General features: G+C 42.3%; 1 protein-coding gene and 1 long non-coding RNA gene across 4 annotated transcripts; one reads left to right on the plus strand and one right to left on the minus strand.

The window, feature by feature from the left end:
- Nucleotides 1-55595: 55595 nt before the first annotated feature.
- On the plus strand, nucleotides 55596-109779 carry LOC142151296 (beta-1,3-galactosyltransferase 1-like). Of its 3 annotated transcripts, none has more exons than XM_075206798.1 (3): nucleotides 55596-55792; nucleotides 100821-100927; nucleotides 104305-109779. In XM_075206798.1, the coding sequence occupies exons 2-3, from the start codon at nucleotides 100924-100926 to the stop codon at nucleotides 105369-105371; spliced, it is 1071 nt and encodes a 356-aa protein (XP_075062899.1). In that variant the 5' UTR covers nucleotides 55596-55792; nucleotides 100821-100923; the 3' UTR covers nucleotides 105372-109779. The 3 variants fall into 3 exon arrangements, with proteins under 3 accessions (XP_075062899.1, XP_075062900.1, XP_075062901.1); XM_075206799.1 differs by lacking the exon at nucleotides 55596-55792 and adding an exon at nucleotides 89201-89247; XM_075206800.1 differs by lacking the exon at nucleotides 55596-55792 and adding an exon at nucleotides 99454-99562.
- Nucleotides 87629-89871, minus strand: LOC142151297 (uncharacterized). The gene is made up of 3 exons (XR_012691172.1): nucleotides 89735-89871; nucleotides 88965-89078; nucleotides 87629-87974 (listed from the first exon to the last, which is right to left on the minus strand). It is a non-coding gene; the product is annotated as an uncharacterized LOC142151297 (long non-coding RNA).
- Nucleotides 109780-123172: the final 13393 nt, after the last annotated feature.

Raw genomic sequence — 123172 nt, forward strand, 5'->3', positions numbered from 1 at the left:
GTCTATCACTATTCTAGTTTCTACAATCCTTTGTCTTCATCTTGTACCTCCCAACCAGTTCTTTCATGACTAAGGAGCTTGGCCGGATGTGGTATGTTTCTGAAAGCTATCCCAGCCAAGTGGGTCTTACCTGAGAGCTTCCAGCACTGTGACAGGAGACCACATATATTGGCCAGGTATGATGATGGCTTCACAACTAGCCAACCTGCCTTTGCTTTATTGCGCAGGCGCCATTCCCTTGATTAGTGCATGCACTTTGCTGCTCACACTATAGGGTATCCTGTTGGACTACCTCTCTGCAGACCATCTTCTCCCCCCTGTGATGATGATATGGCATGTCAATGGAGCAATATGGTCAGTACTTCAGTTCCGTACTTCAATTGGTGAAAACAGAACAAGTTATTGTGGTGGTAAAAGTACTAATGAAATCCTGACATAGAGTTTCCCATGCTACAGCTGGCGAATCTTACCTCCCGACGTTAGTTATATCACCAGCAGAAGATGAGAATGGTAACCATATAAAATAGAAAAAAACGGGTCATGCCACTAGATTCATGAGATTGATTGTTGTGAGCAAATTCCGCCCAGTTATCTTGCTTAGTAGAAATATTCATTCTTAAAATGTTTTCTAGTTCATAGCTAGGACCAACCAGATCGCTCGCAAGACCACCGGCACGAAAGCACCTGTCAATCAGCTGGCAACCAAAGCCACCCGGAAAAGCTCCCAGCTACCGGCGGCGTGAAGAAGCCTCACTGTTACCGTCCTGGGACTGTTGTTCTCCAAGAGATCCGACGCTATCAGAGGTATATGGAGTTGATGATCCACAAGATGCCCTTCCAGTACCTGGTATGTGAGATCTCCCAGGACCAACCTCTGCTTACAGAGCTCAACAGTTATGGCTCTACAAGAGGCCAGCAAGGGTAATTTAGTGGGGCTATTCGAGGAGCACTATTATATATTTAACAACAGAGGCACTATTATTTAATTCTTGACCAGCAGGGCATTATTTAATTCCTTAGTAACAGGCCCACTATTATATATTTATTTAACAACGGGGCACTATTATGACCAACATTTCTTCTGCACACCCTTGTGGTACTACAAGTGCATGTATGTGCTGTTGCACCTGTACATGCTGGCTCTTGTAGTTCCACAGTTACACACTAGGTAGAGAGTATCACTCTGGTACCCACCACTGAAGTAGATTGAGATGGATTTTGAGGAAAAACTACTTCACAGAAAGGGTGGTGGATAAGAGGAATAGGCTCCTATCAGAGGTGGTAGAGGCAAATACAGTAGAGCAATTTAAACATGCTTGGGATAGACATAAGAATATCTTTATGAAAACTAAAGGATCAAATAGGGTTTGAGGTTACCATAAATTAATAAAACATTGGGCAGACTAGATGGACCATCTAGTCTGCCCAATGGGCCATAAGCGGTTCTTATCTGCTGTCAAATTCTATGTTTCATTGATGAAAACAAATAAAAGTTTGGAAATAAGAGAGAAAAGAAGGCAGGGCTTGGAAGAGAGCTTGTGTGGGTACAGTGAGAGTGCTAAGAGAAGCAGGCAGAGGCCCTGAGAGAAAAAGTAAACAAAGAAAAAATGTAAACAGAGAGAGACTAAAGTTTGCCACAGAAGAGCTAGAAAGCCCCTCTGCTGCAAAAGCGAGCCTGAAAGTAAAAGTAAAGCTTGTCAGAAAGAATTCAAACAACAGCAGCAAGTACAAGTGCATACCTCTCAACTCTCCCAATTTCAACAGGACTGTCCTGATTTTAGGGCTCTATACCGCTGTTCCACCTGTGGACATGCTTGTCCCGCGGGCGTGAATGCTGCGGGAAGGCAGGTATGTAATGGGCAGACTAGCACTGTGCTAGGCAGCCCTCAGGGGCTTAGTGAACACACCCCCTTTGAGCTTCACTCTGCCTTTGCCAGTTATAGGGTTCACTCGCTTGCTTCTCCATGATCCTGGTTCTGTGATTAGTCTGCCAGCTTCCTGATTGATACCCGTTGTGATCTCTGCCTGGATACCGATGTTGCTTGATTGCTCGTGACCCTGACCTCTGCCTGTATACTGACCTTGCTTGTTTGCTCGTGGTCCTGATGTTTACTTGGATTCGAAGTCTGCCTTTTCATCTGAGAGATCTCCTCCCATCCGCAGGATCGAGGTGCCAGCTATTCGCTCCATCAGACTAACCTGTGTCTGCAGTGTTTCACAGTACAGATTTACTGCTTCATCTTGCTCCGGCATTCCCTAAAACTGTGCTGTTCTCTAGCTCCATCTCACACAGGCCACAGCTGGTAATACACCATCCTCTACTCCACACTGCCAATCTGTAAATCTGGTAGAGGTTGGTACTGCATCCTGGTACGACCCAGTGTTCCTGCTTTATCTGGTCCAGGAGTATCTCTGCTCAACATCCCACTGTCAAGTCCTCTGTGGTGCCTACCTACCGGAGTTGAGTTATCACTACTCGAGAATATGTCCTGGGGACAACCGAGTGCCGGCAAACATATCTGGTTCTATGGGAAAGGGGGTTGCTGTAAGTGAAGCTCTCGTCAACAACAGGTTCTGATAACTCAACTCGTAGGGTGATTTGTGACACTTTCTTAATTCAGTTCAAACACTGGTGCAATAAGGTTGAAGTAATTACCATTATAAATAAAAATGCACTTTCTTAATTCAGTTCAAATACTGGTACCTATCTGTGACAGGATGGACCGCCTATGCCACCCTGTCTGTTGTTGCTGGGAACTGGCTGGGCTAACCACCGTTCCCTTTCGTTATCCCAAATTCGCCCTCCTGCCGCAGTAAGAGGGGCTTACATGAGCTGCCACCACTGGACTCTTATACCGGCATCCAGAACAAGGTTTCTTCTGCGTAACTGACACTGTTAGCGTGTCTCGTTGCTGGTGTACCTGGGCTGGTAACTCCGGACCTCTTACTATGGATCCGGGTTGCTGTGAATGGATCCCCCCCTGGCCTATCACATGGACCAGGGCTGCTGGGTAGCAGGCAGAGCGGTGGTACTGGAAACGCTTGGGTTCAAACCTCAGAGTATCACTCACCGGACTGTAAGTGCCATTTCTCCTGTGTTCAGGAACCGTGGCCGTCCGCCATCCTGAGGGTCTGCGCATGTGCAGCCCTTATGAAACCTTCAGTACCTGTTGCTTTTAATTAATTGGATGATCAGGCAACCCTCCCTATTTAAACCACCTGTGATCATTACCTAGTTGCCTGATCTTAGAGTCTCATTCCCCATGAGCCTCTGAAGGTGTTCCTGTGTTTCCTCGTGTATTCAGCTCCAGCTGATTCCTGTCTACTACGATTGTGGTTTCCAGACCACTTCAACTCTCCTGTGTTCATCGTGTATGCACTCAGCTGATTCCTATCTGCTACTGCTGCTGGATTCCAGACCGCCTCAACTCTCCTGTGTTCAGCGTGTCTGCTCTCCGCTGCCTCCGTTACTACTGCCGGGTTCCAGACCGTCTCAACTCTCCTGTGTTCATCGTGTCAGCTCTCCACTGATTCCTATCTGCTACTGCTGCCGGATTCCAGACTGTCTCTACTCTCCTGTGTTCAGCGTGTCTCCCCTCCGCTGCCTTCGCTACTACTGCCGGATACCAGACCGCCTCTACTCTCCTGTGTTCAGCGTGTCTCCCCTCCGCTGCCTCCACTACTACTGCTGGATACCAGACAGCCTCAACTCTCCCGTGTTCATCATGTTTCCAGTTTTACTTACTACTGCTTCCTGAGTATTGCTCCTTTGATTACCGGTTACCTTTCGTGCGCTGCACCAACCTGATTACCGCTTCCATCCTCCAGTGGTCTCTCCTCCTGCCGGCAATCAGCCGTTCAGGTATCCCTGCACTTCTCCTTGACAGCCTGCTCTCCTGAACCACGGTATGCATACTTTCCATTGACTTTGCTATTGTATTGCATATCCGTCTGGACTGTGTTGTGTTCATCTCCGGAGTCTTCCATCTACTGAAGCTATTGTTACTATTGACTTTGTTTCCTATTACCTGGATCTCTATAGTGACTTTGTATACTTCAAGCAGCGCTTGTCAGTTATTATTGTATTGTGGTTATCATCGTGGGATCAAGTTCCGTGTGCCCCCCGTGTATCCTCTGTATTCCATTCATCTCCTCGTGCCCCTCCTCACATATATATAGCAGTGGTACAACTTGCTGAACGCAGACCACTGACTCCTGTTTCCGATTGGCACCAGTTTCTAGTAACCTCTCACATAAGCAGTGGTACAACTTGCTGTATGCAGACCACTGACTTCCCCGTTACCTCCTCTCTACTCCTGAACATTCCTCCTCACTATAGCAGTGGTACAATTTTGTGTACGCAGACCACTGACTCGCCTCACGTTTACTTGTCCATCTGGTTCCTCGTGTTCATACATCTAAGTCATTACCAGTTGCTGCTAGTCATAGACTTTCCTTGAGCATTCTCTCACCATCTGCTGATTCTCCTGTTCCGTTGTCACCCTGCTACCAGAGGACCATAGTACCAGCTATATTACTCTGGTAAGAACATCATCTGGTGATATCCTGGGCAAAGACTCCTAGTGCCCGTGACACAGAGACAGCCGGAGAACGGATTAGATTTAGGGTCTAATCTGTGGATCACAGGAATACAGCAATATTGAAGATGTTTCCAAGCTTGTCTTTGAAGCAAGATGTTTGCTCTCACACATTGGTGGAAGATACCAGTGTGATCAGGTCAGATGAAAAATCAGAAAAACACTTACATGCTCACACAGCTCATCTTTTATACAGTTCAGAAATAGTCTATTTTTAGAATCAGGATGTACCCTGCTTCCCAAAACATAGATTTACATGCATTTCAAGGCTAACAAAATTTACACTTATCTATGAAATTCACTCTGGGCAAAAGGCCATACAGTAACGACCCCCTGCTGGGCCTTTGGCCAGAGCAGGCTTAAAACTTCATCACAAAACTTTGTTGGTACTTCCGGCTATCAGACTCCATTGCACTTATGCCTAATTGGAGGTTTCCACTAGCAACCTTACAAATCCTAAACAATGACATTCCCATACTAAATACATCCCAATACACACAAGGCCATCCATAAAGGCCTATTGTATCAGATATATGAATCAGATATAAGGCATATCCTTTAGTAAGGTGAAAACAGGAAAAAACAGTTTCTAACCTGGTCTCAGAAATAACGATTTCCTATCTCAGAATATATACAATATTAAAAATAAGTGCATTGGCAATTATATAAATATGCGATCTGCACTATTTCCCTTAAATAAATTGATACCATAAGTTATTTATGAGTGATCCAGTAACACTATCTAATCGCTCTTTCAGTGTTAATTTCTCTGGATCCACCTCTGCTCCGCTTCCTTTATCGGTTGGAGTACCACAAGGATCAGTCCTAGGTCCTCTGCTATTCTCTATCTACACCACTTCTCTTGGAAAACTAATAAGCTCCTTTGGATTTCAGTATCATCTCTATGCGGATGATACACAAATCTACCTATCCTTTCCTGATCTCTCACCATCTGTGTTGTCTCGCGTTACTGACTGTCTTTCTGCCATTTCATCTTGGATGTCTTCTCATCAACTCAAACTCAATCTTTCAAAAACTGAATTAATAATATTCCCACCCAAAAACAGAATCTTCCTGCCTGACATTTCTATTTCTGTTGATAACATGACCATAAATTCCACCCAGCAAGCTCGCTGCCTAGGTGTAATCCTTGACTCACAACTATCATTTATTCCCCACATCTACTCTATATCTAAATCATGTTATATACATCTAAAGAATATTTGCAGAATACACACATATCTCGCATAACCTTAATTCATGCACTCATCATCTCCCACATCGACTATTGCAATTCCCTCTTACTGGTCTTCCCAAAGTTAGACTTGAACCCCTACAATCTATTTTGCATGCAGCGGCTAGATTGATTTTCCTTGCAAACCGTTCTTCCTCTGCTGAACCACTCTGTCAATCTTTACATTGGTTAAATGTATTTCAACAAATCCAATATAAAATTCTTCTACTAACATACAAGGTCATCAACAAAATTGCACCGACATACATTTCCTCACTCGTCTCAAAATATCTGCCAACTCGACACCTCCGTTCTGCACAAGATCTATGTCTCTCTTCCACTCTCATCACATCCTCCCATTCCCGGTTACAGGACATGGTTGACAATGAATTCTATGTGACGTATGAAGAATCACTGGAGCCACTTGATCAAGGGCAGTTGTTAGGGTTTGGTGAAAATGAGGTATTGCCCTATCAGGGCAGGAAAATGTAGAAATTGGGAAGAGAAGGTGTGACGAAACACGTGTGATAACACTATAACCATCCTGTTCCTCGTTTCTCACATAATGTGGATTATAGCAAGTACTTTTTATAGTCCTTGCTTTTGTTTCCCAGCTCAACAGACTACAACTGCAGTGTCTAATTACATGTGGATAAGGGGACATTGTAGCTCATTGTAAATATGTATAATGTTTATTGTATATTGGTGATGTGGCAGTGATTTTCCTATTCATTGTCCATAAAGTGAAGCCAGGGGATTATGGGTAGGGATCGGTTGCAAGATACTGGAGGGAGAAAACTAATTAGTGTCAATTGTTCTCACAAGACTAGTGCAGACAGGCCATCTAGCAGGCGAGGTTTTGTGGAAGGACAGCTCATCTTCACTCCCCTCTCCAACCCCCTCTGGTCCAGCACTGATCAATGTTTAACAAAGAGAGGTCCAGGGGTTTCCCAGAGAGGGGAAAGCTCTGTCAAAATTAGACCGTAGATATTAGGAGCCACTCCAGGGGGGGAGTGGGTGTTCATTCTGTGATTTGATTGCTGGAAGGTGCAAGGTCTGGTTTTGAGTTTTCGTTCTCTACCAGAAGCTACATTTGAAGCTGAAAGAGATCCGTGGGTGGTCAAGCCAAGTGACTTTAACTCCTTAAGCTAGTGGGGAAAGGGACAGATGATCTGGCATTTATGTACTGTGTGTATATAATAATCTACTGATTGTTTTACATTCTAACTGCATTTGCCTGAGTGACTGAGATCTCTTTAAGGTACTGGCTAGACTTCCCTGGCATAGTAAGGCACTTGTGGGTGGCTAGCCAGCGTCAAGTGGGTAGAATTGGGACAGAAAACCCGGTATCTTCACAGAAGGTGTTGAAGAGAGGGAAATAATATTCCTGTGAGTATGAGGAGGCTTGGAAGAGTTTGACAGCAGGGTGGGAAAAAACTGGGGGTAAGCAAGTAGCTAGTAAGGTGATAATCCAAGAGGGGGAATGGAGTGTTTAGGAAATCAGAAACTAAGCATAGTCTAGAGAAAACAAGATTAATACAGTGGCCATTTTGATGGGTAGCGGATTTAATATACTGGGAGAGGTAAAGTGAGGAGGTTAGATTATAGTAGCTTGGAAGCAACATTGGAACGTGGATTATCAATAGGTATGCTGAAATCACCCATGATGATGGCGGGGATGTCAGAAGATAAGACATGAGGGAGCCATCCAGAGAAGTGTTCAAGAAATTGTTGGTGTGGTCCAGAGGGACGATAGATGACAGCACCATGCATAGAAAATGGGTTAAAAATACTAAAAGTATGAATTTCAAAAGATGCGAACGTGAATGATAGGACATTTCATAAAACTGTGAATGTGCTCTGTGGGGAGAGAAGTAGCCCAACCCCACCTCCTTGTCTGCCTCCAGGTCCTAGAGTGTGGGTGAAATAGAGACCACCATGTGAAGGGGCTGCAAGTAAAGCAGTGTCTGAGAACTTTGCCTGGAATACAGGTCTTTTTTTTCTTGACCACGGTGAAAGTGATTTTTTACATTTTTTTTCCCCTGACTTACAAACACTATGCAATTTAATATAGGCTTTACCAGATGACATAGAGGGATTACTATCATCATGACTGGTGCCAGTAGCTGCTTGGTGCTCCTGCTCTTCTGTGTACTGCTGTGAATCTATTTTGATAACACTGTACAATTTGACTGCAAATTCAGAAGCCCGAGCCTGCCAGCCCTAGTATTTCTATTTTAGCAGTCACAATTTGCAATGGAGCAATGAAGCCCTCCTCTTTGTGTGTTACCTTTATAACACAGTACAATGGGACTGCAGATTTAGAAGACCAAGCCTGCCAGACCTATTAATTCTATTTCAGCAATGACAATTAGCAATGGAGCTCTCCTGAATGTCACTGGAAACTTTGAAGAACACTGCAACACTTCCTCTTTCTTTTCTACCTATGACGCTGCACAACTGCTCTAGAGACTGCCAGGAATTGTGCTACTCCTTCTGTGTCCCTCTGTGAAATGGCGCTGGATCGCCGTGGAGGGAGGTACTTATAGAATCCAAAACTCGCGAGATCTGACGACGTAACAAAGACATTTTGACTCATTTTCAATTCCGAGGGCGGGTGAAAGTACCGCACCAGCTCGCTACCCGGATCTGCTAAGTTCGGGTGTGTTCAGTTCTTGGCGAACCGAGCCTGAGCATCTCTAATTTTAAGGTAAATTTGCATTGTCAACTGCCTGAATATACATCATCAGCAGCAGCTATATATATATAGTGTCACTAATTCCGCAGCGCTGTACAGAGAGCTTACTCACATCAATCCCTGCCCCATTGGAGCTTACAGTGTAAATTCCCTAACACACCCACAGACAGACTAAGGTCAATTTAATAGCAAGCAATTAACCTGCTAGTATGTTTTTAGAGCATGTGTGGAAACCAGAGCATCTGGAAGAAAGCAATACAATCTCTACACAGATAATGCTTTGGTCAGGAATTGAATTCATGACCTCAGTGCTAGCTACTTAGCCACTATCCTGCCCACATTCCATACCTTTATGAATTTTATATTGTTACAAAAAAGCTCCACTACTCCCTTAAAGGTCAGAGCCTTAGTTGGGCCAGGCCAATTATCAATCTAATTGGCAATCCTTGTTTATTAATATCCTATTACATTTGGGACTGATATGTATTTTGAGATTTATATTGAAGTTATTTAATAATATGTAGATTTATTCCAACTGCTAAAGGTTTTATCCTTCCAAATTAAGTTTTGTCTGGTTTAAACAGCCATTCCCGCTTCCTTTATTGCCTCTGCTTTGGGGGGACCCTTGTCTCTCTGTGACAGTGAATCTCTGATGCAGCCTCTGGCACAGAACCCAGGAGGAGACCTATTATAAGGTTAGCTTAAACAGTGCCAAGGTCGACATCGTCACATTGCTTTATTAGTATCCCTCCTGACCCTGGTCATCAACATCATAGAATTCTCTAATAACATCACACCTGGTTAATGGCTTTTCACACCACTCAACATATGCTTTCCAAAAATGTAATATGTTGGCAGATGGCGAGTCTTTTATTATTACCTTTGCCTATCTTCATAACCTCTATTTGCAGTCATACACACAAGATACGATTTATGTGAAAGATTTTTAGACAACAGAAGGTTGTATAAATGTATTAGGATTCCTGAACAATTCCTTCTGGGTGCCCACACCACCTCGGGTCCTACTACACCCCCGCAGAAGCTCCCCTGCCCTTTATTTTTTGTTTCCCACCCATCCCCATAGATAAGGAACCACTGGGATCCCTCCAGATTATTAGCTTTAATAGAACAAGAAATGTATTCGATTTTTAAACAGTCTCACCACTTAGGTCTCATTTTGCAATCCAGTTGTTCAAGAAGTTTCCTTACTAGTTGTTAATAGCATCTTTTCTTCTGATCAAGCTGCCAAGCCCGACAACACTTTCTATACTACTTCAGATCTCTGTGGACACAGATACCACTGGATGCTATTAACAACATGTGAAGGAAACATCTTGTGGTTCCATAAGATTCTCAAGTACCACAAATAAATTCTTTTGTTTCCTTCTATATTGCATCAAACTATTATGCGGTAATAAGAACTTTGCATGAAATGAAATTTAACGGATCTGTCTTTTAACAATTCTGTCTATGGTGACTAAAAGGGAACGGATGAACTTCTTGTTTAAATAATAAATAATATTTTTTAATTTATGGAAACTGTTTTTTGTGAATTAGTTTTATACAATTAGATTCTCCAATTAGATTAGATGTTATGGGTAAATCGTTACGGTGGTACCCTAGCAAGGAGGGTGCAGAATTTTTGTAGAAGGGGCAGGTTTTCTGTTGCCTGTTAACAATTGCTAGTCCTAGGAATTTAAAATCAGCTTTAGAATTGCCAAGAGCAGTAAAAGAAACTTTAAGTAAGGAAGTTCAGTTAGGCCATATGTGCGATCCATTCCCCATGCCACCATTGGCTTGATTATATCCCTAGTCGCTTGGTACCTATAAACAAAAGTTTAAGTTGATACAGCATTTGTCTTACCTTGCCTTGCCTTGTCAGTTAATGATGCGATTAAGGAGCATTGCATTGTGGGCTATCACTTTTTCGAGAGGGCTCTCAAGTTATTTAGAGGACAGGGGGATTGGGCTAAGATTGATCTAGGGTCAGCTTTTCATCTTGTCCTCCACACCCATTTTCATTTAAATTTATCGGGGTTTAAATTAGAGGACAGTTACTCTGTGGAGAGATGTCTGCCCATTGGATATGTAGTTTCCTGTGCCTTTATTGAAAGATTTTGTACAATTTTGCATTGGTGCATTCAAGCTGGGACAGCTGAGCAAGGGGCAGTGTACTATTTGGACGATTCTTTAGTAATGGGACCTGAAAGTTCAAAAAGATGTAAAGAGCTTTTATTTTCAGTTCACGTCTTATCTAAAACCTTCAGGATTATGATAGTAAAAGAAAAAAAGGAGCAACCAACTTCGAGATTGTCATACTTAAAAATTGAGATAGATGCAGTGCTGTAGGCAACCCAGTGTTATGGTGCAGAAATTGCGTGACGTGATTGGTTCAGGTAATGCCGCACACAAGTTCACTTTGATGCAAGTTCAATCTTTGCTGGGCCTTCTTAATTTTGCACGTAGGATCATCCCAATGGGCATGACTTTTTGCAGGAAGCTAGAGAAGGCAACAGTGGGTTTGGCAAAGTCCCATCATTTTATTAGACTGACAAAAGATATTAGCCAAAACTCTCTAGTCCTCCCTATCATTCTTTGATAATATTACTGGATTATGTGTCTGGGCAACACTATCAATGTCCAGCCAGCAGTTTCCGCTCTTCATATATGCAGCAGGGTCAAAAGGCTTCAGAGGGAGGTGTGTGCTGCCTCATGGCCTTGTAATTAGGTTGTAGAAGGGTTGATTATAATCCTCCTCTTACTGGAGTTATTTCCCATTATTATAGCATTAGGGTTATGGGGGGTGGTAAATGGAGAGATAAGGATATTGTATGTTGGTGTGACAATTTGGGGTAGTTCAGGTTATGTCAGTGTTCATCTTCCAACCTTCCATACATCTGATCAGACATCTGGTTCTCAAGTATCTGAGTTAGAATATCATTCTTAAGGCTAAGCATGTACCAGGTGCAGATGCTTTAATTGGGGAAAGTGTAGAGAATTAGCACAATTAGCGAATGTCGTGGGTACGTCTTTTCCTTTTTATGTTTGGCAGCTTATCAAGCCGGCATAGAGAGTTTAGCAGGCATTTGGTCCATATACTCTGAAATCATAAAGATCCGCATGGAAGGAATGGATGAGGTACAGAGAGGCAAGAACCAAGGTAAAGACCAGTAATAGACTATGCTTTCTTTTATGTGGGACTTTTTCAGAAGCGTAAGGACTAAGGCAGCAATGAGCATGGTACTGGCTGGGATATAATTTTATTGCAAAATTGGGAGGGAAAGTTGACATAATGAGAAGTTGTCTGATAAGGCTTTGAAAGGTTGGTCAAAGAAATATCTGGTTAAAGAAGATGGTAGGAGGCCTATAGAATTTTGAGATTGAGATATTCAGGTTGACTTTTTGAATGTTGTTCTTAGGGGCTTTTAGTGCTTGCAATATTTTATTTTAAAAGAGTTCATTCATGTCAGGGATGCTTTTCAAGAATGTGATAGTTGGAGATCAGCATATGATCTGTAAAATACATAAATCCAAGAGAGGTCAAGTTGGAATGGGTAGATGGATCACGTTACTCGTCAATTCAAACAAAACCATATGTCTAGTTACACTGGCAAAAGAGTATTTTAAGATTAGATCCCCAGGCGGGGAGTGTGAAGTGAGACTCAATGCTGGGGATTACAGAACACATTTGTTTAGGGTTGGGATAGCTACATCAGTTTGATTGAGAAAATGAAGGAATTAGGCAGATGGAAATCTAACTGCTATAAAAAGTACTTTAAGAGAGGTAATAATACTTAAGGTCGGTACTTTCTACTTCAGCTACTGCTTACCATCATTGATTGTAAGGCTTTGAAATGATTTTACCTAATTTTTCCTCCTAGAGAGATCCTGACTAGCTTATGAATCTTGGAAATTTTTTATGTTTTTTTTACTTTCAAAAGGGTCACCTTCTCCCTTCCCTGCTAGGCGGCACTTTGTTTAGATCTTTGTATTGTGGCAACAGATGTGCATTTATAGTTCTACAACTGTCAAAAGTTGAGTCCATCCTTTACACGTGGGTCCCTGGAGTCTCTGCAAGCTTGGACCCACTAACCCTATTGTCAGGGTCAGGCGCTCCTACCTGGTCCCATCTGTAGCAGTCTCCCCTCTGTGGCAGCGCTGAGCTCCCGCTGGCTTTTATGACCTTCCTCCTCATCTCCCATTTGTTGATTGCCTGCCGGGTTCTATATAAACCTCTATATAAACCTCCTCCTACTGCTTCCGAGTGCCAGATCTTCAGGTTTCTTTACCTGTTAGGATGCTTCTTCGTGTGGCTCCCATTGTACACTTTAGTGTACTCCTGCAGATTGTTGCACCTCATTCAAGATTCTGCTCTAGGGCTTCCCAGCCTCTTCAGGACCTCAGCGCAACTATTCTACTGCAGATCATTACACTCCTGTGTACTCTTGTATCACCCCATCTGATACCAGCACTACAGTATATTCCTGCAGATTGTTGCGCCTCATACAAGATCCTACTCCAGGGCTTCCTATCCTCTTTAGGACCTCAGCACAACTTCTCTCCTGCAGATTATTACACTCCAGTATACTCCTATTTCACCCCCTCTGGTGCCAGTACTTCAGTATACTCCTGCAGACCATCATGCCTCCTACAAGATCCTGTGCAAGAGCTTCTCAGTTCTTCAGGAACACAGTGTTACATTGCTCTGCACACTACTACCTCAATACCCTCCAGACCTCCTTACCAGGTACTTGGTCATCCTCGCTCCTTTCTCCTACTATATACCACTGCTGCCTAATACTCCTATCCCACCAGCCTAAGCTTCGGGGCTTTCCACCTGATCTAGCTTGTCACCCACTAGAGGGCCGCAACCTGCGGTTAGGGAGCTGTGAAGTCCATATTCCCTTGCAGGGATCCCTGGCGAAAACCTCCCTCTGGTGGTGGGTTGTGGTTGTGAACCTCGCTTTCTTAGGAAAGTATGGCAGTCACTAGCTATGGATGATGCAAGGGGTGGTCTTGGAGCAATCTTCGTCAATGTGTGGCTGTGGTTGTAATGCCACCCTTGCGGAGGGTTCTGTGCAATACCTTTGTGGGAGATCCAATGCTGAGCCAGGGAGAGTGTTTTTTTTTTTTTGCAAACTGGTAGAGCTGGGGGCAATATCCACCCCAAATGCATACATACAATTAGAATTAAGAAGAACAAAAGTAAAAGTAAGAAGATCTATCAGCTTGTTGGAAATTAATCTTAAAGGTGCACAATGAACATTTTAGCCTGAGCCTTAGGGGTAGATTTACTAAAGCTTCTAAAAGTCAAAAGTGGAGTTGTTGGCCATAGCCATAAGTCATATTCTAGCTATAATTTATCTAGTAAGTTCTAGGAAGTAATAGCTAGAATCTGATGTGTTTGCTATAGGCAACACCTCCAGTTTTCTTTATTAGAAGCTTTAGTAAAGAATCCAAGGCAAGCGTTCAAATCACCAGGATGTACATTTGAACTACATTATGGACTATGTAGAAATCAAATAAGCCAAAAGCACACACCCTAATAGTATAAAATGCCTGTAAAAATTCAAAAGGCTAATACATTTATTAAAAAAAATTGTATTCAGATAAATCACATAGGTAAAATGAGGGTAGGTAGCAACTTCAAGAAAGAGAATTTTACATAGATGTCAATAAAAATGTATATCATTAAAACTGGAAAGAAATAAAAATATTGTCCCAAAGCAAATGGAGCATTTGAAAGTAGGACTTTCTTTCAATGGGGAACTATCTCACTTGATAGATTTTTACATTCAATATAGTTGTTCAGATGATAAACTGCATATGTCATATGTCTTTACCTTGAACTTAAACCTTCAACAACAGTAAAACTTATAACTTTAACTCAAAACAACTTTAAAGTTGGCAAAAAGGTAATTGTTTATTTATTTAATCCCTGACTTAATTGGCGGCAAGAGCAGACCAGTCAGCAGGAAAAATGCAAATCCAAACAGTGGAAGGTCATACCCTTGCCCACTGGTCCCAGGAGTAAAACTCCTTTACGATTGACTTGGTGTTAAACTTGGGCTAACGAAATGGCTGCACCCCTCCTGGACTCGACAGTGGCGCCCGCACAAAACCTGCCAAGGGGTCCTTCACTCAGGAGGACCATGAGTCAGGATTCTTCAGAGGGGACAATGACCCCAGCCATACTGGTAACACCATCTGCTCATATACGACTGACTGTCCGCTCTCCTACCGACCACGAGCAAACTTGCAACCAGGATCTTAACTAGCCGGGCGGGATGGTCGCAAACGATGCATGAACCAAGAGACTGGCCCGCCCGCAGGGAGAGGATATATACTAAAAGCTCTGAACCTCCCTGTGTCCCCATTGGCTGGATTCTGCATTGTTATCATTAACCCCTACGTCCCTGCCAGACCATATACTATTAGTTTAGGCTCGTTCAGCCTATTACTTCATTCCTCATAGTAGGTGATCCTTTATTCCAACAATGATAATGGATTGAGCCATAACACTTGCATGCTATTTAAGTTTGATACATTACAATTACGACAGTAAAAATCACAATCATATAATATAATAATCAAAATATTAAATGTAATATCAATCTCACTGCGGCTGAGATATCAAGAGAGGATGTAGCCAGCATCTTCTAATGTAATGATCGCTTGAAATCTCTTTATAACATCTGTATTTAATAAACCTATCCTATCAGCATAATAATTTACAGAGAACTGCTCAAACCCATTATAACAAGCATAGACTGAGCTTAACATGCACAATCAGGGGCGGGTTGGGAACTTAAAGTGGCCCTGGAAAAAATTATTGAAGTGGCCTCATGTGGGCGGGACCAAAACAATGGTAGGTGGGGCCAACACAAAAGTGGGCAGGATTTTGAGCTACTGGAATTTGGTTGTAGTAACACTTAGGAAAACCTAAATGTGATGACTTAATACACAGTGGGTCATCTCTAAAGCAATGCAGGGCAAATGCAGCCAGTCCTGTGTTATAAAATTACATTACACTTTTGCATTATCTGCGACTGGTTTATGCCTCTGTGCTCCAACTTGTTTAGTTGCCTACTAACACATCCTTACAATATTCCCTTCACAGAAACAAATCTTTATTTGTTTAATAAATCCAACTATTATGAAACATGTTGGCACAATTGCATCTGATCAGTCTGGCAGAGCAGCATATGAGCACCTCATGCACTGTTGCATCTTCCCCTGACGTCATGAGATGCAAACTACCAGTCAAATCTCTCTCTGTATATTATATATAAATGTGTACTGTCTGTTTCAAAAAATGTATTACAAAATAATCCTTAGAACTAATGGCTATCCACTGCAATCACCACAAAGGGGAAATGCTTCAAGCATCTGCTAGAAAACACCTCTTTTGTAACAATTGTATATTAGCCTTAAATGTGCCCAGTGATTGGGGGATTGGTTTGACTTAATAACAGTGCAGGGAGGGTTAGTAGACAATGTCATAAGTGAAGGGAAGAGCTATTCCAAGGGTTTGCTGGTGATATAGTAGGTGCAAAGGAGGCAGGATTAATGATATTGTCAGTGTAATTGGGGCTGGCCATATGTTCAACAAAGTGATTTGAGAATTGTGCAAGGTAGAAGGCAGGCAATGGAATCAATGCAACAACCACTAAAGTATCATCAGAGCTGGAATAAGGCTCTGAGGGGCCCGGGACTCTTAAGACAGAGGGGAGGGTTATCATTTTAAACAAATACACAGGCAAAACTGTGTGCACTACTGTTAGATGCACGCAGCTCTGCCGTCACGAGCAGTACATGGCAAACGGGACTTACCTCCCAATTGTCCTTGAAGTCGGACCAAATCCCGACTAAGCAAGAGACTCGCCGAAATTCGTGACTGCCCCACCAGATTCAGGACAGTTGGCAGACAGTCCTGCTCTCTCCAAGCTGTTCTTGTCACTTTCACTCCTTGTGGCTGCTGGTGTCTTTAGCTCAGTTGCTGCTTGTCTGGATCCTGGAATGCTGGAGGCCCTATATGGAACAAATAATGCGTACATGAAATTTAGAAAATGCCAACCAGCCCCAGCATTAAGTCAATAGCACCCACATTTAATAATTAGGTCTCCCTTCAGTCCCAACATTAAAATAATAGTACTCACATTTGATAAATAGATCTATTTCCATCCAACCTGCCCTTACATTAAACTAATAGCATACACATTTAATAAATAGACCCATTTCCCTCCAACTAACCCCAGCAAAAATGAATATAGTTTACGTTTAATATTACCATTTCTCACAACCATCCCTGGCATTAAATAATTCTTATTCACATTTAATAAAGAGCCCACCTCCCTAAACTCAGCCCCACATTCAATTAATAGCCCCATAACACCCCAGCATTAAATCAAAGGTCCTGTCACCCCATCCTAATTTAATAGGCCCCACTATTAAATAGCCCACCAATAAATTAAATTTCCCCATCACCCCACAAATAAAATAGCACCCATTAGCCCCCACCTAATCTTCACCATTAAATTAATAGCCTATCTCCCACCATTACACTATTAAGACAGCACTCCTCCCTTCCCTTATATCACACATTATATTAAGAACCCCCATTCCCTCACAGAGCATAGCAGGCTCCTCACTTTCAATCACACACACAGTATAGCAGGCCCCACCTTCTCCCACACACACAGTATAGCAGGGGCCTCCATTCTCTCACACACACAGTATAGCAGGGGCCTCCGTTCTCTCACACACACAGTATAGCAGGGGCCTCCATTCTCTCACACACACAGTATAGCAGGGGCCTCCATTCTCTCACACACACAGTATAGCAGGGGCCTCCGTTCTCCCACACACACAGTATAGCAGGGGCCTCCGTTCTCTCACACACACAGTATAGCAGGGGCCTCCGTTCTCTCACACACACAGTATAGCAGGGGCCTCCATTCTCTCACACACACAGTATAGCAGGGGCCTCCATTCTCTCACACACACAGTTTAGCAGGGGCCTCCGTTCTCTCACACACACAGTATAGCAGGGGCCTCCATTCTATCACACACACAGTATAGCAGGGGCCTCCATTCTCTCACACACACAGTATAGCAGGAGCCTCCATTCTCTCATACACACAGTATAGCAGGGCCCTCCATTCACTCACACACACAGTATAGCAGGGGCCTCCATTCTCTCACACACACACAGTATAGCAGGGGCCTCTATTCTCTCACACACATAGTATAGCAGGGGCCTCCATTCTCTCACACACACAGTATAGCAGGAGCCTCCATTCTCTCACAGACACAGTATAACACACACACCCACCCCCCTTTCTCCCCTTCTCTCACACTTACCTCACACGGGACATCTAGTATAACAGATTGGAAGAGGGAGGGAGGGACAGATCTATAGATCCGCGGCCACAGTGGAAGCACAAGCCACCCAGCACCACACTGACCCCTCCCCCCTGCCGGCACCCGGTCCGAGGGGGGCGGGGCTAGGAATAATTATTTTTTTATTTTTTTTTTAAACTCCCCCAAACAAGCATCTGTCGGCCTCCTGTGGCCACCAGCCTACCGGTAAAATTCCCGATAGTCTCTATGGCCAATCCGCCCCTGTGCACAATAACGGATTGAATCACGATAATTGTAAGCTACTTAAGCTTGATATATTACAATTACGATCGTAAGAATCACAAAATGAGAGTTGGTAGCAACAAGAAACATTGAATGCAAATCAATCTGAATATAAATCAATTTCTCAGCGGCTGTGATACGGAGAGAGAGCGTAACTAGCAATTTTCAAACATAATGATCGTTTGCAATCTTTTTACAATATTCGCATCTAATAAACCTATCCTGAGAAGATAGGAACTAATTGAGGACTACTGTCCAAACCTACAAGTGTCCACACTAAGCACTACAAAAAAGGTGAACAATTAATATACTATAAAGATATGTTCACAGCAATCTTATTTAAAAGAATTTTAGTTACCCAAAATATTTAAGATAATATGAATGCCATAATAACAATATTAATAATCCATTAAGAGGATTTATCATAGCAAATGTGACTGGATCACGTATAAATAACGTATGGAATAAATTTATTTAAAGGAAATAGCGCAGGGTGCTTATTTATATAATTGCACATGCACTTATTTTTGATATTGTGTATATTTTGAGATAGGAAATCGTTATTTCTGAGACCAGGGTAGAAAATGTGTTTTTTCTGTTTAGCCTTTCTAGAGGAAATGCATTATGTCTGATCTATATATCTGATATAATGAGCCTTTGTTTACAAAGCCTTTGGTGTATTGTGATGTGGGGAATTGGCTTGTTTGGGTTTGTGTTGTTCTGTGGGAATATGTATTTGGCGACTGTCTGAAGAAGGTATTCATGTCAGTTAGACCTTTTGACTTGCTAGTATGTATCCTTCCCCTGAAATAAAATGCAGGATATCACAGCAAGGTTTTTAAGAATTTCATAACTAAGTGTAAATATTATTGGCTTTGCAATGCATGTAAATCCATGTTTGTGTAAACAGGTTATATCCTGATGCTAAAAATAGACTCTGTCTGAACTGTATAAAAGTTTGTATTGGAAACTTGTTCTTTTGATTTTCATCTGACCTGATCAATGGTACCTCCAACCAGTGTGAGAGCAAATAAGCATCTCTTGCTTCAAAGACCTGCTTAAAAAGATCTTCAGTATTGCTGTATTCCTGTGACCTGCAGATTAGACCCTAAATCTAATCCGTTCTCCGGCTGTCTCTGAGGTTTGGACCCAAGCTTTCCGGTACCACCGCTATGCCTGCTACCCATGCAGCCCTGGTCAGTGTGATAGGCCAGGGGGGATCCATGCACAGATTTCCAGAGCCATAGTAACAGGTCAGGAGTACCAGCCCAGGTACACCAGCAGCGAGATGCGCTAGCAGCGTCAGTTACCCAGAAGAAACCCGGTTCTGGATGCCGGTATAGGAATCCAGCGGTGGCAGCCTTTGTAAGCCCCTCAATCTGCGGCAAGAGGGTGCATTTGGGATGACAAAAGGGAACGGCGGCAAAGTAAGCCCAGCTGGTTCCCAGCAACAACAGACAGGGTGGCATAGGCGGTCCATCCTGTCATAGAAACATTTTTTGGCTCCTAGTGTGTTTATTTTAATACACCACATTAACACATATACTTTTAATAATATTTTCGCTGATAACCGATTTTATTATTTTTTAATTATTAATAGAGGATTTATTTTAATATACACTATATGGACAAAAGTATTCAGATGCTTGACCATTACACCAACAGGGACTGTAATGACATTGTATACTTTAATATGGAGTTGATCCCCCTTTTGCAGCGATAAGAGCTTCCACTCTTCTTGGAATGCTTCCCACAAGATATTGGAGTGTTTTTGTGGGAATTTGTGCCCATTCATTCTGTACAGCATTTATGAGGTCAGGCACTGATGTTGGATGAGAAGGCCTGGCTCGCAATCTCCGTTCCAGTTCATCCCAAAGGTGTTCTCTGGGGCAGTGCCATCTTAACATTATGGGCCCCCGGGCAAAGCAGTGCACCAGGGCCCCTAGATATAGATATAGATATAGATATAGATATATAGATGGATACAGATACAGATATAGATATATAGAGATAGAGATAGATAGATGTACTTGCTCAGTGACCCTTGAAGGTTTTTTTTGCAGGTTCTTTTCTTTTGCAGGATTATTTATTCTCATTAAGAGCCGTGCCTATGGGGCCCCCTTGCCCGTGGGGCCCCCGGGCAGCTGCCCATCATGCCCAATGGAAAAGATGGCCCTGCTATGGGGTTGAGGTCAGGGCTCTGTGCGGGCCAGTCAAGTTCCTCCACATCGAACTCATCAAACCATGTCTTTCTAGTCCTTGCTTTATGCACTGGGGCACAGTCATGTTGGAATAGAAAAGGGCCTCCCCCAAACTGTTGCCACAAAGTTGGTAGCATTGTATTTTCCACAATTACTTGGTATACTGAAGCATTAAGATTGCCCTTTACTGGAGATAAGGGGCCTAGTCCAAACCCTGAAAAACAACCCCATACCATTATCCCTCATCCACCAAACTTTACAGTTGGCATAATACAGTCAGGCAAGTAAAGTTCTCCCGGCATCCGCCAAAACCAGACTCGCCTATCTGACTGCAAAACAGAGAAGCGTGATTCGTCGCTCAACAGAACACATTTCCACTGCTCCACAGTCCAGTGTCTATGTGCTTTACACCACGTCATCCGACGGTTGGCATTGGTGATGTGAGGCTTGCATGCAGCCGCTCGGCCATGGAAATCCATTCCATTAAGCTCCCGCCGCACAGTTTTTGTGCTTACATCAATGCGAGTAGAAGTTCGGAACTTTTCAGCTATGGAATCAGCAGAGCGTTGGCAATTTTTATGCACGACACATTTTAGCAGTCATTGACCCCGCTCTGTGATTTTACGTGGTCTTCCGCTTCATGGCTGAGTTGCTGTTGTTCCTAAATGCTTCCACTTTCTAATAATATCACTTACAGTTAAACTGTGGAATATCCAGCAGCTATGAAATTTCACGAACCATCTTATTGCAAAGGAGGCATCCTATCACAGTACCACGCTTAAAGTCGCGGAGCTCTTCAGAACGACCCATTTTGTATCACAAATGTTTGCAAATTGAGACTGCATGGCGAGGTGTTTGATTTTATACACCTCTGGCAATGGGTCTGTTTGAAACACCTCAATTCAGTAAGTAACTGGTGTGACCAAATACTTTTGTCCATATAGTGTATCTGTGGAATTCATAAAAAAAAGTGTCGCTCATCTTGAACAGAATAATACTTACATATTGGCCTGAAAAGTGCACCATTTTCAAATACATATTTTTCTCTTTTATTTTTTACGTAATCTCCATGTTATTTGGTAGCACCTCCCAATAATCAATATTGAAAATAACATGAATATATTGGTCCAAAGGGGAGTAGATCAGGCACAATTCCCATAAATCTAGGTCTGGGCTAGTGCAACAGTTCTTTCTATTTTTTTTGCTGTCAAACTCTTTCGAACCCTTGCAGTCAGGGTCTCCTCCAAGCGGGGGAGGGCTGGCAAACTTTAGCCTGGAAGGCAAGACTTGGCTCTGCAGCCTATTGTGAACATTTTAAAGGAAAAAAATATGCAGGTGGCCCAGTGACCCAGCCCAAGGAAGCGCACTATGGGACCCGCCCGGGGGTCAGATGTCTCTGTGCCCCACAGCCCAGCCTGCCCCTGCCTCCAAGTTTCTTAAAGATTTCCAAAATGGAGGGTGTGACTTGACCGGCATGGAGTAGGCTGCATGTCACTACTTTGTTGCATCTCTCTTGAAGTTATATCCTTTTCTCTGCAAATCTAACCTTCCTACTCATGGCATCTGTACAAACTACAATCTGGCACACTTCCCTGAACAGCATCTGGCACTGTGACTCCCTGATGGTCCTTGGTAGCTTCAAGCCCCCATCTTGTTGGTGGCAGTGGCGGAGTAGATCACAGGAGCTGGAGTGGCTTGCCAGGAGTCTCCGGCCATACCATTTACAGAAGCACTGCAGATCCAATGCCCGGAATTTGCTAGTTGTGGCTAACTCTGTCATCTGCTTCACCTTTTAGGGTATATATATCCCTGAAACAGAGCATCGCCTGGAGGCTGGGTCTGCTTGGTCAGCCATCTTGCTGCTCTCTGGGCTGGTCTGCCGAATTCCAACCAATCCAGAGGCAGCCACAGGGAAAGTAAGGGATGCAACTTCACCCCTGACAATAAATTACCTTCAACTGCAGTGACCCTCAACGCTCCAGTAGACACCGTCTGAATCTCCCTCAGTAATACATCATTTTGGGCTGCTGCCTTTTTAGCTGCTACATCTAGCACATAGTTTACAGTTGGCGGTATCCAAGGGGGTTGATCAAGATACTTTGAAGGGGATTAGGGCCCAATAGTCCCTTCAACTATTCATATTACTGCAAATGCACATAATATCCTTTCCATGGTAGCCATTTTTCTGTCACAAATGTTGCCATGCATTTTATCCTCACTCTGCTGAATTAATCTTTAGTGCTTAGTGGGGGCACCTACAGACAACGCTGACATTGTACACAGCTATCACTGTGTACTGTCACATTAAAACAACAGTTACAAGCTGTGGGCTTGGCTGTTCCATATTCCCAGAAATATAGCAAATAAATCATATAACAATTTTTATAGATCTAATTATCTGAACATTATAAGTGTAATGTCATCTGGTGGCTCAATATTTTTTTTTTATTTGCTTCTGGACTTAATCAATTAGATCTATATCTCCATGTTTCTGTTTGTCTCTGTTACCTAATGATTGCACTGATACCAGAAGGTATATTTACTAAACTGCGGGTTTGAAAAAGTGTAGAAGTTGCCTATAGCAACCAATCAGATTTTAGTTATAATTTATTTAGTACTTTCTACAAAATGACAGCTAGAATCTGATTGGTTGCTATTGCAACATCTCCAAATTTTTCAAACCCACAGTTTAGTAAATAATAGTTTAGTAAATATACCCCCAAGATTTCAATTGATTTTTATAAACAAGTCAAGTGTGGATTTGCACACGGTTCTGAGCTGGGTAAACAACATTTATCATCCTGCTTTATGGAGGTCTGATACTATATATCTCAAATTGCATGGAATTATTCTCGGTGTATATTAGACCTAGGTTGATGTGTGCACTGCTATCTGGTGTTTCAAGTTAATCTTACATTTAAATCTGCTCTGTTAACCAGTTCTTTATACATTACCAGACGTTACTCCCACCCAGTGGTTGCAGTTAATATTACAACTTGACTCTTTCTTTTTGATTTTGTCCAGTGCTGATTTTCTCATAATCTAAGACCACGTATACAACACTGATATATCCTGCTCTATATACTTTTGATATCATGGGAATATCAAATGAAGGAGGATGAGCTGTCCAGGTGCAGGCTGCAAGAGAGGCCGACAGAAGAGTCTGCCTCTTCCAACACAGCTCGGATGTGTGAGGAAAGGGTTCTTAATGTAATGTGGGCTATTAATGTATTTGTGGAGTGATGGTGAGGTATTTAATGTGGGGCTGAGTTTGGGGAGAATGAGGGCTATTTATCAAATGTAAATACGAATGATTAAATGTCGGCAATGGTTTTAGGAAATTGATTAATTTATTACATGCAAATGATATTAATTTATTGCTGGGCGGTTTGGTGGGGAGAGAAATAAGTTTATTTATTAAATGTTTACACTATTAATTTAATTTCAAGGCTGGTTGGGGGAAAATAGTTCTATTATTAAAAGTGAATGTTATTAATTTTATTTAGTTTCATATTTGGGGCTAGTTGCAGGGTGGGAGGCATAATTATCAGAGCCATAAGGGGGGGGCGGTGCAGGTTGTGTGACCGCCCAGGGCGCAACGCCGCCCACTATATGCAGCCCTCAGATGATCCCAGCGCACTTACTGGATGGCTGTCATTTTTCAGTGACAGGGAACCGGGACTTTGAGAATGGCGCCTACTCCTCGCTCTCTCCAGTAGCTGACAAGGACATGTGACGTCAGGGCGCTGCATGTCCTAATACCTATATAATATGAGCAAATCTGATTGGGTACAAATTACAGTACCTTTTGCCTATGCACAAGTTTTATACATAACTCTACTATTTTCTACTACAAAACATACTGTACATGTCCTTATAATGCAGAAAATGTTACTATAAATATCATGGAATAGGTTAAAAATTGATAGGAGTTGCGATAAATATATGTCGGAATGACTAAAGAGCTCATCATCTAAAGCTTCCAATTAGTATTGGAAGTAGTGATGTTGCACTGCTCTCTAGTGGTTCTTAAATAACATACAATCTCTTTAAAATGATTTATTACTGGACCTTCAGGGACAAACACGTGGACTAAAAATGTAACAATTAAATCATAATTTTACTAATTATTTACTCCACTGTACCCAACCTTATGTTTACTCGATTCAATGAAATAAAGTTTTTTTATTTCCAGTTTATCTTGATCCCTATTGCAAGACAGTGATTTTATATTAATTTCCTTCAGTCACTGAGCATCATTTCGGCTTTTATCATTTTTAATAAACTTCTACCACATAATGTAATTCTTGCTTTAATTAGGAATGTTTAAATGTGTTGTATCAGTTTTAAAATATTGTACAGCTATTTCTGCTGATTAAAACCAAGTTACTGTTTTAGTCTTGTCCTGTAGGTGTCACTGTCTTTTTAATTTATATCACAAGAGCTAGTCATGGGACAAATATCTTCTATAGCAACAATGATATAGGTTAAAATAAAGTACTGCACTTCATTTAAAAAATGAATACAGTGGAGAAGCAAAAATAAATATAATCAAAATGACACATTATTTTCAAATAAAATAAATGGTCCAATTTAATTTAATTTACACATTAAAAATCATATGTTGATAATGCCACATGTTGAATGGGCAAAGGAATCTGTTTTATCTTTTCTAAACATCTTCAAAGGTATGGGATATATTTTTCTTATTGTTATACAAATACATTTTCATTTTATTGTATACTTTCACTGCACTGTAGACATTTTTTTTTAAAAAGGGGGTCATGTGTTCCAAAAGTTACAAGTAAAAAGTATAATGTATATAAAATGTTGCTGTTTTCTACTACTAAACTGATGAAGTCACTACATTGGTAGCTTGTAACTTACCAACTCCAATAGAAGTTATTTCTGCCAACATACAAAGCCATTACTAAAACTGCCCCATCTACATCTCATCCCTTCTCTCAGAATATCTACCCTATCTCCCTTTCCTCTATGCCCTAGATCTGTCTCTTTAATCTACACCTATTATCTGCTCTCATTCTAAGTTACAGAACTTTATTTTGGTCTGCACCCACTGTGTGGAATTTCCTCCATCATACAACATGACTTTCCCCTGCCCTCCAAACCTTTAAACATTCATGGCAAACGTCACGAGATTGGGGTACCTAGTAGTGATAATAAAGCTTGTCGGGAACCATTTCTCATTGAAAAGAATTCCAGTAGCACTTACCCCTGTTTCTTAAATTTTGCCATGTGGGTGTTATGTGTTGTAGAATGATTGTCTAGGTTACAGTATTCTTTAAAAGACCTTATCATTCCTACGTGCACTATTTCAAACCAAACAGTTTCAAGGGCATCCTTTTTCAACCATGAACTAAGTATCTTGAGCTAAGAAAGCCAGTTGGACTTGACAGGAATCCCTTGTCACCTAGATAAATACAGTTGAAGTAATTATGCCCCTTTGTGAATGAAAGACACTATTGGGAGTCTCCGCTAGATTGTGACAAAAAAAATGACATATCGCTGCAAATGGGATTTTCATTATGAATAGGTCGCCATATATGTTTCAACTGTTTCTCTATCTCTACCAGAAATAAAATGGATCAAGCTCCTTGACCATTTGATAATGCTAGTCTACACTAGCGTTATCAAAATCATCTTACTTTAAAAACAGAATTATTAAGTTATTAATTTTAAATATAGTTCATGCAAACTGTCAGAAGCCGCGGCGGCCTCGGGCACCGCCGCACCTCACTTCCTGTTTCAAGTGAACGTCCAGGCCGTCTCCATGACGACCGGGGCGTCACTTCCGGTTTCTCAGGCCCGACCGTTGCCAAGGCAATGGCCAGGACGCCGAGTGTAACAAGCGGTGTGCCCCGGCAAGTGAGGCAGCCGGGCGCATGCGCTAGGATAGCCTGCGGGCTAATTAATGTCAGGGGCGTGGCCTGTGATGCATTTCAGGGCTAAGCCCTGATTGGCCAAAGTCTGTATATTAGGCAGGGAGGGCTTAGCCTCCCTGCCGGTTATAGCGTCCAGTTTGCCTGTCAGCCTAACCTGCTCCTGCTCCTTCTTTGTATTGGTTAAAAGCTGTTGGACTGATTGCCTGGGTATGACCCCTTGCCTGGATTTGGACCCTGCCTGTGTTTCTTGTGACCCTGACCTTCCTGCCTGTATCTGTATCTCGCTACCGTGCCTGTGACCCTCGACCTCGGCTTGTATATTGGATACCCTGTCTGCTGCCGGCCCTCGACCCTTGCCTGGATTTCACTCCGCTTTCCTGAGTTCTCCCTAGTCGGTACGCAATTCACGACCCTCTGCTAGTCTGCGGCCAAGTCTGTCCCCACCACTAGGGGCTCCAGTGAACACCTGACTGGCAGAGCAGACTCCGGGTTGTGCTATACCGGCTAGAGGGGTTCCTAACACAAACATTCCATAATACCGTGAATAGCGTATATAGGACTGTTCGCTCAGATTAGAGTAAATTAGATTTCCCCCTCAAGTTAACATATTTTTTTATTTTACTGTATTGTAATTTCATACAAAGTTCACTAGGTCTGCCCACTTACATGCTGGTATAAACTGTTTAACACAAAAAAAAAACCACTGTGGTCAACTGTAAATTGCATTGTATGTGTAGCTTTGATGTTTTTAGACTTTCTCCTCATTTTGCAATTCCTGGAACTGGTTAAATAAAAAGTGAAAATATAAAAAGGTATAAAAGGTTGGTAGATGTTCATATGTTGACCTGTGCTCCGTCATGCTCCTGCTCTCCATCCTGTCAATCACTGTCGCAGTAACACATAGATTTGCTTTGCACTAAGGACATTCTGATGTCACTGTGCTTTCCCACACTTACCATAGGATCAGCATCACTGCTTATTGTTTTACCATAACTGCTAACCATCATTGTCATCATCAACGTTTATTGATATAGAGCCAGGAAATTCCGTAGCACAATTGGGGACTAACACAACAATAAAATAATACTGGGTAAAACAGACAAAGAAGTGAGAGAGCCCTGCCCGCAAGCTTACAATCTGTAGGTCAATGGAAGTCGGATACATGAGATTAAATCTACATACTGCATATTGGTCCAGCCAGATTGCAAAGGTAAAAAGTGATTTGTATGGTTTGTGATCCAGACACACAGCAATGTTGGTCTGGGGTCAGAGGGTTGTTGTCTTGTGTGAGTTGTGTAAAGAGTGTAATCATTGTAGTATCAGGGCCCTATGGAGGATCTAGGGAGATTTCAAGGTCTTCCCCAAATAGATTGAGATCACCCTCTCCCACAAGCACCTATACTACTGCAATTAGCACTAAGTGGATGCTATAACTGGAATAGCTCTTTTGGATGTCAATGTATGCATTGAAGACTACAATACACATAATAACTTGACGAGGTCTATTTATAACATGGGGCTTTCAGCTCTGACAGAGTGGGAAAGTCCCAGATGATAAAGAGACCTAGTAGCTGTCATTTCTTCATGTGCTGGGTGCTAGTGTGCGTCCTTTGTAATGTTTTCTTATTTTGCCAAGCATGTTCTGGTGGATTATTTTGGTTTATCAAGCATGAAGAACAGAAGATTTTTTTTTCAAGCTTGGTCCATTGGAATAACTGATTAGGCTGGCAGCAATAGGGTTAATATATTTGAGGGGGGCATGCTGTTTTCATTTTGTTTTTATTTATTTACTGTATTGTGCCGACGTGTCCTCCAGCAGCACTAGGGTTAATGTGATTAGGGGGCCTGGGATGTGTTGTTGGTTTGGAGTTAATGTTTGTGTTTGTGGGTTTTTTTAATACTATTTTGTGCCAGACCCACTAGCGGCCGCTAGCATCTCCATTTGAATGTTGACATAGTGACTGTCAACAGTCACAATGTCAACATTTGAAACATGTCGAATGAATCTGTTGATAGTCTGGCTGCCTACATTTCCATGTCGACAATTCTACTGTCGGCAGAATGACTACATCCCTGATTTCTGTACCAGAACACATCAAGGGAAGTTCTGCTGTTACTAGAGATGCTCAGGGTTGGTTCCTCGGGAACCGAACTTAGGGGATCTATAAATACTGTCCTTCACAGCAACCTAGCGCCATTTGAAAGGGAGATACAGAAGAGGCAGCACACTGTGTAGAGCAGTTGATCAGCCAGATAGATAGAATTGAAAGAGGAGGGGGTAGCAGTGTTCAAGAAAGTCTACGGTGACATTCAGGAGAGCTGCGTTGGTAATTCTCATTGCAGAAAAATACAAATACTAGGGCTGTCAGGGTTGGTGTAATTCAGCAGTCAAATTCTACTGTGTTATATAGGTAACACACAAAAAGGAGAGCTGCGTTGGTAATTCTCATTGCAGAAATATACAAATACTAGGCCTTGCAGGCTTTTCTTCTGAATTTGCACAAAAAAGTGTACGGTGTTAAATACACCCAAAGAGAAGAGCTCCAATGCTCTATTGCTGAAATACAAATACTAGGCCTTGAAGGCTTTTCCTCTGAATTTGCACAAAAAAGTGTACGGTGTTATCAAAATGGATTCACAGCAGTACACAGAAGAGCTGGAGCACCAAGTAGCTGCTGCTACCAGTCATGATGATAGTTATCCCTCTACGTCATCTGGTAAAGCCTATGTAAAAGTGCATAGTGTTTTTAAGTCAGGGAAACAAAAATGTAAAAAAACACCTTTTACCTTGGTCAAGAAAAAAATAAACCTCCAGGCAAAGTTTTCTGCAGGAAAAAATAAAATTACCAACATGCCATTCTACACACGCTGTGGCAAAGAAAGAATGAGGCCTTCGCCTTTCTCTATGAGTGCGAGTTCTGCAACTTTCACTGAGGCATCTTCTTGTAAGGTCAGTCGTGACCAAGCAAGACCTTGTCATTCATACTCCAAAAGTGGTGCCCAAATACTTTTATGTGTAAAAGCCGAGCTGGAAGAAAACAGTAAGGCATTAGAGGAAAATGTATGTTCAGATTCAGAAATGACACAAATCCCTGAGGAGAGTCTATCCACGAGTGCTATGTGTAATCGTGACCATTCTGATAGTGTACCCATAAAGAAGGCCCCTTTCATCATTTCTGCTGATGTGTGTCTGAACAGCCCAAGTGTACCCGGTGATACACAAATTGAGGATGCCACTTTGGAAATGCAACAGGATGAGGGAGATATTTGTGTAGCCGACGAGGGCACTAATGAGGATGTTGATGAGGATGATGTTGTTTGTGTAAGTCCTGCACCGATGGAAGCAGTTCTGGCACGTGATAAGAAGAAGGCCATTGTCATGCCTGGACATAAGACCAAAAAAGCCACTTCTTATGTGTGGAATTATTTTTACCCAAATCCTGACAACAGTTGTCTAGCCATTTCTAGCATATGTGAAGCCACAGTCAGTCGAGGTAAGCACCTTAACTATCTAGGAACCTCATCCATGTTACGCCATTTGAAGTGAGTTCATGGTAAGCTGTTGGGAAAATCAGAAACTTATGCTAAAAAAATTAACAACAAGCAGTCCATCATCAGCTAGGACCCTTCTCTCACCTACATCCTGACGCCTGCAATCTACCCCCACGTCACCGTCCTCATCAGTATCCGCAGTAGTGATCGGAGTTAGTCCTGCGTATAAGTTGCTAAGGCTAGATGACTCCTCCACTATCCTGGATTCCTCAGAAGAATTCTTGAGCGCTAGTCGCACTGCTGCTGTTGCTGGGGGTGAATCTTCATCCCAGAAGCAGACCAAGTGAAGACTACTAGTAGTTTACAACAATTGACTGTTAAACAATCCTTTGCAATAGGAAGCAAGTATTAAAGGTGTCACCCAATCGCAAAGCAGATCAAAGACGCCATGGCAACTATGCTAGTATTAGATCTGCATCTAATATCCACTATTAATGCAGCTGGTTTTAGAAAGTTACTTGAGGTCTAGTGTCCCCGTTACCAAACTCCATCATGACATCATTTCAGTAGAAAAGCTATTCCTCACCTCTACCAGAAGGTTCGTAAAAATGTAATTACTGGGCTACAAAATGCCATTCTACCCACTCTACACTTAACCACAGATATGTGGACAAGTGGAACTGGGCAAACTAAAGATTTTATGACTGTGATAGCCCACTGGGTTGGTGATTCACCTTCACTAGCAGGAACAGCAGCAGCATGTATCCAAGTATGTCACATACTACTGAGACTTCTGTAATGGTGGATTCCAGCGATGATGAATTAATGTGTGAGGATGATGTACACACTGATGAGGGTGAGGATGATGCTGAGGATGATGACAACAACATCTTGCCACAGTAGAGTTCATTAACAGCGCTGTTACCTTAGGTGCCTTAAGCCCATTGTTACCTTGTTTTGTGGGGGCCCAAACAAACCAAGCACTTCAGCCACAAGGAGTGGCACTTTTGTGGCTGAAGTGTTTGGTTTGTTAAAGTGTTCATGTCTTTTTTAAGATCCAACATAAGGGTGGGTGGAAGGGCCCAAGGACAATTCCATCTTGCACCACTTTTCTTTTCTGCCACTGCTGTGTGTCAATGTGTTCTAGATGTGCTAGGAACTGCTGTGTGTTTGAGTCATTGCTCTGTCGATTAGCATCAAGCCAGGTCGCTGCAGTATTTGTCCAAAAGTGTATGAAAATAATATTGTGACCTGTGAGGTGGTCAAAATTTACTGCAAGTGACTTGAAATTAGTGTTATTGAGGTTAATAATAATGTAAAAACAAAAAAGGAGCAAAATTAGGTGATTTTAGCATATTTTAGCAAAAAATACAGATGTAAAAAATACAGATCCAAAACCAAAACCTACGAGTGCGGTTTTGCCAAAACCAAAACATGAAGCTAATCTAGCTCTAAAACCAAAACCAGTTCACGGGGGTCAGTGAGCATTTATAGTTATTTTATATGTTACGAACGTAATTGTTATGAAGCATCATTTAAACTAACCTAACTAATACAGCAGGAACAGTTTCCTGACACGTGTAAAAACAAAAAATGTTTTTCTTATCTTTCCTACCACACGCTAGAGAAATCCTAATCTATGGTTGAACGACTACTAAAGTCTCAATAAGTGTTTTGGAGTCATTAGCAAAGCTCTGTTTACAAGCAGTTTGCTAGTTTGGGCCTTCGTCATCATCTTCATCCATTACTTACACCTGCAAATAAAACCATTAGAACACCCCTTCCCTCCCCTATCACTCGTCTTCAGGTATAAGGAGTTGTAGGTTCTAAAAAGATGCAGGTCTGAATAGCCGCAGTTGTGTGTGTTTGTCATGATTTTCAATATAAAAAGCACTGAGAAAATGCAAGTGGAAACAAAGTGGTTTTTATTTAACACGGATTACACAGGAAAGCAAAGCAATAAATGGTAAGGCATGAAACGTCAGCAGAATATGGCCATTATAGCAAGAGGATGACATAGAGGGCAACAGTCAGGATGCAATGGTCTCCGAAGCATTACCACTAGCAGTGGAGGTAACACACAGTGTGCAATTGTCTGCGGACCGATTCACAGGAGGGACTGGAAACCGGATGCGATGGTCTGCGAGACGTTACCACTAGACAGTGGAGATAACACACAGGATGCAATAGTCTGAGTACCGATGCACAGTAGAGACTGGAAACAGGTTGCGATGGTCTGCGAGGCATTACCACTAGCAGAGGAGATGACACACAGGATGGAATAGTCTGTGGACTAATACACAGGAGAGACTCAGGGCCATCTTTTCCATTGGGCATGATGGGCAGCTGCCTGGGGGCCCCACGGGCAAGGGGGCCCCATAGGCACGGCTGTTAATGAGAATAAATAATCCTGCAAAAGAAAAAAACCTGCAAAAAAAACCTTCAAGGGTCACTGAGCAAGTACATCTATCTATCTCTATCTCTATATATCTATATCTATATCTGTATCTGTATACATCTATATATCTATATCTATATCTAGGGGCCCCGGTGCACTGCTTTGCCCGGGGGCCCATAATGTTGTTAAGATGGCCCTGGAGAGACTGGAAACAGAATGTGATGGTCTGCGAGGCGGTACCACTAGACAGTGGAGATGACACACAGGATGCAATAACCTGAGGACAGATACACAGGAGATACTGGAAACAGGATGCGGACTGTGGGTGCTGCCATAACAAAGCTGAGTCAGGGGTCACAGCTAGAGAAGCTAAAACAGAGGGACTAGCAGAGGTCAAAACCAGGAAGTCAAACAAGGATGACTTAAAGGAGAACCAACAGAGGTCAAGGCAACAGATGAACTGTCAAGGATTGCTGTGGGAAGGCAGTCTTTATAGGCCAGGGATAGGTGCTAAGGAACCCGGAGTAACAAGCTTAGCTCTGGCAGGTAGGAGAGCAGTCCAAGTACCACAGTGGCCCCTTTGGTGGAAGAGTGGTATTGCAGGCTGGATATACACAAAGGCAAAATTCCAACATAGTACCTGGCAGACAGGAGCTGCAGGAGGCAGATCGTGACAGCGTTCACTTTCTGATCATAAGCAGTGTGAAAAAAAATGTGAAAATAGGCTACACAAATGGAAGTATGTATCACTCTGAATTAGGCTCACTATCTCTAAAGTCCTGCTCCAGGACATCCAACAATTCTTGTGCAGAGGCTTAGTCCTGAAAGAGGTGCTTAGAAGTTTCTTTGTTCACTAGGCACCAAGCACAGTGTATATGTCTGCACAGGTTGCGGGAGTGCATGAAGGTCCTGAGGGAGAAACCCCACCTGGATGGACATCCATGTCAAGTCTTTGTATGAGAGAAAGTGGACTCCAAGGGGCTCATTAACAGACACAAACTTCGCTGTAGCACTGACCCTACTCTTACCTAAACTACCCACACTAATGCACCCTCTCCCCGACCCATTTCTTACCTATACAACCCACACTAATGCACCCTTACAACGACCATATTCTTACCTATATTACCCACACTAATGCACACTCACACCGACCCTACTCCGAGCTATACTACCCACTCTAATGCACCCTCACACAGACCCTACTCCCAACAAAACTATCCACACTATTGCACCGTCACACCGACCTTACTCCCACCTATACTACCCACACTAATGCACCCTCACACAGACCCTACTCCCACCAATACTACCCACACTAATGCACCCTCACACAGACCCTACTCCCACCAATAGTACCCACACTAATGCACCCTCACACCGACCCTACTCCCACCTATACTACCCACACTAATGCACACTCACACCGACCCTACCCCCACCTATACTACCCACACTAATGCACCCTCACACCGACCCTACTCCCACCTATACTACCCACAATAATGTACCCTCACACCATTCTACTCCCACCTATACTACCCAGAGTAATGCTCCCTCACACCAACCATACTCCCATCAATACTACCCACACTAATGCTCCCTCACACCGACCCTACTCCCACCTATACTACACGCACTTATGTATCCTCACACCGACCCTACTCCCACCTATACTTCCCACACTAATGTACACTCACACCGACCCTACACCCACCTATACAACCCACACTAATTCACCCTCACACCGACCCTACTCTCACCTATACTACCCACACTAATGTACCCTCACACCGACCCTACTCCCACCTATACTACCCACACTAATGCACACTCACACCGACCCTACTCCCACCCTAGATTCTAGTTAGCGTTCCTTCAGATTAAGCGATTGTATTGTGTTTCTAACGCACAAAGTGATTTATTTTAGCAGATGTAAATAGTTTAACAGTTCAATACATTATTATATTAAGATACAGTACAATACAGCCAATACCAAAAGATAAATACATACCGCTGCGCTAACCACGGGCACCAGTGAACAGTAATTCACCCTTAAATACTGTGATCAGAGTAGACTGAGACTAGTTGAGGTGCAGCTATGATTATATATACAGTCAGTGTTACAGAGTGAACAATAGAGATGACGTGGCTTGCTTCTATAGGTCCAGACATCAGATGGGTCCAGGGTAAACAGGTCATAGGCTGGTTCAATCTAAGGAATCCAAAGGTGGGGGTCGTCTCTCCAGGGGATGTGCTCCAGTTACAATTAGTCCATTAGCATTTCATAGCCAGCATCATACAAAGGTTTATTCCCTAACATCAATAACTAGAGTATGCAATATGCGATCTCTTCGGCGATGGAACTGGACAGCTGCTGATGAATAGGGGTTTAATATGATACTAGACATGACACCTTTCCTATAACCTGAACCTTAAATATCACTGAAGTGTACATATAATTATATTGTATAAACTAATAATAAACCAAATACTATCTGCTCATAAATTACAGTGTAACGGAACCAATATAAATATGAATTATAAAAAATAACAAAATGTTGTAATGCGAGTGTGTACACGCACTGTGTTACGTGGCGTACGGATCGCAATCGCACGGCAAACAATATTAACCAATATACTTTCGTTCATCCAATTATACGACTTCGACACTACCCACACTAATGCACCATCACACCGACCCTACTCCCGCCTATACTAACCACACTAATGCTCCCTCACACCAACCCTACTCCCACCTATACTACCCACACTAATGCACCATCACACCGACCCTACTCCCACCTATACTAACCACACTAATGCTCCCTCACACCAACCCTACTCCCACCTATACTACCCACACTAATGCACCATCACACCGACCCTACTCCCGCCTATACTAACCACACTAATGCTCCCTCACACCAACCCTACTCCCACCTATACTACCCACACTAATGCACCATCACACCGACCCTACTCCAACCTATACTACTCACACTAATGCTCCCTCACAACTGTCCCAAACTCCAATCTGAGCCACACTCTTTTCTTTTGTCTCAGCTTTGCCCACTTCCACTTCAGAAAGAGCAGGGTCCTCCATACCCTTTGTTACTATTTATTTTATCTACCTTATATTTTCCTGTTATATGTATGTGTTTTTTTCCCCACTGTCCAGTGCTGTGGAGCACTGTGGCATCTTAAAAATCAACAATGAAAATAATAAAAATTATAATAATAATAATATATAGAGGAAAGAGTACACTATATGTTCCTCAGTTCTTAATATTTAAAGTGATTAAAGGGATGTAACCAAATTTAGGGGTACATTGACTAAAATATGATCTTTTGGGGGTTTGTTTTAAATAGAGATGGTCACTGACCCCCGTGTTTTGGTTTTGGATTCGGTTTTGGATCTGGATTACCGTCGTGTTTTGGTTTTGGTTTTGGTTTTGCAAAACCGCCATTGCATGTTTTGGTTTTGGTTTTGGTTTTGTTTGGTTTTGTTTTGCTATTTTTTGGGAAAATCCATGTTTTTGGGCCTAAATTAACCCAATTTAGTGCTCCAACTGTTTTAGAGACAAGTAATCTAATTGTTGAGGTAATAAATCATCCAAAAAAACAGTTTAATTCTTTGTTGGTAGGCCTATTCTACACACAAAACAGATTGTCTTCCTCTCCATCTATGCATATTGGCAATGCAGCCATCGTCTTTGAATGTATATTACACCCTACACTTATAGTTAAATATGTAAAGAAATGGAAAAAGCCAGTTTGGTTTCTGTCTCTCAAGGCCCCCCTCCACTTGTATAAAATACCAAAAAATTCAGCCATTATAGACTGTACAATATTAATTGACATGGAGAAAGCCAGTTTGGTTTCTGTCTCTCAAGGCCCCCCTCCACTTGTATAAAATACCAAAAAATTCAGCCATTATAGACTGTACAATATTAATTGACATGGAGAAAGCCAGTTTGGTTTCTGTCTCTCAAGGCCCCCCTCCACTTGTATAAAATACCAAAAAATTCAGCCATTATAGACTGTACAATATTAATTGACATGGAGAAAGCCAGTTTGGTTTCTGTCTCTCTAGGCCCCCCTCCACTTGTATAAAATACTAAAAAATTCAGCCATTATAGACTGTACAATATTAATTGACATGGAGAAAGACAGTTTGGGGTCACTCTGTCTCTCTAGGCCCCCCTCCACTTGTATAAAATACTAAAAAATTCAGCCATTATAGACTGTACAATATTAATTGACATGGAGAAAGACAGTTTGGGGTCACTCTGTCTCTCTAGGCCCCCCTCCACTTGTATAAAATACTAAAAAATTCAGCCATTATAGACTGTACAATATTAATTGACATGGAGAAAGACAGTTTGGGGTCACTCTGTCTCTCTAGGCCCCCCTCCACTTGTATAAAATACCAAAAAATTCAGCCATTATAGACTGTACAATATTAATTGACATGGAAAAAGCCAGTTTGGTTTCTGTCTCTCTAGGCCCCCCTCCACTTGTATAAAATACCCAAAAATTCAGCCATTATAGACTGTACAATATTAATTGACATGGAGAAAGACAGTTTGGGGTCACTCTGTCTCTCTAGGCCCCCCTCCACTTGTATAAAATACCAAAAAATTCAGCCATTATAGACTGTACAATATTAATTGACATGGAAAAAGCCAGTTTGGTTTCTGTCTCTCTAGGCCCCCCTCCACTTGTATAAAATACCCAAAAATTCAGCCATTATAGACTGTACAATATTATGAAAAATGGACAAAGCCAGTTTAGGGTCACTCTGTCTATAACACCCTACCCTTAAGGATAAATTGCCCTAACAGCAGCCTTTCAAGATGGTATGTGATATGGAAATGCCACAAGTCCCTTTCCTCTTTGGGGGTAGATTGCACCCTACACTTACATAGAAAGTTTTAAAAAGATGTTATCGGCATCATCTTCAGCTTAATCCTCACCCTCATCAGTGTGTACGTCATCATCACAGACTATCAATTCATCGCCGCTTGAATCCGCCATTAGAGAACAGTCAGTGCTTGGATGTCTTGGATGGTGAAGGCCTTCCTCGTGGAAGATGTAGTTCATTTTTATAAACATCATTTTCTCCACATTTTTGGGAAGTAACCTTCTACGGCGATCACTGACTAAGTTCCCTGCTGTGCTGAACACTCGTTCAGAGTACACACTGGAGGGTGGGCAGCTTAGGTATTGCAAAGCAAGTTTGTACATGGGTTTCCAAATGGCCTGCTTTTCTTCCCAGTAAGGAAAGGGACTGTCTGACATTTCCATATCAACTACCTCTTGAAAATAATCCTCCACCATCCTTTGCATGTTTATACTCATATTGGATGGAGTTATGGGCAAAGTGACACATTTTTTTGAAAAATCCTTCAAACCAGCCCAGATGTTAAATTGTTCTGGTCTGCCCCCTGTGTCTTCCCTGCTTCTTTTTTGGAAATTTAATTTTTTACGAGCAACAGCTTGAGAAAGTGAAGGAGGACACGTCGTCAAGCCGAGGCCCAGTTCAGCGGCCAACTTGCTGAGCAATAGCTCCTTGCAAAAGTTCACATCTCGCTCATTTACAAGTAAAGACTCAATGTAGGTTTTAAACCTTGGATCAAGCACAGTGGCCAAAACGTACTGATCCGAGTTCAAGATCTTAATAACTCGAGGATCATTGTGAAGCGAATTAAGTACTTGATCGACAAGGCCAACATACTTTGCTGAATTGCTTGCTTTCAGCTCCTCCTTCATTTTCTCAAGCTGCTTTTCCAATAGTCTAATTAAAGGAATGACTTGGCTCAAACTAGCAGAGTCAGCACTGACCTCACATGTCACAACTTCAAATGGTTTCAGCACCTTGCACAGCACTGAAAGGATTCCCCACTGTGCAAGAGTGAAATACATCCCCCCTCCTTTCCCAATGTCATGACTTGTGCAATATGCTTGGATGGCTTTGCGCTGTTCCTCCATCCTCTGAAGCATGTACAGGGTGGAATTCCACCGAGTTACCACCTCTTGCTTAAGTTGGTGGCAGGGCAAGTTAAACTGCTCTTGGAGCTGCTGTAATCTCCTACATGCTGTGGCTGAATGCCTGAAATGGCCTGAAATTTTACGGGCCACCGAAAGCATCTCCTGCACCTCACGGTTATTTCGTAGGAAGCTCTGCACCCCCAAGTTGATGGTGTGAGCAAAACAGGGAATATGTTGGAAATCACCCAGCTGTAATGCTCGCACTATATTGTTGGCGTTATCTGAAATGACATACCCTGGGGAGAGTCCGAGTGGTATAAGCCATGCATCAATCACATCTCTCAGTTTGCGTAACAAATTGTCAGCCGTATGCCTGTTAGTGAAGCCGGTGATACAAAGAGTGGCCTGCCTGTGACAAATGTTACGTAGTGGTGTACATGCTGCTGCTGTTCCTGCTGGTGAAGGTGAATGACCAACCCAGTGGGCTGTCACAGTCATATAGTCTTTGGTTTGGCCACTTCCACTTGTCCACATATCTGTGGTTAAGTGAACAGTGGGCAGAATGGCATTTTTCAGCGCAATCTCTACATTTTTACACACTTTTTGGTATAGTTGTGGAATAGCTTTACGGGAGAAATGGTGTCGCGATGGAATTCTGTAACGCGGACACAAAACCTCAATTAACTGTGAAAAACCAGCTGCGTTTATTGTGGAGATTGGACGCAGATCTAACACTAACATTGCAGCCATGGCGTCTGTGATTCGCTTGGCGACTGGGTGACTGCTGTCATATTTGCTTCCCCTCGCAAATGATTGTTTCACAGTTAATTGCTGAAATGTAGGACTGCTCATTTTATTCACCTGCCTCTGGGATGACGATTCACCCCCAGCAGCAGCAACAGCAGCAGCAGGACTAACGCTTTCTTCAGAGGAATCAATAATAGTGCCGGAGTCATCCAGCCTTAAGTGGGATGCCGGGCTAACTCCGAGCGCTACTGAGGATATTGATGAGGATGGTGTGGTGGGTGTATTTTGTAGCCGTCGGTATGTCGGTGAGCGGAGGGTCTTAGCTGATGAGGGAGTGCTTGTATTCTTTTGGGAAGAACTTTCAGCTTTTCCCAACACTTTGCCATGAACTCTCGTTAAATGGCGTAACATAGACGAGGTTCCAAGATGGTTAAGGTCCCTCCCTCGACTGACTGTGGCTTCACATACACTACAAATGGCTATACAATTGTTGTCTGGATTTGGGTAGAAATAATTCCACACATAAGAAGTGGATTTTTTTGTTTTATGCCCAGGCATGACAATGGCCTTTTTCTTGTCACGTGCCAGAACTGCTGCCACTGGTGCAGGACTTACACAAACAACCTCATCCTCATCAACATCCTCATTAGCGCCCTCGTCGCCTACACAAATCTCCCCCTCATCCTCTTCTAATTCCAAAGTGGCATCCTCAATTTGGGTATCACCGGCTACACTCGGGCTATTAAGGCACACATCAGCAGAATGCTCATGATTAGACATCCCACTGTTGGATGGACTCTCCACAGGGATTGTTGTCATTTGTGAATCAGAGCAAATATTCTCCTGTAATGCCTCACTGTTATCTTGCAGCTCGGCTTTGACGCGTAACCAGGGCCGGATTAACCCGAGGTCTAACTGGGCTATAGCCCAGGGGCCTCGGGCATCCAGGGGGCCCTTCAAACTCCTCAGCAGCATTATTGATCGGTCGGGGGCGGGGGCGCCCCCGGCCCGATCGATGCTGCTGAGTACTGTCAGTGCAGTCCTCCGTCCCGGCGCGCTGTAAGCTCCTTACTGAGGAGATCTCGCGAGAGTTGAACTCTCGCGAGATATCCTCAGTAAGGAGCTTACAGCGCGCCGGGACGGAGGACTGCACTGACAGGTAAGTGCTTGGGGGGGTCCTCGCAGGGGGTGGGGGGCGGCGGACGGCTCACATTGGGGGCCTCGCGGGGAATGGAGGGCCCCTTAGCCCAGGGGCCTCCATTCCCTTAATCCGGCCCTGCGCGTAACAGTAGTTGTGCACCAATTGTAGGCTGGGTAACTTTTTGGGATCTGCCACTAATAGCCAAAGGTGAAGGCCTCATTCTCTCTTTGCCACTGCATGTGTAGAATGGCATGCTTGCAATTTTTTTTTTATCGTCACTTAACTTTTGCTCAGTTACACTTCTTTTTCGCTTCAATACAGTAAAATTTTTTTTGGTTTTTGTTTTTTGCACTAATTTGAAAACACTCTGTTGTTTGACATCGCCTTGGCCAGATGACGTACTGGGAACACTAACATCAGGACTGGTGACAGAACCTGGTTGCTCATTTAGATCATATGTGGACTGCTTTGAATCCATTCTGAGCGCAAACCACTGGGGAGTGCTAAAAATTATTTAGTAGATACTGCTGACAGATATGACTTTTGACAGCCAGAAATATTAATGCACAATTAGGGAGGACACCCCAAAAGCACTGAGGAGTGCTAAAAATTATTTAGTAGATTCTGCTGACAGTTATGACTTTTGACAGCCAGAAATATTAATGCACAATTAGGGAGGACACCCCAAAAGCACTGAGGAGTGCTAAAAATTATTTAGTAGATTCTGCTGACAGTTATGACTTTTGACAGCCAGAAATATTAATGCACAATTAGGGAGGACACCCCAAAAGCACTGAGGAGTGCTAAAAATTATTTAGTAGATACTGCTGACAGAAATGACTTTTGACAGCCAGAAATATTAATGCACAATTAGGGAGGACACCCCAAAAGCACTGAGGAGTGCTAAAAATTATTTAGTAGATTCTGCTGACAGTTATGACTTTTGACAGCCAGAAATATTAATGCACAATTAGGGAGGACACCCCAAAAGCACTGAGGAGTGCTAAAAATTATTTAGTAGATACTGCTGACAGATATGACTTTTGACAGCCAGAAATATTAATGCACAATTAGGGAGGACACCCCAAAAACACTGAGGAGTGCTAAAAATTATTTAGTAGATACTGCTGACAGATATGACTTTTGACAGCCAGAAATATTAATGCACAATTAGGGAGGACACCCCAAAAACACTGAGGAGTGCTAAAAAATATTTAGTAGATACTGCTGACAGATATGACTTTTGACAGCCAGAAATATTAATGCACAATTAGGGAGGACACCCCAAAAACACTGAGGAGTGCTAAAAATTATTTAGTAGATACTGCTGACAGATATGACTTTTGACAGCCAGAAATATTAATGCACAATTAGGGAGGACACCCCAAAAACACTGAGGAGTGCTAAAAATTATTTAGTAGATACTGCTGACAGATATGACTTTTGACAGCCAGAAATATTAATGCACAATTAGGGAGGACACCCCAAAAACACTGAGGAGTGCTAAAAATTATTTAGTAGATACTGCTGACAGATATGACTTTTGACAGCCAGAAATATTAATGCACAATTAGGGAGGACACCCCAAAAGCACTGAGGAGTGCTAAAAATTATTTAGTAGATACTGCTGACAGATATGACTTTTGACAGCCAGAAATATTAATGCACAATTAGGGAGGACACCCCAAAAACACTGAGGAGTGCTAAAAATTATTTAGTAGATACTGCTGACAGATATGACTTTTGACAGCCAGAAATATTAATGCACAATTAGGGAGGACACCCCAAAAACACTGAGGAGTGCTAAAAAATATTTAGTAGATACTGCTGACAGATATGACTTTTGACAGCCAGAAATATTAATGCACAATTAGGGAGGACACCCCAAAAACACTGAGGAGTGCTAAAAATTATTTAGTAGATACTGCTGACAGATATGACTTTTGACAGCCAGAAATATTAATGCACAATTAGGGAGGACACCCCAAAAACACTGAGGAGTGCTAAAAATTATTTAGTAGATACTGCTGACAGATATGACTTTTGACAGCCAGAAATATTAATGCACAATTAGGGAGGACACCCCAAAAACACTGAGGAGTGCTAAAAATTATTTAGTAGATACTGCTGACAGATATGACTTTTGACAGCCAGAAATATTAATGCACAATTAGGGAGGACACCCCAAAAACACTGAGGAGTGCTAAAAATTATTTAGTAGATACTGCTGACAGATATGACTTTTGACAGCCAGAAATATTAATGCACAATTAGGGAGGACACCCCAAAAACACTGAGGAGTGCTAAAAATTATTTAGTAGATACTGCTGACAGATATGACTTTTGACAGCCAGAAATATTAATGCACAATTAGGGAGGACACCCCAAAAACACTGAGGAGTGCTAAAAATTATTTAGTAGATACTGCTGACAGATATGACTTTTGACAGCCAGAAATATTAATGCACAATTAGGGAGGACACCCCAAAAACACTGAGGAGTGCTAAAAATTATTTAGTAGATACTGCTGACAGATATGACTTTTGACAGCCAGAAATATTAATGCACAATTAGGGAGGACACCCCAAAAGCACTGAGGTGTGCTAAAAATTATTTAGTAGATACTGCTGACAGATATGACTTTTGACAGCCAGAAATATTAATGCACAATTAGGGAGGACACCCCAAAAGCACTGAGGAGTGCTACAAATTATTTAGTAGATACTGCTGACAGATATGACTTTTGACAGCCAGAAATATTAATGCACAATTAGGGAGGACACCCCAAAAGCACTGAGGTGTGCTACAAATTATTTAGTAGATACTGCTGACAGATATGACTTTTGACAGCCAGAAATATTAATGCACAATTATGGGGGACACCCCAAAAGCGCTGGGGAGTGCCAAATATGAAGAAAAAATAATAAACCTCTATCCTCCTCTCTGCACTAGCTATTTTGGTTAGAGCAATTGCAAGAACAATATTGTATTCTCTGTCCCTGCTCTAATTAGCCTATGACTACACCCTGCTCTCTCCCTCTGTCAAATGGCGTTGGATTGCTGTGGAGGCGTGTATTTATAAAGTTGAAGTATCGCGAGAACCGAGTCCCGAGATCCGACAACGTCACAATGACGTTCGGCCTCGATTTGGATTCGGAATGGGCGGGAGAGTACCGAGCTGCTCAGCTCGGTACTCGGATACCCAAAGTTCGGGTGGGTTCGGTTCTCGGAGAACCGGACCCGCCCATCTCTAGTTTTAAAGCACCCACACATCGCCTATGGTTTCCACCTCCAAACTGGATAATTTACTATCAAGCTGTGAGGGAAACCTACACCACTGGCAATGTCTGGTGGTTTTAAAACCCTTAAATCACATGCAGTTTAGGCTAAACCACCTGGCAAAACCATATGGAAAACATAACATTTATCAAGCTCAGCCAACTCAGAATCATGCCATGGGTAAAACAACACTCCTGATTGGCTGCTTGTCGTACAGTGTCGGACAGTTCATTGCGCATCAGGAGCGGTCCTTTTCGTTGATTTGTAGTGTTTATTTTCATTCCATAAGGATTACATTGGTTCAAGAACAGATTCCAACTTAGTATTTATTAGGGTCACTGCACCACAGTAAAAAATATGGACACCATACCTCACAACATTAAAGTCTCCGGCAGCCGGAAAGTGGGTGTGAGCACACCACGATGGGGGCATGGCCACATCCCCAGAGGGCTGTCTAGCGCTGTAATGTCCACTAGAAATCTCCCTTCCCCAAATGTTCCCACCTGTGGGATATACATGTTTCCGCGCAGGAAAGCGTGACAGATCATAAAATTGGAACTGTCCCGTTAAAATCAGGATGGTTAAACGGTATGGGGCACTATAATATTAGAAATAATTATGGGGACAAATTATTTATTTACATTATCTCTAATACTAAGGGGATGCATATCTATATTTATTATGCTAAGGTGGTACATTTCTATATCTATTGTACTAAAAGGGCACATTTTTATATTAATTACACAATTATTTTTTTTCACTTAAATGCAGAACACTTGTACATATATATATTCTATATACTACATGTGGTACGCACATCTATTAGCACACATCGGGTGACCTTTGGTGACACCGTTAAGAACTTATTCTGTGGGTTTTCTGTATAACTCACCTACCCTTTGAAGCATCATATCTTTTTGAACATTATAGAATGAGAACCCATATGTATAGTGAAACCCTTCTATAACACTATTTGTTCGTATATTCTCAAATACTGCACCAGAAGGTGCCGTCCTTCTCTCTTCTGTTTCTTCCATACATATATATATATATATATATATATATATATATACAGTACATAAACTCTATTACACTATTTGTGTTTTTCTATTTTCTGACCCACATTATCGCTATTACTGGAGAGGGGGAGACATTACCTCAGAAGAGGAACTCCGTTTCCACCATACGATCATTGATTTCATCTATATGGTACGCATTTTATTACATCTTCCCATATTACTATCAATATTACACATTGGAGCGCCATACTTGTTTATCTTTTCGCATATATATATATATATATATATATATATATATATACACACACAAAAACATTTTAACCCTATTACCCACTGACCAGGGGTACCAGGAGGGGCACAGAGCTACGTACTGCCCCCAATGCTGAGTATCACAGGCTGTTACAGATGGGGAATGAGTTGTTTTTTTACATATATTAAATTATTTATTCTTACACACTTTGGCGGGCAAGAATTTACAAACAACCTTGTGTTCCAACTATCTTGCTTCTCGCCACCACCTCTTTTTCCAACAGGTGTTCCTTTGGTTTGATAAACTGCAGCGTGATAAATAAATAAATCACAGCCGGATAAATAAAGCAGTGTCTGAGTGTTTTTTGGATAAATCGATGGCTTTCTAAACCTCTAAGAAACTCATTGGAAACCGCGCCTTTTGTAAATTTGCCCATTTAACAATTTTGGGCTCACTGAAGGCTACTTCCTAACAATTTCATTTCCTGACTTTAGAATGGAATTTTTTTTAACATTGTTAAATATTAACTCAGCTAATGCAAACGGCACCAAATGCCGGAGGGATGGTGGATTCCGAGAAAATAATAATACCAGGCAAAGCTGGATCTTGTTTATACAGCAGAGAGTAAACCTGGCCATTGAAGCAATGATAACAGGTTGATCTGAACAGTATAAGGCTTAAGCTGGGCACACACTACACTGTTTTTGTCCAATAATCGGCTCAAACAGCCGACATACGACCGCTCGTTCAAAAGTCGGGTCAGTGTGTGCAGTGACACGATGGTTGAAAGTCTGCCCAAATGGACGATTATCGCCTCATTTGGTTGGTCGTACCGTTTAATATTTTCGTTTCCAATCTCGCTTTCCACCAACTTTTAATGCAGATCGATTTTACATGCGATCGATGTTCCGATCGCTTGGTCCATGGACTGCATACACACTAGCCTTGTTTAGGACGATAAAGGGAAGAGCAGACGTCCCTTTAGCGACTTTTTACAGCCATGTTGTCGTGAGCAATGACTGTAATTTCATACTCACTGTTGTGGATCGGTCGGAAGTTTATACACACTACACAACGGAAACGAGATTGGAACGAAAATATTAAACAGTACGACCAACCAAATGAGGCGACAATCGTCCATTTGGGCAGACTTTCGACCATCGTGTCACTGCACACACTGACCCGACTTTTGAACGAGCAGTCGGATGTCGGCTGATTTAGCCGATTATTGGATGAAAACCCTGTAGTGTGTACCCAGCTTAAGAGGTATCATTAAATGAGACTGGACTGCTGTGCAAGGCTCTCATCGAAGAAACCGCTTCAGCAGAGAAATGAGTAAGGAGATGGACAAGCCAGGCCTGATTCATTAAGGCACATAAACAGCGAATTTTGCGAGAATCCGCAAAATCACTCTGCTCATGCCCAGAACCGGACCATACGCCACAGAACGCAACCACGTTCAATTCACCTTCGAGCACAAAGGACACTTATATAGCTTCCAATTTCAGAGAAGGAACAGAGTGCGGAAGGGGCGTTAGGGGGAAGGGAGAGCCAATCTCGAGCACACGCTGCAACGTTCGATTCAAGCTCTGAGCATCTCTCAGGTACTTGCTTTCCAGACGTAAGTCTTGTTCAAGCTACAGGTCTACTGTAAGTGCCAAATGGCTCATGGATACTTTTAGACAAAGAATGATATTGCTCGTTAACTGGATTATATACAAAGCTAATTAATGCTTGTGCTGCAGTGAATAAAGGAACTGAGGACGCTTGAAGGCGACATAAATAGTGAGTATGCCAGTTGGAGAGTTTGCTCTTCTACTGAGCTCTTTCTTTCTGTTACGCCTATGCACTAACCCAGTTGATTTTGGGGATGCATACAGTTATCACCAATAATATGCTTATGAATTAACTTTGTTGATTCGGAGGTTGCATGTTAACAAACTGTTGTGGCTGCTACAGATGAGAGTTATCAGACATAAAGGCAGAGCCGCCAAGAGAAATTTTGGGCCCCGGTACAGTAAATTTGCTGCCCCCCCCCCCCCCGCACAGGTGAGCAGCATGGGTGCTGTAAGCCGTTGCTGAGTGGCACCTCCAAAGGGGCGTGGCTGCATAATGTTGGGGGTGTTGTCAACATGGGCCTGGCTGCACTTCTCTAGACATGGCATATTGGTGGAAATTCAGCTGCCGGCGATGTGACATGAAGAAATTGCGCAGCGCACATTGCCGGCAATTACGGTAGAAATCTCTGCTCATTTTCCCTCGCACCCCATAGAGGTGAAAGGAAAAATGGGATACTGTACATAACACAGATCATGCAGTATATAATACATACATTAAAATAAAATATTACATTTATCACACGCTCCACAGCCACATCACGCCACCCCTCAGCTACATCACGCATCACGCCACCCCCTGCTACATCATCCACCGCTCCATCCCCTGCCACATCACCCATCACGCCACCCCCCAGACACATCACGCCACCTCATCAACCATCACGCCACCCCTCAGCTACATCACGCATCACGCCACCCCCTGCTACATCATCCACCACTCCATCCCCTACCACATCACCCATCACGCCACCCCCCAGACACATCACACCACCCCCTAGACACATCACGCCACCCCCCAGACACATCACGCCACCCCCTAGACACATCACGCCACCCCCCAGACACATCACGCCACCTCATCAACCATCACGCCACCCCTCAGCTACATCACGCATCATGCCAGCCACTGCCACATCACCCATCACGTCACCCCCCAGACACATCACACACGCGCACAATGCCATATACATACATGCACAATGCCATATGCATACACATACATACTGTCATATACATACACACAAAATTCCACATACATACACAAAGCCAGGCCATAACACCCCCACCCATCAGTCCCTTGTACTCACCTCACCTCCAGAGGCTGATAGCTCCTGGCCGTGCTCTGCAATGACAGGCAGCCTGGCAACAGTCTGATTTGTTGCCTGGTTGCCTGTCTCCATTAGTTCAGTGACAGCCTGTCACTGACAGAGCCATCCCCATTATCCCCGCCCCTCCGAATTAGCCCCGCCCCTTCCGGTCGGGTGAATGGGTGGGGAATTAGCTTGTTGCCTGCAGTGCGGGCCTTGGCCCCCTGGCATTCCCGGGCCCCAGTAATTAGTACCCGCTCTCCCCCTTTCGGTGCCCCTGCATAAAGGGTAATTATAATGTCTGGATCTGCCAGCAGGATTTTAGTGGAAAAGAAATATATATTGTTTTCAGGGGTCTATCAAAACTGAGATTGCTTTATGTCCAACCAACCCAAGGCTCCATTTAAATGTTTACGTTGATCAATGCGGTTACCATCTAAATACAATAGGGATAGTTCCTCAATATAAATTTGGAAACACTGTGATGAACAACTGCTGTTATTTTTTCATGTGAATTGAGGCCCAGAAGGAATTATTAGTGTAAACAACGTGATCTTTAATGTGGAAGTATTATATGATTAACTTCTTATGCAGATGCTTTGGAATTTTAAACGGATACATTGTTTATGGGACTGATTCATTCTTTAGATAAGAACAATTTAGAATTGACCAAGTTTCTGACATCATATGTATACATGATACATCATAGATCAGTGAGCACAGGTTTTTATTCATTTTTAAATGTATATGTTTTAAAATAAACACATTTTAAGGGGTAAGTTTGCCATCGCGGCCTGTATATTTTCCATCATTTGCATATTATAGGGTATAATGAATCAGTAGCCCTTTAGGAAGCAGAAGAGAATACTTATCACTGTTGATTCTGGTAATGTTATAAAAAAAAACATATACACACTACACTAGCACCCATTTGCTAAGTTATTCCACTAAATGGGGCTGATACCCCCACATCGCACCTTCCCCTTTTCCATCGAGTTGCATCAATGTTACTTATGACCTGAAATAATGACACATGTTTAAATTTTTGGGAGTTAAGGCCGCAGTTTAATTGTTATTCAAAAGAGGTAGCAGTAGAAGCAGATGCAGGAACAGCTACCCATGAATACCAACCAAAACGTGGGGATGGCCAGCCGGCCCAGAATCCCTGGCGCTACTTTATGGCGTCAGAAAGACTACATCCGTCCTGGCCTTAAAAAGGGCATGCTTTCACAAATGATACCCCCGGGCACTTCCACCCATACAGCGACAAGATCGAAAGGGGGAAGAATACTAAGGCCCAACTTTTGCACCATGTATTAAACCGCTGCCTGCACTGCTTTCCCGAAGACTGTGCCTCTTCTGGATAAGGAGAGAGAGCACGGTCAGCACACAATAAACATATGCAAAAGATAATCACAGCTATATGAAGGGAGGGGAGGAATCCTTCAGGAAACAGATAGACTTCCTGTCTCTTGCTCTTATGAAGCCTTGGTTTACCCCCACCTCTTGGGATCATCATCATCATCATCATTTATTTATATAGCGCCAACATATTCCGTAGCGCTTTACAATTGGGGACAAACGTAATAAACTAATAAACAAACTGGGTAAAACAGACAAAGAGGTGAGAAGGCCCTGCTCGCAAGCTTACAATCTATGGGACAATGGGAGATTGACACATGAGGTTAAGTATACATTTTGCATCTTGGCCCAGCCAGACTGCAAAGGTAGGGTGACTCATAAGCTAAATGATCCTGTCACACAACAATGTTGGTCCGGGGGTAGTTGTCTTCTGTGAAATTGTGTAACAGGCTAAAGGTAGTGAGGTTAAGAGGGTGGTTGAGGAATATTATAAGCTTGTCTGAATAGGTAGGTTTTCAGAGAAGGCTTGAAAGTTTGTAGACCAGAGGAGAGTCTTATTGTGCGAGGGAGAGAGTTCCATAGAGTGGGTGCAGCCCAAAAAAAGTCCTGTAACCGGGAATGGGAGGATGTAATGAGGGTGGATGAGAGACGCAGATCTTTTGCAGAACGGAGTTGCCGAGTTGGGAGATATTTTGAGACAAGAGAGGAGATGTATGTTGGTGCAGCTTTGTTGATGGCCTTGTAGGTTAGTAAAAGTATTTTATATTGGATTCGGTAGAAGACAGGCAGCCAGTGTAGAGACATACAGAGTGATTCAACAGAGGAATAGCTATTTGCAAGGAAAATCAGTCTTGCCGAAGCATGCAAAATAGATTTTAGGGGTTTGAGTCTGTTTTTGGGAAGACCAGTAAGGAGGGAATTGCAATAGTCAATGCGGGAGATGATTAGTGCATGAATTAAGGTTTTAGCAGTGACTTGTGTGAGATATGTGCGGATTCTGGAAATGTTCTTTAGATGTATGTAACATGATTTAGATATAGAGTCAATGTGGGGAACAAAGGATAGGCGTGAATCAAGGATTACACCTAGGCAGCGAGCTTGTGGGGTGGGATTTATGGTCATGTTATCAACAGAGATAGAAATGTCAGGTATGCTCTTGTTGGCGGGTGGGAATATTATTAACTCTGTCTTAGAAAGATTAAGTTTGAGTTGACGAGATGACATCCAAGATGATATGGCAGAAAGACAGTCAGTTACAAGGGACAACGCAGATGTCGAGATATCAGGAGAGGATAGATCTCATTGGTCATTTTAAACCGGCTGGAAAAAGTTAACCCTTACAGGTAAGTGCAATGCTGGACATACAAGCCAAGCGTTTAGTTCCAGTCCTCCCCATACATGTCTTCATTTGTCATTGCCGATTACACACTCAGTGAGAGTTAAAGAGGATATGAATAGGCAATTTTGCAGATTTACAAAGTTCCAGTGAAACTTTCTTCAACTTCTATGTGTAAATTCACATTTCACAGAATCTATAGTCTATCAATAGAGCGGAGACAATGCAAATTCCAAGGCAAATGTAGAACAAAGAATATTTTACGCTGAATGGGTTTAAACATTTTGCTCATCTCTAATGAGAGTTAATTACAAGTCTATCATAGCAACTAATCAGTAATTTTCCTTCATTTGTCTTGTGTAAGTTACACAATGAAAGTAATTGTCTGATTGGTTGCTATTGTTATACTGGATGTTTGCACACTCACCAATAATTCTCTCTAAGGGCTAGATTTACTAATCTGCGGGTTTGAAAAAGTGGGGATGTTGCCTATAGCAACCAATCAGATTCTAGCTTTCATTTATTTAGTGCTTTCTACAAAATGAAAGCTAGAATCTGATTGGTTGCTATAGGCAACATCCCCACTTTTTCAAACCCGCAGCTTAGTAAATCTAGCCCTAAGACTCATAAATACACTGCAGAAAATATGGACTGACACTCTTTTATTTGTCTTTATGACATTTGTATCATAATACGGGGTGTGTGAACCTTGACTAATTATGCATACGGACCTGTGTAGAGTGTCGCTTGTGATTACCAGATACAATTCTGCCCCAGTGCAGTGTTGATCTTATTCCCTGGTCACTGCTATGTGGTTAACTATTTCACACCCAAGTAAATCTCTGAATAAAGAATATAACTTTTATTTGTGTAAGTCACCACAATGTGCTCTAAACAATTTTTAGCAACATAAACTGTTAATCTTACTATGCATAGTTGTACAAGCATGGAAGGGTACACAAAATATGGCACACATGTAGAGCCAACCCCGTTGTTTTGATTCATAGACCAGGTGTAGTACCACAAAGTCTTGGTTCCATTACTACTGAGGAGTCTCCCTACTTTCCTCAGGCATACACCAGTGCAAAGACCAGCAAGCTTCCATTAATGGTAGAACTTCTGATTCTGAGTGCCGTGACAATCCGGTCACGGACCCATAATCCCCATCCAGAATTACTTTGAGCCTCTGCCCCTCCTTGTCCTCAGAATTGCTTCCCATGCTGGGAAATTCTGGGTAAAGGGTTGAGATAGCCCTTAGTCAGTTTGAATGGGTGGCCCTTATCTTGAGGGGATGGTCTGTGAGCGAGTCGCTATCATTTCTCCACTGGATCCCCTGCTGAAACTGGCTCCTCTGTATCTGAAAATAAGGGTCCCACAAAACTGGGTAGGACCGAAGAGTAACAAACGCTTGTAAAAAAAAATTTGGCTTCTCCTTGGATTATCCTCTTACATCCTTTTTGCATGGGCAAGACTCCAACCTGGCTGGCAACAGTTGGGACTATATCCTCATCTCTGCTGACAACCCAGGGGCATCAGATTGGTAACTCATGTGCCCATGGCAAAAGGACTGCAGATAGTGGGTCTAGGCAGAGAGATATGCCTGGGTGGTTTTACCTCTTTTGGGGCACATTTAACATAACATGTACAGTAATACATCATACAACTTTGTTAGACATGGAACATTTAAGAAACTGGGTAAGCGCCTCTAGCAGTTTCTTAATGATAGGGAGCCCTAGGCTTGCAAGCTTACAATGCAATCTATAGGAAAATAGGAGTTTGATACATGAGGTTAAGCATCACATGTTGCATATTGATCCAGCCAAATTGCAATGGAAAAAGTGCTTAGTGGGGTGATGATGGTTTGGGGGGGGGGGGGGTCAGATGACTATTTGAGTTTAAGAGTAGAATAAATGTAATCTTTGAGTGAGTTCTGCAGAGGGGTAGTAATTGGTTGTATAGCTTTAGAGGGCTAAGAAGGTGGTTCAGGAATTTGATAATCTTGCCTAAAGAGGTGTGTATTCATAGAAAACTTGGTGTGGAGGCTAATGGAAAGTCTTGTGGGAGAGAGCTCCACAAAGTAGGTGCAGTCCAAGAGAAGTCCTGTAACAGATAATGAAAGGAGTAATACAGTAAGTATGGATGAGGGGTGCAAATCTCCGACAGAGCGGAGAATTGACGTTGGCAGATTTTTTGAGGCAAGTAAGATTTGTTAATGGCTTTTTATGTTAGGAAAAGCCCTGTGTAAAATTGATTACTTCCTCTATAAATATAGCTTGTGTTTCAAGAAGTAAAGAAACTGTCATCAATGTGTGCTGTTGATAATATCGATGACCTGGGTAGTATCCTTAAGATATCTCTTTGTGTACATATTAGTGATTGCACAAAAAAAAAAGATTCTAAATACTATCATAGGTAGAAGATAACTGATTTGAGGTGTTTCAGATGTTTTTTCTAAATTTTACGTACGTTGGGCAAATAATAAATAATAAATAATAAATAGTTCTATTATTTTTTTTGTTTGAAATCTCTTTCTGATACCCTTTGCCTAGTAGTTTAAGCATTAGACTTTGGGAGTGGTGTGCCCTATTTAATTTCATAAGTATAAATGAATAATAGAAGACTTTCCACGTCTGTCCGATAATCTTCTTTTTTATGATGACAATTCCACCTCACTTTGTAGCTGGTTGCAAGATTGTCTTTGTTGTTTTTAAAATAGTTGAGGACTTTTTTTTTTTTTATCAATTGGGGTTACATTTAATTTTTTGTTATTTGTCTGAAATATTAGTTGTTTTTTCTTCTACTAGTATTTGAAACTTTTCTAAAAGGGTCCTTTGAATAAGGGATGAGTAGAAATTTGACTTACCCTTGACTTTGTGTTGCCACTTCTCCTTTTTTACCCTTATAAATTGTCTTTGTTGAGTTAATCTCCTCTTTAATTTGAATAAATCTATAAAGACATTACATTTGTTGAGGTTATTAGGATGGGCAAACTTATATCCTTTGTTTAGTACTTGTATCTTAGCTTTAGTTCATTTTAATTTGCTTAGGTTTGTCGGATCTAAACAGTCTGTTCACTTGTAAGTGTCAGTTTATCAGTTTATGAGCTCATCGGCCAGAGAGAATAAAAGACACTGCAAGTTCTGTGTGTGCAGTTAGCTCTGATTTATTAGTTACAACTTCATATCTATATAGCACAAAATCATGTATTTCAGAAAACTATGCCCTAAAAGGTTTTAACCACTCATGCTTCCTTTACACAGATTTTTCTCACATTTTCACACAGGAATTCTCCCCAGGGGGAGTTGGTTTATCTCCTGTCTGCCATAACCAAGGTCATGGGCATAGTTTCTTGCAAACAGCGAGATAATAATGAATAATTCCTACAAACTAGCTATATCTAAGCTGTCTTTGAGCTATAACAGAATAAAATTGCTATAAGGCAACAAGATGGCGTCAGCTTAGCAAAATTACCCCTAGATTATGAGGCCCTGGACTGCAGCCCACTCAGCCCATATGTAAATTCAGCACATGCTGTGAACCAGTAAAAGAGCTGCTCTTCTATTAGTACGCGAAATGCATAAACCTCAGACAAACACATTTGCAAATGTATGATAAGCCCAGGGCCTGATTAAGGGCTCTGGTCCTAGGATAATGCACCCGATTTATAGGTTCGTAGCAGGTGTTTGAATGGGTGAGGTCAGTGGCAGAATTACCATTGGTGTGGCAGGTGCCGTGCAGCGGGGCTCATGGAGATAATATGGGGGCCTGCTGCATGGCAGATGCAGAGGATCGGAGGCCCTAGTTCCCTCTTCCCCACAGCCCGCTAGTTCCGCCTCTGCAAAGTGTGTTCAACAAGTACAATAGCTCTTTTACTGGCTCACAGCAGTGTGCTGGGGGATTTTTCTCTGTATTTGTGCCTTGATAACCCCACCCTTTCAAGCACCTGCTTTGAATCAATAAATTGATTGAGAAACTTCCAGGAAGTGATCGCAATCTGCTCCTGTGACCAAACCATGTGCTTCTTTGTGTGTGCAGACTGAGTCCCTTACATTGGTATGTAAATGGGGGATGGGATTATGTCCCAAACTATTTCAAACTAACAAACAACTGGTTTCACTATTAATGTGTGACTAAGGCTGATTCAACCATGTGGTTTGAGATAAACTAAAATGACTGATTCTGGATCAGAGGCCAATGGGTCATAAAATGTAAAATCCTTATCAGAAAAGAAGAGACATCATAGTCTGTCAGCACGTTACCTTCATTTTGTTTTGGATTTAGGGTTAAGGGTATCTTCCTTCAGATTACCTTCACAGTGGCTTGCAAACAGAAGTCAACCAGGCAGGTTCCTCAAAAGTGTTTCTGTCTTTCCCTGGACTAGTAGCAGTAAGAGATTCCTAGCCTCCCCTGAATACCTCTGTCCTCTCCCGGAATAATTTCACTTTCCAATTAACCAAAGGAAGGACCTAAATCAGTTGATGTCCCTGCCTATATAGAATTCTGTAAATATCCAGGAAAGAACCCTTAACCCTGTATTCTGAAAATACAGATTACACCCTATGTAAGTCTACCATTCTGTTCAGCAGACCATAAAGCTATCTAGAAATGAGCACCTGTTGGTAAATTCACCACAAACCAAACATATTACCTACCCCATACCTCCAAATAGCCCCCATTTATGACAGTCTCAATTTTCAGACGCCAAAGAGGAGTGTTCTGTTAGAATGGAGGTGTGACTCCAACAAAACTGGGGTTGTGGTCAGGACCGGACTGGCAAAATTTAGCCCAGGGAGCAAGACTCGACTCAGCAGACTATTAGGAACATTTTAAAGGTAAAAAATGCTGGTGACCCAGCCCAAGGGGTAGCCCACTATGGGACCAGCCCGGGGGCCAGATGCCCCCTGCCTCCCAGCCCAACCTGTCTCTGGTTGTGGTAGTTGGGTGAATTTGCGTGGAGATGACTTGCCTCTTGGAACATCCGGGGAATAAGTTTAAACCTGTCACCGCTAGAACACAGATTCCAGCAGACATTTGGCAGGAGATCTGCTTAATAAAACAACTAGCCTGCCATGCATGGGTTACATATTTGGGCCTATTTTTAGCCCTGAAAAACAAACTACTACATCAACCGGACGACCATAGTTGAGTATCAGTGATTATTACTAACAATATACAGGCAGTTTTAAAGACGGTAGATCAACACGTATTATATGTGTTGCTACAAACCTCCTCTCCAATCATTTTCCGTTCATCCTACATTGTAATTTCCCAGATTAACTTTTTTTCGAGCGTGGCATAATGAATTATTTGGTAACAACTATATAAAGAGGAAGTGCAGACTCTGCATGTTATTTCCTACAGTTAGCCAACTCCCACCCCTCCTGTCTCTCAGTAGCTGGTGCACTGCTGAATAGACAGTCTGCCTCTGAACACTCTAACATAGCAGATCCCGTAAGACATAGTGACCCTTCCTCTATATGTTGGATTTGACAGACCTCACAGTGAGCAGGGAGTGATATCTGTCTTCCCATCCCCTTGAGAGAAAAAAAAATGTCTTTCACAGAGTGTGGTAAGTAACATTACGAGTCATTGAGATACGTTACTGACCTTGGCTTTATTAATAGGGAAAAAAATGCCTATTTCATAGAATGTCAGTTAGCACGTCCACTGTGGTAAAAAAAAAAAATTGGGTTAGTTTGTTTACTTAATGATGTGCTGTAACCGATGGAAACCACTCATATGTTAGCATTCTATTGTATTCTGACTAATGCAAGCTAAAACCTGATTGGTTTCTGAGTTACAGCAAATGTCTTTGACTTTAAGGAGCAGACAACATATCCTCACAATTGAGAAACGAAAATGAATCATTTAAAAAAAAACTAATTCCCAAGAGGTACAAATGATACTGCTATCGACACAAAATATAAGAAGTATGTATTTATAGTTAACAAGAATTTTTGCAAGGTAAACAAGTCTGGACATAATGTAATGCAAAATAAGTTAACAATTGCAAACTGTAAAAGTAATTGAAGCGAATAGACGCAGGGTTTTAAACAAACTTTATTTGGTGAAAAAGCCCATGAATCAAACTAATAACGGTACCATAAAATTAGTTTAATGTAGTTCAAGTTCTGACTGTTTTTGCTCCTCCCGGCAATGCAAAATTCATACTCCCCTATGACCGGTGAGAACTGTTCTTATATAAGATAGATTTCTCTTTTCTTCATATCTCTTTTGTGTCTTTTTCTCAGTGAATAGTTGTGGTGTGTGTGTGTGGGATACATAGAATTTTATTCACGTGATTAGTGCAAAACATATTATGTTACATTCTACTTTTCTAACACTTCACTGAAAGGAGCAATAGAGTATATAATATGGGTGTTATTACCATCTATTAAAAAGTGAACGTAACTTAATATATTACCTGGTTCTTTTGAGTTCAACATCAGTTCAAAACAGGCAATTGCAACGAGGCCACATAAAGATATTCTTAAAGGGCATCAAGATACAGCTGCATTCTAAATACGTCAGTCATCATCATCAACTTCACAACTTTAATGTCTATAAAACATAATAATAATAATAAATTAATTAATAAACTCAAATGTAGTTTCCCCCCAAAGTGTCCTGAGCACAAACGTTCATAGCCTGCAGGGCCATCTTTTCCATTGGGCACGATGGGCAGCTGCCCGGGGGGCCCACGGGCAAGGGGGCCCCATAGGCAGGGCTCTTAATGAGAATAAATAATCCTGCAAAAGAAAAAAACCTGCAAAAAAAACCTACAAGGGTCACTGAGCAAGTACATCTATCTATCTCTATCTCTATATATCTATATCTATATCTGTATCTGTATACATCTATATATCTATATCTATATCTAGGGGCCCCGGTGCACTGCTTTGCCCAGGGGCCCATAATGTTGTTAAGATGGCCCTGATAGCCTGGGCTGGTTTCAGCTAACACACAGTGACGAAAAGCATGATATCCCTCTGCAAAAGCCGCAACCAGCACCAGGATGTGTCAGCCTAGGCTGGGCCCACTATAATAGACAACCCTGGCATCACCTGGATATAATTATACTCAGCCAGGGCTCAATTCCCTACGGGAATTAGGTCTGTAAAAAATGTAGTCGTCTCCTAGGTGTTAGCACAGGGGCTCCCCCAACACTCCTGCATTGTGGGTATTGGGGTAATATGGGAAAAATATTTTTAAAATAGTATTTCAGCTTGTGCCACTACTGGTCCCAGCAAGCCACGGCAGCCATGCTTGGGTATGCAGCTGTTTGTACTGTATTCGTATTTCTACCAAATACAGTAATTTTTTTTGTATACAATTTAGAACCCCAAAACTCTCTTGAGGATTTTGAATGTAACATGAACCATTCTTATTGTATGTCTTATATTTGCCATATGTGTGTTTTTGTTTTCAGTTCATGTATTGTATGATAATATCAACTTATATATTGAGGGAATTAGATTGGTTGCTGCTTATTTATAGGGGAGTTAGCGTTCTGCAAGAACTGATTCTTCACATATTAAGGAGCTCTCCCATATGGGTCCACAGCTATGAAACAAGAAACACAGGACAGCAAGAGGGAGAAAGTCACAACTGATAACTTTTACAACGTTTTATTTTGTGAAAATCATTGAAAGCATGTTTTACATACAGTGGCGATTGTGGGATATTTAGTGCTGTTTGGCGTTGTATGCGTCATGAAACCTCATTTGAGGCTTCAAGAGAGTGGATCGGCAACCCGCCAACCAGACTGCACCATAAAAATAAAAGTTGTTTTCACTGATGGGTGGCGGGCTCCCCTGAAGCCCGGGGCACGCTAATGCTGCACTACTCTGGCCCTATTATTGGTGAAAACACAAATAGCACTTCTCACCCTTTTATAAGTCAGACTATAGCGGCCGTGTCTAATGTAAAACTGTATAGCCTGTTAAATGAGCTAGTAAAGTCTTTGGCTGTTGGCATTGCCGCTTTAAATAGAGAAAAGTAGAAGTCGCTATGCAAAGTGACGTGAATAGAAACTGCCGTCTTTGCCAGGGTTCGGGATGTAGCAGAAGCAGGTCGGTGATGTAGATTGTCATTTTCATGCTAAGTCATTTTTAAAATCGATTTATTTTTTTTTCTCGGTGGTGTCGTCTGTAACATCACACCCGTAATTTCGTACCCAACCCGAAACATTGGCACACAGCAGTGTCAGAAAAGAAAAGTGGTGCAAGATGGACATGTCCTTGGATCATGAAATCGGTTATGGTTCATTTGATCGCTCCACCTGTTCCTTGGATAACTGTGGTAATTCTACACCTAATACATGGACAGAGTGAAGCGGGCGGTTATGTACAAGTAGCCCCTTAAAAGAGGGAAAGGGATCCCAGATATCCCCACCATGCTGCGAGCCTTCTTTGTCTGTAACTGCATCCGCAGAACTCTTATTGAAAAGAACATTTGCTCTGCTGGGATGTCCATGTCTCGTTTTTTCCTCCGGCCTCTTTGGAGGTCATTTGGTTGGGACAAGTGGGACAGGTCATTTCCTTACAAGCAGGTCGGTGATGTAGATTGTCATTTTTATGGTAAGTCTGCATTTTCTTTTTATAGTCATTTCTCAAATCGGATTTTTTTTTTCTCATGGGGCGCACGCAGGATTTCCCCCCCCCCCCCCCCCCCCCCATCCCCAGCAGCTCCGTTTCGGCAGCACTGTATTATCCAGCAGCCGCGGCGCTGTCAAAGAAGTGTCCGCGGCGGTGCTGTATACAATACAGCATCGCCGCGGAAGCTTCTTTGACAGCGCCGCGGCTGCTAGATAGTACAGGGGCACCTTTTTAGCGGAGGGGAGGGGTTTCTGGAGACCCAGAAACACCCCTGCGTGCGCCACTGTTGTCGGTGTTGCAATCGTCGGTGGCATCAGTGTCATTATGATAATTACCACCGCAATGTTTCCTAGATGTGCTAAGAGCTGGCGTGTGTTTGAGTCATTGATCTGTCGCTTAGCATCCAGCCAGGTCGCTGCAGCCTATGTTTGAAAGTGTATGAAAATAATATTGTGACCTGTGAGGTGGTCAAAATTGACTGCAAATTACTTGAAATTAGTGTTATTGAGGTGAATAAAAATGTAGAAACAAAAAAAGAGCAAAATTATGTGATTTTAGCATATTTTAGCATTTTTTCTAAAAAAAATACATAATCAAAACCAAAACACACGAGGACGGTTTTGCCAAAACCAAAACACGAAGTTAATCCAGATCCAAAACCAAAACCAGAACACGGGGGTCAGTGAACATCTCTAGTTGTGACACCTTTCTATTATAGCCAGCATTAATATTTTCAGCAGTTTGTGCTACATTTGCACTTCTAGGGGATTGGAACAGATGGAATGGCCTTTGCTTCCCACAACCATCAATGAACCTTGGGCACCCATGACCCTGTCGCCAGTTTACTGGTTGTCCTTCTTAGGACCACTTTTGGTAGTTACTACCCAGTGGATACTGGGAACACACCGCAAGACCTGCAATTTTGAAGATGCTTTGACCCACTCATCTAGTCACAAAATTTGGCCCTTGTTAAACACGCTCAGGACCTTACACTTGCCCATTTTTTCTGCATTCAACACATCAACTTCAAGAAATGACTGTTCACTTGTTGCCTAATATATCCTAAGACGGTGATGGTGGTGTTTGCCTTACTCAGTATCGAGCAGTTGCACCATTGCTTTTAGTTTTACGGAGTAGTGCATACTCGGGATTTCATCTTGCAGAACAAAATTATTGAAACAATTGTACATTTTTAGGGGCTATCCTGGCTGTACAGAGTGGAACAATGCCCTTTCCATTCCACAAAAGGGCTTCATTTTTGCACCAGCTCTCTGGATTTTTCATGGGATGCATTGTTGCAGTTCCCAGTTGTACTTCAGCAGAGATTGGGCGCATGTTGCCCAAATGAAGTTTCACACACAAAATTGCCACATGTAATAAAGACATTCCGAATGTCCCTTCCCCCTCACGATTAATTACAGTCATAAACAATGCTAAACAGAGCAGAACTTTGTATGAAAGACAGAAGAATGCTATTGAAGGGTAGTTCTAAACAGTAGCAGATTGGACTTTGGGGGGCATATTCAATTAGGTTTGCGGTCAGCGGTAACATGCCGGAATGGCCCGTGAAGGCAATCCACGGTACCACAATAACGTGGATTTTCGTGCGCACCCCATAGGGTTGCAAAGGAAATTCTGAGTTATTACGGTACCGTATTACCGTCAGCACTGTGCACTTTTCATGGTAACGAGCACTTCCGCGGACCGGATACCTAATTGAATATGCCCCATGATGTGGCATTTTAATTTCTGCACAGTGCGCCTCTTGGCATAATAAAGAAGTACCAAGATAGTACATATCTGTTGTCCCAAGCAGAAAGCCCTGGAGATTCACAAATGTCTTCCGAGTGAAGTGGGTGGGGGTGGGACAGGGGCCTCCTACTAATTATTCTAATTATGCCCCCCTTGTTCTTGCAACCTTGACTTCTCCTCCAAGCAGGGCTGTCTCTTCCATTGGGCACAATGGGCAGGTGTCCGGGGGCCCTGCGGGCAAGGGGGCCCGTCCGAGGCAGCTCTGTAAAAAAAAAATCCTGAAAAAAAAAACAAAAATGAAAATACTTACTTTGCGGTCACGTCAGCGGCAATCCAGCTCCCTCCCTGGTCCCCTCTTCCATGCTGTGCTCGCAGTGAATGCTGGGTGTGATGTCACGCCCAGCATTCACTGCGAGCACAGCACGGAAGAGCGCAGAAGAGACTCAGCGGCGCAGAAAAGAGGAGAAGGGGATCGGACTTAAGGTAAGTTAAGGGGGCCCCTATATATATATATATATATATATATATATATATACATAATAGTGTGTGTGTAAGAAAGATATATATGTAAAAAAAAAGTGATTTTATATATATATATATATATATATATATATATATATATATAATCACTTTTTTTTTTACATACATATATATCTTTCTTACACACACACTAAATATATATATATAATTATTATTTTTTAGGGGCCCGGTGCACTGCATTGCCCGGGGGCCCATAAAGTAGTTAAGGTGGCCCTGCTTCCAAGACCTCCCAGATGGGAGAATTGAAAAGTTAGGCATAGGGTAGTGTAGATAAAATAAATGTTGTTCAGTGCAGTCAAATAAGCTGTAGCCTCTGATTGTTCAATTAGTTAAAATGCTTAACAGCTGATATCCCACACTGCACTTAAACCTCTTAACAACTTATTTAACTTCTTTGAATAATTGACACGAGACATAATTGTGGCAATAATAATACAGGTAGTTTATTTTGCTAACCAACATGGTGGTGAAGAAAAGAGCAGTCAGGACAACATACGGCGGGCAAGCAGGATACCCCAGCATTTAACCATGGAACATTCGCAAACGGGGGGGGGGTTAACCAGACAGCACCCCGGGCACACATGTCTATCTTACCAGGACACTCAATCCCGGGCACTTCATGAACCTACAACCCTTTTAGGCTGAAAGGAGTGCAGACCACAAGCCAACCCACAGGGGCGGTACTTCCACCGAGGCTAAAGCGGGTTCAGTCTGCCCATTACCATAATGTGCGCCCCAACCACCAAGGGCCCCCCAAAAAAAATATAGAGAGAGAGCTATGTAGGGGCACTGTTTAGCCCCCATTCTTTGCGGAGAGGAGGGGTTTCTGGAGAACCAGAAACTCCCCCTGCGTGCGCCCCTGACCACTGGCTGCACTGCATTTTACGGCAACACGCCATCCAGTACCCCACCATTGAATGCCAGACATATCAAGAACTGTCAACAGGCAACGAAAGTACAGTCCAACAAGCTATAGCAGGCACGGAGGTTCATCCAAAATATTAACTTCCTGAAACTCCAGAGAATGATTTTTACTCTCCACCCATCACTTTTAAAGACTACTCTTTAGCCCTCCCCGATGCCATCAGATGGGTATACACATCCCCAATTAAACTTTTGACCTTTGAGGATAAATTTAGTTACATGACACCGCCTCAACTTTTAATATCCTTCATGCTTATTTCAGCCCTGAGTTCTTAATATCTGTCATGTTCAAAAATGTTATATTAATAGTATAGCCTGGCAACTGTGCACCTCATGACAATAAACAGAGACTATTGTATGGTGAAACAGGCCACAGCTCAGAGGCATGCTGGGCTGGGGGGCAGGGGGGCACCTGCCCGCTGGTTCAGTACCGGTAATAAGCTGTTGAGTCGAGTTTTGCGACTCTAAAATTTGCCAGCCTGCTCCTGCCACAGCCTTTGTTGAAATTTGAAATAATTTGAATGGTTAAAATTAACAGCGCTCTGCAGAAACCTGCTTCTTGAAATCATAGCTTTACTGTGCAGTAATCCTGTAAATGATTCATATGAACATAAATGTACTAAAAACTTATAAATTCACATATAAAAAAACAAATAAAAGACAGAACTCACAATAACAATTGTAGTAATAACTACTGTAGGTAAAATTAATTCCAGCCTCTATACTTTCAAGCAAAGGTGGAATTAGCGAGCTGTGGGCGCCGGTACAGTGAGGAGGCAATCGAGACCCCCATGCCTCTGCATCTGCACGGCACCTGCGCACCAATAGTAGTTGCTTCCAAGGTTATATATTGAATAGTTAACCGCTGTCAAGCTGTAACTCCTGGTATGTATTATAGCAATGGAAGGTTAGTAATTCAGTCTATTACACCTGTAGCAGTTTATCCCCCACAATGATAGAATGAGGAACTATCATTGTAAGTCCTTTTGTATACGTAGGTATCTGCTCTCGTCTTTAAAGTCTAGTCGCTAGTAGTAATCTGAGTATTTAGATATACTATACTCTGTAGCATGTAAATCTCCCTGCTACTTAGGAGGTCCAATACCAATGATCCACCAATGGACTTGTGAATATAATAATTAGTCTAAGAAATACACCTGTGCTGATTAGTGTTCGGTCATCCCTATTGGAGATTCATTCATTAAATACGGAATACATGCAAGTTACTGTTTACCTCTGATGAAACGCGTAAGGTATTTATCATTGTGCGAGATATAATCACTGAACCAATTGGTAATGGTACTACTACTCCAATAGCCTCTATCGGATTGCAGACCCGGGTCGTGCACTTCTAAGGAGCACGGACATTGAAGCTTTCAGGAGGAAGGTAAAACATTTCTGAGACTGATTACTATATTTATAAGTCCATTGGAAGATTATTGGAATTTGCCTCCTAAGTAGCTGGAAGATTAACATGATACTGGACTTTAAAGAGGAGAGTGGAAACCCCTGTATACAAAGGGACGTACAATGATAGTTCAGCATTCTATCATCGTGGGGGATAATCTGTTACAGGTGTAATAGTCTGACTTAGTAACCTTCCTTTGCTACAATACATACCAGGAATTACAGCCTGACAACTGTTAATCATTTAATATATAACCTTGGTATTATTGAGGCTGGAGTTAATTTTATCAACAGAAGTTATTACTACAATTGGTATATTGATTTCTGTCTTTTGTTTATTACTTTTTTTGGTTCTTGTTTTGGACTTTAACATACGTTAATCAATTTTATTTGGTGTATTTTCATATATTGTGACTATATGTTTTTAATAAATGGCATAATGAAGTCCTGTAATGATTTCTATGGGAGCTGTATAACAGATAAGAATGTCCTTTCCACTTTTAAGTCTTATTTTCATAGCTTCTTCTTGACATTGTATCAACAGGAAAACATGATCGTCTTAGGTGAGCAGATTTCAGTTACAGGATGTAACAAATGTTCAGAAAATGTTGCTGCAAACACAAACTGTCACTATCTAAATGTGGGCAGCACAGTGGTTAGTATTTGCGGTTAGCAATGTGGTCTAGAGTTTGATTCCACGAACAGGGAACTACCTGTGTGGAGTTTGTATGGTCTCTCTGTATTTGCATGGGTTTCCTTCTAGAACACAAATAACATATACTGGTCAGGGCCATCTTAACAACATTATGGGCCCCCGGGCAAAGCAGTGCACCGGGGCCCCTAAATATATATATATATATATATATATATATATATATATATCACTTTTTTTTTTAAATGTGCTCGCTCATTGATCCTTGATGTACAGCAAGTAAAAAATCAAATCCCCCTTCACTTACCTTTCAATCGCCTTGTTCTCCGATTGCACCCCTTTTTTTCTCTTCATTTTGTCTTCTGTTTCCTTAAATCCTTGCTGCCTCTTCTCCATTGCTTCTCGCATCGTGGCTCCCCTGTGCTGCGCTCCTCAATGAAAATTTCTGGCCCAACATTCAGTGCTAGCGCAGCACGGAGGAGGGGAACAGGGAGGGAGCCGGATCGCCACCTGACTGCAAAATGTAAGTATTTGGTTTTTTTGCAGGAATTTTCATTTTGGAGGATTATTTATTGTAATTAAGAGCCCCCGGGCACCTGCCCATCGTGCCTAATGGAAAAGATGGCCCTGATACTGGTAGGTTACATGTGTGTTTTCTTGATGTGGATTCATATCTGACTTCCTTGGTGTATACTGTGCAGTATATCTAGTCGCCTCTAGCCTTCCTCATGAACTTTTCTGTTGGGGCTGTTATTTTTGATAATTGCCTTCATAGTTACAGGGCCTGGTGTTATACCCGCACTGTAGTTATGCACCATATTCTGATTTATTTTATTTTATTTTTTTATTTTTTTGGAGCTTGTCCTTGTTAAAGAACCCCAAGCAGAGTGTGCCGTAACATTCATGACTCCCCCCCTCCCCCCAAGTAATACAATGGCTGGAATACCGCATCTGTGTTTTTCAGTGTTAATGAAATAAATGTACAATAGAGAGGAAAGGTCCTCTACAATTTGATATTTATCATGTTTTTATTTTAAACAAGCCAGCGAGGAGAGGATGGGGTGCCAGGGGACATGATCCCAGGATAGATGATCTCAAGGGAGAGAGGAGAGGATCCCAGGGATGAGGGTGTCCAGGACAGGGTGCCAGAAAAGGCCTTGGTGTATGTTTAGGTTAAATCTAAAAACTGTAATCCCTAATTAGACTGTTTCATGTTTCTCTTCTGCATTGTGGATAAGCAGGGACATACCCATGGGGAGGGGGGGTGCTAGTACCTGGAAACCCCCCTCCCAGCCTGGGGCACTGTATTATTGAGTTTGAGTTGGCTGGACACTGTCCACAGTTTTACAGCTTGTGTGCAGATTGTTTCTGATTGTTTTTGTCTGCACTTTTCTCAGCTCTTTTCCCTGCTATGTGTCCCGCCCCTTCTCCCACACTGCAAGCTTGTCTCGTGTGCTGTTTCTTTGTTTTTTCCGTGGCGCGACCCTGGGTGAGCGGGTTGGCTGCTGCTCTGGATACTGGATCGTGGCGCTGGATGGGCGGTCGGGGTGGCTGTGGCCCAGCGTCTTCCTTCCTGTGTTCTTGGAACGCAGGAGCGCTCCAGACGCCTCACTTCCAGTTTTCGTCTGGAACGCACAGGCGCCTGTGCGTTCCACTGCAGGGGTTGATTCTCCGCTTGTGAGGTTCCTGCTTAACAGTGTGGAGTTGCTTTCTCCTGGGGTCTTGATGCTTTGTGGAGCTTCAACGGGAGGCAAGCACTTCTGTGTAGGTAGGTGTTGTAGGGTAGTTCAATCCAACGCGTTTCGTCCGGGCGGACTTTGTCAGGGATATTGTCTCGTGTGCCGCAGAAGGACACGAGATACAGCACTGGATGAAGGTAACTGTGTAGTGTGTTCCCATGTAGGTGTGCTTTTAATGTAAGTGAGGGGGATTTAAACTTAGGCTTGGAGAGGCTTTTAATATAAGTGTGGGTGAGGGGGAAAGAAATTTTAATATAAGTGTGGGGTGTGATGTATTAATTTCATAGTAGGTTGAGAGTGGGATCTTTTAACTTATAAGGTGGGGCTTTGTCCCGACTGTAGGGACAGTTGGGAGGTTTGTCCCGTTTCACACTGCTCTGCTCGTGAAGGGGGAGCTGCATGCACCTAACAGTAGTGCACTCAGCATTGCCCGTGTATATGATGGGGATAGGAAGAGTTGGAGAGCAACCAAGCACTGTCTAAAATTCTAGCGACGCCCCCATGCATGCTGACCATGCCCACTGGTGACATGGTGTAAGAACCCCGCTCTACAAATCCTGCGTTTGCCCCTGATAAGCGTGTAACAGTTTCCCGGTTTAATTACACTGAAGGAGTAAATTAACTGCACCCCTCAATCCTTATGGACTAGCCACATCATTTACTTTCGCATGAACAAGGATTTATTTAAACTTTGTAATTATTTGTATTGTACAAAGTGACTTGCTGATGGTCTCTGTACCCGAAACATGTAGGGCCTCTTTTGCGAAGGGCATTGGTTTTTCAGTGGTGCGTCAAGATGCCATTCCTGCGACCTTCAAAGTGCTTTCAAAGTGCTTGTCTACAATCTGTTCTTTGACTTTGCACCAAATGATTGTCACGCTCTGAAATAAGCAAAGAAATGCGCAGGTCCGCTGTTCGAAAAGCATCCTGGTCATGCAGTCAAGTCAACCACATTGCAAATGTCCTGAGTTCCCACTGTCTTTTGGTACCTAGAAATGTATATCTCTGTTAAGTACACCATTACGCCTTAAGATACACGCAGACATTTAAAGGTTATTTTTTTTTTTTTTAAAGCAATCTTGAAGTTATTTAATTGCAGGCTGTTATTTTGCATTTTTATAACGTGTGTAAATGGGAACAATTATTTCTTGTTCGGAATTGAACTCATACCCCTACTCCAATAAAGTGTTTCTTGCTATATTAAATTTACATTTACTATAAAAATAAAAAAAATGAAGAAACTTAAATCAATGTTTCACTTTGGTCAGAAACAAACTCACATCCCCATATTACAAATGCAACTACTCTATCTCTAAATCACACATCAAGCTCACACACGTTACAGTGGCGCACGCAGGGGGGGTTTCTGGGTCTCCAGAAACCCACCCTCCGCTAACTAAGTGCCCACCATAGTTGCACTGTCCTATACAGCAGCCGCGGCGCTGTCAAAGAAGTGTCCGCGGCTGTGCTGTGAATACAGCACCGCTGCGGACGCTTCTTTGACAGCGCCGCAGCTGCTGTATAGTACAGCGCTGCCGAAACGTAGCTGCTGCGCATGCGCAGCTCTCTCGCGGGGTTTTGTTTTTGTTTTTTTGGGGGGGTCGGGGGGGACAATCTTGTTGAATATGTGTATAAGCACTCTCTGCCTATACGGCACAGATACAATACACTGCCGGATGCGCCCAATGCATATATATATATAAAGTACCATCAGAACACACATATAAAAACAAAATATACTAAATACAACTATTAATAATATAATCATTAATAAAAATACACTGAAAAAAAAATTCATTATAGTTTTTACATGAAATACATTTATTAGGATTCTATTAGAGATGAGCAGGCTCGGATATCTGAAATCCGAGCCCACCCGAACGTTGCCGATTCGAGACAGATCCGGGTATTCCCGCCAATTGCAAAACTGAAACCGAGGCTCTGAGTCATAATCCCGCTGTCGGATCTTGCGATACTCGTATTCTATAAATTCCCCGCTAGCCGCTGCCATCTTCACTCGGGCATTGATCAGAGTAGAGGGAGGTTGTGTTAGGTGGTCCTCTGTCCTGCTATATCTCGTGCTGTGCTGTGCTGTGCTGTGTTCTGCTCAGTCCAGTGGTGCTGTGTCCTGTGCTCTGTCCTTCTAAGGGCATTGTTATTTCCCTATTATTCCCAAGTTATAAAAAAAAATAAAAAAAAAATATCCAAAAACAATCCTGCAGTATAAGTCCATTGGTACTGCGATATTACAAAGTTCACAGATTCTGCAGTATAAGTCCATTGGTACTGCAATATTACAAAGTTCACTGATTCTGCAGTATAAGTCCAGTGGTACTGCTATATTACAAAGTTCACTGATTCTGCAGTATAAGTCCAGTGGTACTCTCCTGTGCTGCATATACTTTTTAAAGGCTTTGCCGAGTGTGTGTGGCTTAGGGGTACGCTCTCTTGTGCTACATATAATGGAAAACAAAAATTTGGAGGATAAAGTAAGGAAAGATCAAGACCCACTTCCTCCTAATGCTGAAGCTGCTGCCACTAGTCATGACATAGACGATGATATGCCATCAACGTCGTCTGGCAAGCCCGATGCCAATCTCCTAGTACAGGGCATGTAAAATCCAAAAAGCCCAAGTTCTCAAAAAGTAGCAAAAAGAGAAACTTAAAATCATCTGAGGAGAAACGTAAAGTTGGCAATATGCCATTTACGACACGTAGTGGCAAGGAACGGCTTAGGCCCTGGCCCGTGTTCATGACTAGTGGTCCAGCTTCACCCAAGGATCTAAGCCCTCCTTCTCCCCCCCCCTACAAAAAATTTAAGAGAGTTATGCTGTCAGCAACAACAACAAAACAGCAAAGAACTCTGCCTTCTAAACAGATGACATCACAAATCCCCAAGGCGAGTCCAAGGGTGTTGGTGGTTGTGAAGCCTGACCTTCCCATCACTGTACGGGAAGAGGTGACTCCATCCAGCATTTGCAGCACACCCTCTGCATATGTTGGAAGGATCACCCACAGTGTAGATCCAGATTTGGATAATCAAGGTGTCAATGTTGTACACCGGGAGGAGGCTATTGATGTAGCTGGCGCTGTGGAGGAACTTGATGATGAGGAGGTGATGTGGTTATTGTAAATGAGGCACCAGGGGGGGAAACAGCTGATGTCCATGGGATGAAAAAGCCCATCGTCATGCCTGGTCAGAAGACCAAAAAATGCACCTCTTCGGTCTGGAGTTATTTTTATCCAAATCCGGACAACCAATGTATGGCCATATGTAGCTTATGTAAAGCTCAAATAAGCAGGGGTAAGAATCTTGCCCACCTAGGGACATCCTCCCTTATACGTCACCTGAATAACCTTCATAGTTCAGTGGTTAGTTCAGGAACTGGGCCTAGGACCGTCATCAGTACAGGGACACCTAAATCCCTTGGTCCTGTTGGATACACACCACCAACACCCTCCTCGTCAACTTCCTCCACGATCTCCATCAGATTTAGTACTGCAGGCCATGTCACCAGCCAGACTGAGTCCTCTTCTATATGGGATTCATCCGAGGAATCCTGCAGCGGTATGCCTACTACTGCCACTGCTGCCGTTGCTGCTGTTAGTCGGTCATCTTCCCAGAGAGGAATTCGTAAGACCGCTACGTCATTCACAAAACAATTGACCATCCAACAGTCGTTTGCCATGACCACAAAATACGATAGTAGTCACCCTATTGCAAAGCGTATAACTGCGGCTGTAACTGCTATGTTGGTGTTAGACGTGCGCCCGGTGTCCGCCATCAGTGGAGTGGGATTTAGAGGGTTGATGGAGGTATTGTGTTCCCGGTACCAAATCCCGTCGAGATTCCACTTCACTAGGCAGGCGATACCAAAGATGTACAGAGAAGTACGAGCAAGTGTCCTCAGTGCTCTTAAAAATGCGGTTGTACCCACTGTCCACTTAACCACGGACAAGTGGTTCTGGGCAAACGAAGGACTATATGACTGTGACAGCCCACTGGGTAGATGCATCCCCTTCCGCAGCAACAGCAGCAGCTGCATCAGTAGCAGCATCTACACAACGTCTGCTTGTGCCAAGGCAGGCAACATTGTGTATTACAGGCTTTAATAAGAGGCACAACGCTGACAACCTATTAGAGAAAATGAGGGAAATTATTTTGCAGTGGCTTACCCCACTTAGACTGTCCTGGGGATTTGTGGTGTCAGACAACGCCAGTAACATTGTGCGGGCATTGCATATGGGCAATTTCCAGCACGTCCCATGTTTTGCCCACACCATTAATTTGGTGGTGCAGCATTACCTCAAGAGTGACAGGGGTGTGCAGGAGATGCTTGCGGTGGCCCGCAAAATTGCTGGACACTTTCGGCATTCTGCCAGTGCCTACCGCAGGCTCGAGGCACATCAAAAAAGCCTGAACCTGCCCTGCCATCACCTCAAACAAGAGGTTGTGAGGCGCTGGAACTCCACCCTCTATATGCTGCAGAGGATGGAGGAGCAGCAAAAGGCCATTCAGGCCTACACCGCCACCTACGACATAGGCAAAGGAGTGGGGATGCGCCTGAGTCAAGCGCAGTGGATACTGATTTCCGTGTTGTGCAAGGTTCTCCAGCCGTTTGAACTTGCCACACGAGATGTTAGTTCTGACACTGCCAGCTTGAGTCAGGTGATTCCCCTGATCAGGCTGTTGCAGAAGCAGCTGGAGAAAGTGAGGGAGGAGCTGGTAAAGCATTGCAATTCCACAAAGCATGTAGCTCTTGTGGATGAAGCCCTTTGTACGCTTTGCCAGGATCCGAGGGTGGTCACTATTTTAAAGTCAGAGGAATACATTCTGGCCACCGTGCTCGATCCTCGGTTTAAAGCGTATGTTTTGTCTCTGTTTCCGGCGGACACAAGTCTGCAGCAGTGCAAAGACCTGCTGGTCAGGAGATTGTCCTCTGAAGAGGACCGTGACATGCCAACAGCTCCACCCTCATTTTCTTCCACATCTGTGGCTGCGAGGAAAAAGCTCAGCTTTCCTAAAAGACCCGCTGGCGGGGATGCTGATAACATCTGGTCCGGACTGAAGGACCTGCCAACCATTGCAGACATGTCTACTGTTGCTGCATTGGATGCTGTCACAATAGAAAAAATGGTGGAGGATTATCCAAATAGACACCATCCAAATAGACATGTCAGACAGTCCATATTGTTACTGGCAGGAAAAAAAGGCAGTTTGGAAGCCCCTGTACAAACTGGCTCTATTTTACCTGAGTTGTCCCCCCTCCAGTGTGTACTCTGAAAGAGTTTTTAGTGCAGCGGGGAACCTGGTCAGTGAGCGGCGAAGGAGGTTGCTTCTTCAGAGCATTGAAAAAATGATGTTCATAAAAATGAATTATCAATTCCTCAATGAAGTACAGCACTGCCCTCCAGATAGTACAGAAGTACCTGTGGTTGTGGAGTCCAGCAGGGACGCATTGATAATGTGTGAGGAGGAGGAAGTACACACTGTAGGGGGAGAGGAATCAGAGGTTGAGGATGAGGACGACATCTTGCCTCAGTAGAGCCTGTTTAGTTTGTACAGGGAGAGATGAATAGCTTTTTTGGTGTGGGGGCCCAAACAAACCAATCATTTCAGCCACAGTTGTTTGGTAGGCCCTGTCGCTGAAATGATTGGTTTGTTAAAGTGTGCATGTCCTATTTCAACAACATAAGGGTGGGTGGGAGGGCCCAAGGACAATTCCATCTTGCAACTCTTTTTTTGCCATTATGTGACCATTCAACAGTCGTTTGCCATGAGCACAAAGTAAAACAAAATTAAAACAAATTCAACAAATTAAACCAAAAGTAAAATGCCCTGTCATAATCAAAAACAAGAGGTATTGATGTGCTAGAACTACTGTAGTGTTTATAAGTTATAAACACTACACTTGAAAGCTTGAGCCTTTAAATGAAAAAGTCACTCTTCATTGCACGAATATTTGCAACAGGGACAGTTTTTTTGTTAAGAAAGTCAACAAATAACACTTTGGCGCTGTCTGTCTTTCACATACTTGATGGGATCTCAATGATGAATGCTCTGTACCATGGTCGTCTAAAACAAGAGTTATTGACGTGCTATAACTACTGTAGTTTTTATAAATTATAAACACTACACTTGAAAGTTGGAGGAGGTATTGTTGCCCCGGTACCAAACGGGTACCGGGGCCACTCCACTATGCAGTCCAGATAGAGGCGTATCAGATCTTAAACAACGTTGACTGTTGCTGCCAAATCATAAACTAATGAAAATGACCTGTCATCGTCAAAAACAAGAGGTATTGACACGCTCGAACTACACCCTGTATATGCTGCAGAGGATGTAGGAGCAGGCAGCTGTGCAGTGGAATTCAGACCATTTGAAGGCGGAGGTATTGTGGCCCCGGTACCAAATTGTGTACCGGGACCACTGCACTATGCAGTCCAGAAAGCTACCTCGGTGAAACGTTTTGGACTAAAAACAATATTGTGAGGTGTGAGGTGTTCAGAATAGACTGGGAATTAGTGGAAATGATTGTTATTGAATGTTATTGAGGTTAATAATAGCGTAGGAGTGAAAATAAACCCAAAAACTTGTTTTTAACACTTTTTATGTTTTTGTTTTTTTTTAAATTGCTCCTGTCCCCCCCAGCTGTGCCCCCCGAGAGCCGCTAGGCCCTAGGCAGGTGCCTAGGTTGCCTAGCGGTAAATCCGGCCCTGCCACTGTACATAAAATGCATGTTTACAGTTATTCTTAATTGTAAACATATGTTCTAGAATGTATACACGTCTGACATCACTATCAATTGCCCTGTAGCTGATGCAATGTACCTCAGAGATGTAGAGAGCTTGAATCAGATGGATATACTTGCGCTCAACCTTGGCACATCCTTACTGTACAATGCCTATGTGGATATATGCACTCCCTCCCCTGTTCCACCCTTCATATCGTAGGCTGTTGGAAGTGTTCATTGTGTTCGAAGATGAATTGCATGCACTTGCGTTTACTGGTGTATAGTCCATTTCTGAGCATGCAAAGAGCAATTTTACGCGACATACATAACAGGAGTTATGTTCCTTAATGGATCAGCCCTGAATGCTTTTTGTTTTACACACCATTCTCTGTAAGCTCTAGAAAATGTTGTGCATGAAAATCCCAGAAGCTCAGCAGGTTCATCAGAGATACACAAACCACCCCGTCTGCCTCCCAAAATCATTCCACAGTCAAAGTCACTTAGATTACATTCCTTCCCCATTGTGGTGTTTGGTCTGAACAAAAACTAAACCACTTGATTGTGGCTGACTGTTTTTATGCATTGAGTTGCTGTCACGTGATTGGCTGATTATATATTAGCTTTAAAGAGCAAGTGTGCCTAATAAAGTGCAATACAGTGCAATTGCTTAAGCAATTGATAGGTTCACAGCAGATGAAGGGTGAGGCTATCCAGAAAGGCCCAAAATACAGAGGGAAAAAACCCCAGCACACTGCTACCCTGTCAAGGCGCTACTGCTAATAGAGTGGTCCTTACTCTAAACAATGAGAGTCCCTATATTGGGTCATACATATATGTGTTTTTAAATTGAGAGCTTAAAATGCATATTATTATTATCGTAGATTTGTAAGGTGCCACAGTGCTCCGCAGCGACATACAGTAGGGAAAACAGTACAAACATAAAACAGGGACATACAAGGTACACAAAATAAATACAGACATGAATACTGTCAGGAACCACGGCAGCAGTGGGCACCGCCGCGTCTCACTAACCATGGTCTTTGGCGTCCCGGCCGTCATCATGACAACCGGGTCACTTCCGGCTTCTTCGTCCCGGTTGTCTAGGCAACAACCGGGACGCTTGTTACTCCCTGTCGCCACACTCGGTCAGCTGTCAGCTTTCTAGGGCTGATTAGTTCCCATGTATTGCAGCCACCTGGCTGATTATTATTAGATAGGCACCTTCTATCCTCCTTGGCCACCAGCACTCCTATTCAATTAGGCTACTCCTGGGGATATTTGCAGGGCTTTGCCCTGATTGGCTCTTAGTACTATTTAAGGCAGTGAGGACTGAGCCTCACTGCCGGGTATAGCGTTCTGTTCGTTTGCTCCCTGCTTCTATGCTGTGTTGGATTGCTTTCCCGTGTATGACCTTTGCCTGTGACCCTGACCTTCTGCCTATACCCGGACTCTGAACCTTTGCCTGTGAGACTGACTTTCTGCCTGTACCCGAACTCTGGACCTTTGCCTGTGGCTCTGACTCAGCTTGTACCAGACGTCTCCACCTGTGCTCTGTCGGGCCAGTCAGCCACTATCATCTCTGACCAGTCCGCAGACCGCTGGCCTGTCCCTACTCCGTGTATTACCTCCTGTAATTCTGTGTGATCATAAACTTGTACTACACGGAGTGAAGTCCTGGGGGCATCGAGTACCTGTGAGCATAACCAGTCTCTATGGGAAAGGAGGTGAAGACCTCTTCTATTAGTTCTACAAGTTAATGCCGCATTGGTCGCCAGAACAAAAAAAAAAGGGTATGAAGTACCCTGCTCATTCGAGAGCTTACATTCTAAATGAAAGAGGGCACAGCTAAAACAAGAGGAGCAAATGAAATGTGGCTCATAGTGGAGATTGGGACAGTTGCGAGGGTTCATTAGTGTGAATAGTGTTATTGAGAAAAAGTCACCTCAAAAAAAGAGATGGGTTTTCAAAGAGCATCTAAAGATTTGAAGGCTGTGGGAAAGTCTGATTGGGCATAGTAGGGAATTCCATAAGTGGGGAGCAGCACAAGAGAAGTCTTGTAGGCGGGAGTGAGAGGTGGTTACCAGAGACGAGACAAAGCGAAGGTCAGAGGTAGATCTAAGTGGGTGGAAGGGAGAGTATTTTGATATGAGATTCATATAGCATAGTGTTGATGTTCTATTTTCATGCACCCAACCTCCTTCTAGCATATAACTTATTACTGTATTTAAAACATCAAATAAACACGCTGACACTAGATTAATTTTGGAAGTTTATTCATTCTAAATTGTATCGTTAACGGTGGCGGCAAGAGCAGGGCAGTCAGCCGACCCAGGATATAATCCTTAGCTATTGGCCAGTGCTAAATTCTGTCAAAACTGGGGTGGGCAGAAGGGCCTACATCCTAATCCCCTCCTCCCCATCCACCTGATGTCCACAGAGTAGGAGAAAGAGGACCAATTTTTGGCTGAACGGTGTCTGGACAGCCACTACACATATGAAGGGCCCATTACCCCAAATCTGGATTCTCATGCATAGGACGAAGTCTATATTGTCACTTCAGTACATAGTTCTAATTTGAAAAAAGGACACTGTGAAAGCTTTGGGCCTTACTTAAAGCAGACTCTTGACACCGCAGTGGGCAGCGTACCGTACACATTCAGGCCCCTGCTGGAATAGTGGGCCGTGCACCATATCGGCAGACCCCTGCCAGAGCAGTGGGACGCACACAATAAAACAAACCCATGCCAGGGCAGTGGGCCGCATAATGGGGAGACTCCCATGCCATAGCAATGCGGCGCCAGGGCGAGGAGGGAGGGGGGAAATGGTAACCCATATGAAGGTAAAAACCCATAAAACCAGGGAATCTTTTAGCCAATCAGGCCTTGATCCGGGGAAAAATTTCATTCATGTCCCTGATAAAAGCGAAGAGCAGCATAGCCCTGGGTTACCGGGGAGGGAAAGGCCCATGTAGCAGCAGTAAGGTTTGGGCCTGACGTATTTCTACAGGCAGCAAACTTCCATTGCTCTAAAGATTGAATGGCCACAATGGAAGCGTTCTCTTCAGCTGTAGAGGTAGGTGCCCTGATTAGAAAGGAATGGGTGCTGAATACTATCGGGTCTAGACCCATATATGCCAGGCCAAGGAGCAACATTAAAGTTTGAGCCTAATGGAGCGCTTAAGTAGCGCGCAAACCAAAATTTTGAAAGGGGGGATACAGCAGCATGTATCAACCACATGTCACCCCCCCAGTCATTAACATAGAACAACATGACAGATAGCCGGGTTGTCTTGAGTGGGAAGGTTGTCCACTGCCCATTTCCCGATTGATCTGATTTTGACCTGAGCAACTTTTGAGCTACTATGTGAGGGAGAATTACTGTTTACCTAGCCAGCTAGGCCACACTACCAGATTCGAGGAGGCGACCATCGGCCTAAAACCAACCAAATATCACCCCCTATAGTGTCATAATCTCAGAAACTTAGGAGTCCAAAGCCAGTAGGCCTGATCCAAGTCTGGGAGGCATTGGACTTCCATCACCGTAAGTGCTGTAACATTGTAATAGAAGACCAATTTAAAGCCATGGCAGTAGTTGCTCCAAACCTAACATCTGGGTGATGCAGGTCCAAACTGATCCAGTCCATGGACCTCCTAAAATTAGCCTCATGGCATCACCTTGACCATTCGTTGGGGGGAAACATCCATGAGCAGCAACGGCAGCCCTCTGCAGTCTGAACTACGAGCCATATAAGGGTGACCGGAGATATCGTTGGGTCAGCCAGCGGAGGGCCAGTGACCCTACGGCATTTTACATATAGATAGATCACAGACCTGTCCATGTAGGCTAATCTGTGTGCCTCCAGCCAATATTTGTTTAGTGAGTTACCGATACTGCGGAGCCTGGTAAGGCCGCGCCACGATTCCCTGTAGCTATTGGACTTCCCATTTCCTACATGCAGTATGGAAGACTCTTTGGAGGCCACAGTGGTAGCTGCCCCAACCTAATCGAAAGGGTGCTAGAGGTTGAAGCAGATATACACACACTGTTTGCTAAAATTGCGTCAAATTAAATTACGGCCAGGAAAAATTCCTTATGCACCAAAAACCATGTGATATCTCCTAGTGGACTAAAGCTGCCTGCCTCCCTAAGACAACAGTTAATAAGGTATATCACATAGGTGGAACGACAATCTAAGATTTTCTCAATCTCAAAGCTCTCTCCTGTTGAAAAGGAGACGTGCACTTATGATTGGCAAATAGGCAGGTGATACACCTAATTTTGCCACATTTATAAAAACCATTGGATCTAGTCGTCAGCCAACACTCTAAAGACGTTCTCAATAAAGCAGGTTTAATATTTATATTGTTTTTAAAAAAACTAGGTGACAATTTATTTTTGAGATTCTTCGATTTCCTAAAGACTATATTACTACCTCTATTGACAAATTACCCTATGCAGTCATCAAGTTCTAACAAAGCTGAATTCTTGGTTATAATACGCCTAATTTCTCTTGCATAGCTGTTATATTTGGTAATAAATACTAAGGATGAGCGGGCTCGGATTCCGCTAATCCGAGCCCACCCGAACAGTGCGGATCCGACGGGATCCGAGCACTGTTCGGGTATTTCCGGCGGCAAAAAAATGAAAGTGAGGCTCTGACGTCCAAGTCTCGCGTCGGATCTCACGAGACTCGGATTGCATAAATTCCCCGCTAGCGGCCGTCATTTTCATTTGGGCTGTGATCAGGGTAGAGGGAGGTTGTAGGGTAGTGGTGCTCCTGCTCCTGTGTGATCAGTCCAGTGGTGCTTTATTCTTTTGTCCTGTGCTCTGTCCTGCTGAGTCCAGTGGTGCTTTGGCCAGTTCTTTATCCTGCCGAGTCAAGTGGTGCTTTTGTCCTGTGCTCTGTCCTGCTGAGTCCAGTGGTGCTTTGGCCAGTGTCTGTCCTGCTGAGTCCAGTGGTGCTTTTGTCCTGTGCTTTGTTCTGATAAATCCATAGTAATTTTATAATTATTAACAAATCTTAAAAAAATGTTAAAGAAATTATACAAAAATAATTTAAAAAAAATATAAAAAAATAATTTAAAAAGTATAAAAAAAAATTCTAGAGCAATATATTCTTGCAGTCCAGAAATATTAGTACTGCAATACCTACGTTCACTGTTCTTAGCATTCCAGAAATATTAGTATCAGACATTAAACTACGTTCACTGTTCCTGCTACATCAAAAAAGCATGAACCTGCCCTGCCATCAACTAAAATAAGAGATAGTGACGTGCTTGAACTCCACCGTCTATATGCTGCAGAGGATGGAGGAGCAGCAAAAAGGCCATTCAAGCCTACACAGCCACCTACGATGGGCCACGTGTTTGTGCCGCCCACTTGTGTCGCTTTGCTTAGACATCCAGCTACCTCGGTGCAACCTTTTGGACTAAAAACAATATTGTGAGGTGTGAGGTGTTCACAATAGACTGGAAATTAGTGAAAATGAATGTTATTGAGGTTAATAATAGTGTAGGAGTGAAAAAAAAAAAACGAAATATGGATTTTAGCACTTTTTATAAAAAAAAATCAGAACCCAAAATCAGAACCAAAACTTTTCGTGGGGTGTTTTGGCAAAACAAATCAAAACCCAAAACCTCAAGCTAATCAGAACCCAAAACACCAAAAGTGGCCGGTGCACACCCTTAATAAATACCATAGATTTATCAGAAACAACCTTATTGGGGCGTGTGGTTAAAAGACAATCCCTATCAGTGCCTAGGGCCTCAATGTATGCGTTTTGTACAATCGCTTCTGTATACCCCTGTTCAATAAAGGCTTCAAAGAGTTTATCAGAGTGTTTGCGAAGAAATTGTAGGGATTTGAAAGATTTTAACATACGGAAGAACTGACTTTTAGGTATACTATTTTTCCAAGAATGAAAATGACTACTAGTATAGTGTACATATCTGTGTGAATCAACTGATTTGGAATAGCTTTCCGTAACAATGTAGGAGTCTTCTATTCGTAAAGTGACATCTAAATCTCTGCTGGATGATGAATACTGGTAAAACTTAAACCAAAATCATTAGTGTTAAGATGTGACATAAAAGTGGATATAGAGTCAGAATCCCCATCCCAAATAAAAAATAAATCATCAATATTGCCAAAGAGGACCAGGTTTGCCCCAAAATCAGAACCCCATATGTACCGCTCTTCGAACAATCCCATATAAAGGTTCGCAAAACTCGGGGCAAAACTGGTCCCCATCGCCGTACCCTTGACCTGTAAATAATACTGATGATTTTTGATCATCAGTATTATTTACAGGTCAAGGGAACGGCAGACAGGCCTACAGACATGCCTGTCAGTCAAGCCGGGCATGATTTATAATCTCCTACCCCGATTATCATCAGTATCTATGCAATAGCCTACATAACATTAGGGCGTCTGTTATCCAACAAGCTAAGTGAGTGTGTAAGAGCCCCAAGTTTTGCGGAACCTGGGCAGCAGCAGAAAAGTCATAACTGTGCAATCACCATCTGCGGTGTATACAAATGCAGATCATCATACTCAAAATTCGTGCTAAATGGCTGAGTTGTCTCTAACAATTAGAGTTCTCTTTACAAACATTGACCCTACATATCTCATGTCTACCTCATATTCTGACTCAGAGCTATGTTATTGATCATACACTTGTTGACAAATGTGTTTTTCCAAAAGAACATATTTGTAAAGTTTGCATCCCGCAGAGGCCGCACAGAAGGAGGAAGAGCACAGTGCACTCCCTCCTCCTCCAGATGTGGCACGTGCCCTCACTGCACTGTGTGGGCTGCCCCTGTTCTGATAAGACTGGAATCAGCCGTCTGAGGGAGGATCACTTGTTGCCCACATCTGATTTAGACCAATCTATATTAACCAATTATTCAGTTGTAAACTTATCAGGGGGAGTGGTGTGTTTGTTCAACTCCCATGATTTATTTAGTACATTCTAAAAAATGATAACTAGAAGGTAGGTTGCTAAAGGCAACAACTCCACTTTTCAAACCCGCCGGAAAACTCTCAGCTTGATACATTTACCCACAGATCCATCATCAGTATGAGCAATAACATTAAAGTTACAACACTGAAAAATTATATCTCCTACAATCCAATCAATATCTATTAGCATTAGATCATGGTCTAATGGGTATCCTGCCAGCTACGCCACAATGTATTTCTTGGGATACAAATAATCTGTAATTTAGTAGTGTGTGTAGTTTAGATCGTTGCTGGGCTTCATATATGGTCATGATACTGCATGTGCTTACCTCCCAAAATTTAGAACCACGAAAACGGGACAGAATAAGCTCCACCCCTGTTCCGCTTAAACTCTGTCCGCAAACGGTCAAAATTTGATAAAGCTCCACCCACTTTTTGTTAAGCCCCTTTCCTTTTGCAGCCCACGAAACGGGATGTTCCACCAAAAACGGGACAGTTGTGAGGTAGGTGTATGCAATAGGCTATATTGTAAAACAACCACAATATCATTATTTTTAGTCATATTATTCATACTGGAAACAACAATACATATCTAATTAATAATTCTAAAAACATAAAATGGGATTTATTTGTTTTTCACTTTCTGATAAAATTGGTATTTTGTAATCTAATTTATTTAAAACTTTGTATGGACCCAAAAATGAATTATATGTTCAAACTATAAGTACTATACTATATACTATAAGTAATAAAGTTTGAAGTAGACCCCAAAGTTTCTAGGAAGTGACACCCCTGCCCTTCCCTCAACTGGTGTGGTCAACATTACATTCTGGGGCTTTACAGTGTCGCAGGTCACACAGCAATGAGCTCAGTAACAGAAAATAGAGCAGCATGGACAAGTAGCCGAGGAGTCTAGACAGGTCTAGCCACAGCCACTGGGCCCACGAAGTAGCTGCTATCCCCAGCAACTACAACAATGATTAAGCTCTGATACACAATTAGTCTTTAAAGGCATAGGCAAAGGGTTTAAGCAACATTTGTAATTGCGATCAGTGGCATATCTTTGGGTTATGTAGAGTGAACCAACAAGGCTAAAATTAGGTTTATGAAGGATATTGTGAGCCATCATGCTGGTCACTGTGTTTAGTGACCTTGAACTATATATCTACCAACTCGGCAACTCCATTCTGCACAACATCTGTGTCTCTTATCCACCCTCATTACATCCTCCCATTCCCGGTTACAGGACTTTTTCAGGCTGCACCCACTCTATGGAATTCTCTCCCTCGCTTAATAAGACTCTACTCTGGTCTACAAACTTTCAAGCGATCTCTGAAAACCCACCTCTTCAGACAAGCTTATAATATTCCTCAACCACCCTCTTAACCTCACTACGGGCCTGATTCATCAAGGTACGCAAACGCAACCGTATCTGCTTTGCATACTTTGAGTGACGCAAACACTTACGCAAGTGAAATAAGCACCTCAAACTGCAAAAACACACCCTCCTGTGGTCTTCTACACTTAAGGCACAGAATTAAGCAGCGCAAACGCAATAAAACACACCAACCTGCGGATCTTTTAACATGGTACAAGCACAAGCGACGGATCACAAGCGATTGATGGGAAGCTAAGCAATGTATACGTAACGCCCAATCTGGGAGGGACCAACAGTTTGTTTACACAGAATACAACACAAATGCCTGGGGCTTATTTTTTCGAGATACCTCTTTACTCATTAATCACTGGCAAATAACAATGATGTGGAACACTCTGAACGTTGTTTTTCGTTTACAAGTAATTCGCGTAATACACACTTTTATCAAACACATTGCTCAAATCTTTCTGTGTTTAGGATTTCAAGTACGCAAAATGCATGGACATGGCTACATTAAAAAGACATGAATTACGAATATATTAAAATGTTTGTATGTATGTAGTGTAAATACATCTTGCCTTTTCAGCTAAATGCATAGCATACTCTTCCATAAAGGATACACACAAGAGTGTATACAACCTCCACACATAGTAAGGGTTTCTGTTTGGATTAGAACTCATGAATGACATGTATGGAAAGTGGGACAGCTACCCACTAGCACAGTGAGGGCTAACCTGTGACACTCCAGGTGTTGTGAAACTACAAGCCCCAGCATGCTTTGTCAGTAGATAACTAGCTGATAGCTGGCAAAGCATGCTGGGGCTTGTAGTTTTACAACACCTGGAGTGTCACAGGTTAGCCATCACTGCACTAGCACAACCTGAGATGTGAAAAAACCCAGATAACACCAACAATACAGCATGCGTGCTACACAGGCAACTGACACTTAATACTACTCTTCATTATTCACACAAATTACTCAAAAAATACCCATCTCACAGGTAGCTCACTGGTTAACACTTTGGACTTACAATACAGCAGAGATGAGCAGGGGCGGGCTGGCCCGGGGGCTCAGTCAGACCGCCATTAGGGCCGGGGGGGTAGGCCGGCCGGCCGCCCCCCCGGATGCAATATATCACCTTTTTACCCGCGGCTGCATCTGATGATATGAGATTCGGCCGCGTCAACACACAGGCGGCCGCAGCACATGACAGGGGATGTGGCCGCATCATCAATGATGCGGCCGCATCCCGTGTCATGAGATGCGGCCGTCTGTGTGCACCCCAGGCTTCCCTCTCTCAGCTTGCGCCTGGACATGAGTTCAAATACCAAGCAGACCCATAACTAATGTGTAGACTGGAATCATTATGCTAGCAAGAAATGCAGGAACTTCACACAATGGTTTCATTTTTTTAATTTGTATTTAATATACACGCCCACCCACATTCTAAAATATGGCCTCATATTTATGCTGTATTGTAAGAAATTCATTTTTGGGTGAGTATTTTAGAAAAGCCTCAGGGCCCACACGTCACATGCACATTTATTACTACGAATGGACTAAGTGTTGGGAGGGGGGGGTTTCTAGGGGACAGCCTCTTTGGAGTTAAATACAACATTGGCTGCAGACCGACTTTCATGTGGATAGACGTCGTACACGTTATGTGATGTACTCAGCTTTATCCAAAAATAACGCTCACCACACTCCAGTACCATGGAGTTTGGCTTCGCTTGCACTTCTGCCTTACACCACTGACGCCACTTCTGGGTACAGTTTCCATGTTCTCCTCAATGTGTGACTGGCTTAGCTCTGACACTTGAACGTAACCTTGGACTATCACTACAATGACACATGATTTGGGGAAATTGTGAACTAGCTAGGGCATTTCACCTTTGGGAATTTATCTTGCACACAGGGCCTACAGATGCCATACCTCTTACAGGGGTGGCTTGTTGGCAGAGGGCACATGTTCCTTTTGGATGACATGCAAAGAGCAAATCTAAACCTTTTCAGCTATCGAAATGATGATGGAGTTCTAAACCAACCATCCTCCCTAAATGTTACTGTTTTCAGATTATTATATACTTTCTCTTTTATCCTTACACCCACATGTTGGGTAATTAGATGAATAAAGACCCACACACCAAGGTTTTGTTTTTTTTAGAAACTTATTTTTAAAGTGATTCAGTGATTGTCAACTATTTACATAAAACAGAAGATATACAATATAAAAAAAAAAAAAAATAATCTTTACAAAAATGAGGCCCAGTAGGCCAATTTAAATCTCAAATTGGCAATAATTTGCCCTATATGGTTGTGGAGGCCTTCCAGGTCCTCCACAATTTGGCCCATGTGGGCCAGAAGCTCTGCTGCAGTCGGTGGTGGGGGAGGCCAATTGGCAGCTTCTTCCATGGGTGCTGAAAGAAAAAAAAAAATATATAAAACATGTAAACCGATTTTGTCAAACAAACAAGAATTACTATAGATTTGTACTGTGACCTTACTTTAAAATGTTAGGCCTCTAGCTACAAAAGCATTTGGACGCACATTAGACGTTGATAAGGCTTTGGTGTAGCATTTTTAGAGATGTAATACACTCTGGTGTGCCCCGGGGAGAGGGGCATGGACAGGGTGGTCTTAACAGCATTATAGGCCCCAGGGCAAAGCACTAGAGTGGGGCACTACCTACACAACCACTCACAGGAATTTAAATTACATTGGTTTCGATTAGAATTAACAAACAATAGAAATATATACTGTCAAATTGAAAAGCCTATTGGGCCCATCTGTTCGTGTGGCCCCTGCCCGGCGTGCCCATGTGTTAAGATGGCTCTGGCTTTCTTGTTTTCTCAAAAACACATTTGTGGGGCCGTTATGATTGAAACCAATGACATTGATGTCACCTTGCAATCTACATGTTGGAAAGTAGGCATTATTTACATTGCAATGGTAGCCCAATCTGAAAAAACTTTCCTGTAAATACGTACTCTCTCCTAACGCCTCATCCACTTGATGACCCCTGTCCTCCAGGGCCGGATGGGCCACGGGTTCAGGCACCGTCTCCAACTCAGCATCACCAGAGGCGGAAGTGGAGGACTGGGGCTCGGCCGCAGAAATCTCGGCTCCCTCCTCATCTCCCTGGCCCTGCCCCTCCACCTCCGTCTCTGGGTCTGCGTCGCCATCCCCCGCGGCCTAGACTGGCTGCTGCTGTGTTGGTGGCAGTGGCTGATCCAGCTGTGGCTCCTCCTCCTCTTCCTCCACCACCGGCCGGCGGCGTTGCCGCTGTTCCCAATGTGCCCGGTCTGTTGGAAACAAGAAAAAAAATAAAAATAGGGTATCGTTAAAACATTCACCAGTTTAATAAATCAATAGTGTAACGATAATCAGGTGATCATACATCTTTAATAAACTTCTCATTGCCATCAGACACAAATATAAGCTACAACTAAAGCAAGGAGCTACATATGATAAACACAAAGCATTTCACATGACCTGTCAAAAATGTCTGTTTTTGGTTTAGGGATGTTGAATATCTCAGTGCCTAGTGGTTAGCACTTTGCTCTCACACCACTGGGGTCAGGAGTTTGAGTCCTGACCATAGCTTCAGCTGTGTGGAGTTTGCTCCATACTTGCATGTGTTGACTCTAACACTTCCCAAAAATAATACTGTGCGGGTAATTTTGATTTTTTAAAAAATTTGCCAGTAGTCTGTTAGGGAATTGTAAGTCTTCAAGCTCCCATGGGGCTGGTAATGATGTGAATTACTTCTCTCTGTACAGCGCCACGGAATTAGTGGAGGGATCTCAAATACTTTGGATGATGTTTACTTTTGAAATCATCCTTTGTTGAGACTCCCTCACATTGTAAATAGCCAGTAATTGAATGAGTGATTAGGCATATAAAGTCCAGTAGGTAATATGTTTGCACCTTATGGAACCGTCCAAAACCGGTAAAATTAGGTAAAGTATTTTGTTATTCAAAGCTGTCTTTAAAATGTTTTGCAAATAAAAACACATCTGCCACTCAAAATATCAAATGGTTTTTAAGCTTAGGTCAGCAAGTTAGAACAATGGGGTCAAAAGTTGGAGAGTTTGACATATAAACCTGCATTAATGTTCTGAAGTTTCACAATAAATCATGTTTGTAAAAAAAATGTCCAGCAGGCACATTTAGGAGACAGGAGCCAAAGCAGGTTGAGTGCATTGGAAGGGTGAAGAAAGAATGATATGTAGTGTAGTGGTAGGCCATGTCAGGTGATTTGGGTGAACATATTTGGATACATATACCAAAAATATATGTTTACACACTTTTCCTGCGATTAATAGAGAACTCACTTCTTATAATTTCCTCCCTGAGCTCGCGGAGCAGCTGGGGCTGACGCCGGCGGAGGTCGCTCCAGCGACGCTGGAGCTGGACGATGCTCCGATTTTTGTTCAGCTGCAGGCGGAGGTATCTGCGGACCCCTTGGTAGGCCCGCAGTTTGATCTTGTTGGAGACGTACCTTTCAGAGGGCACATTATCCATGGCCTCTGAGTACTCTTAACTCGCGCCTGCTGAAAATTGAAGCCCTCACTTTCTACTTCTCTCTCACAAAATGGAGGGCTCTGTGCTCCGATTGGTTCTCTGAGCCACGTATGGGCACGCTCACGTCTCACGCGGATCTTTCAGACACCTGTGTGTGAAATGGTTGCTTCTCCATCCAAAAATATGGCGTCCTTCACGGATGAGATGAATACTCTATGCTTTGCAGTGAGGAAACATTAATGTACACCTGGCTTGTCAATTAAATCAGTTATTTAATCCCACTCAGCATCTTTCAATTTCACTGAGCAGGCTCTGCTATACTGTGGACATGACAGTTTTTTGGGCCAGAGATTTGACCCAACAGGTGTAAACATTGTGAATGCAAAATGGCCCTATCTGGAAATGTATATTATTGTGTTTTTTTTAGAATACACATACAATTACCCATTAGGCATAAGTGTACTATAGGAAGTCTCACACTGTATGTTATTTATTCATGTTAGAATATCCGACCAATTGTAAGCATCAAATCCAACCCCAGTGTGGAACCAAGCTCAGAGATGCTATGGGAATGAGTAACAACAGAATTAACTACTAGGGGTACTATGTGCTAGCCTACAGCAGACACACTAGGGGGGACATGGGGATAGTAAGTAAATCTTACACCGTATAGTGTCAGTTTTGACCTTGCAGTAACTTGGATTTGATGCTGTCATCAGAAGGTGTTTGAAATGGAGTGTAGATTTGGAGTAGGGTAATGGCTTTCAAAAGTAGATTTGTACAAATGTTGGCGAGTGCTTTGCCTTCCTGTCATTTGGATTGGAATATCTGTCTTTGATTTGGTGCATGCACTTTATTCAATCTACATCAAGTTGTGTCATGGTTGTGCACAGTTAACATTAGCCCTCTTGGTAGTGCTTCCCTTTAATAACCACATTGGCTGTTGGTCACAGGATGGCCATGCAGACATGGCATATTTCTTGTCTATTAGCTATTTAGGCACACCAAACTCAGCTTATTGATTAGATTTATATCCAAACGCACCTTTGTGTCAACCACTATGTTTGGGGTGGTGTTTTGAATCTCACTACAGATTGTGGGCCAGTGTTCTGTACTTACTGCTTGCCAATCTGGAGGTTGGTCACTCTGCTGGGTGAGGAGAATGTAATTGTGCCCTCAGAGTACTATTATGTGTCACACTTTGAAAGTATTTCAGATACCTTACATGTAGACACATGTTCAAGCAGGCATTGGTCTTACTCTACACAAAATAGCCCCAACATAGAAGTTACACACACTACTTGCAGATATTCCCAACATGATTGTGTTTTAAGGGTAAGGTTACTTTTTTGAAAGCCCCATTAGCAATGTGAATGCTAGTGCAAAATAATTAATTCTTACACCACAATCCAATATGAACATTTAAGTTCACATCCATAATACTTGTACCCCTGATTTTGAAGGCCAAAAATACACAATATGACAGGTGTGTGCAAACTAAACACCTGAGTTTGCACACACATTTTACTAGCCTTCAAAGTGTGTATATGTGTGCTGCTGCAAAGGACCATTGCATGACTGCACCAATACACAATATAGTTAAAGTGTAACATAGACAAATAGCGTATGAAGCCACCCAACAGTGCTGTCCAAAAGGGGTATACAAAAATATGTTGAGACCAACTCCAACAGATGCTTAACTTGCGTCGGACGCAAAGACCTTGGCCTTGATGTGGACTTTGTGTGTAGCATTTGTCTGTGGCCACGATTCCAAACAAAGCTGCGTTTGCGTTGCAAGTGTTTTTGGCCCAGTTGGCTTCAACAGGTCATAGCCTAGGAAGTGTGGCAGTCAATGCCATCAACATTTAAGAAACACTTTGACAGAGGTGCTCTGCTAATCTCTATAAGTGCACAGACCATGTTGAACGTGCACAATACCACATTCTAACACATGCCTCAACCAAAGACTATACAAAATTATCTCTAATATTAAAGGTTAAAACCAGTACATATAGTGTGAATTCAGGGGAGGACCATTATGTGGCTAAGGGGCCAAAAACCAAACATGCCCTCAATATATTGAACAAGTAGACATGTGCCTAAACATGCCCCAAAGGACTATGTATGGATTCTTGTGTATGACAATACAAAGCACAGCAGCGTAGTAGTCAGCGGATACTTGATTGGGACTGATTGATGACACTAATGCATGGTCACATTTATTGTTAACAAACATGAATCTATAGTTTCAGCACAATACATAGCAAATAAAACAGTGGTCTGTGTGCCAAAGTTACTTGCATGAAGAGTAGACAATCTGGCCAAAGTCAAGAAACATAAGCAGCCTAGGAGCATTGGAGTAATACTTCAACGTGTAGCAGGGGCGGATCTAGAATTTTTTTCTACCCCGGGCGATGTAGGGGGGGCGATTTAAGCCCCGCCCCCTTTCTAACTTCTAAGGCTGCCGATCGTCCCCCCTGGATCCGCCACTGACGTGTAGTGACACACAAACTGCTGAACTTCAAAAGGCACACCAGCTTGGCCTGTTGAATGTAAAAACAAAACATTACTTCAGCAAGATTAGCTCACATAAAACGTTAAATAATGTACTTCGTATATACCTTCCTTGGTGCACATGAAGGTGTCCCCTGTAATGTAACCTGGAAAGTGTCTTGTAAGCTTCAACACATTACTCTGTAATACTGCCTTGTGAGTTTCTCCTATAGCTTGATTTAGCTGTGTGTTTTGCATCATTTGTGCCTTGAAAGTCCCCCCCACCAAATTTAGTTACAAAATGTGTAAATTGCCTATTGACCACAAGCCAGAGCACCAAATGAACCTCTCAAATGTACTGTTTTTGTTACACTAAAGTTTCAAACCAGCACCAACACTTCACTCTTACATATTATTCAAAACACTATAGATACTTTCAGTCATCCACTGCATTCCCCATGGGCACATCCCTCCCAAACGTTGTGACATCTGGTGTTCCCATATAGATTAATATCATTTGTACACAATATATTTCGTGGAAAACTTACATAGAGAGTGATCTTGGAAGGCAGATTTTGCAACAGGTGCCTATAGTAGAGGAGCAGTTATATAGGTAGCAAGTGACCCAGAAGAGACCCGTGTCTAGATGGACAATGGAGTGAAGGATGTGTAGGGTGTTAATCAGTGCCCAAAGCAGCAGAGAGTTACAATTGAATGAGTATCTCAATAACATTCTACATAATAATTTGGGATAACACATCTACAGTAAGAAAATGAAACAAAAAATATAACAACTCCTTTCTAACCATTGTCTAGAAGTGTTGCAAGGCAGCTCATCCTGGAACCCATAATGCCTGTCTTCTTTCAGTTACAAATATCAGATAGAAAGCCAACAAACTTGGCCCAATTTAAAGTAACAAATTCTTTGCCTGTGTTCTTTGTACACACCTGTACTTTCAAGCATTCAAATCTACAATATGTTATCTTAACTGTAACACAAGTGCACAAATGCCATAATAGGAGCATAACTATATACTTACAAGCTGAAAAAGGCTACAAGTCCATGTCAGTTTCCTTCTGGATGCAATGGACATTTGCAATCCACCTTGATTAATGATTCTTTTCAGGTGAGCCAGACATGTCCCAGCTAAGACCTGTTAGTACACAAAGGAAAACCTTTAGTTTTGCAATAAACACAGCAATCTTTACCAAACAATCAACATTCTTGTTCAAACTGTTCTGCCTATAAAAGGCACATCTGATAAGCTCCCAAACTCCAGACACATCCCTTCCAGCAGCATTTCTATTTTGCAGAAATCAAAGGTACACTTTTGATTCCCTCCCAAGTATCTGGTCCCAACATTTGTATTTGGTTATAAAAATGAAAATGGGCTTTACATCAGACTTGCCAACTCTCCCGAAATATCCGGGAGACTCCCGCATTTTGCGAGAGTCTCCCGGGCTCCCGGGCGAGTGTGGCAATCCCCCGCATCTGGATAATTCTGCCCACTTCCTAGTGAAGTGGGCAGAATTAAGTCCCAAACGCCGCGATTCCCGGTGAATCGCGGCATTTGGCCCCGCCCCCCGCTGTCAAATGACGCATTTTGCGTCATCACGTCATGGGGGCAGGTCCAAAATGACGTCACTTGGAGCCCCGCCCCCCCGTTACGCCCACCTCCTCTGCAGGCTCCCGGATTTCACCAACAGAAAGTTGGTAAGTATGCTTTACATTCATCACAATATAGTAGTTTGTGTGGACTGAAAGATATTACCCCAAGTGTGACAAACCATAAATTTGTTTTTTTTTTACCTTGCAAATCAATGTTGAAGGTTAGGTGTCCAGGCTCCACATTTTCCTGAGGGCTGGTGATCTGTTGAATAAACATGCACCATGGACATTTTGCTATACCACATAAGAGTTTAATTAATAGGTATAAGATTGCAAAGCTTCACAACACCACACCCCCCCCCCCCCCCCAAAAAAAAAAAGGTACAATGCAATAGTCAAATAACACACATTAAAATGCTCATTGCATCAAAAAATAAAAAAATGCACTGTTATTGTGTAACATCAAACATCTTACAAACATTTAAAGTGGCTATAACACAGTAACTTTAAATAAAACTCAAAACAAATGAAATGCAATTAAGGAAATCACCAGCAGCAAAACACAGTACTACCTGTTGATTTCTAACAAACTTTTAGGGGGGGTATTCAATTGTTTACCGAGATCGGGAAAATACTCGCGCTCTAAAACTAATACCGTTAATACGGTAATATCTCGCTGGATTTCAGCTCGCAGCTCCCTGAGCTGCGAGCTGAAATCCAGTGAGTAAATTACCGTATTAACAGTATTTACGCGCAATATTACCGTATTACCGGTAATATTTTTAGAGCGCGAGTATTTTCCCGATCTCGCAAACAATTGAATACCCCCCTTAGTGTGCATGAGGATGTCTTTTATAGGGGATTGTAATGAGACAAGTGTATGCAGGTGTATAGGCCAGGTATCAGCTGACGAGATCTGCTGCTGGGTCTATGCAATGGTGGTTATGACTAAGTCTCTTTTCATTCTCTACTGATTAAAGTAATTTTGTGTTTCTTATTGTACACTCATCTGATATGCATTAGACTAGACATTGATTTTGCAAACACCAAACATGATCCTTTGTGTCTGTTACTAAGAAGGTGTGTTCGAGTGTTCAATTAAGTTCAAGGACATTTTTGTGTGCAAATAGTTAATGTGCAGTTTGGTGTGGGTGTTTCCATCTGAATTATACCTTAGTGGTTAAAGAAACGAGCGAGCTGCCAAAGACAAGGTAAAGAGTTTGAACCCCGAATGATGCCTGTACGTGGCTTAACTTTGTCTATTTCCATGTTTCAGTGTATGTATTATTGCTTTAGTATGTTTTGGTGTGTAATATGCCATGTTGAACAGTGTGGTCAGCTACAACACAGAAAAGCAGTGGGTCCAAATGACTTGCTTGCAAAGAAAAAGAAAATCTGTACTGCCAAAAGTGGAAAAACCTAATTGCATACTTACCTACTTTCTTCAGCTCCCTTCCGGGAGCCAGCCAGTGGAGGGGGGCGTGAAGGGGCGGGGTGGCCGAAATCGCGTCATTTCGGCCCCGCCCCCTGTGACGTCATGACGCAAATTGCGTCATTTGACAGCGGGGGCGGGGCCAAACGCCGCGATTCACCGGGAATCGCGGCGTTTGGGATCTAATTCTGCCCACTTCACTAGGAAGTGGGGCACTTCCTAGTGAAGTGGGCAGAATTCGGGAGATTGCCACACTCGCCCGGGAGTCCGGGAGACTCTCACAAAATGCGGGAGTCTCCCGGACATTCCGGGAGAGTTGGCAAGTATGCCTAATTGGCTACAATAACCTTAGAGAAAATCCAATAATTTGAAGTGCTAGCAATATTATTCTAATTTTGCATTGTATTAATATACATGGATACATTTCAATATGCACATTTTTTCACTCTGCATGTACCGAATCTGTATGTGTTGAATATTTCTAAGTTTTGACCTTTTTAACAAGGTTTTAAGCAAAACAACTTATGATAGAAGTAAGTGGTCAGCTTTTAGTTCTATTACATTTCCTTGACATGTTGTTTTCACCACTTGTACATTGGCGGAGCAGTTAGCTAATCTACCGTGCACCCGCGCAAGCCTGAGTTCTACTCCTCACCAATGTTCTTGTCTCTGAGGGATCGTTAATATCCTTGCCATATTTGTGTTGATATTAAAAGTGTTGCTGGGTTCATATTAAGCTATGGTTAAAGTCACATAAATCATGCATTGAAAACGCAAAAAAATCATATTGCTTTTATATCTGTTAATAGTGGTTTTTAATGGAAAAGCACCATCAACAATTGTCACATTAGGCATTTCACATCGAGAGTAATTAGAATGGTGGTTGTGATCCTAAAGAGATTGAAAATCATTATTGAATGTTAGTGGTAGAAAATAAAATATTTATTTTTTTACCATGCACGCAGCACTCCATTCCGGCAGCCAGAATGAATGTGGAATGAGTGTGCACTCCATTCCGGCAACTGTAATGAATGGGGAATGCAGTGTGCACTCCATTCCGGCAACTGTAATGAATGTGGAATACAGTGTGTACTCCATTCCGGCAGCCAGAATGAATGTGGAATGAGTGTGCACTCCATTCCGGCAACTGTAATGAATGTGGAATGAGTGTGCACTCCATTCCGGCAACTGTAATGAATGGGGAATGCAGTGTGCACTCCATTCCGGCAACTGTAATGAATGGGGAATGCAGTGTGCACTCCATTCCGGCAGTCAGAATGAATGTGGAATGAGTGTGCACTCCATTCCGCAACTGTAATGAATGTGGAATGAGTGTGCACTCCATTCCGGCAACTGTAATGAATGTGGAATGCAGTGTGCACTCCATTCCGGCAACTGTAATGAATGGGGAATGCAGTGTGCACTCCATTCCGGCAGCCAGAATGAATGTGGAATGAGTGTGCACTCCATTCCGGCAACTGTAATGAATGTGGAATGCAGTGTGCACTCCATTCCGGCAGCCGTAATGAATGGGGAATGCAGTGTGCACTCCATTCCGGCAGCCAGAATGAATGTGAAATGAGTGTGCACTCCATTCCGGCAACTGTAATGAATGGGGAATGCAGTGTGCACTCCATTCCGGCAACTGTAATGAATGGGGAATGCAGTGTGCACTCCATTCCGGCAACTGTAATGAATAGGGAATGCAATGTGCACTCCATTCCGGCAACTGTAATGAATGGGGAATGCAGTGTGCACTCCATTCCGGCAACTGTAATGAATGGGGAATGCAGTGTGCACTCCATTCCGGCAACTGTAATGAATGGGGAATGCAGTGTGCACTCCATTCCGGCAACTGTAATGAATGTGGAATGAGTGTGCACTCCATTCCGGCAACTGTAATGAATGGAGAATGCAGTGTGCACTCCATTCCGGCAGCCAGAATGAATGGGGAATGCAGTGTGCACTCCATTCCGGCAACTGTAATGAATGGGGAATGCAGTGTGCACTCCATTCCGGAAGTGAACTGCACTCTGCACTCCATTCCGGCAGCCGGAATGAATGGGGAATGCAGTGTGCACTCCATTCCGGCATCCGGAGTGTAGAGGCCTATAAAAGCCAGGCTTTTTTACTGAAGAGCCATCTAGCAGCATAGTGCGCTATATGAAGCTAATTAATTCCGGCATTCCGGTAGTTACGATTTTAACCCTAAGGCCCTAAATATCATTATACATGTTAGACCTGGCAGTGGCATTTATTAGAAAGGTGTCTGTAAGGCAAAGAGGCTTTTTTTTACACAATCACAGTAATGGAACATTTGAGACATATATATATATATATATATATATATATATATATATATATATATATATATATATATATATACACACACACAAATAAATGTTTTTTGTTGTTTGTTTTTTTAAAAAAAACAAAAAAATGTCTGTATTGATATGTGTGCTTGTTTTGCATATTTGGTTGTGGTTTTTATACGCAAAGTATGCTTCTAAAGGCTTTTAATAGTTGTTTGCACTAGCTGTTTTGGATTTAAACATGACCCAGAGCTTCCTTAACTTTTAGCAAGGATTTCAGGCATGAGTGACGTCAGTTTGTCTTAACCGCAGAGAGGGAACGCCTACTGTGCTTAACTTGGATTCCATCACGCCTACTTTACTCAAGTGATCTCTCATCTCCGCCCAGTCCGCGCCCACTCTCCTCCCATTCCCACCCCTTTCTACTCAAGTGTTGAAGCACCATCGCAACACCATCTCAAATTTATTTGCGATTGAGTTTGAGTTGCCTTTGAGTGCCGTATCTGCTGTGTTTGAGCAGCATATGTGGTGCTTTCCGCTGCTCAAGTCTCGTTTTTGCGCATGCGCAGAGACGACTAGCAGATTATCCGCATACGTATGCGTTTGCGTACCTTGATGAATCAGGCCCTACATTAGCATATTACCATCCGTTACACAATTTCACACAAGACAACTTCCCCCTGACCAACATTGTTGTGTGACAGGATCATTTAGCTTATGAGTCACTTTTACCTTTGCAGTCTGGCTGGACCGAAATGCAAAATGTAGACTTAACCTCATGTATCAAACCCCTATTGTCCCATAGATTGTAAGCTTGCGAGCAGGGCCTTCTCACCTCTTTGTCTGTTTTACCCAGTTTGTTTATTAGTTTACTGTTTGTCCCCAATTGTAAAGCGCTACGGAATATGTTGGCGCTATATAAATAAATGTTGACGATGATGACTAACTCTGGCTACAATGGGATTTTCAGGTTGTACATGGGAAATAATTATATTTTAATAATGACAAATTCCTATTTGAGTCTCTTCACGTCATATCGGTAAGACAAATGAGGAAAATGATGTCTGGGGGATGACACAAGATTTTTTAGCTGTAATGTTATTTTTGTTTGGTTGTTCATAGTTCTATTTTGTATTGGTTAAAATACTTTATTAATTTTTGTATTATTCTTGTTTACTACAAACAACATAAATAAAAAGTTTTTTTTTTACTTTGCGAACATTAACGCTATGTACAGCACTAAAATGTTAGTAATTGAAGCGTGGTAAATGTTAAAATAAAGTGCACAGTAGAGATTAAATAAGACACCAAGGGGTATATTTACTAAACTGCGGGTTTGAAAAAGTGGAGATGTCGCCTATAGCAACCAATCCGATTCTAGTTATCACTTATTTAGTACATTCTAAAAAATGACAGCTAGAATCTGATTGGTTGCTATAGGCAACATCTCCACTTTTTCAAACCCGCAGTTTAGCAAATATATCCCTAAATGTAGTTTTAATTGTCAGAATGGTGACCTACAGTAATAGAGATGAAAGAAAAAATCATAAATAAAGTGGGGAAAGCTAGTCTCTGCTGCTATGAAGATGGATGTTTTAAAATAAAGTGCGACCGATGAAAACAAAAGTCAAATCCAAATAAGGGAGAAAATTAAAATCAACATAAGTATTTAATAGCAAAATATGTAGACTTTCATCCCGCAAATGACAGCCGTGTCCATCCATGACGAATAGCCTTCATTAGCCTATACAGAAACATCTGTTTTTAACTTTGTATGTTTTCCATTGTTTGCATGGTATTCCTCAGAATGCAATATGGCTGCCTGGGCATGCTGAGACCTGTAGTACACTACTGACAAAATATTTATTTAAGTTTACTTTTTGAGTTACTACCCCACACCCACCTCACAAGGGATGCAGAAATATTGCGCTGATTGACCTAGGGCTGGTTTATCACTGTAGCAGGGAGACCCCACGCTGCAGGTTTCCTGGCCATCAGAGGCGCAAGCTGAGTCTGCTCTCAGATGTAGACATGCATAGGCAAACCGAGGGGGGTTTCCTACTGTCTGGAAACCCCCCTCTAAGCCTGGGGCACTGTATAATTGAGGTGGCTGGACCCTGCCCCCGCTTCACACGGCTCTGCTTGAAAAGGGAGAGCTGCGTGCAGCTAACAGTAGTGCACTCAGCATTGCCCATGTATATTATGGGGATAGGAAGAGCTGGAGAGCAGCCAAGCACTGTCTAAAATTTTAGCCACACCCCCATGCATGCTGGTCATGCCCACTGGTGGCGTGGTGCGGAAGCCCCCCTCTACAAATCCTGCGTTTGCCCCTGACATGTATAGTTCTTTATCCATGTTTATATTTAGTGTAGGACTGTCCAGAAGGAGAGGACTGTGGCGTGAGTTTGGTCAGCTTACTATTTATTGCAATATGTGAAACTAACCTGTTTTTATTCACTAATACCACTAGCAATATATTTGGTGAGTGCAGATGATCCAATGTCCTGTGGTTTGCACAATGAGGCCACACTCATCTTGCACTCCATTTTTATGAAATAGATAGTTATGATATAGATAAAGCTAATTCAATGTGTAGAGCAATCTGTCTACTCATTGAGGAAAGAATAGGCTAGTTTGTTCTGGATATAGTAAGACAGGATGCTACTCTTCCAGTACTGAATTTTTTAACCCAGCGTAATGGAGATACTCTTTTTTTCTATACAGAGTATCAGTAGAATTCTGAATCATCCTAGGGAGGATACAACTATTTCATCTCAGTCTCTCTTTTTGTTACACTAATTCCTTTGGATTTATTTGATATATGTCTAATCCTAGGTTTGACCCGTGGTCTCTCTGTCTATAGACAGTGATCTTAGAAATCAGCCACTGGTTCTCTGAATCGCTGCTGTCTACCTGCTCAGAGTCCTTTGTGTAATCTAATTATTCAGTGTTTGCACCTGTATTACCCATGTGGCCAATTAAGGAAGTTTCCTGGCTAGATACAGCTCTCAGTATCACTCTCTCCTTCCTGTGCATCTTCGTGTGCAGAAGTGCATAAACATTTCCTTGCTGTTCTCTGGATACCGAGCTCGTCCTAACTCCACTCGCTATAGGTCTGTCCTGCTCTCAGCCTGTTCTTGACCACGCTTCTCTGCTGCCTGCCCCTGACTTTTGGATTGACTTTGTATTTAATCTCGACATGTGATTTAGCTCTTTGTTTTTTCTGCGACATAGTCCGAGACCCTTAGGATGTGCTCTGGTTAAAACCAAGAGGGGCATTAGACTCTGTGCCCCAAAGGAGCCAGTGCCGATTACCAGAGCCACCAAGGGTGCGATTTCACACACAGCACCTTACAATAAACTTTGTGCTAAGAAACCATATGGATTAAATTCTGCTTTTGATCTCAGCTATATCTAATAGTATAATGTATCTTCAACTGGAGATGTACTGACGGAACTGATTTAATGAGCCATTCGCAGTTTCACTGTACCGGCCGTGTGTACTTACACGTGCATGGCTTAATCTTTGAGACAAGCAAATGACTCAACCAGGTAGCTTCCCTTTCCCTGCTCCACTGTACCTGCTCTCTTCATTTTAATTTGCCAACGGGTGAAGGGAATGTGAATTTTAATGTCCATTTCTGCTATCTTTTGGATTCGGGGTTGTTGATCTTTTCTAAATTGTTTATCTGTAACTTTTAAAGGTTGAGACTTCTTTGATTTTGTTTGCTGTCCGTTTTCTATGTACTAGACTGACTTTCTAAAGAAGCGAGGACTGTAAGTAGCGGATATTTACCTTCAGATCTTCCAATGTAACCCTTTCCACCTGGTATAAAATGCTCGGCTCCTGAACTTCGCACTTAATGTACTTTTACAGTTATCTGGGCTGAATGATTGATGTTAAATAAAATAAAAAAAAACCTTCTTAATTAATTAGCATAGGTAATTGCAATAGTAATTTAAGGGAGGAACCAGAGTGCAGAGCATTTTGTCAGATACTAGTGGTCATGGTAAAGGGTCACTTGTATAGAAACAACCAGAGAATAGGGTCTGTATTGTATAGTAGCCCCAAGATCATGGGGTCTGTATTTTGTACCAGCTACCAGAATGTCATCTATATTGTATGCTGGTTATATTGTATAATAAGCTCTGACTTGTATGCTTGTCACCAGAATGGTCTACCATCAACTATCTGGTAACCAACTTGAGAAGTTTTAGGAAGACTATATTGTAATGGTTCACCAGTTTCAACAAGTGATCATTTTTACCCATAATTAAGCCTTGGATAGAAATCATGGTGGATCTCGCTATGCAATGAAAGCAGGACCAGTAACTCAATGATATATTATATGCTTTTACATGCCACATTGGACGGACCCATTCCTGTGTGAAGCCACAATTACTGTGCAGATGTGATTCAGTGACTACCATAGAGAGCCATACAATTACCCACTCTACTAGCCTCTCCAGTTAAAGTGGCAGTTCTCTCTGTCACTGCCAGGTTCTGTTGACAATTGCTATGGTCATTGGCCGACATTGCTGTTCTGAACCAACAGCCAATCAGAATTCAGTGTGTGCCAGGAACCCAAACATCCAATGCCGGTAGTCTTTAATTTGGCCTTTTCTACCACTCTCCTTGCGAAAGCAATTTGCTTCCTCAGTTCAATCACAGCTCATTACTTTCCAGAGCCATTAACTAGGCAACATTTGAGCAAAAAAAGTGATTGATGTAACCTGTTGTTTGGAATTGAACCGGGAAGAAGGAAAGGAAATGTTACATGTCTTCATGTTTTAAAATACACTCTTATGTGATTAAAATTAGGGTGTTTATTGATGCATCACAAAATAAGAAAAGAATTAAAGAAAAAAAAAATGAGGAAGTTAAAATAGGATAACCGTCTGTCGGCCCCCAGACAAGGTTAAGTGGCAATCTTGCAGAATTTATTTTTCACTACATAAAATCTCAAGATGTATACATTAGGAATGAACAAATAAAATATCATACCCATAATTTACATGTAAACAAATTATTAATATTCTTAATTTGCAGCACTTAAATTCATATCCATGATATCAACGCTACTTTAAAAAAAAAAACAACAAGCTATGTAAGATCAGTTCTCCCATGGGCAAATTCAGAGGCGGTTACTGATGGAGGCGATAATAATACAGGAAGGGGTTAATGATGGAGGGAGTTAATGATAGGATGACAGGTTAATGAGGGATAGCATTATTTAATGGTGTTGGTGGGTGTGTTGTTGTGAAAGTAACAACATAACAGTACATTCAGCGTTACTAATAACCCAAAAGGGTTGTGGCTCCTTATCTACAACCGGACAGACTTAAGCAAGCAAACCTGTCAAGATGAACATTATCAGTTAGCACATGCTTTCACATTAGTACACCACCATACCAAATGTTATATATATATATATATATATATATATATATATATATATATAACCTCCTCTCCATTAACGCTCCTGCCCACTCCCTGCGCACGGCCAACGACCGCCGCCTCTCCTTCACCCTTATCACCTCTTCCCACTCCAGATTCCAAAACTTTTCCCGTGCAGCCCCCCTTCTCTGGAATGACCTCCCTCGTTCCATCCATCTCTCTCCTACTTTGTGCTCCTTCAAACGTGCACTCAAAACTCACCTCTTCCTCAAAGCCTACCAACCATCTACTTAACCCCTATTTCCTCCCTTTGCTCGTCCTCCCTTCTGTCCTCTTGCCTCAACTGGCTCCTCTTGTGCCTGGTCTGTTTACCCTCCCTTAGGATGTAAGCTCGTATGAGCAGGGTCCCCTCCCCTCCTGTCTCCATACCTGTTCTTCTGCTCCGTCTTTACTGCATATGACTAGCCGGAGTTTCTGAAGTATTGGTACTTTTTGTTCATTGTTCTGTATGGTTTCACCCTGTATAGTCTACTGTTAGTACTGTGTGCGGCGCTGCGGATACCTTGTGGCGCCTAACAAATAAATGATGATAATAATAATTATATATATATATATATATATAATATTGTCTGCACTCACCAAAACATTTTTATTATTGCTATTCTAGCTGTAGCCTGTATTAAACACACAGAATGCCTGCAATGCATGTTCACCCAGTATTAGCAGTAATATTAGATTTGGTGAGTGCAGATGATTCAGTGTCTCTTTGTTTGCACAATGTAGCCACACCCCTCTACTTTCTAGTCTTTTTTGGTATCAGTTGATTTCCTAAGTGTCTAATAGCTGCTATTGCTTGGTGAGGATTTGCCGTTATAGGCTGTGTGCAGGTAAGGATCTAAATTGTTAAAAAAAAACATAGTAATGATCATGTTAAAATTCAGATTGAATCCATGTTTGTATTTACAGTAGGACTGGCCAGATGGGGGAGACTTTGGTGTGAGCTGATCAGCTTAACGTGTATTGCTATATATGTCACTAGCAGTCCCTGCTTTTAATACAGAGTACAGCTTGCATTATCTAGAATAGCACTAATGGTTAATTGGTTAATTCAGAGGATCCAATGTTTGTTTGTTTGTTTACATAATGTGGTGACACCCACATTTTTAGTTCTTTACATGTGTTAAAATACTTTTAATAGAGCACAATATTTTTGATCTTTTTTTGTTTTTGTTTTGTTTTTTATGTGTTAAAAATGGGTTTTGTGACCAAACCCCTATTATAGCTCCTCTCACCTATCCAGTTATACAATTTGTGTCAGGTGATTCCCTAGGTGTCTAATCGCTGCTATTGCTTGGGGAGTACGTGTCTTTAAAAGATGCGTGCAGGTAAGACTCAACCCAGATATACAGCACAGTAATGATCAGGTAAAATTCAGATTACATTCATGTTTATAGTTAGTGCAGTACTGGCCAAAAGGGGCTCACTTTATTTTAGTGACTTGGGCAAAGGATGCCTAAGGGTGTGAGAAAAACAGGCTTCAATGATTTAAAACCTGTCCTGTTATCCCCTATATTCTCTATAATAATTCTAGTGCATGCAGATGTGATAAGCTCATTTTTTACTGATGATGTCATTGATGTATTATAAATGACTGCAGTATTATATTACCACAGACACACTGACTATTTTCTGCATTGTGGAAGGGTGTAGAGGTGTTAATTCTCATGTAATGGTGTAGTGTTTCCCAGAATACCCGAGATAGCGTAATACAGACTGATGCATTTGTTCCAGGCTGCTCTTCCATTTCCACAGAGTCACTCTGAAAGCCCATAAGAAGCATTTAGCTTATCCTATCTGTCTTGCAGAAGAAAAAAAAGCATTTGTCTCTGGAAAAAAAAAGAGCATGACTAATACACTGATAACATACACGGGTAATCACTGTTCTATTCCATATCCATGGCTGCTTTCTCTTATTGATGGAATGGACAGCAAACAAGAAGGGCAGGGTTAGCAACGTATCATGTGTCTGATGTTATTGTTGTTTACACTCTGATCATTCTGATCATTTTTAGCTGCTTCTGTTATGTGATACTTAAAAAAAAAAAAAAAAAAAAACACTAAAAATATTTTACTTTTATTTTCTAGACCTGCCATGTAAACCAAGATGGCTTCTCAGCCTTATTTCAGCGGTTGGTGAGGTACAAGTACCCGTGCTTGGCTATTCTGATAACATCTGATTCGGAGGATAATGGGTAAGTTTGCAGAGATCTGAAGACTACATTAAAATATGTTTCATATTCTGTCTTCAACAAGCTGAGCTATAGGATTCCTTCCCCAAGACACACTGGGCCTAAAATATTAATTTTTCTTACTCAAAATGCAACCAAAATACTTATCCATGCTCTCATCATCTCCTGCTTTGACTACTGCAACCTCCTCCTACCTGGAATTCCCCTCACCCATCTATCCATGTTACCCATATTTTCCAGAATCCTATTGAAATTAATTACCCCATACTTGCCAACTCTCCCAGAATGTCCAGGAGACTCCCGCATTTTGCGAGAATTCTGCCCACTTTCTAGTGAAGTGGGCAGAATTGGGTCCCAAACGCTGCGATTCCCGGTGAATCACGGCATTTGGCCCCGCCAACCCGCTATCATGCCCACCTCCTCTGTAGGCTCCCGGAATTGAAGATCATAATGTTGGTAAGTATGAATTACCCTTATCTACAAAGTCCTCAACCACTACCTCTGAATAGATGTCAAATCTCCTCTCAAGATACTCTCCCCATGTCCTCTTAGATCTACCTCTGACTTGCCTCTCACCTCCTCTTTGATAACCACCTCTCACTCTTGCCAGTAAGACCTCTTCCGTACTGCGACCCTTCTATGGAATTCCCTCCTAGCCTTCAAATCTCTAAATGCTGTCTGAAACCCTATCTCCATATTAGAGCTTACCCTATTCCCACCTGTGCTAGTCACACTGCATAGGCAAACCGAGGGGGGTTTCCTAGTGCCTGGAAACATTATGGGGATTGGAAGAGTTGGAGAGCAGCCAAGCACTGTCTAATATTATAGCCACGCCCCCATGCATGCTTGTCACGCCCACTGGTGGCGTGGTGTGGAAGCCCCCCTCTACAAATCCTGCATTTGCCCCTGCACAGGTACACACAACTCTCCCAATCTCCACTTTGAGGCACACTCACTCCTCTTGTCTCAGCTGTACCCTTTCCAACAGAATTGTAAACGACTGCACGTGCCACCGGTGCAGTCCACACCCTGAGGCACTGGGCTCATTGCCTTGTCCCCCCCCCCCCCCCCACTTCCCCCTCAGATGACCTCCTCCTCTGTGACGGGTGTGGGGCGGGATGGGAGGCACCCTTCATCCCTCCACACCCATTACACAGTATACAAAACTAATATAATTATGTTTTAATTGAAATCTTCCATCCACTATTACATTATTAGCCCCCACCCCCATCTACATTATATTAAAATTAGGCAGTAAGGCCCATCTTGGCCATTTATGCTTATTTTTGTGCACACATGCTGGATTAATGCCATAGATTTTATAAGTAAAAATGGAAGTGGTAGTAGGGGTACAAAATTTGGTATATTCTGATGGGACTCTGCAGATATAAAGGAAGATGCATTAAAGAACCTCGCTAGGGACTGAAATACAAAATATAAAATTAAACATTTTTCAGGACATGATTATTTAAATAAATAAAAGGTGGAGAGGAAGCGTTTAGGTGTCATCGTTTAGAGCAGGGTTGTCCAAATCGTGGCCCGCAGGCCGCATGCGGCCCAGCACGCCTGTAAATGTGGCCCAGAAGGAGTTTTGGTTGTTGCAAGGGGGCAGCACTGTTAATGGAAAAAAAAAATCCTGCAAAAAAAAGAAAAGAAAATACTTACCTTGCAGTCACGTCAGCTGGTACTCCGGCTCCCTCCCTTGTCGCCTTCTCCTTGCGGTGCTCACAGTGAATGTCGGGCATGATGTCATCACGCCCAATATCCATTGCGGAGCGCAGCACAGAGGAGTCACCCGCGCGAGAAGAACAATCAACAGCAGAGAATTGGAGAAAAGAAGAGAAGAGGACAGGAGAACAAGCCGATTAAAAGGTAAGTTAAGGGGGATTTTTTTTTTTATTTCAAGGGACGCTGACCAGTGAATAAAAGTCACCTGGTCTTGGAGCATCATGGACCTTATCTCCCTGCTACATACTTCTACTTGTAATACTAATGGGGCATTATATATTATTCTCTTTGGCCCATTATAAGTTGTTATCCCTTAACTAACATAGTGGTGTAATTAGCAAAACAGGTCACAATTTGGGGTCACAGTGATGTATATGTCAGGTACCGCAGGCCTGGTCAGGGCACCCTGATATACAATGCATGGCTTAAATGCACTTTATTGATATTGCATCGAAACAATACAAAAAGTGATTTTAGTATAATAACTAGAGAGGATTTTTTGAACAGGGCGATTGAAAGGTAAGTATAGGGGGATTTGAAAAAAAAAGTTATATATATCACTTTCTTTCTCATATATATATATATATGTTAACTATGTTTTCTATGGTTTTTTGGATGATCAGCTATCGTTATTGTTAGTGTATCTTATGTGCGGCCCAAACCAACTCGTCGTCTTCCAATGTGGCCCAGGAAAGCTAAAAGTTTGGACACCCCTGGTTTAGAGGGTGGCAGCATAGCATTTTTTTTTTCTCTGCCAAGGGACTTGATTTTACATGTCCTTGGAGGTGGTGGAAATCCGGCATTGGCCCATAATATTGTGATGCCATGCGCATGTTCCAGATACACTTTATAAGGGAGAGTCCATTTCTGAGCTCACTTATAACAACATGATCTATACATACAATTGCACAAAAAATGCACAGGTGCCCAGCAACTGCTCCCTACCCTTTGTTTTCACATGTGTGTTTATTTTGGCTACCTTTAATTTCCCAATTTATGTATATTTTCCCCACTATCACCGTGCAGTACTGTGGCCCTTTACAAATGAAACATAATTACTGTAATAATAATAAAATATAGGCAACTGAGCTGACTTTGTGGGGCATATTCAATTGTCCATGTTACTCGCAAAAGTAACGCGGCGTTAAGAGTATTACCGGTATTACGGAAATTCTAAGCCGGATTTCAGGAGCTGCGAGCTGAAAGCCGATGTTAAAGGTACCGTAATAACAGTAATTACACTCACTTTTACCACAATAACGGTAATAGTGCGCAAGCCACATTACTTTTTCGAGTAACGCGGACAATTGAATATGACCCTGTGTGTCATACCACAGTCCATAGAACAATCTACAATCAGCTGAAATAAGACACAAAGTCATCCCCTCTCACTTTGAATGGTCTCCAGCTGGTGGGGGTATCAGGACATGGTATTGAATGGGAGGTCGGAGGTGTGATTGACTTTTTAGTGGAAACTGAGTGTCTGAGTAATTATTTTTTTAGCAATACCAAATACATGCATACCACAATCACACCTAACCAGAAAGTCTGCATCAAAAGTACAAGTATAGTGCCTCCCCCAAATAAAAAAAAATAGTAGGAATCGATCTTTGAGCAGCCAGTAACAAGTTTATTCATTGTCTTCTTCACAGGAAGCTACTTGGAGAAAAATCCATTTGCTCCTCATCAATGGCGTCACCTGAAAAAGATACCAAAGGCTGCCATTTTTATCATCTTTATTATGATATTGATATCGTACATTTATCACAGTAAGAGTAAGAATCATGTGAATTTTCTCCCTTCGGTTCCTCTCCCTGGTTCCTCATCGGTTCCTCTCCCTGGTTCCTCTTCGGTTCCTCTCCCTGGTTCCTCTTCGGTTCCTCAGAAGCAATCTACACCCCAGACTACATCCATGTTTCCCTACCTCATAGAAGAGGAAAGAAAATGTACAATTGGACCCCCATTTTTGCTACTGCTCATCCCTTCAAGACCTGAGGAGGCCCAAACCAGGAATGCCTTGAGGGAGACTTGGGCCAATGAGACATTGATTAATGGCATCAATATCACAAGGCTTTTTCTATTGGGGAGTCCAACTGATAATGGAACTCAAGAGACTGTGGTACAGGAGAGCTCCATGTTTCATGATATTATACAGCAGGACTTTATAGACTCCTACATAAATCTTACACTCAAGACTTTGATGGGTATAGAGTGGGTCAGTCGCCTGTGTCCAAATGTCAGCTACGTCATGAAAATCGACACCGACATGTTCTTCAACCCTTGGTTTCTCGTGGAGAGAATCTTGCAGCCACAAAGTCCACCCAGGGTGAATTTTTATACAGGGTTGATGGTGGTTGGAGGTCCACCTCACAGAGACAAAGGCAGCAAGTGGTACGTGCCATTTACCTCTTACTCCAAAAATATATACCCGCCTTACTGCTCTGGCACAGCTTACGTTTTCTCGGGAGATCTGGCAGAAAAGATTTACACGCAAGCGAAGAACTCAAGTATATTCCCATTTGAAGATGTTTTTGTAGGAATGTGCTTGGAGAAAATAGGAGTACAAATCTACAAGTTAGATGGAAACTGGTTTATAGGGGAGAAGATTAATTATGACAGGTGCCAGTTTGCAAAGATTGTCACAGTCCACCGGTTCACCCCAGATGAGCTGCTGAAACTGTGGCCGGATTTCATTGAGGCTGTGAAGACCTGTAGCTAGCATTATTTAATGGGTAGCATGCTCAGAACATTAATCAGATGGAAGTTATTGCAGTATAAAAACAAGGAAATTTCTCTACCAGAATCACATATTTTAGGTTTATTACACAAGGGTTTCTGCACAGATTGTATTCATTATCAGGCCGGCTAGGTCCATCTGTCCCCATGTTTGAACTTCATAGGAGCAGGGATCAGATCGAATCAGGAATGCATCAAACCTGCACTTGCCCATTTCCACCTATTTCCGTGTATAAGATCTTTTGCATATAGAGATATATATGTTTGACCGAACTTTTTCTCTGGGTCCAGTGCCCTCTTTGCTGCTAATCCCAAAATCTTTAGCACTATAGTTACTGTTTTTGCAGCTAAGCTTGTTTTCATGGAAGGGTTTACAGGAAAGCTATTGAGTATAGTCTGTTACTGGATCCATAACTCTCCAGGCAGCAACACCTGGACAATTCAGATGTTGAGGCGTCACATCAGCAGTCTGACCTCCCTTCCCCCAATGGTCTACTAGTCAGAAGAAAGTGAGATCAGTTACTTTAAATTAAGTTTGTGTGAAGAGCCCGTAGGGGTATATGTACTAAACTGTAGATTTGAAAAAGTGTAGATGTTGCCTATAGCAACCAATCAGATTCTAGTTATTTATTTAGTATATTCTACAAAATGACAGCTAGAATCTGATTGGATGCTTTAGGCAACATCTCCACTTTTTCAAACTCGCAGTTTAGTTAATATGTCCCCTTGTGTTTTCAGAGAGTAGTATGAATTCCATTATGGAACACTTACAAACAACAGGTAGGTAAGACCTGTTTCTTAAGCACCGAATGACAGTAAAGTGCTAAAGATGTTTTTGTCTTCGGAAAGTTGTAGGAAAAAATGATACATAGCCTTTCAATATGTAAGATTATCTATTTTTGTGGTCTCATTTTCCAGATGCCTTATTTTTTCATTTGCATAGCTGCAATAGTTTCTGTTAAAAGTGACTTATTAAAACAGCTCAAAATCTATTGATTGTACAGCTTAATCTGGTAACATAAAGTATAAACAGTGAGGCAGTTCACTCAACAGTTACATCAAGTGACCTTTTGCTGTCACATTGGGGACAGACCACTTCTCTGAAGCATTGGGTTGCCCCTAAATACTTGTCTCCCTTAAAGACACTTGAGTATCATCACACACACTAGTGGAAGGTGTAAGTAGCGCCCAGTCACTGGGATGGGCAGGACACATCTCCCAGCAGCCTCTGGAAGTGGGGACAAAAATCGGGCCAACTGGACTGTCGCACCTAAATCAGGACCAGTTGGAAGGTGCGTTTTTGAGCTCAGTTTATTTTTTTATCTGAGTTTCACAATTTTATCTACAAATTAAGCACGAACTTCAATAAATTAAATTATGTTAAAAGAAACTAAAAAGGTTTAATGGATGCTTGGAATACCTATTTAAAGGTATTCGATGACCAGAAACAAAAGAAATTGAATAAATAGAATAAAATGGAATCTTACTGGATAGTCGCACATATTCATTAGGCTATACTGAATTCCAATATCACACCTCATTTCTGGTGTAAAATAAACTGGGACAAGTTTTTTACCTGTTCCTCTCCCAGGTTAGCAACATGTCTTTTATGGGCTATGTATGCCCAGTGGCGGAACTACCATAGGTGTGACGGGCCCGTGGAGATAATGGGGCCCGCTGCACTTCAGATGCAACAGGTTGGGACATGCTAGCTGTGGGCCCCGGTTCCCTTCTCCTCGTTTCCCCGCACTAGGGCCCACAGCTCGCTAGTTCTGTCTCTGTGTATGCCTGTGATGTGCTATTTAGGTAAATAAAAAGAAAGTATGGGTTTACATCATTGGCGCCTGTAAGTACACAGCATTGGGTGGTCCACGCTCCGCCTTCATCCCCCTAAACACGCGTTTTACTCAGAGTATTCTGTCTCTTTGTCGATCTTGTCACAAAGCAGAATATAGTACAATATCTATCCCCACATCATTTACCAATCGATTTGATTTCTCAGTCACTTTATTTGTCTTTGCAGATGATTGAAGAAAAAGTAATGTATTATGCAGGAAGCACAGGCCCAGTCAGAACCTCAATAGCACTTTGCATACAGTGGGACTCATTTAGATATGCGGAACATCTGTTTTTTTGCTTATGAATGAAAAACGTAGCATATACACTAGGCCTGGTCAACCTGTGGCTCTCCAGGTGCTGTGAAACTACAAGCCCCAGCATGCATTGCAGGTGAAAGCCAGACTACAGCTGACAGAGCATGCTGGGACTTGCAGTTTCACAACACCTGGAGAGCCACAGATTGACCAGGCCTGATATACACTATGCAGGAAAGAGCCGTTTTTCAGTCCTTGGTGCACTATTATTAGTATTGATTGTTTATATTACACATCACTGTAAAGAGAATATGAGTTTATAATAACACTAGTCCCTGTCCCACAGGAGTTTACACTCTAAATCACACACACACACACACACACTAGAACTGTATATTCCATAACACGCTTTGCTGAGAGAAACATGCTGTGATGCCTCTCCAGACAAGAAGGGTTAAATATATGGATTATTTAATGAATAGGATAATCGGTAATGTCCCTGTTACATTTTATTTCATAACTTTGCACTTAGTGTTATCTTTTGGGGGCTTATTATTATTATTGTTTATATAGAACCACCAATTCCACAGCGCTGTACAGAGAACTCATTCACATCAGTCCCTGTCCCATTGGAGCGCACAGTCTAAATTCCCTAACACACACACTAGGGTTTGTTTTATCAGCAGCCAATTAAACTACTACTATGTTTTTTGTGTTGTGGGAGGAAGCCAGGCACAAAAAAATGGAGAGAACTTACAAGTTCCACACAGATAAGGCTCTGATCGGGAACTAAACTTATAACTGTAGCGCTGTTAGGAAGAATCGTTGACCACATGTCCTTTGGTGGTCGTGAAACTTCGGTACAAGGATGTATCAAGCAATACGCACATTCCTTTGTCGAAATAAAGTACATAGGTTGAAGGTGTCCAAAGCTAAATGCAGTTTCGGTCAAATGATGTAATATCAAACAAGAAAGTACTAAACGCACTGGCTTCCAATCTTTATCAGTCATTTAAACCTTATGCCTTAATTTTCATTATTCCTTTAAAAATTCCATATTATAGACATTCAGGGGGCGCTACCGCTCTCAACTACCCAATTGACAGCTGTATTGTACCAGAAAAGAGGGTTGTGGTTTTCCTATTATGGTGCACTAGGGCAAGGGTTGGCAACCTTTCTCTATCTGTGTGCCAGCTAAAATCTAGTTATGCCCAGGTGTGTGTATTGTATGTGTAAATATATATATTTGAATTATTTCTTATTTTATGGTACTAATATTAAGGTAATATTAATAGAAATGGGACCAACAAATAAACATTCTAATTATGCTACACAGTAGTGCCCCAGTTCATATTATGCCTCTTAGTTGTGTCCCCGATTCAGATTCTGCCTCATAGTTGTGCCCGCAAATCATATTATGCCTCATAGTGTAGCCCTAGTTAATATTATGCCAAATAGTTGTGCCCACGATTCATAACATACCACATAGTTATGCCTCCTGTTCATATTACGTCACAATAATGCCCCAGTTCATTTTTTGCCACACATAAGTGCCCCCAATTCATATTAGGCCACACATAAGTTCCCCCAGTTCACATTATGCCACAGTAATGCCGTAAATTAACAAGATGCCACATTAGCCAGCTGTGTTCTGCATTGGAGCCCAGGAGGAACTGCTGCGAATGCGCGGCCGGTTCAGTTTTGGCGATACGCTGCAGTGAAAGCCGCTCTGGTGTGCCAGACTACAGGGCGCTGCATGCCACTCGAGCCAGGGGGGTGCTGACCCTTGCCCTAGGGTATTAGCATTAGAAACATCATAAGAAAACAATAAAAATTTACCAGCAAAATCATAAGTGGAAGTGTGCCTTAACCTCAATGGTTAGGATATATTATAACATACAGGGCGAAGAAATTAAGTATACATTTAATTATCTGTAAATAAAACAGCGCCAGACGACTATTACAGCTGTAATACTGTGATTTATTGATATATTATGTATTTTATACTATTTTTCTTGGCATATTTTAGCATTTGTATTAATTAAAATGTTCTTGCGTGGATTATTTTAGAGCATACTAATAAAAATTGAAGTTTTTATCTCTTATCATAGTTCACCACAACATAGAACACACAACTTTATTTTCTGGTAGAATAAGTTTTGGTCAGATTGTCTCTGTGGTAAGATTATGCAATTATACTTTATGATATGTTAAAGACAACCTTTATTTATTCTTGTGATTCAGTACAATGTTACCCACTGTATTGCTTGCCTCAATAAAGAAAGTTATTTTTTTAAATTTGTGTCAACCTCGTGGGTTTTGGTAAAGATTGATTTTTGATCAATTCCTTTTATCACCTGTTCCTTACACACATTGGAGGCAGCGATTTTGTTGTCTGGACCTATTTTCAGTCCATCAATTCACTAGGAGGTAGTGAGATGAGAGGCATAAGTAATCTAAATTATTAATAAATTGATAGGCTGCATTCTCAGGACAATCAGTTTAGCACACAATGGCTGCTTCCACAGTGTGTAGGGGACAGATACATTTTGAGAAGTCATTTTGAAACCACACACTTGTAATTAAAGTATCAGTTCTGATTAAATAGTTGACTGTAGGAGATATGATTGGGGTTTATTAAAATTATTTCCAAGCTGTCCTTTAAATATAACATTTTATATTGTAATATGTCAATATAGTTACTCATTAGTTTTATAAAATAAGACATTCACTTACACAACTACCCCTGTCTATACAATAGTTTAGTACTATTTAAATTTTTATTTAATTGGTGACACATCCATTTACAAAGATCTTGAATAAGGTGTAACTACGAGCATATAGTAAGTGCATAACCAAAAGGGGGGCAGTACCTCCAGGGAAAAATGTGCCATCTCTTAGAACGAATTGGAAGTGTGGGAAAGGCATTTAGAATAAAACACTGGATTTGTTTGGACACTTTTTATTTTCATTTTTATTTATTTTTTCACAGTATATGTTATAGGATTTCACAGGAATGCTATGTTAATTGTTATGTACGTCTAGCCGCTATCCAATAACGATTGTCCACCTCTTGTTATGTGGTTCCAAAGCACAATGCGATTTAATAGCAAAAAGCAGCAGAGTAAAAATTCAGATAAAATAAGTACAGCCGTTATGTTCAAAGGAGCCTTGGGGATCCAGCATACAGTCATTTAGTCCTGAAGTCTGCGGTCAAAGAGACTGTAAGCTGATTCCAGACGGCAATATATATGCATTTGGTGTTACAGTAAATACAATACAGATGACTTGGCATGTTTCCATAGGTTCAGGCTCCAGTACAGTACAGTAGAATGTAATTCATAGGTCAGTTCAAATGACACCCTCCAAGGGTGTGGGGTCAGCTCTCCAATCAGATGCATACTAATCTTCCCACCGAATGCTAGTTCAAACTGGTCTATTTACATTATACACACAATACCATTCTGATCACTAATTCCCTATATTCCATAACTAGAATACACGAGGTGCGATCTTATAGCTGATGAAACCGGATCACTAAGGATAGATAGGGGATTAGAATGACACCAAACAGGATATGTTTCCTGTAACCTGAACATTAGATCTCACTAAAGTGCATATAACATTATAATATTTAACTATAAACTCAATAATATCTGTTCATAAATGACTGTGGGTTGGAACTATTATAAAATGAACTATGTACAAGTGAATGTGTAAGTGTATACGTGCGTTATCATGCGATTGCGTCATAACATGTGGCGTACTGATCGCAATCGCACAGTGAAACAATATTAATCAATATACTTTCTTTCATCCAATTATTCGACCTTGACATTATAATGAAGTTACACAATGTGTTATATATGTTTTGCTTCATATATTGATTAACACTTTGGAAGTAAGAGGAGAAATAAGAAAAGAAGTAGTCAAAGTATTCTAGAGAAAATTGAAGCTATAATTACAAGCAGTAAAGTGTTCTTCTTTCTTGAACAACAGTGGTTTTCGATGAGCATTTGCAGGTCTTAAATTGCAGTACATTAATCTAACAGTTTTCAAGACTCATTACTATACTTTCTGTCTGACTGCACAAACTGGTATCAAGATGACTGTAACTAGGAGCTCAGAATCATGACTCGTGACATCAGATCCTGACATCAGTTCCTCCAAGAAGATTTTTTCATGTCTTACAAATACCTCAAAGAAAGTTTCATTGGCAAACTAAAGGCTTCAGAGCTCATGTCTTCATATACTGGGGCTCATGGTGGCTTTATTCAAGTTAAACTTATTCACACACTTACAACTAGAGATGCTCAATGACCCCCGTGAACTGGTTTTGGATCTGGATTAGCTTCATGTTTTGGCTTTGGTTTTAGCAAAACCGCCCTGGTGTGTTTTGGCTTTGGTTTTGGATTGTTTAGAAAAAAATCTTAAAATATGCTAAAATCACATATTATTGCTCTTTTTCTGTTCCTACATTATTATTAACCTCAATAACACTAATTTCAAGTCATTTGCAGTCAATTTTGACCACTTCACAGATCACAATATTATTTTTATATACTTTCGGACAAAGACTGCAGCGACCTGGCTGGATGCTAAGCGACAGAGCAATGGCACAAACACACGGCAGTTCCTAGCACATCTAGGACACATTGGCACACAGCAGTGGCAGAAAAGAAAAATGGTGCAAGATGGAATTGTCCTTGGGTCCGCCCTCCCTCCCACCCACGGTTATGTTGGATCTTAAAAAGGAATCCAAAAATCCCGAGATCAGACGACGTAACAATAATGTTTTGCCTCGTTTTCAATTCCGAGAGCGCCCCGACAGTACCGAGCCGACTTGGCTCGGTACTCGGATCCCCTAAGTTCGGGTGTGTTCGGTTCTCAAGGAACCGAGTCTGAGCATCTCTACTTACAACTGCAATAGTGGAAAGGCGCTATAACCCCAAGGACCTCTCCGAGCGAATACATCTATTCCATTAGACTCTAGTCAGTCTGAATTGGTCAAAGAGACAGCAAACCTTGGTTACAGTGATCTCTCCTTTCATGGAATTTTCTTTAGGACTATATCATCCTTCCCCCTTCCTGTAACACACACCTTTGTTCACATTGCCCCTTCATTACTTCACTCACCTCTATTTAACACTCATGAACTTTTACCCTATTTATATTCACTAATTGGAACAGTTTCACCCTGTCGCCAGAAAATAAAAGGCCATACATATAACAATCATCTTTCCTATCTGTCTCTTTCTTTCCTTCCAATAGCTGGTAATATATCACCTTATCCAGGTCCCCCCCCACTTCTCCCATACACCTATTTCTGTACACTAATAAAATCCAGCAAACATTAAATACATCACCTGTATCCCCTCTCCTGCAAAGTCCTTTAAATGTGCCCTTTGTAATGCACACTCTGTTTATAACAAACTTACCTCCATACACAACCTCTCCCTCTCAAACAACCTCAACCTTCTGGCAATAACAGTGTCAGGGATAAGCCCCTCTAGCTACTCCCTGATTAGATATCTTATCATATATTCCAACAGTCATATAATATATCACCTCTATTTTGTCAGGAAACCACTCTTGAACCCCTTTAACAATCACAAACCGCCCTCTAGGCACTCGTGACTTGGACGCTTACTGTAAGGGAACAGGATTCAGCCCAAATATCACACTCACCTCTTCCTCTAAGGCTACAGATTTCGCTGGACCCTTCCCAACACAGACGGGCGCTTCACACCTCTCAGCAACTGCCACCAACTACGAATAAGGCCCGTAGGAAACCTATGACTTAATCACCCAATTGTGCTCTGGTAGCTAAACAGTTAACCCTTCACACACTGATTTCTAAAGAGTTAATCCAGCCAAGCAATCTGTCTCTTCTAAACAGGCAATGGATTCGTTTTAGAGCATTAAGGACAGAACTAGATATGTTCACTGACCCCCGTGTTCTGGTTTTGGATCTGGATTAACTGTGTGTTTTGGCTTTGGATCACAATTTTTTTCTGCTAAAATCACATATTTTTGCTTCCCCCCCCCCCCCTACATTATTATTAACCTCAATAACACTAATTTCAAGTCATTTGCTGTCAATTTTGACCACCTCACAGGTCACAATATTATTTTCATACTTTTAAACAAAGCCTGCCAGACCTATTTGTATTTCAGCAATGACAAGTAGCAATGGAGCAATGAAGCTCTCACTGGAGACTTTGAACACTGCTACCCCCCCTCCCCCCCTTTCTCTTCTACCTATCATGCTGCCCAACTGCACTAGAGACTGCCAAGAACTGTGCTACCCCTTCTATGTCCCTCTGTGAAATGTCGCTGGATTGCCGTGGAGGGCGGTACTTATAAAATCCAAAGCTCGCAAGATCAGACGACGCAATGATGACGTTTTTGCCTTTTTTACAATTCCAAGGGCGCACAAAACTACCAAGCCGGCTTGGTTCAGTACTCGGATCTGCTAAGTTCGGGTGTGTTCGGTTCTCGGGGGCACCGAGCCTGAACATCTCTAATACTAACCCTCCCACTCTATGTCAGACACTCTCTTGCATGCTATGCAAACTGGCGGAAATTCAATTCAGCACTGGGGCCCATCGTCCCACCCAGAGCCTTTTCTGATTTTTCACACAGATAATATAGTAACAAATATTCTATATGAAATTCACACCAAAAATGTATTCAATCATATAAACCATGATATGATCACCTCACCTGTGCAAACACTGAGGACAGGATCTACATAAACTAGACATAGCAAGAGCATTATGTCATTACCCTGCAGGAACTGCGTTTTTTCTCAATTATTATTCCTTCTCCCAGGAAGGGTGCCATTGTAAAGTGTCCGCTGGGGGGGAGGGGATGTCCGAGCGCCCAAAACGCTGCAAGGGAAAAGGGCCCCTGTCCTTGTGTGCATGGCACTCGTTTAGCTGTAAGGGGAAATTACGGGAGGGACAGTTTCACAAGGTGAGTACACCAAGGGAACAGCCCTTGCCGTCTTCCGCATACTTTGTCTTACGACCAACACCTGTAAAACATGGGAGACAAAGCCACAAAGAACAATCCCTTCCCCAACACCCCAGATACTCAATCCCGAGGGACCACTATGGAACGCACCGTACCCTTACCTCCGCGACCGGGATTCTCCTACTCACCTGTCTTCGGTCGTCCAGGTCCACTGGCACTCTGTCGCTACGCAGGCCTCCAGCGAGAAGTGAGCCCTGATTGGCTCACTTGCCCTCTGCCACCGGGTTCCTGCAGGAAGTGAAGAAATACTCACCGCTGGAACGCTGGATTGGTGAGTAGCAGTTCTCAACAATAAACTAAGGTCCTTACACATTATGGGGGGGCGATTCTATAAAATGTCATCTATGGAACAACTGAACATTGTTACTCCACATTCTATACATAAATTTATGTCAAAAGAAACTGTTCCTTACAAAAAAAAAAATTTTTGAAACCTTAAGAAATTACACATTTTATGTCCTTCACCGGGATAATGTCCTACTTTCTCCTAAAATGGAGTGCTGATTTTTGTCATAAAAAAAAACAACAACTACATTGCAGGTGTTTTACACCCCTACTCTTTAAAATTAGAAGCAAATGTGGAGGAAAAATGAATACAATAAGGACTACAAGGAACAATAAAAAGCAAATGAAGGCAAAATTTCCATTTCTTCTCTTTTGTGGAGTACTTGCAATGGCAATGGCACCATCTAGTGGCAGATAACTTACATGACAATAATGTTAAGGGAATTAAACACTTGACACTCTTGACACATCATCATCATCAGCAACATTTATTTATATAGCACCAGCAAATTCTGTAGCGCTTTACAACTGGGGACAAACACAGTAATATACAATACTGGGTAATACAGACAAAGAGGCAAGAAGGTCCTACTCGCAAGCTTCCAATCTATGGAATAATGGGAGATGGATACATGAAGATTAAAGCTACATATTGCATTTCAGTCAAGCCAGATTGAAAAGGTAAAAGTGATTTGTTTGCTATACGATCCAGTCACACAGCAATGTTGGTCAGGGGCTCGGAGGGTTGTTGTCTCGTTGGAAATGTGCAAAGGGTGGTAATTGCCATAGGTCTATCCTTTGTACAGCAGCAACCTAATCAGCAGCATTGTACATAAAAATGACGTGACAGAACGGAGACCCATGCCTAAGAATGGAGGAGGGGAGGAGTCCGGAGCTACGACCAGGAACGGAGACACTCACTCGATTCCGCTTCCCACCTGGAACTGTCAGTAGCACTGCCGGAAACTCAGGTGAACCACGCCCCACCCCACGGTACACTATCTGTGCTGGAACAGCCAGGCTAACTTGCCGGAACTCAGAAACAGTCACCGAAACGAAACCGGGGGTAACACCGTCCGAACTCAAAAGGGCTGTGCTGCAATGCCAGCGAAGAGCCCAATCACTATCTCTGGAACCTTACGGGTACCCCGGGGAGTTACCCAGTGGGAAGATTGCCCTTTTCCACTGTTGTGGTTCTTTGCCCGTTCTCCTTTGCCCCTTCCAGGCCTTGAGTGTGGCCAGAGAATGGACAGGACAACAGAGCTTACCTCCAATGGGATGCCGACGTCTTGCTCCTGGGGAAACATACCCCCCACAGCACATACACAGCAATACAATACAACAATGTACAGTAAATCTTCCTACCCCGCACAGAGCCTGCTGCTAAAACTGGGATGCATTCTGGGCCTAGTGCTCCAGGTGACAAGAGCCTAGTCCCTACTCGCCGTGAGCCTCGGCGCCACACTTGAACCTACCTAAGGGCCTTGTGCCTAGGACTTCGGGGCTGCGCCCCTTCCTAGTTATGGGGCCTAATGCCCAGCACCAACTACCTAAGGGCCTTGTGCCTAACGTGGCCCACCCCAACTTGTGCTCAGTCCTCTTTGCTGTGGGCTGGTTGGTACCTCCTGACCGCTTACTATGGATCAGGACTGCTGGGTAACAGACAGTCGACACAGTGATGCTGGGTTCAATATAGGACAGCCAATGAACAGATTAGAGTGTAAGCTCTTATCTGTTGGTCACAGGATACAGCAGGCAATACTTGTCACGCAGAATCTTCAAGCAATGATGTTTATTTGCTTATGGGCTCCTTACAATGACCATTACGCATTGTAAGGACCCCATGAGGTACTAGTCATCATCCAGAAGTACAGATGGTATAATACAGCTCTTATATACTTTTTCTGACACACAAGTTGGCAGGGGGCAACCCAGACCCCTTCCTAGCTGGCACCTCGAAGTCTGATATGTTACAAGATTAGAGAATATATTACATCCTGATGCTAAATAGCTGATGTATTTAAAAAAAAATCACACCAATCTGTAGTTTCCTAAATTACTTGCTGGCTACATTATTCATGTAGTTAGTCTATCATTTTAATAAGACAGGATAAAAAAAAAAAAAAAAAAAGGAATGACCCCCTGCTTTGTATTCAGGCTAAAAAAAAGTGTTGGTCACTCACAGATGAAAAAGGCTTAATTAACACAGAATTTCCTTTCAGTTGGAGAAACAGATTTCCTCTAACAAGGTATCAGTTAATTTCCAATACAAAACTCAGTGGTGCAGTGCACCAATTTTTATCATTGCACATGTACTAAGTCAAATAAATTTAAATAATAAGTTATTTCTAAGTGATCCAGCCACAGTATTACAATAAAATCCATAGCATACGGGCTCCTTGGACATAATATCATGAAGCCCTTCGGCAGACTTAATTCCCAACAGTAGTCACGTCTCCATCATAACAAACACATTCTACCCCACTCCCTCCTATGCAGTATAGATTACACACCACATATTGCCTCAAATAAACTTTCTTCACGGAATTTGAGTCTTTATCAAATTATGCAATATGAATGGTCCTGAAAGAAGTCTATGAATACAGGTCTTAAATCATTAATTCAGAGCCAATACTTGTAGGTGCAATGTATAGCGACAGAGATTATCTAAATTAATATAGTCTATTCTGGTTATCTGAGCTGCTAGTAGATCTTCCATGAGGTTTTCCTACCACTGTGTAAAAAAAAAAAAAAAAAAAAAAAAAAAAAGCCTGACTGCTCTCATTGTTTAGTTCATTAGACCTCCTTGGTAGTTGATGTACGCAGCAAATGTCTGATTGTGTGAATAAATTCTTGGCAGGATATCAGACAATGATTTCCCAGAATGCAGAAATACGATTTGAAAACAACCAATATTTCTTAATGGATAACAGTTGATGACAATCTAACTACGTGACAACTCCTAGATTGACTCAATGCGCACCACATCCAGTCCGGCTGAGATCTGTAGCAATGATAATTCCATTGAGTTCTGGAATTTATTTTCCTATTAACAGTGTGTGTTTCTATCAAGACCATATGCCAATAATGCCTTACTACACGTAATCGCAGACTAAAATTATGCAAATCTTCAGTATCTCTTATTCAAATGCATGGGAAGTCAATCTCACATGTGCTTGACTTGCCCAGGAAATGCATCCCAGAGATTAACTGAGGCAAAATAAAAAATCGTTCTAAATCTTTTTCACACTTGCCGAGGTTCCATAAAACTAGAATCATGCTATATTCTCCACAATTAAAACCCTGCAGTAAACACCCATTTCACCAATTATGAACTTTAAACACCACTGTCCGGTTTAATAATTGCAGACAATTCTTCATTATCTTTAGTTAATAAAGCCTATTGCCCGTTGTAAATCTCACAAACCCCAAAACTTCTCATAGCGGTTGAGAAAGCCAATTCATCTATTGAGATCATCTTCCACCATTAAATCCCAGGAAGGATGAACCTTTAGAGCATCATGGGGAAGACATGTTGGAAAAGCCTGGGGACTCCTTCCTCCTGCTGCCAAAATCCCTGTCTTGAAGTTGGGTGAGGGGGTTCTACTAGAGCTGGATCGAAACCTGTATTGTTTAGTCCTCCCTAAAAATATTTCAGGAGTGAAAACAGTTCTAGATGTTCCTTGGGGAGGGAGGGAGGGCACCAGCTTTTACATCCTTGAAAAAGCCTATTCTTGGTGGTCTCAGCCAACCATGGCAGCAGCTATACAATCCGGTGTATTCTGCAGATGCCATGGCGGATAGTCTAGCCCCACAATCTCTCAAAAAGTTTGCATCCTCCACGCGGGTTGTATTGCCAAAGACACATCAACATAAAGAGGAATATCCCAGAAACTGAATACACCAACAGGGAAAGCATATATACAATTAAAGCTGGTGGCATTTGATTGCCCATATCCAGATGTTATCATCTAATTGTATAGCACCACTAATTCTGCAGCACTGTATATCTATGCTTTCTTAGCAAAGAATACTGCTCAACACTTTGTAACAGGAAAGCTCAATTCTTGTGCACCCAGAAGGGGGAGCTTGAATGTTTTACAGCTGCCGTTTACAGTTCCATTAGTATACTAGATGTATTTAAATATTCTCTACTTGAGGAATGCCAAAAGCTAAACAATTATGTTCATTCAGAAACTTCTTAAAATTAAATCTTTATTATAGCCTTCTAACATTTACAACTCCAAATCCATATATTATACACGCTTAAGCAAAATATTTAGACCAATTATGTTCTACAGCCGATAAAATGCATAGCGGGGAAGTTGTTCCCCCCCCCAAATAACACCACCTGTGACATAACCTTTAATAAACCAAAATAATGACACGGACACCAAATTAAAGTTGGAATGAATGACGGTATTTATTTTTATTAAACTAATAGGACTGTAAGGCGGACGAGAGCAGGGCAGTCAGGAACGCAAAACCAATAAAAGGTGGAAAGGTCAGACCATAGTACCACCAACCCAGGATCATACCTTATCTATTGGCCGGTGCTAAGATCAAGTCCAACGGCAAGACTACGCCCCCTATAAACTCCGCCAGAATAAACCATACAAAACTGGCCCAATGGTCCTCCTAACATACGGACCAACCATGGTATGACACCATAACCACAGAGGGGTAGTGACCTATGACAAGATCACCCGAGCACCATATGCACAGTTAGACTGCACTGCTCTCCTACTCTAACCGACTACAAATAAATGTTACCACAGAAATAGCAGGGAGGGCGGGAGGAATCCGGAAGCAGGAAGAACTGAAACCTCTGAGCACTGACTTATAACTGTGTATAAGTCCCAACCCCTTCCTGCTCCCATTGGCTGAAATTCCAGGAATCCACAGATCATAGGTTCTTTGGCAAATCACTCACCCGCATGATTTTAACTGCGTTTAGTCTAATGGACACACTTCTCTAAGTGTGGCCAGTTAAAAAAAAAAGAACCTAAACACTTACTGGTTACAAGGTCAAGTATAGACGGTTCCTCATTTTGTAATAAAAATATTTTACTATGGCTCAAGTCAAGGTCCACTTTAAATAATGGATTATTTAACCACTCCTATCTCCCCTTAAGATGGATCCCTATAATTTATTCAGTAGCTACAAATGACCTACTTTACCACAATACCTTCACAATATTATTTTTTTAACCACAAGTGATGCCTCTATTTATTTTGAAAGCAAATTATAAAATGAACTCCCTTGGCTAAAATAGGTAAATTTGTTAAGCCGTCATAAAACAAGAGGTGCAATATGTGCATAATTTAAATCCCAATAATTTTAACATTAAATGTAGATATGTATAGACTATGTTAAACTAAAAAGAAAAGTGATAATGAATACGAGACATCAGAATATCTTCAACTTCTACACTAGTAAGTAGCTTGTATGTAGAATTATGCAACATTTCACAAAATTGACAAAAATTGCATCTTCTATTTATTCAAAAGAAAATCTAGATTTCTTCAATATGGCAACCTAATGCTACATTGTTTTTGTACAAGTAGGGAAATTAAAGAAATTGACCAATTAGATTTCCTGGTCTTTCCTACTGCTTCTTGTGTAATTAAATCTAGTTCCAGGGGATAGGCAAATGGCAACTATACTAGTCAATAGTGCTATAAGTAATATGGTTTGATTTATAGCGTAAGGTCACATCCTCTAGTTCTACTCAGTTTGGGGGAGTGGGGGGGGGAATTGTCCATTATTATGCTGTGCTGCCTGTAGGCAGCATTGTATGAACAGAAGGGCTGTACAGGATAGACAAATATATTTTACTTTAGTGGGGCACACTCACCTGAGCAGGTATCCCTTCCAAAAGAAATACATTGAAAGACCAAGGCCCCTATTTATGTGGCACTGCATAATACGAAAGTTTTTTAACCTCATTGCATAGGTCAGGTATGAACTCTTTCATATTTATCAAAAAGCTTCACCAGGGACAGCAGATCACATGATCCCTCCACACATGCGCTGTCCAGCTCTGATCTTTGGATCAGAGCTGACAGAACTGAAGACTATCATGTTAATGTACGCCAGGTGAAACTGGTGTACATCTTCGTAACAAATAGCGTAGCTGAGCAGTACCCATATACTTTTATGAGGACTGCTCTATAAAATGCACACATGTAAAATACAATGCAAGGATCATAAATGACTACCATACTTAAATCTTTACATGTAAAATTCCTGAAAAAGAGCATTTATGTACTTGCGTTAAATATTTTTCTCTGAATCCATCTGGGGAACACTGCTACCATGGGGTTGTATGTGGGGAGCCTGGGAGTTGGCACTTAGCAAGTATAAACAAATTTATTAACTTGTTGACTGAACTCCTCCCCTCTGCAACCACTCCTAGCCTCAGTGTAATACAAAAGCCCCAAGGAAGCGAAGTCAAACAACCAAGACCAATCAGCAGAAGGGAGAGAACGCAGTGTCCCCCAGATGGATTTAGAGAAAAAGATTTAACACAAGTACATAAATCCTCTTTTCTCATGCATTCTATCTGGGGGACACTGCTACCATGGGGCACATACCAAAACAGCCCCTTGAAGGGAGGGAACGCTCCGATAATCCGACACGCAACACTGTGGCCAAAAAACAGTGGCCGTAGGGACAACAGTAACTAGGTTACCCATGTGAATAGCAGCAAGGAGACTATATTACCCCTAAGGCTGAGATGATGCGCCAAAGCATCCATGTGTGCAGCCCAGTCTACCCAAACGGAGTGGGAGAAATGGACACCAAGCCAATATAGACAATACAGAGTCCAACAGAACCTGCAATGCCTGTCGGTCATAATACAGAAACTTCTGGTGATGGTCTGCTGAGACACCAGCCTTTCCCAATCTCAGCAAAATCCCAATCTAGAGGAAGTCAGTCTTCCTAAATCTGGACAGCCACTCCACATAAGATGGAGGACACGACCCAATTGGTGAGAGAACGCTGAGATAAGGTTCCAAGATGCAACTACCTCCTGAAAGCCTGGAACAGAATCTCCAGATTGAACTGAACCCTACACAGCCTCATTGGCTGAATAAGAGAACTGTGACCCACAGCTCTGACATGACGGATAGGAAAAGTAGGTATACAGTCAAGTGGCCCCAGGCCCGATGCTTTACACCAAGGTCCTAATCAAGAAACTCCAATCCATGTGGAAACCACACTTTAGCAGAGCCCGAGGAGGCAAGGAATTTGTTACAGAAAAACAACATAGTATCCGGCCTCCTCCTGGAGCCACGGCAGGAACTGTGAGGGTGTGGATCGAACCCTTAGACAGAGGCAACACACATCTCGCCGATTCACAAACTTTGCTCATATTCCTGGATTTCCTCTTTAAAGACAGATACCATATCAGTCAGGAACTGATCTGTGGAAAGTGAAGAACAGGATGGGGAGTGAATGTGTTTAGGACTAACGCTCTCACCACCCCACGAAGGCCCTGCATGCCCTGTAGTAGCCACAAGCTTCCTGCCTACCGAAAGGGTGGCCACTATTCTTGATGAAAATCTCTGTAACTGTCGGAAGCCAGCAATAATAATCCTGAGAATGATCCCGGCTGTAAGGGGGGTCAAGGGCGGCCACAAGGTAGAAGGACTGTATTATGCCAAAAGACCACTCCACCACGTGATTAGAATACTGTATTCTGATCCAATATTCCAATTCAAAGTCATCAGCATTCTAAACAGGGGCTCCTATATAAACCCACCGGATAGTCAGGGGAATCTGCATAGAGTAGGTAACAGTTCTCCCCTTCGGGACTTTCACTGCATGGACATGATGGCCACCTCAACAGTAAGAACTCTGGTAATGAACAGAATGCAGGTCGTGGTGACCGTGCCAAGGCGCCCTGAGATGTATATTGCCGGCACAGCCATAGAAGATCTGCGTAGAGACAATCCCTTTACCTGCGGGACCGTTGCAGCAGAAGCCCACCCAATGGACCAAGCTGTAATTGAGCACCCTCATGCATTCCTGGTCCCGCCCGCACTGTAGATGTATGCAACGACCCAGGCATATTCAGAACCTAAGGAGGGCTGGAATTCCTGAAGAATGACCAAGCCCCCCCTGGGCTAGTAACGTGATCCTTTTGATCCTCAAGATCAGTTTTCTTAAGTTGGATACTGGGCCCCACCCTTTAGACAAAGGACACTCTCTCCAGCCCAAAGGCCGACATTGGTGTCACCCTATACCAAGTGTCCAGGGCTGAGACCCTACCTGTCCAGAGATGGTCCCATCAGGGATACTTATTGAAGAAGGGCCTCCTCTTGACAGGAGTTTGAAATCTTAGCATCTGGACTCCCCAGA

The sequence above is a fragment of the Mixophyes fleayi genome, chromosome 4 (genome assembly GCF_038048845.1).
Source record: "Mixophyes fleayi isolate aMixFle1 chromosome 4, aMixFle1.hap1, whole genome shotgun sequence".
NCBI classification, from domain to species: Eukaryota; Metazoa; Chordata; class Amphibia; order Anura; family Limnodynastidae; genus Mixophyes; species Mixophyes fleayi.